Here is a 144,179-nt window from a genome sequence, read left to right as displayed (position 1 = left end):
AATGCTCCCGGGTGTATGTGACACATTGAAATCTATAGCTACGGATTATAACCGTAGCTATTACAAAACATGAATTTCGATGAAACAAAAGGGGTCTTCCCGGTCGTCAATTTCTCACAATGGTTCGATGGACGTCCACCTTTCATTTTTGAAAGCGCTCACTGTGATGTGTTCGAGAGATCCACTCCAGTCATTTAGATGTGTAATGCCATGTTGGGCTCGAATCCAAAAAATCAGGCAAATCAATGATTTAAGTAGGTCGTACCAATTGAAACATTTGGGAGAAACGTCCAACCTTAATTTTTACAGGGCCCACATTGATAACCATCTAAAATCGACTCCAACCATTAGCTTCCACACCAAATGTTAGGCCTAAGACCCAAAAATCGTGCACATAAGTAATTCAAGTGGGCCACACCAAGGAAAAGAGTTTGGAGGGGGCTCGTATTTTTGCGCTGGGTCTAAAATGCATTGACTCACCTAATGATTGGGTGGATTTCATATTAATGCTACAATGGGGCCCACCCAAACAAACAACTTTTCATCAATTATATGAAAAGATTTATTAACACTAACTACTCTGTTATATGACACGGCTGGTTGGACCAATTTCAATTGTCTAATTGTGTGTGAACATTTCTCTCTATATATAATAATGGGAAGTCTTCCGGTGTTACCTACTTCATGGACAACATTTTCAGGTGCTCCTCAATCTAAATTTGTACATTTTTGGTGTGCCAACTACAACCTATTGCAGTTGAGTAGAAGATCTTAACCATCCGTTCCGAGACTTTCCATACGTCGAATGCATGGGATTGGATGGTTCCGTCTGAATAAACAGGCAGTGACCCAAAAACTTGCAATGATCAAGTGATCCTAACCATCCAACTTGATAACTTTTGTCTGTTGAATGTACAACATCCAAGCCGTTGATCCTGTGAGCCTAACACAAAACTCACAACGATTGCATGATGCTAACCATTCAATTAATAGACTTTGCTAGGATTATCAGAGTCATGACCCACCCACACAGCAACGGTCGGTATCACAAGCACGTAATTTTCCACACCTAACATGTAGGTTATATGCTACTATGACTCTTCAAGAGACAGGCACGGCTAGTCTCTCACTATATATTTGTGTAGGAGTTCGTTTTCCCTGTGTCGCGACAAGTACTATCAGCATACGTCCCTCAACTGGACCCCGTGCTGAGAAGGTATAATGATCGGAACCGTCCACACGAACGCTATGCTAGGTGGACCTCCAGAAAAAAATTATTATGAACGGATGATCATAGTCATCACTGGGTAGATAAATGTGGAATACTGAAAAGAAAACCTTCAATCGCGTACATGCAACTCCGAAAATCGGAGTTAGGGATCGTAGTCATACTTGAAGCATGATTACTGGAAGATGAACGGTTCCAATCGTGGACCATTTATGGATGTGGACCCAATGGGGTGACAGACGGTGGAGATTAAGCTTAGGTACATAAACAAAACGAAAAAGAAAGAAGGCAAAGTCTCGATCGAGGAACTGCTATGACGTTGACGTGGTTGGGATCATCACAGAAGACTTGGGTGGTATAGGTACTTTCTTTAGTAGTTTTTATTTTTTTCAGATGAGTAGAGTAATCATAGGGTCGTGGTACATCAGCACCTGTACTACATGTGGGGCCTATTTTCGGTCGATCCAGACCGTTGATCTGATCTAACCCACTCGGACATAGGACTCTGTTGTGGACCATCGATCAGATCCAGACAGTTGATCTGATCAAACCCACAGTCACCCATACCGTTTAGGGCATCCCAGATCTGTGGAGGGGCCGATGAGATCAAGAACGTGGATAATTTAAAAATGGCCCCCAATTGTACGAACTGGGTGCATCAGGACCCTAGCTGCGCCTTTGTTTACGTGGACTGGAAACGGATTGGCTACTTCCCCTGCCACCAGCCAATGGCTGATGGTCGGTGCTCCGTGGGCCCCACAATGATGTATGTGTTTCATCCATGCCGTCCATATATTTTTATAGATAATTTTATGGTATTATACCAAAAATGAGATATATTAAAATCTCAAGTGGACCACGGTGTTGAATGATTTTCAACCATTAAAAATTTTTTGGGGGCCATAAAAGTTTTGGATCAAGATGATCTTTGTTTTATCCCTTCATCTGGGTCTGTATGACCTAATAAACACATTGGATGTCAAATAAACATTGGGCCTTAGGAGGATTTTAATGGTGTATATCTAATCATTTTTTTTCTGTGGTGTGGTCCACGTGATATTTATATCCCTCTCATTTTTGGCATAAAGCCCTAAAATTATCTTTAAAAATGAATGAACGGAATGGATGAAACACATACATCATGATGGGGCCCACATCGCACCGACCATCAGCCACGGGGCTGGTGGCAGGGGGAGTAGCCAATCCTTTCCCATGTGGACACTGAAAGTTCTCCCACTAGACTGGGGGCTTTTTATATGTGAAAACCCCCAACGCAATAAGTGGCTGCGGCGACGCTTGCTCCTAGTCTACGTTCACATAACGTCGCTTCATTAATCAAAAGGAGGTTAAAAAAACATGGATAAAGACCAAAAACCTCTACTTTCATGTTTTGGGACTTAGATGCCCCCTATTTATTTTTTTATTAGGGAAAACCCCACCATTTAACAAAATGCTCCTTAAAGCCCAACAACTATTCCGTTACTTCCTTTTAGTTTTATTTTTTCCAAAATTGCCCACCATTCTTTCTTAATCAAGGTATAAAAAAAATGGACGACCACCCAAAATCATCCAGGGTCACATGGTGGCGACATGAATTGGTCTGATTTTTCAGGCATCCCAATTTCATTCTTAGAGGACTCTTTAGATGGTTTCAACCATGGGTTTCTGTGTGGGACTACCATGATGTGTATCTTACGTCATGGCAAGATCAGCATGGAGAGAAGGGACGGGACTGCGTAATGAGCAGCTCACTGTGCTACAGCGTATGTCGGGCCCACCGTGATGTGTGTGTATTATCCATGGCATCCACTTATTTTTTCAGCTCATTTTAGGGCATTTGCCGAAAATTGAAACATATAAAAAGCTCTAATGGACCACACCACATGAAACGGTGGGGATAATGTCTACCGTTGAAACCTTCCTAAGGCCTACAATGATGTTTATTTGTCATCCAACCTATTCACGAGGCCACACAAACATGGACGAAGGAAAAATACAGATATCAGATTGATTAAAAACTTCTGTGGCTCCCGAGAAGTTTTAAATAATAGACATTCAATTCCTACCGTTTCCTATGATGTGGCCCATTTGAGCTTTGAATATGCTTCTATTTTCAGTTCATGAACTAAAACTAGCTGAAAAAATGGATGGACGGCATGGATAATACACATACATCATGGTGGCCCCCACAGAGTTTACTCAATGTGATATAGCGTAGTGAGTTACTCCATACGCAATAATCGTCCAGAGAGAATTCGAGAAAATCAGCCCGATCTAAAACTCAAGCAATCCATAATGTTCGAACTTTAAATCTTTTAGCTACAATTTACATGATTTCCGTTGATGTGGTCCATCTGGATTTTTTTTATTGACTGATTATTTGTATGTATCGTGAATATAAGGTTCCTCACTTGATCGATGGAGTGGATTTCATATATGAGAAAATGGTGGACCCAACGAAGCTTGTATGTTTTACGCACGCCGTGTTCCTCATGTATACTTGTAATAAATCAAAATAATAATAATAATATTTCTTAGACATTTACCTTAACAGCAGTGGGTGGATTGTACTATTTAGTAGATTTGGGGAGCGGGTTGGAGTAAAAATAATAAGAAGAGGTGCTTGGTCAAAAAAGTAGATGAAGGGCCCTTTGATCTTTGTCCCATGATATTAAATCATTTTCCTTCACCCCGTCGCCCGAGCTTAGTCAATTTGATCAAGCACACTTTTTTTTAGATGACTCTCACACGTGGCAAATGTCACTGACGTACAAGACCCACCGTGTAAAAACCGTTGAAAATAGCCGAACCCTTAAGGAACATTCATCAACCGTCCAAATTTGGTGCAGGAAATAGGATTCCAAGAATGAGAATCCTTTCGGGTCATTTGGCAAAGGGTAAATGGAACATTAATGGTTGCTTTTTGCACGGTGTGTTGTACTTTTTGGGGGCTTCTTGTTTTCTAATTTACTATGGTAAATACATGAAAATTAGGTATTAATTATTTTCAACCATAATTCCAATACTGTTCTCATGGCATGCTTGACATTTTACCTTTTTACCACTAAAATTACGGTGGGATGTAAATTTTATGTGGAGCCTACTGTGATGCGTATGGCTTGTTCAGACCATCCATCCATTTTGCTAGCTGATTTTAGGGCATGAGCCCAAAAATGAGTAGGATCTAAAGCTTAAGTGGACCACATCACAAGAAGCAGTGAGAATTGAATTTCCATGTTAAAAATAAAAATATATAAAATTGAGGGCCTTAAAAGTTTTGGGTCAAACTGATAATTTTCTTTTCCCTTAATATATGTTTGTATGTGTGTGATCTTATCAACATGTTAGATGACAAATAAACAAACTTATGGACTCTTGGAAGAAAAAACATTTCAATAGTAGAAGTTTTACAACTACTATTTCTTGTGGTGTGGGTTTCTTGAGCTTTGGATCTACCTTATTTTTTTGCTCATACCCTAAAATATTCCGATTAAATAGATGAACGGCATGGATCTCACATATATCATGGTGGGGCCCATAAATTTAAGTTAGTCCTTTTTTAAAAAAATTAATTTTTGAGACATAAATACTCACAAATATTTAACCTGCATAAGGGCTAATAATGACCCATTTACTATGCATTTTTAGTGAAAATTAGAAAACAAATGGCCGCCGGAGATAAATGGAGTAAGAGGTATTTAAATTTCATAATTTTTGTGTATGTTGAAATCTCATGCTAGGTTACTATTCCGTTATATATGTGGCACACTAATGATACTAAAAAATAATTCAATTATCAGCTACAATATTAAAATCATATATGTAGAATGATCTAAATTGTTCAAACGTTGGCCACGTAAATAGATGGTTAAAAAACATGGGTGAATTACTCATTTGTGAATCTTATCCCGGTGGCCCACTTGAGGCTTGGAATTTTGTAAAATTTTGCCAAAGTATATATTTTAATGAGCTTATTACAATTGTTTTGTCAAAATCACATATGTGTGCTAATTCGGATATTAAAACTAATTTAGTTAATTAAATTCAGGTACTTGTGCACATGCTAAAGAATTTCAGTGCATTCCTATTATAGGCATCTATACATAAATTTTGAATTCCAGTGCATTGGAATTACAAGTTGTCAAATACAACTAATAATTCAGAATCACATTGATACCACTGTAATTATAATTTGAATTCTAATAAATTCTAAATACAAGCTACCACGAAGACCTAATCTCATTGTACAACTGTGACCTTATTTACTCGGCTGGAGAATTCCAATAATAGGTAAGATTAATGTATCCAAAGAGTCCACCTATCTTGTAAGTGGAAAACAATTTCCATTTTCATCATGATTTCATTCATACTAACATGCCATTAGGTTCTCAATCCACAGGTCCAAACTCAAAATGGGAATCTAAATTGTATAATTATGCTATACTTAATGCTTGATATGCTGGAATTCATAAATTGTACAACATAGCATGCATCAACACAAACTAATTCCATGGTGCCCTCTGCCTCCAAGTCATAACTACAAAATCAGATTGTTCAACACAATCAGAACCTCTAATTAGTGAACGCTTGTTTGTTGAAGAGGACCGTTGGATATTTTTCATTTGGCAACTGTCTAATAAATGTCCACTAATTAGATAATTAAATAATAAAATAAGACCAATGTTTGGTTCACGAAACGTATGTATTATGACTTTCCTGTGACGTATAGATTATTATTTAAAGTTCTTATCTATTCCGTCATTGGATGTTTTTCTTATCCAAGTGTAGACTATTGTTCTTTACCTAATTATTTTGGTGAGCAATCTAAGGAGGCTTTGGGCATTTCCATAAATAAGAGCTTGTTTGCTTAGGTCCGAAAAAGTAAGTTTTTTTTTAAAAAAAAATTAATATTAAGTTGTTTGATAATGGTCTGGTTTAATATTTACTATTTTAGAGATAAGAGTTTTACATTTTAACTATCTAAAGAAGAATTGTTTATTTAGTAATTAAAATTTTATTCAGTTGGATGTCTTACCATCTTCCTCCCCTCATTTTCTTTCCCATCTCTCCACATGATGGTGGGGCATAGATAATGGATAATCTACATCAAAGGTAAGCTCCACATTATGGACAGTTAACATTGATGGTGTGCCCCATTGATGGGATTATTCACATCAAGGTGGGCTCCTAAATCGAATTGAAGTTTGAATGAATGGTCGAGATTAACTATATTGGAGGGTTGGGATGGAAGGAGAGAAGCTCACACAGAGTGCCAACTCATCGAAGAACCAGACTTCCATTTCTAGAAATTTACTTGTGCGCAACATTCCATTTGCACATGCGATTGTGCACACGTAACTGTGCACTCACGTGCGAGACCCACAAGCTTTTGGTCAAACTCGAGTGTTGCATCTAATTGACAGTTCAGATCGTTTAGACATGATAGGATGGAGGGCCACGGATGATCTCATGGGCTTAGGCCGTTTAAACCACTGCGCGAGCTAGAAAAAGGAGAGGATTTTTCCTCTTCGGGTATGAGTCGGATCAAACCTGGCTGACCGACCACAAAGTTCTATGCTCCGTGGAAGTACACACGGGTCACATGTGTGGGCCAGTGTGATGTATTTGATGTGATCAACACCGTTCATTAGGCTCCAATACTACTATTATGATGTAATACTAATTATAAGGTAAATCCGTAACTTAGGTGGGCCACACAATGTAAAATTTGAAATTAATTATTGATTCTAAATCATATTCCTACAATTAGATTGGTGCTAAACTATTTGTCCATAGAGTTAGAGGTTACAACTATTTTGGGGGCTCAGTAATGTTTGATTTAGTATCCCGGTGGAAAAATATGCGTGATTGAGCGGTGGATCATTGTATGGTGAGTTAAGAACTTGATGAATGGTGAATTTTTAAATTTTATTGTTGATTCAGGAATATTCGACAGTTGGATTGACACTAAATCTGAACATCAATTATCAAGAGAGCCTTGGGACTTGTTTAAGTGGAAATCAACAGTAGATTTGGTGATTAGATGACCCGATGGTGATGATTAGGTGGTGGGTTATTAGATTGAGGATTGTGGGTACGATGAATGATGAAATTGGCAGTCCAAGTCTCAAAAATGATTAAGAACTGATACATCTATTTATTTAGGAATTTGAAATCTTAAAATAGATTTACCTAATAATGTGATAGTCCATCTTGAAAATCAATAGATGAATAACTTAGCCTATGGATGAAGATTATTTATAATGGCCAAATTTATAATAAAATGGAGGTAAACGTTTAGATAAATTAGACATGTGTTTATACCGAATTAGATTTTCAGAATAACACTCGAGTATAGGGTGTTACATGTTGATTAGTAAAAAAGTATGGTCATTCATTGTTGCTTGGTCTACTTGAGATTTGGATTTTCTTAAGGTTTTGGACCTCGTCCTTAATTAAGATTTAAAAACAGATGAACGGCATGGATATACAACAAATACATCAGAGTGGGCCCTACACGGCTAGCTTAACACCTTCTAGTGTGTTACCCGGCTAACAGCTAATCCACTCCCTTAAAAGCTTTCAATGCAGACCTTTCCGAAAATGCCCCCGAACCCAAAACTGATTTCATCCATGTATGTCATGTACTTCTCCTTTAAAAATAATAATAATAATAAAATACAAAGAGAACTAGTGCTGCACTATTATCATTGGACGCAGGGAAATATCAAAGTTGTATATCCATGCCTTCAAATTAAGTAAGGCGTGGTAGGAGATGTAATCTTTTAAAAGAAAAACTCTGACAGATATGAAGCTTTTCACATGACCCGAATTAAACCGTTCAAATTATGGGGCCCATTTCAGATAAGTCAATTAATCTAAGATTACACTGAAATGATGTAACGACCATTCAATCAGTTGACGTCTACTGAGAGAAAATAAGGCCAAATTGAGGACAGATTGGATCATTTTATCAGTGAGATTTTTGGATGGTACCCCATGAAATGTGTTCTGAACTTAATGGACGGTTCAGATCGACCGATCGGACTGTCCAAATAAAATTATGCAACTAGGAGCACCATAACTTATGGTTCTCTCAGAGCACCGAAGCATCTCTCTTTTTTAATACCTTTTTATTAGCCCAAGAAACTAGAGAGCCTTTCTAGTTGACATTTTAAAGAGCCGATGATCCTATGGCTCTTGTTTTGTGATTTCGTACAGGGATTGTAATCCATGACCATGAGAAGTTACGATTCCTTACTTATTTTTTCTTTCGCAGAGATAAACTTTGGTACTCTGGCAGAGTGTGATGGATGATACACAGGCACTTAGAAATTACTCAAACATTGTATACTTTCCATATTATAATTCAAATTAAACCATCCAATTTGGGTGTACCAACTTAGATGTACTATGAACTAAAAATTATAGTTATTAGATTATCTGGTTATCAGAAAGGTGGACACTTATCGGACGGTTAAAAATGAAAAATATCAGTGTCCACAAATCAGAGGCTAGGATTGTTCATCAATCCGATTTTTGGACTGTAATGTAGCGACTGTAGGTTTCACAATTTCGTCGGTCTAACTTGAGTTAATTAGGCCACCTGTACAATTTCCAAGTGACGGCTTATCAAGCGTCACACGAAACCAGAGTATCAAATAACAAACCTTAGTTCCGAGATTTTTATGGCCATGTGAACAAAAGTGTAATATACTCTAGTAGAGTACGGTGATCATGCACATGCGTACGTACACCATACACGTGGCATACATCTACAGTAATCCATGCAATCAAATTAGTGGGCCCAATCGAGGATCGGACATGGCCCAAAAATCAAAACTGATTTTGGGGTCCACGTCCTATCTACAATCAGGGCCCACAAATTGAGTGGTTTGGATTTACGTGCACGTTATACCATTTGTATGGTTGATATTGTGATGATCCAGAATAGTCCAGCGGAGTATGTAATGATCTCGACTTGCCCTCAAAATTCTCTTAAGTTGACTAAAACCCTAACTACAAATGACAAAGATACCCATGCAGTGGGATTTTGAGAGGAGAGATAGAGGGAATAAAGGAAAGGTATTTAGGTAATTTAGAAGGGTGCTGGTGTGGAGAAGGCGTGAGGGTCGTGCATTGATTGTGATTTATTTAAATAATCGAGTAAAGTCAAGACTTAGATGCCTCCTTGTGTATGTAATATACGTCTTATAGACGAGGGAATTGACTTCGGTGCCTCAAAAGCAGCATTTAGAGAGAGAGAGAGGGAGAGATTTCAACCTTTCATTGGAGGAGGCAAGGAAAGAGGAGATGATGCAAATAGATCTTTCTTTGAAGATAGCTGATGAAGAAGGAGAAGATGTTGTAGTTGAAGAAGAAGGAGAAAAAGACCAAAGAGAAGATAACAAAGATTATGATAATGAAGAAGAAGAAGAGGAGGAAGAAGCTTCATCAGAAGAATCCATGCATGAAAATTTGAAGACAGATGAGGTATATTAATAATCCATGATAATCATCAAAACCCAACAATCTCTCTCTCTCTCTCTCTCTCTCTCTCTCTCTCTCTCTCTCTCTCTCTCTCTCTCTCTCTAACATGTAAATCTACCACAGCTATGCGTTTTACAAATGGAGATGGATCGAATGAAGGAAGAAAACAGAGTGTTGAGAAAGGTGGTGGAGCAAACCATGAAAGACTATTACGATCTTCAAATGAAATTCGCAGTCGTTCAAAAACATGGCCATGAGAATGTAATTCTCTCTTCAATTCCCATTACCAACTGCCATTATTTCTTTTCAGTACTTTTGCTTATTATCGTTTTCTTTTAGGACCATCGGATCTTTCTCTCGCTCGGCAGCAACGATGAATCGAAAATAACCCAAGAAAGCATCGATGTTAAAAACCAATCTCCATCTCAAGTCTATGAGAATAAAGAAGCCAAGGAGTTGGGATTATCATTAAGGTTACAAACCCATGTAGACCATTATGAGAGAGAAGAGAAAAGGGAAGAGATGAAAACATGTGCGACTACGATTGACAGTAGCATACACAAGAGTGAATTGTCTGGATTCACGAACCACACTGGTTCTTCGCCTGCGGCGAATCGAAAAGCGCGTGTTTCAGTCAGGGCTAGATGTCAAGCACCCACTGTAAGTTCAATCATGCATGGTGAAATTTATAGTGTATTTGAATTGTGAAGAAACAGAAATGAAAAATGAAAAATCGCTATACAGATGAATGATGGATGCCAATGGCGAAAATACGGTCAGAAGATTGCAAAAGGAAATCCATGCCCGAGAGCTTACTATCGATGCACGGTGGCGCCAGGATGTCCAGTTAGAAAACAGGTGAGAGAACCCAAATGGATATTTTCATGTATAGATATTTCCTTTGCCTAATTTTTATTTTTGAATTCTTCCATCTAAATGCAAACCATGTAATCCCTCTCAAAAGATAATTTTGGATTTCTTTCTAGCATGGGATTTTCATGTAAATTCTTTTAAAATAATTGGTGCATTTAGTTTAAACCATGCAAACCATACATGAAAGATAATGAGTTTTGGTTTATGCATTGGAACCTTTGCACATAGTTGTATTTGGAGTAGTTGGCATCGACATCAGATATTTGGACCCTCCAATGGGTCCAGTACAATCTTGATAGGTATCCTGGAAAAATTCTTGCCGATTGGATGATTCAAGCCGTCCAGTCAGTGGCTTGCAGAAATTGATTGATAAGATTGTTTATTAAAGATAGGAAGAAATCATGCGGATTGGATTATCCCAAACTGTCCAGTCAGTGGCCTGTAGAAATTGATTGACAAGATTGTTCATTAAAGATACAAAGAAAATCATGTAGCTGATTAGATGATCCTGAACCATCCAGACAGTGGCTTGCAGAAATTGACTGACAAGATTGCTCATCAAAGATAGGTCCAGCAAGTGGAGAATCTGATTGCTACACATTAATGAAAAAAATTAGACTAGATCAATCATCATCATCTATTAGTCAAGGTCTAATTAATTTTCTTCCCTTCTTCATGTTTTACAGGTCCAAAGATGCATGGAGGACATGTCAATACTTATAACAACCTATGAAGGCACACATAACCATCCATTGCCAGTCGGTGCAACTGCCATGGCTTCAACCACAAGCGCGGCAGCCGCTTTCATGTTACTATCTGGGGATGGTTCAGCTCCTCCTGTGTCAAATGACATCGACAATAACGTCCAAACACGCTTATCATATCCTAACCCACATCTGATGAGCGCACATTCTTCCTATACATCCTCCATTAATACCATCATCAACTCCGCTGATCCATCAAGAGGGGTTGTTCTCAATCTATCCCACAATAAAAATCAACTTCAACCGCAACAATTTGCGGCCCCCAACATGCCACCTTCTATGTTCAAATTTGAGCACCCTTGGATGCACAACACCACAAGCTATTCCAGTGCCAGCACCAATGCAAGTGCAAGCGACGTCCCGAATAATCACTTCTCCAGTGGTAGTGGGAAAGATAAGAGACCGTGGAATAGTGAAGAAGAGAAGTCATTATCGGAAAACATGAGTGGAATCACTTCAGACCCGAACTTCGCAGTCGCCGTTGCTGCGGCGATAACCTCATTCATCAATAAGGAAGGCCAGGCAAATCAGGCAAGTGGCTCATCTTTGGCAATTAAGGATGGTGAGAGTGGTGGTACGAGTAGCAACAGATGGGTGGTGGAATCCATGTCTTCGCTGTCGGAGAAGCCGGTTCGGCATTTGCAGTGATCATGGAATCCATGTCACTGGGATTTGGATTTCCATTGTTTGGGTACGTAGCTTCATGTGCTCATGTCCATGTGATACACAGGACCCTTGTTAGATTCAAATACAATTACATGACCGTTCTGGAATTTCGTAGATTTATTATGATCACTCAATAATGAAAAAGGAGAGCAGGTTTACAGCTTACAAAGACCATTTAAAACCTTTGAGGCTGGAGCCACTTCAAAGCTTTGTAGGTTTGAATGTGTGGGGCCCACTGTGATGTTTTCATGATATCCAATCCATCCATCATGTGTGTCCCCTATTTTTATTTTACGTACTCAAAAACAAGACTGATCCAAAATGCAGGTGAATCACACCGCAGGGAACAGTTTGGATGGGGATCCCTGCCATTTAAAACCTACTAGATGTTCCATGTGGGCCTCAATGTTTTTTTTTTTTTTTTTTTTTTATATCCACCCGATCGATTCAGAAGATGTGGCCTGTCGAGATGAATGGACACCTCTCGAAGCAGTCTATTCCAAGACTCAGATGGGCCACATCACGTGAGTATAGATGTTTGGATGGGGGCTAATTTTTGGATGCAAAAGGAAGACGAGGGGTTCGGACGCGGATTTCCTGCGATAGCCGGAACTTCCTGCGACAGGAAGAAAAGTGGGGCCCATCGTGTTGTTTGCCAGAAATCCACTCCTTCCATTCCTTTTTTCAGATCATATTAGGACATGGGCTCAAAACTGACGCAAATCCAAGACTCAAGTGAGCCACACGGCAGAATATCGAAAATGTACCGTTGAAAGATGCGTAGGGCCACAGAAATTTTGAATCAGGCTAATTTTTATGATTTTAGTTCATCCTAGTAGGAATGACCTTGTGAACGGTATGGATGGTATATAAACATCACGGTGGACCCAGGGAAGTTTCAAAGGTAAGAATTTTCCGACACACGTATTCCTGACGTACATCCCCTAAAATGATCTTTCAAAACTGATGAACGCGGTGGATTTTACATAAACATCACGTTGGCCCCACCAGCTTCCCGTCGCAGGAAGTTCCTGCGAAAGCCTTTCGCAGGGAATCCCCGTCCGAGGGGCTCCACATGACAGACGGAATGGACGTCATGTACACATGAGGTTGGCAACACACCTATTGCATTCTAGGTTAATCTTAACCTGCAAAGCTTTGTAGTGGATCTGGCGTCTTAATAACCTTTGGGAGAGGATTTTTAGTCAGGCTGACCATTTATCATCGGGCCTCACATGGGGCCAATGTGGCATGATGGGAACCGTCCTTACTTCGGGACCCACCATGGATGGTCCACGATGCACCAATCATATTCACTAGATGATCCTGCAAATGAACGGGATGAAGGGGGCTGATCACAACAGGGTGAGTTCTCGTACAGAGGGTCCAAATCTCGCTATTGAAGTGACTTCACCAAAGTTCTGTGGTCCAGCATGATGTATGTGTCACATCCACACTGTCCATTCATCTGGAGAGATCATTTTAGTGCATGAACTAGAGAATGAGGCAGATCCGAAGCTTAAGTGGAACCCAGGAAAAAACAAGAGGGGATTCAACGCCTACCATTGAAAATTTCTTGGGGTCCACGGAAGTTTTAGATCAAGCTGATATTTGTGTTTTCCCTTCATCCATATCTTTGTTAACTTATAAACAGGTTCGATCTCAAGTAAACATCATGGTAGCTCCTGGAAGGTTTCAACGGTGGGTGTTGCTGTCCCCACTGTTTTCTGTGATGGGTCAGTTGAGATTTGAATCTGTGTAATTCTTTGTCTCATGACCTAAAATGATCTCTCCACATGAATGGACGGTGTGGATATAACACATACATCATGATGGGTCCACAGAACTTGGTGACGTCACTTCAGTAGCCAAACTCCCTGCTCAACCCGTCCTGATGGAGTACTTAACCTCGGGTCTATTAAACTCATTTTCTAATGCAATCAGAAGTCATGAAAGGGTCTTTATAGACACTTGACTATTTCTTGAGAAGCTAAATCTAGATCCGAGGAAGGCTGGAGTTGTTTCTTGAAATTCCAAGGGGGTTCACTTGAATAGAATAAACAATATCGATGGCTCACGTTCGGACAATATTTTAGTTGAATGCCGACCCTCTATTTGTGGGCCACAAGTCAAAAGTTTAAGACTGTCCTATGGAGGAAATCTTGGAGAATGGTCCATCAAACGGTTGAGCCCATAAGACAAGTGATCTAGATGATGAAATAATGGCCCCACTTGTCGGAATTGAAAATTCATGTATAATGTCCAAAACAGTGAGGGATCATTTTATTTTATTTTTTTTTGGAAGTTTTAGAGCTTTTCAAAATTGAAAACCTATACAAATAAATGTTGGGTGGTGGCCATTTTTCCCTAGGCTTGTTTGGATACATGGGAATAAAAATAGAGGAAACTTAGGATTTATGTGAAAGGAGAGCTTAGTTTAAGTGATTGATTTTCAACAATATTCTCTTGAAACATTTTCCCTTTTTTCTAAATTGATTGTTTCATAAAATGAATTATTAATGGAAGGTGGCACAAGTAGGCATGAAGATAGATTGCGTCACATGTCCCATTGTCACTTGTGGAACATTAGGCACATGTGGGATTGGTGAAGATGGATGACAGCAAATCAACATGTAGCAAACGTGATAGCGCTTGGAGACGGATAGTAGTACATTGGCATATGGCGATGCGCTAGAAGATAGTCATGCGCAATTTCATCAATTGCTTCCTTGCTAACATGCCAAAAATACTCCAACATTATCATGGCAAATTGACACATATGTAGCACAGTGACGCAATTGATGATGGACAACAACACATGTTATTGTTTATATCCATTTTCGGCGCACGAACGTGGACTAATAAAAAGTAGTCATATGTCGACAATTTAGGTTCAATGTTAGAAGAATTATATATGCATTTGAAGATATCTTTCACCACTCTTTCTTCATCAGCAATATGTCTTTAGTTATTAATGCGGTGGCAAAAATCATATGCATACCTTAATGAGATCGAAACATCAAACGATATGTACGTGACCATAATTTATCTAGTGTTTGTATGAGATAGCATACCCTGCACATTTATAAAAGACTTACCGAAGCAAAAATCCTATTATATAATACACTTAGAAATGTGGTCTCTTGCAATCCTTCTAAAATGGGAGTTCTTCCCAAAGATGTTCAAAGCCCTTATTGGAATCATGAAGATTTCGAATATTTGAAGATAAGACCAACATTTAAATAGATGGACATAAATCAAATGGGCTAACATTGAAACGGATTAGGATCAAAAGAGTGGGAGTGCTCGATCGGGTGGATCTAATCCCATAAATTCCACAATTAAAGAGTCGAAGGGTGGAGATGGATCTGATCAAGCTATTTTTAGACCTAAAAATCAACGATTTTAGATCTATGAAGATCTATATTTGGAATCCAAGTCATATATGCAAAGGATCCTGGACCATCAAGAAAACCCAGCGACAGTTTTACCGCCTCAACAACCCATAAAAGAAGCACGTGATGAAGAACTTAAGACCCATGTCAAACATAATCTAACTTCTTTTTACATTTATCATAGCATAGCTTATTGTACCCTAGTCTTAGCATGGCTCGCTATTATTCATCATCATTGCTACAGTATCATAGAATTAGATTAAACATTCACAACCCTAAGTTGTTAAATCTTAATCGAATGAATCCTTACTTGGGTAAGCAATCATTCTAGTCACATCCTACTGACATTCACCCGGATTGTTTGTTCACATGAACGAATTGAGTATTTATATTTTTCATTTTTTACTTTGTCGATTGTAGTGAGCCACATATGCATATCAATAAAATTGACATTATTTTAACCCTTTTTCATTTATTTGTCCATTATATATATATATATATATATTAGTTGTGAATGTATAGGTCATTAATAGAGTCACCCCTATCCTTTCGCAAATCACTTGATCTTTGGTTACAACTGGTGGTTGTTTCAACAATTGAATTTTTTAATATATATTCAGTCTTAATCAATCATCTTAGCACGAGGTCACCAACGTTCAATCAAACATTGAGATGAGTATCACTCCAGCACACCCTCACTTCTTAAACACACGCAAAAACCTAATACAAGTCGTTGATCAGCACACCCTCACTTCTTAAACACACGCAAAAACCTAATACAAGTCGTCGATCACACATGTAACCTTGTGTTTGATTGAATTACGGGGACAGTTACATAGTAGCAATGGTCTATGTTGGGCTGAAGGTGATGGTGGCACATAGATACACACAACACTTACATATGGGTGGTGGTACCTTTGCGCATTGGCACATGTGTGACTCTCCAAGATAAATGATGGCACATGTTACACATGTGGCACCTTGGCACATATTATACATGTGCATACATGGGGTGTTTGAAGATGAACTATGGCACGTCAGTGGCATTTAAATATGTTCACCACCAGTTACCAAAACTGACACAGGAATCTAGCTATAGGCCCATCATTTGGACGATAATTACAGGGACTTGCTATGATTGAGCTTTGTCTTACTGAGAGTAAGTCACTTTGAAAACCTATTAGAAACTTCATCCAAGAAAATAAAGAGATTTTCACAATCAGACAGATTTGAAGAAGCGACCCAAATTCAATCTTCCTTCATTGACATTGCCGCAACACAAGGGCGCTAGCTCTTTAATATTATATTTTCATACCAAAGAAAAAACGAAGAGCATCAACACATGATTCATAGACAAAAAAAAACGTCATTAAAATATTATAAAATCTCTCAACTAATCTAATTCATTGATTATGAAGTCCTTAATCTTATGATTTTTTCCTTAATATTATGATTTTTTCTTTCGTCACGCCATCGTCGATCTCCTTAAGCAGTCGTTGAATATTCTTTTCGAAAAACAGACCAGTTCTTCCCTACACATTTTCACCTCCGTCCAAATGTCAGTGAAACGCAGTTACTATTGTAATTGACGTTGTCAAGGAGGCATATTGCTATAACCATTGTGTAGGACGTCCAGATGGTGGGCCCCACCATGAAAATCACTCATCTGAAAAATCAGGCCGATCCACTCGTTGGATGGACTGCACCTCTTGTCCGTTGATTGAACCTGCCTGATTTTTATACAGGGACTTTATTGCGTTGTGTAGAGCACAGCAGCGAGGTTGGTACTGTGTTGACGTGGCAAAGTTTTGTAAGACCTACCTTGATGGATGTGTCATATTGATACCATCCATCAATTTTGCCATGTCATCTTAAGGCATGAGTCAAAAAAAAAAGAAAAAAAAAAAAAGAAAAAAAAGATCGAAGGTCACAGTCAAGTGGATGACACTGCTGAAAGGAGTGGTACAATCATGCTTATTTGCTATTATAATGATTATTTGTCATTTAACCTGTTCTTTATTGATGGGGATTTTTTCCTCATTACTGAGTTCGATGAAATCGAACCAGTTTCGATATCATCAAGTATTTTCGAAAATTTTCACCCCTAGTCGCTGGACAATTTTGGTCCGTTTTCGTTATTATCAAAGGTTGTCATTGAAGGCCTTCGATGACATCGAAGGTTTACGCAGATTCGTTTGCGGAAACGCAGATTCTGCGATTTTTGTTTTCTACTTTGACTCTACCTCTTTCTAAATCTATATAAAGGGGTGTATGCGGGATTGAGGTGTATTTCAGGGTATTCTAAGGTTTTCTAGGAAAGCTTAGTGCTATCAAAGGTGTGAGAGAGAAAGAGAGGAAGCTTGTAGAAGGGAGATTCTGCTCGTAGAGGTAATTTACTTCGCAGTCCACGTCTCAGGGCTTCTACGTCCGCGTGATTGGTGAGATCTCTCCATTTTTATTTTATTCTCTTATTGTTGATCCACTCCTGTGTGAGTAAAGAAAGTTTGATCCAAGCGGTGTATGCTTGTGATCGGTTGTAACGTTCTACTTTATAGTAAATTGTTGATCTGGACGAGGTCCCATGGTTTTTACCTCTTTGAGGGTTTTCTACATAAAATTCTCTGGTGTCGTGTGGTTTATACTTTAATTTATTTCATTGTTTTATTATCTCATAATTCTGGTGTTTTTAGCGGCTAAATCATAAGGTTTTGTGCAACGGCCCCCAACAAAGTGGTATCAAAGCGTTCCGGTTGGTTGAACGGGGTGAGATCGGTTCTGAATTATGGAAGGTGACTCATCAAGGATGATCAGCCCCGATGGTTCTAACTGGACCATATGGAAGGCTAAGATAGAGGACTTGCTTTATTGAAAGGACTTGTATTCTCCAATTCAAGTTATATCAGCAAAGTCAAAGGATATGTCTGATGATGATCGGAAGAAATTGGACCGAAAGGCAGTGGGGTTTATTAGACAATGATTGAACGATTCCGTATTCCACCATGTGTCTACGAACACTTCAACCGCTAGCCTATGGCTGAAATTACAAGGGCTGTATGAGAGGAAGACAGCCGGCAATAAGATTTTCTTGACACGACGACTTGTGAATCTCAAGTTCAAATATGGTGGTTCTATGGCCGAGCACGTGAATGAGGTCAGCAATATAGTGAACCAGCTCTCCGGTATGAAGATGGTCCTGGATGATGAATTGCAGGCTTTGGTATTGCTTAGTTCATTGCCTAACAGTTGGGAAACATTGGTGGTGTCTCTAAGTAACTCCGCACCAGACGGAAAAGTATCCATGGAACAGGTAACTAACTGTCTCTTCAATTAGGAGATAAGGAGGAAGTCTCAGGTATATACTCAGCAAGAAGCCCTTATGACACAGGAACGGGGGAGAGAAAAGAACAAGAAGGGTGGGAAGGCCCGAGATAAATCAAGAGGCAAGTCAAGTAACAGGAAGGATGTTGAATGCTGGAATTGTGGCAAGAAGGGCCACTATAAGCATGAATGTCGTAAGAATAAGAACGACAACAAAGAAAAAGAAAAGGAGAAGGAAGATGAATCAGATTCCACTGTAGTCACTTCAGATGGCGACGTTTTAGTTATTCTTTCAGCAGATCATGATGTTTGTCTCACGGCTATGAGTCAGGACACTGATTGGGTGATTAACTCGAGAGCCTCTTTTCATGCGACTCCACGCAGGGACTTCTTCACAAGCTACAAGTCAAGTGACTATGGGACCGTCATGATGATAAATTCTGGCGTATCAAATCGTAGGGGTCGGTGATATTTGTGTGCAGACAGATGTGGGCTTCACATTGGTTCTCAAGGATGTGAGGCATATCCTAAACCTTCGCCTCAACTTGATGTCGACGGGAAGGTTGGATGATGATGGCTATGAAAGTCATTTTACTGGTGAGCGTTGAAAGCCCATCAAGGGTTCGTTGATCGCAGCCAGAGAAAAGAAGTATTACACCCTTTATAAAGTAAGTGTCAGTAAGTGTAAGGGTGGGTTGAACGCAGCGGAAGATTCAGCTACTGACATGTAGCATAGGCGTCTAGGCCACATGAGTGAAAAGGGGCTTCAGGTACTAGCAAAGAAGTGGCTCCTTCCAGACGTGACAGATATACCTCTTAAAAGCTGTATTGATTGTTTATCAGGGAAACAATATAGAGTTTCATTTGTTAAATTTGTTTCTCATGTTAATAAAGTCCATGCATTAGATTTGGTTTATTCTAATGTTTGTGGTCCTATAAGGACAAAAACCTTGGGTAGGGCATTGTATTTTGTCACTTTTATAGATGATGCATCTAGGAGGGTTTGAGTTTATGCTTTGAAATCCAAGGACGAGGTCTTTGGTGTGTTTAAATTGTTTCATACTATGGTCGAGAGAGAGACAGGAAGATCATTGAAGCGCATCCGCACTGACAATGGCCGTAAATACATTGGTGACTTTCATGAGTATTGTAAGTCCCTGAGTATACAGAATGAACAAACGGTTCCCAATACCCCCCAGCATAATGCAGTGGCTGAGCGAATGAATTGCACCATTACAGAGAATCAGATGCATGTTATCCCATGCGAAATTGCCCAAAACATTATGGGGAGAAGCAATGCACACAGCAGTGTATCTGATAAATATGTCTCCATCAACCCCGTTGAATAGAGAAGTGTCTGAGAAGGTGTGGACTGGACAGGATCCATCGTATAGTCATCTCAGGGTGTTTGGATGCAAGACATCCGTTCATGTACCAAAGGATGAAAGGTCTAAGCTCGATATGAAGATCAGGCAGTGTGTGTTCTTATGGTACGGTGATGAAAAGTTCGGTTACAGATTGTGGGATCTGACCGAGAAGAAACTCGTCAGGAGCAGATATGTGATTTTCTTTAAAGATCAGTGTATATAAGAAATTGGTAAGCCAGAGAAGAACCAGCCTATTTCAAGTGAGCTAGAGGATATGAATTCGATTATTCCTCCCATGGTGCCTGATGACGGGAGAGTACAGTAAGGTGTAAAGGACGAGGGAGTTCCTTCAAAAGATGGACCAGGGGAGCAGCCTCACTTAATCCACATATTGAGTCACAAGTGAGGGGGTCATTTAGGGACAGACAGCCATCTAAAAGGTACTTGCCGCATGAGTACATTATACTCACTAATGGAGGAGAGTCAGAAGATTATTCTGAGGCACTATCCGACGAGCATAAGGGGAAGTGGTTGAAAGCTATGCAAGAGGAGATGGAATCCTTGCATAAAAACCACACCTATAACATGGTGAAACTGCCTAAGGGCAAGAAAGCTCTGAGCAACAAGTGGGTGTTCAGAAAGAAGATTGAGCAGAAGAATTCACAGACGAGGTTTAAGGCCAGACTTGTGGTGAAAGGGTTCGGTCAGAGGAAATGTATAGACTTCGATGAGATATTCTCACCAATGGTGAAGATGACATCCATACGTGTATTGCTTGGGTTGGCGGCTAGCATGGATCTGGACATAGAGCAGTTAGATGTTAAAATTGTCTTTCTCCATGGTGACCTGGAAGAAGAGATTTATATGCACCAACCAGAGGGGTTCAAAGTCAAGGATAAGGAACATATGGTGTGTAGGCTGAGGAAAAGCTTGTATGGGCTGAAACAAGTTCCACGACAATAGTACAAGAAGTTCGACTCATTTATGTTGAAGCATGGGTATGATAGAATGGAGTCGGACCACTGTATGTTCACGTGCAAGTTCTCATATGGTGATTTCTTAGTTTTGTTGTTATACATTGATGACATGCTCATCATGGAAAAAGACATCAAGAAGATCGACAGGCTAAAATAAGAGCTGGGCAAGTCGTTTGCAATGAAAGACTTGGGTCCGGCTAAACAGTTCATAGGAATGGAAATAACCAGTGACAGAAGCAGTAGGAAGCTTTGGCTATCACAAGAGCGGTATATTGAGAAAGTCCTAGAGTGGTTCAATATGAATGCAGAGAAGCCGGTCAGTACTCGACTGGATGGTCACTTCAGATTGAGCGACAAGCAATGTCCCAAAATGAAGGCAGAGGTGGATGAGATGCACAAGATACCCTACGCGTCAGCAGTAGGAAGTTTGATATATACTATGGTGTGTACGCGCCCAGACATAGCATATGCGGTTGGTATTGTCAGCCGGTATCTTGTCTATCCTTACAAAGAACATTAAGCAATGGTGAAGTAGATACTGCCGTATCTAAGAGGCTTATCCAGATTGAGCCTATGCTATGGTGACGAAAAACCTGTATTAGAGGGCTACACAGATGCAGATATGGCAGGCGACATAGACTCCAAGAAGTCTACATCGGAGTTCTTGTTCACGTTTGCAGGGGGAATAGTTTATTGGCAGAGTAAGGTACAGAAGGTCGTAGCATTGTTGACAATAAAGGCCGAGTACATTGCAGTCACAGAGGCATATAAAAGAGATGCTTTGGATGAAGAGGTTCCTATAGGAACTTAGCCTGAAGCAGGAGCATCACGTGGTCTATTGCGATAGTCAAAGTGCTATACACTTGAGCAAGAATTCAAGTTGAAGCACATAGAGATTCGGTATCACTGGATTAGGGATACTTTAGAACACAAGGTGTTATAGGTTGAAAAGGTCCACACGGACGATAATGGGTCAGACATGATGGTAAAAGGCATTGCTCAAGGGCAAGTTTGAGGTTTGTAAAAACCTACCTAGCTTGAAGAAGACGAACTCCTCCTGAGTCGAAAATGGAGAGATTTGATGGAGATTTTCTCCTCATTTCTGGGTTCGATGAAATCGAATCAGTTTCGATATCATCAAGTATTTTTAGAATTTTTCACCCCTGGTCGCTAGACAGTTTTGGTCCATTTTCGATATCATCGAAGGACCTTAGATGAAATCGAAGGTTGTCATCAAAGGCCTTTGATGACATCGAAGGTCTACGCAGATTTGTTTGCGGAAACGCAAATTCTGCGATTTTTGTTTCCATTCTGAATCTACCTCTTTCTAAATCTATATAAAGGGGTGTATGCGAGATTGGGGTGTGTTCAAGGGTATTCTAAGGTTTCCTACAGATTTTCTAGGAGGGTTTAGGGCTATCAAAGGTGAGAGAGAAAGAGAGAGAGGAAGCTTGTGGAAGGGAGATTCTACTCGTAGAGGTGATCTACTTCGCAGTCCACGTCTTAGCTCTTTTACGTCCTCGTGATCAGTGAGATCTCTCCATTTTTTTTGTTCTCTTATTGTTTATCCACTCTTGCTTGAGTGAAGAAGGTTTGATCTAAGCGGTGTATGCTTGTGATCGGTTGTAACGTTCTGCTTTATAGTGGATTATTGATCTGGACGAGGTCCCGTGATTTTTATCTCTTTAAGGGTTTTCCACATAAAATTCTCTAGTGTCATGTGGTTTGTGCTTTGATTTATTTTATTGCTTTATTATCCCATAATTCTGAAGTTTTGGGCGGCTAGATCCTAAGGTTTTGTGCAACGGCCCCCAACATTTATGTCTATATGAAGGAAAAACACAAATATCAATTTGATCCAAAACTTCTGTGGCCCTCAAAAGTTTTCAATGGTAGGTATTTTACTCCCACTTCTTTTGTTGTGTAGTCCATCACAGCTTTGGATTTGCCTATCTTTCAGATTAAGATGATCTTGAAAAATGGATACATGGTGTGGACATAACATACAGGTCATGGCCGAGTGTACAAAACTTTGCCACGTCAACAGTCCAGTTCAACCATCTGCATGGTACGGATGTCCTGCATGGGAAGCGGATTGACTGGTGTACCACACACCAGCTATATAACTGGTGTAGATACGTGTCGTGCGAAGACGAGCGACGATGCCCCTCGAGCTCCGAGTTGTACGAACAGTTTAAAGGATATCAAAGTTACATGGGCCCCACAATGATGTATTTATTATATCTACACCGTTCATATTTTTTTAGAGGTTATTTTAGAACATTACACATAAAATTAATCATATCCAAAGCTCAAATGGACCACACCAAAAATAGCAGCGAGGATAATGATTTTCATCGTTAAAAATTTTATAGGGCCCACCATAACGTTTATTTTCCATCCAATCTGTTAATAAGATTAAAAAGACATGGATGATTTTAAAGAAAAATCATATTGCTCCAAAACTTCTGTGACCCAAAAAAGGGTTTCAATGGTAAACGTTCAATCCCCACTGCTTTTTGTAGTGTGGCCACTTAATCATTATATATATCTTATTTTTCATCTCAAGCCTTACTACCAGCTTGCAAAATGATGGACAGTTTGGATATAACACATACCTCATGATGGGGCCCATGGAACTTGCTGACGTCAGTACAAGAGCTATATAGCTGTTGTGTGGTACATCATCCAATCCGCTTCCGCATGCATGCAACCGCATATAAACTGTCCGAGAAATTGCTTTTACTGCTGGGAGCGGATTAGGTGTTAAGCTTGATGATGTGTTGTGTACATCCACGCCGTCCATCCGTTTTTCTAGCCCATTTCCGGACTTGATTCCAAAAATAAATAGATCCAAATCTTAGGTGTATCACACCAAAGGAGACAGTGGTGATTGAACGCCCACAATTAAAAACTTCTCAGCGCACCACCTTCTCAGACCTGGATGAAAGGAAAAATACAAAGATGAGCTTGATACAAAACTTTTGTGGCCTACAAAAAGTTTTTAGTGCTCATTCGCCACTTTTTCCAGTGGTGTGGTCCACCGAAGATCTGCATCTTCTTTAGTTTTGGAATAACATTCTAAAATTAGCTGAAAAAACGGATGGGATGCGTGGATACACAACATATTCAACAAGATGGACCCCACACGGTAAGGGCAACACCCACTAAAAGGTGCTCCCAGGGTTGATTGCGTTGTGTAGGGCACAGCAGCAAGGTCCGTACTGTGTTGACGTGGCAAAGTTTTGTGACACCTACCGTGATAGATGTGTTTTATTGATACCATCCATCCATTTCGGCACATCGCCTGAGCCAAAAATAAATAAATAAATAAATAAATAATGAGGTGCATAGAAGGTCAGGTTAAGCGTATGACACTATTGAAAGGAGTGGGACAATGATGCCCACGATCAAACCTTCGTAGGGCCAACCGTGATATTTATTTATCATCCAACTTATTAATAAGGTCACGGAGACCTAGATGAAGGGAAAATATAAATATTAGCTTGATCCAAAACTTCTGTTGCCCTCAGGATGTTTTTAATGGTAAGTGTTCAATACTCATTGCTTTCATGGTGGACCACACCACAGGAAACAGTGGTGAGTGAACGCTCACCATTCAACATATATGTGTCGTTTGAAGACAACCGTTGGATCTCATCCAAATCATTTTTAGGTAGGATGTATAGATGAAGAATATCCTATAAGAAAATTCTCAAATTAGACTTTATTTCAAACCCTTGATCACTAAATTCTTTTCCTCACAGGGTGCTGGCCCAACAGGCCAAGGCATTTTCTACTAATTACTACCCCTAATTAGAAAGTACCGACAATGGTCTATGAAGCAATGGTTATAAATGAGACGTTCCATATTCAGAGCTAAAGGGTTATAATATTCCAACTTGAGAGTTTTTTTTTCTGGGTATCGCCGGAAATAATGTAGCCCATCATCTAAACGGTTTCGATCATGGAAACATGACCATCGTCCAGCGTCCGTAGTTTCGATGTAGAAATAGCAACATGTGGTACTGACGTACTGTATTTTACCAAACTTCTACATGCCACACGTGTGTCCATGTGGTGCATCGTGCAGGTTTCAAGCTGTCCATCGAGTGGGGTCCTGACGTGTATACGGTCAGTCAGCTAAATAGTCTGGTCTGTTCATCAAGTGGGCCAGAGTTCCTGAAACACGTGAACAGTTAAAACCTGGCATCTTAAGCCATCCATTTGTTCCAGACATTGGGGACCACTTAAATGAGCGAGCCAGTCTGATCTTCTTTGGGAGGGGGGGAGACGCTTGATGGATGGCTTGGATGCCACATCATGCAGTGTGTGGAATCAGCGGGCCTCGTTTGTGTGTGTTGAAGATACCCATAGCTAGCCACTAGGCCCACCATGATAAGTGATCAGATGGTGATGGGCGGTGGCCCCAATTTCACAATTCTTTTATTGGATTGATTTTGCGATGCATGCTTGCATTCAGGCATACATTACATTGGATGAAAGAGTGTAACGATCTGGGCTTTGTAGAAGCGAACCTGCAAAGTGAAACTTAGACCCGACCCCATAGCGGGCTAGAGAAACAAGCCAGAACATGGCCCACCCAGAAGTGGGCCAGTCCGAGCTCAACAGGCCAGCATGGCCCGTTGACATCCCAAGTTGGGTGAGTAGGACGACAGCAGTGGAAATACTGACCCTCTTTGAATAGCAGATTTTTTTTTAATTAATACGAGAAGAAAGAAAGATACAAGAAAAGAAGGCCCAAAAGCTAAAACTCATCAAACAGAAATCAAGAGCCACAAAACCCAAGACCCAGATCCCCTCCACAAAGCATGAAGAATGAAATCAAATCATTTTAAAACAGATGGCCCAGGCAGCCCAAAGGAAGCTCATATAGTCGGCCCAGATCAAACAGAAGGCCCAGGCGGTCCAAATGAAGCTCGAATAGTCTGCCGAAATCAAACAGGTGGCTCATGTACCAGACCAAGGAACAAAAATAACATCCACCTCCAAAATGCACCGGACCAAGATAACCCATGCTAAAACAGGCAGCCGGAGCGAAACTTAAATAGTCGGCCCAGATCAAACAAATGGCATGAGGTACAAAACCACCGACGTTCAAAAGGCGCTGAACCAAAAAAGCTCTAATGGTAATACCCAAAAGTCCTAAAGTGTAGTCAGTTTGCTTGATCGAAAGCCCCTGTTACCTAAGGCGTGAAAGCACCGTCTTACATTAGGATGGAGAGTTGGGTCAAACAACTAGGTTTACTACTACTACTATAATATGGATAATGGAAAAACAGAATTCCAAAGTAATCGATGATTTGATAGGAATATGGTGAAATTGGTCATAATACCGTCTTTTCAATTTTTTCAGACCAAAGCTGCCCAGCTCTGGGTCACTTGCTTTGGTATTCATTAGCCTTCTTTGCCTCTAGGTTCACCCAATTTGAGCTCCTGAATTGCCATCGGACATAACCTGACAACAGGGGATTTTGATATTAGTTCATGCCAAGATCAAAGATGACTACCTAGTGGTGCAGAGCCCTCTAGGACGACCCCTGTTTCAGAAAAGATAGACACAAGGAACTTGAGGGGTCCTTGAGTAGCCCTAGCTTGACTACTTCCTGGTGGCCCTTCTCTTGGACAGAGCCTATTCAAGTGGCCTATCTTGAAACCTGCATGGAACTAAAGGTCCCCATAAGTGACAAGAGCAGGGCCTGTGGGACTTAATTTATATGCGGAATAGGCCCACGGATCTATCTATTTTATAGAGACTGTGGAGGGGGAGTTTGAAACCCATCAAAACTCCCTCTCCTACGCTCCACATTGCTATGTCCTTGTTCGACTCAAACTGTTGTCTGTGTAAACAGCCATAGCATTCTAGCCCTAATACGCATTGCTGCGCAATCAAAATTGCGCAGTGAATCACATGAAGTGGGGCCCATTGGTCTACTCAATCATTCAGTCCAACTGAATGACAATCCAAACCGTTGATCAGTAAGGCCCACTAAATAAAGTTCTTACAGGGCCAAGATGTTGGGTTTTTTCAAAAAAAGAAGAAAAGAAAATTGGAAAAGAAGGGTTGTAGCTTTGATGATTGTTGGTGTGAATGGTGATGTCTCTTGGTAAAGGGAGCATCTTTTGAATTTGAAATGGAGGGATGCCGTTGTTGGAAAGACACCACCATTGATGAAAAGACTACATGGAAGAAGTTGTCTTTTCATGAAAAGGGCCTTAAGCATCTCTTGTGATTTTATATAAACACATCTTTAGGTCAATCCGAATTTACAATTTCCAACAATCTCTTCTTCATCTTCTTCTTCTTCACCATTTTCGTTTTTGGAAGGCTTTTTTAGAAAGATACAGTCTTCAGGCGCTAAACTGTAAATAGTTTTTCAGACAGTAAATTACAAACAGTTTCAGGGGGTAAATTGTAACAGCACATAAGTCAGGGTTGTACGCTGTAAAAGTGTGTTCGGGGTGCGATTTTTCGGTTTTGTAAGCCGAAACCCATATTTGTCTAGTCTTGGAGAAGAAGCTTATTGTATCCTGGAGGCGGATTTGTTGTAACTCTCTTGCAAATTGGTTTAATCACCAATAGGGTGCGAATATCGCCTTAAAGATAGCGACATCATAACGCGCCTTAAGCCTATCTTTAAGTAATTCATTTTCTATTTTTTCGCCTCAACAATAACAATTTAAGGTGATATTATAGCCTCTTCTATGGGTCATCCTGACTTTGTTCGAATTACGCCGTTCGATGGCTCAAATTTTATTCGATGGCAATCGAGGGTCCATCTCTTCCTCACATCACTCAAGTTGGATCATGTGCTCACTCAAGATCCTCTTTCACCACCATTTGACGATGATACGTTAGAACAAATTTAAAAAAGACAAAGTTGGGAGCGTAATAACTACCTATTCAAAGGTCATATCTTAAACGTTCTTTCTGACTCGTTATACGCTATTTACCGTCAAAATAAGACTATTAAGGATTTGTGGCAGGTGCTTCTCACCAAATACACATCAGAGGACGAAGGCAACAAAAAATTTCTTATAAGTCAGTTTTTAGAATTCAAAATGTTGAATGAAAAACATGTCCTTAATCAAGTACATAAGTTACAGGTCATCATCCAACAGATTAGATTATTGTCGATGGCACTAATCTCGACGAATGTTTCTAAGTATCCACCATTATTGTTAAACTTTCACCTAAATAGAAGGATACTAGAAAATCATTAAAACAGGAAAAAAAAAGTCCTTGGAGGACCTCCTAATGTTTCTTCGAAGAGAAGAAGAATGTAGGCTCCGTGACAAAAATGAAGAACAACAGGAGGCCCTAAGTAACGCTAATATAGTCGAGAATAATGTAAATTGAGAATTAGAGAAGCCACCTTTCAAGAAAGATGATAGGCTTAAACCTAATAACCAAGGATTCAAAAAGAACACATCCAAGAAGGGTTCATGCTTCTTTTGCAAAATCCCTGGTCATTTTAAGAAAGACTGTCAAAAATACAGAAAGAAAATATAAGAAAAGAAACGGCAAGTCAATATGACGAAAGACATGAATCTGGCAGTTGTCGTATCTGAAGTTAATATGGTAAATGAGGATGTTAAATGGTGGGTAGATTCTGGCATTACCAGACATGTTTGTAGAAATTACAACATGTTCAATTCCTACGAATTAATAGGGGATAATGAAGAACTATATATGAGCAATGCCTCCACATACAAGGTTGTAGGAAAAGGGAAGGTACGTCTTAATATAACTTCCGAAAAAGTCCTTATTCTGAACGATATTCTACTTGTACCGGATATTACGAGAAATCTTATATCAACTGGTCTACTGACTAAGTTTGGATTTAGACTCCTATTTGAATCCAATAAATTGATTGTGTCTAAAAATGAGGTATATATAGAGAAGGGCTATCTATCCAATGGAACGTTCAAATTGAACCTTATAAATGAAAATTATTCTTCCATTTATATGCTTAATTCACATGATGTTTGGCATGCTAGACTAAGATATATTAATTATCGTAGAATGGATAATATGTTTAATCTTAATCTAATTCCTAAGTATATAAAACCTCATGACAAATGTAGTATTTGTATACAATCTAAAACAACTGGAAAACCGTTTCCAATGGTGGAACGAGAATCGCAACTCCTACACCTAGTTCATAGTGACCATATGTGTAATGAGTGGTTTAATAACAAGAGGGGGAAAGAGGTACTTCATAACCTTTATAGATGATTTCTCCCATTATATTTTAGTATACCTATTGAAGAATAAAGATGAGGCACTACAAAAATTCAAGATATATTAGGCAGAATTTAAGAACCAATTAGACCAAAAGATTAAAATTCTAAGGTCGAACAGGGGAGGAAAATATTTATCCTTATAATTCTCGGAGTTTTATAAAACTCATGGTATAATTCACCAAATTATAGCTCCCTATTCACCCCAACAAAATGGGATAACAGAACAGAAAAACAAGTCTCTCATAAACATGGTAAACTCTATGCTCAATAATGCAGATTTAAGTTCAGGATTTTGGATAGAAGCTCTATTAACTGTCTATCATAACTTTAATAGGATACCTCAATCTAAGACTTGTAAGACTTCATATGAACTATAGAAGAATAGGATTCCTAACATCTCATGCTTCAAGGTATAGGGTTATAGAGCCTTAGTTAGGCTTACTGATCCCAAAAGGTCCAAGATAGGATTGAGATCTCTTGAGTATATTTTCAAAGGATATGCACAAAATAGTGAGGCTTATAGGTTTCTAGTTATAGAATCTAATCATACGATCCCGATAAACACTATAATAGAATTTAGAAATGCCGAGTTTTATGAAAATTCATTCTCTTCTATAACTAGAAAAGAGACATGACCACAAGATCTCAGTACAAGCAGTAGTTTTCAAATACCTGCTCAAGATATCAGCAGTCTCGATAAAGAGGACAGAACCTAGAAGGACCAAGAGGATCAGAAAAGGTACATCTTTCGAACCAGACTTTTACCTTCTGCTAATAGAAGGAGATAAAGATAACATAACAAAGGGAACCATGTTGGTTCGTAACATAAAAAATGATCCAGTAACAATAGATGATACACTTAAATCTCAGGATGCTTCCTTTTGGAAAGAAGCTATAAACGATTAGATGGATTCTATATTGCAAAATGGAACATGAAAACTTGTGGTTCTGCCCCTAGGGTCAAAATCAATAAATGGATTTTCAAAAGAAAATTAAGACAAGATGGAACTACAGAAAGGTTTAAGGCTAAATTAGTGGATAAAGAATTTACAAAAAAAGAAAGTATTGATTTTTTTGATACCTATGTTCCAATAGCAAGGATATCTACTATCCGAGTTTTAGTTGCTCTGGCATCCATTCATAAGTTAGAAATCCATCAGATAGATGTAAAGACAGCTTTTTTAAATGATGACCTCAATGAAGAGGTTTATATGGAGCAACCAGAAGATTTTATAATTTCAGGACAGAAAAATAAAGTGTATAAATTGATCAAGTCGCTATATGGACTTAAACAAGTACTTAAGCAATGACATGAAAAATTCGATAAAGTAGTCACCTCATGTGGCTTTAAGATTAATGAATATGATAAATGTGTATATTCAAAATTCTCTGATAATAAAGGAGTAATTATATGTCTCTATGTAAATGATTTGTTAATCTTTAATACATGTTTAGAAGTTATAAATAACACTAAAAGATTTTTATCATCTATTTTTGACATGAAAGATATCGGTAAAGCTAATGTGATTTTAGGTATCAAACTATTAAGAAACAATGATGGTATAGCTCTATCACAATCACATTATATTGAAAAGATACTCAAAAAGTTTGATCACTATGATAAGTGTTAAGATTATGTTAACTTAAATTAAGGGATATTATTTCATGTGTATATTTATGAGATTGGTAATCCCTTCAATCAAAGGAATTAGATAGATCTTAAGGGATATTATTTCATGTATATATTTAGGAGATTTGTAATCCCTTCAATCAAAGGAATTAGATAGATCTTTATTTTATTTTTCTATAATTTAGGATCTAATTTAAGATATTGATTTGTTCTTGTAAGTTTATATATAGCAGTCCATTTTGACTGTTAAAAATAACACAGAGAAAAACATAGATTTTTCTGTAAACTGATTTTTCTCATGGTATCAGAGCGCCAATGATCTTGTTGCCTCTGTAAATCATTTCCGCCTAATCTGATCACGCTATGTCTACAACTATAATTGATTCTGCAGATCTTTTTTTTCTCCATCCTTCTGATCATCCTGGCATGAATCTTGTTCCAAAAGTCTTAGATGGAACCAATTATGCTATGTGGAAGAGATTTATGCTGGTAAGTCTCAGTGCTAAAAACAAACTGGGGTTCATCAAAGGAACAATTTCCACCCCAGATGAAAAAGATCCAAAATACTCTTTATGGCAGCGCTGCAACGATATGGTGCTTTTCTGGATATTTAACTCTCTAAGTCAGGAGCTTACAAACAGCGTACTCTGTGCTGAAACGCCTTCAGAGATCTGGACAGATCTTCAAGAACGATTCTCTCAAGGTGATTTTTCTCATTATTATTAAACTCAATGATCTATTGTTGAATTAAAACAAAATCAAGAATCAATTTTTTCTTACTATACAAATATGAAAATGTTGTGGGATGAACTAACTACCTGTAGTCCTTCAATCACGTGTACTTGTGGAGGACAAAAAGAACTAAAAGAAAAGGAAGACGGGATTCAGCTGGGACAATTCCTTATGGGATTGAATGAGGCATACTCTGCTGTGCGAGGGCAAATCATGTTAATGCACCCTCTACCAACTGTCAAAAAGGTATATTCACTTTTATGTGAAAAAGAAAGGCAGCGAGGACTTATTGAGGTCAAGGGTACTGATCTCATTCATGTTATGAGTATCAAAACCTATGACAACTCTAGGGAATCACAGTCTGATGCTCAACGGCAACACAGACAGTGGTCATCCTCTCATTTCAAGTCACATGGCACCAAAAAATCTCTGTTATGTTCTTATTGTGAGGGCACAACTCACACTGTGGATCGTTGTTACTACTTGAATGGATTCCCAATTAGTCACAAGCTCCATGGCAAAGATGTCCAGCCACCAAATCGAAGCAGAAAACATGCTGCACATCAAACCAGTGCCGAAATGCATCAGGACTCAATCAAGATACCAACAGAGCAAAACCCTCAATTCACCTCTGAAAAGCTTGCCCAAATAAAAGCCTTTTTCCATAATGGTAAAAATTCTGCCTGAGCAAACTATATAGGTATCTCTACCCCTTTTTGCTCATCCTTTAGTGTCCAAAAGACATCCTTGAATCATTGGATTATTGATAGTGGTGCAACAAATCACATAGCATCTTCAATATCTAATACCTTTCATTTATGTTCTCAAGTAACCTTGCCCAATGGTGCATATTCTAAGATAACTGGCATTGGCTCCACACAACTCTCAGATCATATGCGTGTTAAAAATATTCTATGTGCACCATCTTTTCATGTCAATTTACTATCAGTGAGTCAACTCACAACTGCCATGAATTGTTCAATTCACTTCTTTCCCACTTTTTGTATATTACAGGACTTAACTTCGAAGAAGATGATTGGATTGGGGAAGCAGCTTAATGACTTATACTACTTTGTTCCTCCAGTGAAGTATGTATCAACTTCTTATCATGTTGATTCTACTGTAAACATTCTATGGCACAAGCGGTTAGGACATCCCTCCAAGGCACCTTCACAATTTTTGAGCCATGTTATTCCCTCATCTGTATTTGATTCTAAACATTCTTGTGAAACTTGCCATTTGGTTAAGCAAACACGGCTACCATTTTCTTCAAGTTCTATTCAAACTTTATATTCATTTGATCTTATTCATCATGATATTTGGGGACCTTTTTGTACTGTAACTCATACAGGGGCACATTATTTTTTAACCATTGTTGATGATTATACTCGATTCGCGTGGATATTCTTAATAAAATTCAAATATGAAATGCAAGGGATTATTAAAAACTTTCATCTCTTTTATCAACACTCAGTTTAATTGCCAAGTTAAATGCATTTGAAGTGATAATGGCTCAGAATTCATCTCTATGAAATCTTATTTTTTCAACCTTGACATTTTATTTCAAAGCTCTTGCCCATCTACACCTCAACAAAATGATGTAGTTGAACGAAAACATCGACATCTTTTAAACATTGGCAGGGCCTTAAGAATTGATGCTAATCTTCCCTTGCGTTTTTGGGGGGAGAGTTCACTTACCGCTGCCTATCTTATTAATTGTCTTCCTACCCCTGTGCTACGACATAAATCCCCATATGAAATGTTGTATAACAAACCACCTATCTACTCTCACTTGAGAGTTTTTGGATGTCTTTGTTATGCAACCAATTTGCAACCATCTCACAAATTTGACTCTCGTGCTAGAAAATGCATCTTTGTCGGTTATCCTGTAGGCCAAAAAGCCTATCGCTTATATGATCTCAACACTCAACAATTTTTTTCAAACCGTGATGTCATTTTTTATGAATCATTTTTTCCTTTTCTTGCTCCAAAAACCTCACCAGAAAACATTATTTTCCAACCTGAGATATCTGAATATATTACTGATTCACCTCCACTTGCAATTCCTCATGTTTCTTCATCATCCGAGATTACTCCTCCATCCTCTCCTTCTTCTCCTTCTTCCTCTATATCTCCTGCTGCACCTCCTCTTCGCAGAAGTGAACATGTCAGACAGTCATCCACCCTCCTTCAAGATTTTCATTGTGGATAAGTTAGTACAATGCCATCAACTACAACTTCAAAACAGGCATCTTTAACTAAGTCAGGTACTCGATATCCTTTAAGTACCTATCTTTCCTATGATTCTTTGTCTTCTGCTCATAAACACTTTGTTAATACCATTTCGAGTGTCCTAGAACCCACCTCATATGCTCAGGCTATCTTAGATCTCAAATGGCAAGAGGCAATGTAACGTGAACTTAATGCTCTCACTACCCACAAGACATGGTCCTTGGTTCCCTTGTCTGTTGGTCATCGCCCCATTGGCAGCAAATGAGTCTATCATATCAAATACAATTCCAATGGCACAATTGAACGCTACAAAGCTCGATTAGTCGCTAAAGGATTTTCTCAACAAGAAGGCTTGGATTACACCGAAACATTTGCTCATGTTGCCAAGTTAACCACTGTTCGTTGTGTTCTTGCTGTTGTTGCTGCTAGACATTGGCCATTGTATCAAATGGATGTGATCAATGCCTTCCTACATGGTGATTTAGAGGAAGAGGTGTACATAACTCCACCACCAGGTCTTTGTCGACAGGGGGAGAAACTAGTATGTCGACTGCATAAGTCTCTTTATGGGCTTAAATAATCCCCTCGAAATTGGTTTGCAAACTTCTCGCATACTATCAAACAGGCTGGCTTTGTTCAATCACATTCAGATTATTCTTTGTTCGTGAAGACTAAAGGCTCATCTACAACTATGGTGCTTATCTATGTAGATGGCATAGTAATAACTGGAAATGATACAACTGCTATACAATGTCTCAAACAATTTCTTCATCAATAATTTCATATTAAAGATCTTGGTCTCCTTAAGTATTTTCTTGGGTTGGAAGTTGCAAGGTCCAAAGCAGGTATTGTTATCTCTCAACGAAAATATACTTTAGATATCATAGAAGATGTTGGATACTTGGATGCTCAACCATCAAACTTTCCCATAGAAATGAATCTGAAGCTCACAGATTATCAAGGTGATCTACTATATGATCCAACTCGCTACAGGAGATTAGTTGGGCAACTAATCTATCTCACAATTACAAGGCCAGACATCACATACTCATTTAATATTTTAAGTTAATTTATGCATGCTCCAAGAAAGCCTCATTGGGATGCTGCTCTTCGCATTATCAAATATTTGAAAGGCAATCCTGGTTTAGGATTGTTGTTCTCCTCACGTAATTCATTTGCCTTAAAGACTTATTGTGATGCTAATTGGGTAAATTGTCCTATGACAAGAAGATCAACTACGGGTTATTGTGTGTTCTTAGGGAATTCATTGATTTCATGGAAAGCAAAGAAGCAGAAAACAGTTTCAAGGTCTATGGCAGTGGCAACTTGTGAGCTAACTTAGCTCAAATTTTTGCTCAATGATATGAAAGTTTCTACAGGACCAGCAATGTTACTATGTGATAATCAAGCTGCTCTCCACATAGCAGCAAACCCAGTATATCATGAGTGCACCAAACACATAAAACTTGATTGTCATGTTGTAAGAGAAAAGATACAAGATGGTCAGATTATCACCAAATTTACTCCATCTCATTTGCAGCTAGCAGATGTTTTTACGAAGGCTCTTGGAGGAAATGTGTTTAAAGAATTAAGAATCAAGTTGAACATGCTGGATATACATGCTCCGACTTGAGGGAGAGTGTTAAGATTATGTTAACTTAAATTAAGGGATATTATTTCATGTGTATGTTTATGAGATTTGTAATCCCTTCAATCAAGGGAATTAGATAGATCTTAAGGGATATTATTTCATATATATATTTAGGAGATTTGTAATCCCTTCAATCAAGGAAATTAGATAGATCTTTATTTTATTTTTTTTGTAATTTAGAATTTAATTTAGGATCTTGATTTACTCTTGTAAGTTTATATATAGCTGTCCATTTTGACTGTTAAAAATAACACAAAGAAAAAAATAGATTTTTCTGTAAACTGATTTTTCTCAATAAGAATCCAGTTTCTACTCATTTTGATTCTAATATCAAGTTAATTAAAAATGAAGATCGTAGTGTATCTCAGTTAGAATATTCCAAGGTGATTGGCAGCCTTATGTATGCCATGATTTCTACTCGACCTGATATTGCTTTTGCAGTAGGTAAATTGAGTAGGTTTACAAGTAATCCATATTTAGATCATTGGAATGTTGTTTCTAGAGTACTCAGATACTCGAGAAAAACTATTAACTATGGTTTACATTTTTCTGATTACCCTAGTGTACTTGAAGGGTATAGTGATGCAAGTTAGGTTACTGATTCTAATGAATCCAAGTCTACCAATGGATGAATTTTTACACTTGAAGGAGCTGTCATTTCTTGGGGATCCAAGAAGCAAACTTGCATATCTTACTCTATCATGAAATCTGAATTCATAGCTTTGGTAGCTAGTAGTAAAGAGGCAGAGTGGTTAAGAAATCTGTTATTATAAATACCATTATTGGTAAGGCCTTTACCACCGGTCTCTATCTACTGTGATAGTAAAGCGACACTATCAAAGGTATATAACAAGACTTATAATGAAAAATCCAGACATATTAGTCTAAGACATAGTTTGTGCGGCAACTACTTGGTGATGGTGTTATAACAACATAATATGTACGATTTATCCAGAATCTAGCGGACCCGTTCACCAAGGGACTGGCAAGGGATATTGTTAGTAGAACATCAAGAAAAATTCTAGTGATTTCAAACCCCTCAAAATAAGAAGAAAATAAAATTGGAAAAGAAGAGTTGTGGCTTTGGTGATTGTTGGTGTGAATGGTGATGCCTCTTGGTAAAGGGAGCATCTTTTGAATTTGAATTGGAAAGATGTTATTATTGGAAAGACACCACCATTGATGAAAAGACACCATAGAAGAAGATGTCTTTTCATGAAAAGGGCCTTAAGCATCTCTTGTAATTCTATATAAACCTATATTTGGGTTAATCCGAATTTACAATTTCAAACAATTTCTTCTCCACCTTCTTCTTCTTCACCATTTTCATTTTTAGAAGGTTTTTTGGAAAGATACAGATTCCAGGCGCTAAATTGCAAATAATTTTTCAGGTAGTAAATTACAAACAGCTTTCAGGGGGTAAATTGTAACAGCATAGAAGTTAGGTTTGTATGCTGTAAAAGTGTGTTCGGGGTGCGATTTTTCGGTTTTACAAGCCGAAACCCACATTTCTTCGGTCTTGGAGAAGAGACTTATTATATCTTGGAGGCGGATTTGTTGTAATCCTCTTGCAATTTGGTTTAATCACTAGTAGGGTGTGAATATCGCCTTAAAGATAGCGACATCGTAATGCGCCTTAAGCCTATTTTTAAGTGATTCATTTTCTATTTTTCTGCCTCAACAATAACACGGGAGACCTTGGGTTGGTTTGGCGAATCTTATAAAATCATGGCACAAAAAATTGCCAGCTCCCATCAATCAAGCTAGGGACTTCCAAGATCAAACTCAAGCCTGATTCACAAAAGGTTTGAATTTGAAACCCAATGGGTAGATTCACATGCTGCCAATCATATTGACTGTGAGCCCATTGTTCCCAGTTGGTATGTCGTGTCTACATCTCAGATGGACCATGGCCGAACAATTTCTTAGATGGCATGTTCATGGCTCCATCATTTTCTGCAAAACGCTTATGTATTTGCCTTTCTTACCTTACATATTAAGCCATTGGGAGCCTAGCACTATCCCCAAATTGCTTATTGTTTGATTATTTCCCTTGCATTAGGGGTCGTTTGGCACCATGAATTTGGGGGGGTTTGATGGATTATAATTTCCCTAGCATGTTTGGCACCATAAAGTAATTTGGGGTTTCAAATCCCCCAAAGAGGGGTTTCAAATCCAAGGTGAGAGCTTGAATTATATCTAAAATCCCTCCAAGAGTTGCATGTAACATGTGTGTCGCGAGGCTATTAATCTATTAGGCACATGGCCCACTGATGATATCCCAAAACAACTAAATTATTAATTACATCACTTTAATATGATGATCGGCATCATCAAAACATTGTCCAAGTAAATCAATTGTTAAAAATCATTGGTTAGTCACTCGGATGTCATCTTGTGCTTGTGACCCATCCAAGAGTTGGAATTTCATCATTTTTGGGGAAAGTATATATTTCAACGGGCTTATTATAGCCATTGTATCAAACATTACATACTTATACTAATTAGAGATATTAAAGTTGATTTGGTAATGAAATTCAAATATGAAATGCAAGGATTATTAAAAACTTTCATCTCTTTTATCAACACTCAGTTTAATTGCCAAGTTAAATGTATTTGAAGTGATAATGGCTCAGAATTCATCTCCATGAAATCTTATTTTTTCAACCTTGGCATTTTATTTCAAAGCTCTTGCCCATCTACACCTCAACAAAATGATGTAGTTGAACGAAAACATCGACATCTTTTAAACATTGGCAGGGCCTTAAGAATTGATGTTAATCTTCCCTTGCGTTTTTGGGGGGAGAGTTCACTTACCGCTGCCTATCTTATTAATTGTCTTCCTACCCCTGTGCTACGACATAAATCCCCATATGAAATGTTGTATAACAAACCACCTATCTACTCTCACTTGAGAGTTTTTGGATGTCTTTGTTATGCAACCAATTTGCAACCATCTCACAAATTTGACTCTCGTGCTAGAAAATGCATCTTTGTCGGTTATCCTGTAGGCCAAAAAGCCTATCGCTTATATGATCTCAACACTCAACAATTTTTTTCAAACCGTGATGTCATTTTTCATGAATCATTTTTTCCTTTTCTTGCTCCAAAAACCTCACCAGAAAACATTGTTTCCCAACCTGAGATATCTGAATATATTACTGATTCACCTCCACTTGCAATTCCTCCTGTTTCTTCATCATCCGAGATCACTCCTCCATCCTCTCCTTCTTCTCCTTCTTCCTCTATATCTCCTGCTGCACCTCCTCTTCGCAGAAGTGAACGTGTCAGACAGCCATCCACCCTCCTTCAAGATTTTCATTGTGGACAAGTTAGTACAACGCCATCAACTGCAACTTCAAAACAGGCATCTTTGACTAAGTCAGGTACTCGGTATCCTTTAAGTACCTATCTTTCCTATGATTCTTTGTCTTCTGCTCATAAACACTTTGTTAATACCATTTCGAGTGTCCTAGAACCCACCTCATATGCTCAGGCTATCTTAGATCCCAAATGGCAAGAGGCAATGCAACGTGAACTTAATGCTCTCACTACCCAAAAGACATGGTCCTTGGTTCCCTTGCCTGTTGGTCATCGCCCCATTGGCAGCAAATGGGTCTATCGTATCAAATACAATTCCAATGGCACAATTGAACGCTACAAAGCTCGATTAGTCGCTAAAGGATTTTCTCAACAAGAAGGCTTGGATTACACCGAAACATTTGCTCCTGTTGCCAAGTTAACCACTGTTCGTTGTGTTCTTGCTGTTGCTGCTGCTAGACATTGGCCATTGTATCAAATGGATGTGACCAATGCCTTCCTACATGGTGATTTAGAGGAAGAGGTGTACATGACTCCACCACCAGGTCTTTGTCGACAGGGGGAGAAACTAGTATGTCGACTGCATAAGTCTCTTTATGGGCTTAAACAAGCCCCTCGAAATTGGTTTGCAAAATTCTCGCATGCTATCAAACAGGCTGGCTTTGTTCAATCACATTCAGATTATTCTTTGTTCGTGAAGACTAAAGGCTCATCTACAACTATGGTGCTTATCTATGTAGATGACATAGTAATAACTGGAAATGATGCAACTGCTATACAAAGTCTCAAACAATTTCTTCATCAACAATTTCATATTAAAGATCTTGGTCTCCTTAAGTATTTTCTTGGGTTGGAAGTTGCAAGGTCCAAAGCAGGTATTGTTATCTCTCAACGAAAATATACTTTAGATATCATAGAAGATGTTGGATACTTGGATGCTCAACCATCAAACTTTCCCATAGAAATGAATCTGAAGCTCACAGATTATCAAGGTGATCTACTATATGATCCAGCTCGCTACAGGAGATTAGTTGAGCAACTAATCTATCTCACAATTACAAGGCCAGACATCACATACTCATTTAATATTTTATGTTAATTTATGCATGCTCCAAGAAAGCCTCATTGGGATGCTGCTCTTCGCATTATCAAATATTTGAAAGGCAGTCCTGGTTTAGGATTGTTGTTCTCCTCACGTAATTCGTTTGCCTTAAAGACTTATTGTGATGCTAATTGGGTAAATTGTCCTATGACAAGAAGATCAACTACGGGTTATTGTGTGTTCTTAGGGAATTCATTGATTTCATGGAAAGCAAAGAAGCAGAAAACAGTTTCAAGATCATCCTCAGAAGCTGAGTACAGGTCTATGGCAGTGGCAACTTGTGAGCTAACTTAGCTCAAATTTTTGCTCAATGATATGAAAGTTTCTACAGGACCAGCAATGTTACTATGTGATAATCAAGCTGCTCTCCACATAGTAGCAAACCCAGTATATCATGAGTGCACCAAACACATAAAACTTGATTGTCATGTTGTAAGAGAAAAGATACAAGATGGTCAGATTATCACCAAATTTATTCCATCTCATTTGCAGCTGGCAGATGTTTTTACGAAGGCTCTTGGAGGAAATGTGTTTAAAGAATTAAGAATCAAGTTGAACATGCTGGATATACATGCTCCGGCTTGAGGGGGAGTGTTAAGATTATGTTAACTTAAATTAAGGGATATTATTTCATGTGTATGTTTATGAGATTTGTAATCCCTTCAATCAAAGGAATTAGATAGATCTTAAGGGATATTATTTCATATATATATATATTTAGGAGATTTGTAATCCCTTCAATCAAGGAAATTAGATAGATCTTTATTTTATTTTTCTATAATTTAGAATTTAATTTAGGATCTTGATTTACTCTTGTAAGTTTATATATAGCAGTCCATTTTGACTGTTAAAAATAACACAAAGAAAAAAATAGATTTTTCTGTAAACTGATTTTTCTCAATAAGAATCCAGTTTCTACTCATTTTGATTCTAATATCAAGTTAATTAAAAATGAAGATCGTAATGTATCTCAGTTAGAATATTCCAAGGTGATTGACAGCCTTATGTATGCCATGATTTCTACTCGACCTGATATTGCTTTTGCAGTAGGTAAATTGAGTAGGTTTACAAGTAATTCATATTTAGATCATTGGAATGTTGTTTCCAGAGTACTCAGATACTCGAGAAAAACTATTAACTATGGTTTACATTTTTCTGATTACCCTAGTGTACTTGAAGGGTATAGTGATGCAAGTTAGGTTACTGATTCTAATGAATCCAAGTCTACCAATGGATGAATTTTTACACTTGAAGGAGCTGTCATTTCTTGGGGATCCAAGAAGCAAACTTGTATATCTTACTCTATCATGAAATCTGAATTCATAGCTTTGGTAGCTAGTAGTAAAGAGGCAGAGTGGTTAAAAAATCTGTTATTATAAATACCATTATTGGTAAGGCCTTTACCACCGGTCTCTATCTACTGTGATAGTAAAGCGACACTATCAAAGGTATATAACAAGACTTATAATGAAAAATCCAGACATATTAGTCTAAGACATAGTTTGTGCGGCAACTACTTGGTGATGGTGTTATAACAATATAATATGTACGATTTATCCAGAATCTAGCGGACCCGTTCACCAAGGGACTGGCAAGGGATATTGTTAGTAGAACATCAAGAAAAATTCTAGTGATTTCAAACCCCTCAAAATAAGAAGAAAATAAAATTGGAAAAAAAGAGTTGTGGCTTTGGTGATTGTTGGTGTGAATGGTGATGCCTCTTGGTAAAGGGAGCATCTTTTGAATTTGAATTGGAAAGATGTTATTATTGGAAAGACACCATCATTGATGAAAAGACACCATAGAAGAAGATGTCTTTTCATGAAAAGGGCCTTAAGCATCTCTTGTAATTCTATATAAACCTATATTTGGGTTAATCCGAATTTACAATTTCAAACAATTTCTTCTCCACCTTCTTCTTCTTCACCATTTTCATTTTTAGAAGGTTTTTTGGAAAGATACAGATTTCAGGCGCTAAATTGCAAATAGTTTTTCAGGCAGTAAATTACAAACAGCTTTCAGGGGGTAAATTGTAACAGCATAGAAGTTAGGTTTGTATGCTGTAAAAGTGTGTTCGGGGTGCAATTTTTCGGTTTTACAGGCCGAAACCCACATTTCTTCGGTCTTGGAGAAGAGACTTATTATATCTTGGAGGCGGATTTGTTGTAATCCTCTTGCAATTTGGTTTAATCACTAGTAGGGTGTGAATATCGCCTTAAAGATAGCGACATCGTAATGCGCCTTAAGCCTATTTTTAAGTGATTCATTTTCTATTTTTCTGCCTCAACAATAACACGGGAGACCTTGGGTTGGTTTGGCGAATCTTATAAAATCATGGCACAAAAAATTGCCAGCTCCCATCAATCAAGCTAGGGACTTCCAAGATCAAACTCAAGCCTGATTCACAAAAGGTTTGAATTTGAAACCCAATGGGTAGATTCACATGCTGCCAATCATATTGACTGTGAGCCCATTGTTCCCAGTTGGTATGTCGTGTCTACATCTCAGATGGACCATGGCCGAACAATTTCTTAGATGGCATGTTCATGGCTCCATCATTTTCTGCAAAACGCTTATGTATTTGCCTTTCTTACCTTACATATTAAGCCATTGGGAGCCTAGCACTATCCCCAAATTGCTTATTGTTTGATTATTTCCCTTGCATTAGGGGTCGTTTGGCACCATGAATTTGGGGGGGTTTGATGGATTATAATTTCCCTAGCATGTTTGGCACCATAAAGTAATTTGGGGTTTCAAATCCCCCAAAGAGGGGTTTCAAATCCAAGGTGAGAGCTTGAATTATATCTAAAATCCCTCCAAGAGTTGCATGTAACATGTGTGTCGCGAGGCTATTAATCTATTAGGCACATGGCCCACTGATGATATCCCAAAACAACTAAATTATTAATTACATCACTTTAATATGATGATCGGCATCATCAAAACATTGTCCAAGTAAATCAATTGTTAAAAATCATTGGTTAGTCACTCGGATGTCATCTTGTGCTTGTGACCCATCCAAGAGTTGGAATTTCATCATTTTTGGGGAAAGTATATATTTCAACGGGCTTATTACAGCCATTGTATCAAACATTACATACTTATACTAATTAGAGATATTAAAGTTGATTTGGTAATTAAATTCAAACTCTTATAAATATACTATGCATACCTACTTTTGGATTACATGGAATTATGAATCCAGGATGCCAAACACTGCAGGAGGATTTCAAGCTTGGGTGGTTTCAAATCTAGGATTTAAATTTGTGCTCCCAAATAGGCCCTTAGATTACTATAGATTCAATACGTAGCACCCTACCGATGAAATGATGGCAAATAGAACAATAATCCTTTTACATTACGGGCTGGCTAGCTAATTACCAGGTGGGCCTGAGATTGGCTTCGACTCAAATTTCGAATTGTTTAAGCAGGCTCATTAAAAATTTATTTTCGCCAGACCTTAGCGTGGCCCATTAATTGACATCCCTTTTCCCTGGCCTGATTACTCATGCAGTGCTCCAGTGCTACTTGAATTAGCCTCTCCCACATACACATCTAACTGACACGACCCAATAAATCTGTAAAAGTGCAAGAGAAAGCCAGAGGTGATCGAGAAAGCTTCTTCTATGTTAAAGAATATTGCTTAATGACTGAGTCCAGCTGATGACTCCCCTCCGCACGGGTATAGAAAATGTTAAAATCTTACATCAATGGCTACGGTGGTGTCATGTATCATTCATCCAATATGCTAGAGTCTTCTATAAAACTAATAAGAGGAATTTACGCAGGTCAAGATCCAAGATTTTCATGTGGTGTTACGTGACATTCATCCAATATATTGGAGTCCCATATAAAAGTAATAAGAGTAATTTATGCAGGTCAACTTTCCAAAATTAATTTATACAGGGTCATTGAGTGCATGCCCTGGAGCTTGATGAACGAATGTGCCATGTTGGAAAATTCTAGTGATTTTTTGATAAATTCACCCCCTTGATTATTTTATTTATATCATTTTAGGTTGTGGGCCTAGATATGAGGTAAATCCAACACTCAAGTGGGTCACACAACTTGCAAGGATGATATTAAACACCCATTATTGAAACCGCACCCATTGTCATGTGGCCCACCATGATGTTTTTAAAAAATCCACTACATCTATCAAAATTTCCAGCTCATTTTAATTGGTGTGTTTAAATATAATGAAAATATAAAACTTAGGTGGGCCACACAGCTCAAAAAGCATTATTAAACCCTAAATTAGAATGGAGGAGCCCAAAATATTAAAGTGACCATAATATTTTTCAGAAATTCACCCTATCTACCATTTTTCCTGCCTATTTTAGGTTGTGGGCCCAAATATGAGGCAAATCCAACACTCAAATGGGCCACACTACTTGAAACAGTTGTATTGAACCTCCATTATTGAAATAGTCATGAGACTCACATTTTGTTTTGTTTTTTAATATCTACCTGTCCACCTGTTTCTTCATGTCATGTTATAGGGTAGGAATGACCTTATGATCGGTTTGGTTTGGATGCCATATAATCATCATAGTGAGCCTCAAAAAGATTTCAATGGTAGTTGTTCGATCTCCATTGTTTCCTTCAATAAGGCCCACCTAAGCTTTGGATCTCCCTCATTTTTAGGACCACCTCCTAACATGATATGGTAAAATGGATGGATGGGTGGATTTCTAAGAAACATCATGGCGGGCCCTAGGCATGTAGAGTTGGGTTCATCCAGCAATCACGTTAGGAAGGTCCGGTAACAACATTTTCAACCAAGCGGCAACGGTGGACCCAATTTGATGTGTATTGTATATCCATGCCATCCATCCATTTTTCCAGCTCATTTTATGGCATGAATCCAAAATTGAAGTAGATCCATGTCTCAGGTTGACCACGCTATAGGAAACATGGTGATTGAAGGCGTGCAATTAAATACTTCTTGAGGGCCATGGAAGTTTTGGATCAAGTTGATATTTGTGTTTTCCCTTCATCCCAGTCTATGTGACATTATCAACAGGTTGGATGGCAAATAAACAAGCTGATTTTTGTATTTTCCCTTTATCTTAGTCTATGTGAGCTTCTCAACAGGTTGGATGGTAAATAAACGTTATGCTGGTCCCGAGAAGTTTTTAATCTGGCCAATTTTTGGGCCAATGCCTTAAAATGGATGATGAAATAGATATATAACACATACATTGAGGTGGCCCTACTGTCACGAAATTGCCATGTTGAGTATTTCCTAACCAAACATGCTTTTTGGACAAGGTGTTTTTAAAAAACATGCTAAACATGTTGATCTATTGATTGAGTATAACCCAAGATAAGCTACTTAAGGTATGATTAACTATTTAAAGTAACTTATCATTCAAACGTGCCATAAGTGTGACACATCAACAGTGCACATACATGCATTTTGCTACTGGTTGACATTAAGCCTGTCAAATTTCTAATCAACCCTTGGCTCGAAGACTTTCGCACAGTTCCGGGCACATTAACATAACTCCGTAGATGCAAGTCTTCTTACATCGGGAGATTATAACTTAAATCTCACGTACCATTGATTCCTTTAGTGGTCCAAAAGTGGAGAGTTTTTTAAAATAGGTACACATGCTAGCAATGCAAAAGTGGGGCATAGGCTTGGGTGGAACCCATTGTGATATTTACATAAAATCGATCCCGACCATCAGGTGCATCACCCCATATTAGTCCCATGGTACAAAAATCAACCAATTCCATAATTCAAGTGGGCCATACAAAGGGAAACAATTGGTAGAAAGATGCTCACCATTGATCTTTACACAATCCACTGTGGCATTTATGTGAAATCCACTCCGACCATTACATATGTTATCCCAACCTAGGTAAAGGGCTAAAAGATCAAACTGACATGAGCTTCAAGTGGGCCACACCAATTTAAACCGTTGAGAGAGAAATATCCAACCTTGATTTTTTCGGGGCACACCGTGATGATTATATGAAATCCACTATAACCATTGGATGACACAGGAAAATTTATGCGTATAAACAAAAAATCAAGCCCGACCATGATTCAAGTTGGCCACACGAAGAGAAACCATTTTGAGGATGAGTGTTGCCTTGTATGCTCTTTTTAATAGTATAGTCCACCGAAATCATGAATGGGAGTGAATTTTGGTCTCCGAGGCTAACATGGGGTGATGACACGTGGTGATTGGGGCATATTTCACATAAACACCATGGTTGACACGTGTGAGAATTCGTAAAATCTCATCTTATTCGAAACAATGTTACTTCAAAAAATATTAATCATTTTAACTTCAAAAATAGTGAACCCACTTTTGTGGCCACTCAGGGTTTTATAATTCCTCATTTATTGCCGAAGTATATATTTGAATGGGCTTATTATAGTCATGATATCAAATGTCACATACATACACTAACTCGAGGTCTTTAGGTCGATTTACTTTAGTCAAATTCAAACTCTTATGAAAATGTTGCAAATTTTCAATGAATTCCATTGCAATTTGTTAAACACAGTTGAGGGTTCCAATGGTAATTGTGGTTTGGAATTGTAAATATAAGTTGTCAAGTGAACCTTAAGTTGTTGCCTGGTGGTAATTGCACCTTTTTTGGTGCATTTGTCGCCATGTCATTTGTGGTGAATAAAAAGTTGTTTTTTGTTGAGTTTTGAAACTTTGTTATTTTGTTGTGAAACCTTTTAATTTTGTGTGAAGTGCCCTTAGTGGCCTTCCTTTTAATGTGGGAGAGTCCCCTTGATAGCAAAGGTGTTGCTAGACTAATACATGCCTATACACATGGCACACTCATCACTAAAATCAAACCAATAGAACTATCCAAACTATTCAAACGTTGTCATCCATTAAATGGTTAAAAAACATTGGAAAGCCACATTGTTTCATATCCTTATGCTTTGGCTCAACCAGGGCTTAATTTTTTTTATATTTTTGCCAAAGTGTATATCATAATAATCATTATATCAATTGTCACGTATGTATACTATTTTGTGATATTAAAGTTAACTTAATCGATTTTAGGTCATGTGAATATATTATATAATTTCATTACATTTCAATTAAGGGCATGTTTGGATCATTGATCACCATAATAATGTAATGGAAAACTCACACCATTACATGTTATCATTGATTGAATAGAGTCCGCTTATAAATATAATAATCCTCTAAAATCACTGCAGAGGCGTGGATTGATGGAAGTGTGTTGATGTGGCATAGTTATGTAGGCATCACTGTGATGTATGTGTTATATCCATCTTTCAAGATCTTTTCAATAAAATGATAAAGAAAAAAAATGAGGTAGATACAAAACAGAAATGGACAACTAAAAAAAAAAAAGTAGTCGAGATTGGACACTTGTAATTGAAGACCTATTTGGGTCCGTGGAAATGTTGGATCAAGTTGATATTTGTGATTTCTTTTCATTCATGTTTGTGTGACTTTATGAATAGGTTAGATGGCAGAAAGACATCATGGTGGGCCCTAGGAAAGTTTCAATGGTGGGCATCATTATCCCCACCACTTTCTATGGTGTAGTCCACTTGAGTATTGGATCTACCTCATTTTTATAGTCATGCCCTTAAATGATACTGTAAAATGGATGGATGGTGTAAATATAATATATTTTAAAGAATTTACGTCAACGTGTATCCAACAATGATTACGTGTTACATGCACATCCATGGTCAGAAGTGTATCCTATAAGTGGTCCAACATATGATGAATACCTAAATTTACTTCCAACTATGGGGGTAATGATGATCATTACCCATTCACAGCACGTTACAACTGTAATGGGTAATCCAGACAAGTTGTTAAATACAACCGATGATTCCAATTTACATTGACTCTATGGTAACTGTGATTTAGATTCTAATTGATACCAAATACAACTTACCAATTATGCCCTAAGTATCTGGTCAATAATATTTTAAATATAATGCAAATTCATTTTGGGAAAGCTAAATAACTGACTTATATAATTAGTTAATGGGAAAATTTTATGAATACTTGTTGTTGTTATTCGACAAAATATGAGGCCACAAGTGTTAACAAATGGCCCGCATTCAGTCAAACATGTGCAATTAGGATAGTGCGAGCATGGTAGAATTGTACTTAACTCGAGTTCGATTGAACGCTTATGACCTAAGTTCATAATTGTCATAGTTGATCTAACTGTCCAGCCACTAATGTTGCAGCGATTAGGTGATTTATAAGGGGGAGGGGGGGATTTGAATGGATTCTTTTTGCCTTGACCGAAGGACCTTTCTTTCAACAGTGATCATAGGCCACAAGTTTCTCGATAATGTAATGATGTACCGTGATAATTAAAAACTAAAGGCTAATCATCGATTTTATTGATTTATGATGAAGATCATCACAATAAATAAGAATATAAAATAAGCAAAGAATAAGTAAAAGATAAATACATGTGATCGCCTATGTGGAGAATCGAAGCTGGTGATTGACAGGATGTGACCGGGGTGTGATATTCCAAGTAAGAACTTGGTTTATTGATGATTTGACAACGATGGGTTGTGAATATTTATACTACTCCTACATGTACTACATCAATGACATTAGACAACAATGATTCAAGTTGTGCCACACTACGGACGTTGTGTAACGATCTTGGACACATGCAGAGGAATTTTAAGCTAAAATTAAAATACAACATAGCGGTGTGTAGAGCTTGTGCTTGGCATGGGCTTAAAGCTCTTTTTTCGATCATGTGCAAGTTTCCACATTGTTAGAGATTTTGATAAATTATCATGTAAATCTATTTGATTATCCGTGCAAGTGTAGCTAATTGAATTGTGCCACATGTGTAAGACCCGTATCATAGTCCATACCGTTTCGTAAGCTTCCGCAGTCCTCTCCGTCGAATTTTGGCGACCTGCGATCTGTTATCGACGTTTGCGCGTGATCCTGAGTCATGTCCCGTATATCAGAGTTAGCTCGACTCGAAAGTTGTACTTTTGCGACCGCGCCGTCGCCACAGTTCCGATGTGTGTCTCGCGCGCTGATCCGATACCCAAGCAAGGAGATGTAGGCCCGTGCTTAGTTCTAGAAAAACACCGCTCGTTGTAAATCTCAAGAGAACATTACATCAATCACATCAATCCCATCAATCAAGTACACATCACCTCACATGTCAAGTACATGCCCCATCCCCAAGCAATCCCTAAAGTCAACTCTCTCCCTTACATGTCAAGTACACCCATCCATCACTCACCATCCCTCTCTCCCATCACCTATCTCTCTCTCTCTCATTCTCCAAGCAAGAAACTGTCCAAGCAAGAGAGCCTCCCATGGAGAGAAGTTAGTGTGGCCTACTTCCTACCACCCAATCCCACCCTCCATAATCAATCTCAACCATTGAATCATGTCCCATTGAAGCTAAGATGAGGTGGAGCCTAAGAAGAAGCAAGAACAGTGGGTGATTTTTTTGTTTGGACTTGATGATTAGAGTGCCCAGATGTTGGGACCCATCTTGATGTATGTGATTGTAAGCTTGAGGGGCCCATAGTGGCGGGGTCCCTCCTATTTCCACCGCCTCTCTCTCTCTCTCTTTCCTCTTTTGTGGCCCACCTGATGTGTTGAATATCCACACCATCTAGACCATCTGGACGGTGCTGGAACTGTTTAGACGATGTGTGGACCACACTGATATGTATGTTTGATCAACTCCATCCATCTGTATTGCACCCAGGCCATACATCTGTGGGGCCCGTTGGAACATATGAGTGGCACCCACATGTGGGGCCAGCACCAGTCCAGACCGTCCGTCCATCTCTGGACGAGCAACCTTAGTTGTTGTAGCGACGTCCCAAAATTTGTGGGTCCCAGTAGTCCCGCTGCACCACGTCAGCGAGTTTTGTGGGCCTGAACTGGATGCATGTATCAGATCCACATCGTCTGTCCGTTTTCTGATCATGTGGAGCCCACGATGTATGGGTTTTATCTTGGTCATCCATCCCAGATGACGTGGGACCCACATTATTCAGTGTTTTGTCTAGGTCGCCTGTCCAGGGGCCTGGACGTGTATGTATTATATATATATACATATATATAATGTCATATTATGGTGGGCCCCACGTGGGACCCACCTCTACTTCATGCGTTCCATCCATCCGTGGATCCCATCCACGTGGCCCACCATTCCATGGGACATGATCCACACCGTCCCATCTGTTGGAGGTGTAGGGTGGTTTATATCCACGTCTCCCATCTATTGTAGGTGTGGGTAGGTGGGACCCACCTTGATATATGTATTCTGTATCCACACCGTCCATCTGGTGGGTGGGGTCCGATGTGATGTATGTATGGTACCCACCTGCCATGTGGGACTTCCTTGAAGTATGTGTTTTATGCACACCGTCCAACCATCATCCAGAGCATCCAGATCTTGGACGTGGGCCCCACATGTGATGTATGGTTGATCCCCACTGTCTATGTAGTGGACCTCATCATGATTTATGTATTTTATACACATCGGCCAACGGTCTGGACGATGGAAACCACCGTGATTTATGTGTTATATCCAGGCCGCCTATTGGTGTGTCCCATCTGTATGTGGAGGGCACACTTGGTGTATATGAGACCTATGCGATGAGGCCCGATGTGATGTATTTATAAGCCATGTGCCGAGGCCCATTGTGATGTGTTTGGAGCCCATGGGTAGAGGCCCATTGTGATATATTTGAGGCCCATGGATGTGGCCAATGTGATATATATTAGGCCCATGTGCAGGGCCCACCTGTTGTGTATATGCGGCCCACGAGCGAGGCCCGATGTGATGTATTTATGGCCCATGTGTCGAGGCCCATTGTGATGTATATGCGGCCCATGAGTGAGCCTATGGTGATGTATATTGGGCCATTATATGAGGCCATGAGCCCACGATACGCTTAGCTCTATGTAGGCCACTCTTTGGGAGCAATGATGGTTAAATGCCCACATTGATGGGCAATGATGGTTAAATGTCCACATTATGACCTTCCCTTAGGCCGATTGTTGAGGCCTATTCCGATTGTCGACGTCGATTCTAATTGTCGACGCCGATTCCGATTGTCGAAGCCGATTGGTGAGGTCGATTTCGATTGTCGAGGCCGATTGTTAAAGTCGATTCCGATTCTGATTGTTGAGGTTGATTGTTGAGGCCAATTCCGATTCTAATTATCGAGGCCGATTTTGATTGTCGAGGCCGATTCCGATTCGAATTGTCGATACTGATTCCAATTATTGAGGTCGATTCCGATTCTGATTATCGAGGCCGATTCCGGTTGTCGTCGATTCCAATTCTAATTATCGATACCGATTTCGATTGTTGAGGTTGATTCCGATTGTCGATGTCGATTCTGATTGTCGAGCCCGATTCCGATTGTCGATTCCGATTCCGATTCCAATTGTCAAAGCCCAATGAGATGCATCTACGACTCGTATTTGAGGTCCATTGTGATGTGCATTCGGCCTGTATATGAGGCTCAATGTGATGTATATGTGTTCCGTATTTGAGGCTCGTTGTGATGTATATTCAACTCGTGTTTAAGGCTTAATATGATGTATATGATGCCTATGTGATGAGGCTCATTGTGATGCATTTGAGGGCCAAGCGATGGAGCCCATTGTGATGTATGTTATGCCCATGTGAAAGGCCCATCATGATGTGTATTAGGCTCATGAGTGAGGCCCATAGTGTTGTATATTTGGCCCTTGTGTGAGGCCATGGGTCTACTATATGTTAGGCTTTATATAGGTCATTCCTTGGGGGCAATGTTAGTTAAATGTCTACATTGTCGAAGTCGATTGTCGATGTCAGTTATTGATATGAGTATGTGACAGCATAGCATCATGATACATGCCCATACGCATCATTTGCATGTTTATTATGAGATATGATTAATCATTGCATGTCATAGTACCAGTTGTTATGAGACTCCCTGATAGGTGGAGATTGTCTCACATGAGCACATGGTATGCGCTGGATTGATGCATGACTGGATTGTATGACTCATGCATCTTGTATCGTGTGCTGTGATTACTGTACGCCCTAGCGACATCAGGGCCATAGCATCCACAGGCATATCGTGGATGGCCATATGGGACACCAAAAATCTGTTCTACATGGGGTGCTATAAATATCCCTTGGTGAAAGATCCAAAACCCTTTTAGTTCTAGAGGTCGCTCTAACGTCTAGACCAAGTGGATGCATGAGCGCATGATGACCATATACTGTTAGGCCGCGTCTCCCACTGTATCGTGGTCGGTTGGAAGGGGGTACGACCTTACCTGCCCGAGAGGATGGGGCAATGCTAGGTTGAGTCTGACCAGCTCGAGGAATGGGTCTGCTATCGACGAGCCGGACCCGATATTGGTAGGTGGATAGTGAGGTATCTTCCACTCACCTTGTTGCGTGCGATGGGGCGACAATCTGGTTTGGAGTATAATAGACCCCGGTGATTCCCCAGAGAGGAACCGTACTGATACGTAGACTTATTGAGTAGGAATTGCATACTCATTTATTCATTCATTAACTATCCACTCGGACTAGTGGTGCACGTGTACCTTCGCATGACCATGATTTCAATTAGGTGCGCGACTAACCTGAGGTCAGGGGTTTACCACATTGTGTCCGACTATTTAAACCAGGTATGGGCCAGTCTGGATAAAAGTTTCTTGTGATGAACTCACAGCTTGCGATACTACGTACTATCATCCCGACCTCACACTCTAGTTTGGTCATTTCATTCGCACCGCATATTGCACATTCCGGTATACATGGATTCATCCGGATTTATATATTGTATTGTATCCTCGGTATCTGATATTTGACTTATTACGTTCTTGCATCGTATAGCCTTGGTATGACTGATTGTATTCATGGACTTGTCAGTATTTCTGCTTACTCTCATATCGTATGATTCATGAATTTGCCAGTATTTCTGATATTTTATGATTTATGGCATTGTACTGTATACTTGACACTTATCTTGTGCACACACTTTCACCACCCTCTAAGCTTTCTACAAGCTTATGCACGATAGATGTGTGCAGGTGGCATTAGGTTGCAGTAGCGTAGAGCTTGGAGCATGTAAATAACTTATGGAGCTTTGATTTTGATATATGTATTTCTCTTTCGACATCGTATTCAAATGTTTATATTAGTAGATATGTGATGATGATGTTGCCTTTGTGATTTGGGTATACTTGTGGTTATGCTTATTACGAGTTAAATGTACATTGAAAAATCCTCCTTGTAGGATCACAGGATCGGAATATGGTGTATGCACTCTAGGAGCTGAGAACGGGGTACTACGGAGGCTGTCGGCACCGGATTCGATGATCGAAAATTTCGTGAGCTCGGTTTTCGAGTTTGGGGCATGACAACATGTGTGAGAGATCACAACGCCTTTTGCCATTTCGATTGAGCAAATATCTGTAAGAAGATTTGCTAGAGTTTTTACATTACTGTAATTCTTCCTTTTATAGAGTTGTTTTTTGGCATGACATGACTTTTGCATTGAATACATACAGAGAAGCCTACTTTGATAAGATACTTTTGTAGAAAGTTACATTTAATATAACTCTAGCATTTAGCGCTCACAGACGTGTATGTCTTTAGCTCATTTTGAACTTTATTTACACGGCTTCCACGTGATACCTCTTAAGCCGCTTAATCTGACAGTGATCATGGGATGCAAACAGTGCCCCCACGTATCTTTATATTTGGAGAATATGAAGAGATGTTAAATGATTTTTAATAGCTATTCATCCAATCAACTGTTGAGATGGCGTTTCAGTCGTTAAATCATACTTTCTGACTGTTAAATTGGGCATTTTGATCGAATTGATTGTGAAATCGAGCATTTTGGCCATTTTGATTGAATCAACCGTGAAGTTGGTCGTTTCGGCCGCCAATTTGGTAATTTCAGTTGAATTAGCTATTAAGTTAGTCGTCTCCGTCATCATTGGTTGTTTAAGAATATTATTGTCAGTGTTATAATTGTGAAAACTTTCTTCTATCTAGCAATGTCAAAGATTTTTCATGCATTTGTTGTGATTTGCTTGGAGCGATGCATCGGTTTGTTGTATAGATCTTGTAATAGCATCATTCGTATAACACATACTTAGGTGGCGCATCCTTTGACAGGTTGTCTTCGTGAGAAATTGACTTTTGATGCAGATGATGTGACTATGGTGGTTCATCGCCTAACTTGTTTGGAGCACTACATCGGTCAGGTACATAAACCTTTTGAGATTATCGTTCACATAATACATGTCTTGGCATAATATCGTTTGACGCATCTTTTTCACGAGGAATTTGTTTTCATCCTTTCCCCCTATGTGTGTCTATGAACTCGGCTTATCTATTATATTCGGTTGTTTATCTGAAAGTCTCTTTTTAGATGTTGATTGACTCTTTGTTGTCTTTGATCGATCTGATTTTTGTAGATTGGCTACGATAAAAATTTTGTCAATTGAATGTATAATAACCTTATGTGTATGAGATTTGAGAGCTATCATTTACACCTATTATAATTGTAATACGAGCGATGAACTTTGAGCCACTATATTCACAATCGGTGGGCCTGAGGCATTGGAAGTTGCCATTAAGTGAATCGACTCCTATATACTTTTATGGTATTGTTGACGACACGGGAAGTTGACCCCAAGGTGCTTGACTCGAGCATCGTAATTGTACGGTGTGTTGATCAACGCTCGCGTGGAGTTGCCCCCCAAGCATATGAATGTTTCGAGAGTTTTCATCCGGCTGACTATTTCTTATCGCAGCCACCCGAGTTGGTGGAGGACGACTTTGTGGTTTCATGCCAAAACTTATTGGAAGATCAACTAATCTCTCTACCTCTAAGTCCGTTGGGGGCTTGTTAGTAGACTAACAATTCGTCGATAACAAAAGCCATTCGAAAAAGGTTTTCCATCAAACATGCAATTTTTTCTACTTTAACCCTATTGTTTTCTACAATCTGCCATAAGTTTCCCCACATGCCAAGAAGGTGGCTTACGACCTCACTTAGTGTGATAGTCGACAGTGAAGAAGATCCCGCATCCACATGCAGCAGCTTTTTCACGGCTTCACGAGGATAACTAACATTAGATTTTGGTCTTCCAATCATATTACTTTATTGAAAAACGCTAAAGACAGTACGCCGTAGTGCCACAGGTGTGCACGAATTTATTATTACTCAATCAAACATAGGGCTACACGTGTTAAAAAACAGCCCATATTCGATCGAACATATGTGATTATGATAGTGCGGGTGTGCCATAGCCGTAATCAACTCGAGTTCGATTGAGCACTTAAGACCCCATGTGCCAAATTGGTCATAGAATTGGACCTACGAAGGTTGTCATGATTGTCCAATCAACAATGTTATAGTGATTTAGAATGGGATGGTTAGTCATTTTCATTGGATTCTTTTTATCCTGAGTTAGGGACTTTTCTTTCACTGGTGATCGCGTAGCTTGGGGTTCTCAATAACATAATAATAAACTATAAGAATTAACAAAAAAAAAAAAAAACTAAAAGATGATTATCGATTTGATTGATTTATAATCAAGATTAGTACAATCAGCAAGAAGAAAAAATAAGGAGGGAATAAATAAATATATAAAAACTTGCGACCGTCTGCGTGGATAATCAAGGTTGATAGTTAGCATGATGTGATTGGAGTGTGATCTTCTAAGTAATGACTCGACTGATCGAAAATCCAATGACGATGAGTCATATATATTGACATTACTTCTAAGTATATTACAACAATGGTGTTTAACTACAATGATTTGAGTTATGCCATACTCCGAACGTTTTGCATCAAGGCTGGACACAAGTGAATGAATCTAAAGTTAAAATTAAGATAAACAATATTGTGATGTGCAGAGAGATTGTGTTTAGTGTGACCATGAAACTCTTCGACGAGTGCTCCTTATACAAACCGATAATGGTGATGATCATATGTAAGCTTTTGTATAAAAATATAGATAATCAATCATATAAATCTTTTTAATTATCCACATAAGCGCAGTCAATTATATCATGCTAAGCGTGCGAGAGATAATAATGTCTTTTGACATCCTAATCGAGCTATTAATTATTAATAGGAAGTTTTTGTCAATACCATGCTCAACTATTTCCTTTTGCACATTTTTTTTTTACAATACTAGCATTTAATGGCTACAGATATATTTATTTTGATGAGACTCTTCAAAGAGAGTTTTTGTTATTATTATTATATATATATATATTTATTTATAAAACTCTAGAGTTTAATGCTCCAATGCACACCATTAATTCCCCATTTAACTTTTATCTACGTCACATGTGACATAGCTACCATCTGGTATCTTTTGAACCATTTCATCCCGCTGCTATTAGTCTATTGTAAACACTTGCTGTCAATTCTAAAGCCCACTAAACATACGACCTTTATTCAAGAGCACCCGGTGCACTAGTTCTTTACCTTAAAAATGCTCTAATATACTCGGGTTCAAAGTGTCTCCGATTCAAAGTGCCTCGGACCATCACGTAAGTTCTGCACTCTTTTATGGCATGTTTGATTTCAAGGTGAAATGGTAAATACCGTGTAAAAAAATAAATATTTTTTCCCTGTGCATTTATATCATACTTGATTTGACTGCTCACTTTTTGACACAAAAATCAAGAATATTGCAAAATATCTGTGGGTTTCACTGTGATGCATTTTGCTTATCCACACCATTCATCCATTATTCCAATTGAATTTATAGTATGAGTAAAAAAATGAGGCATATTCAAAACTCAAGTGGACCACGTCATACGAAAAAGGAAATTGAATATTGACAGTTAAAAATTTTGTGGGGCCACTGTTTCTTTTGGCGTGGGCCACTTGAGTATTGGATCTACTTTATTTTTTGTCTCATGCTTTAAAATATTGTAATAAAATAGATGGACTGAATGAATATATTATATACATTATCATGCGATTTAAAAATTAAAATTATCTCTTTTGAACCAATTTCAAAAACATGAATTCCTATAAATTTTTAAACACGTGAAGTGAAATAGGAAGAGTTACACCGTGTATCTACCATCTCTTTGAAAAAACAAACAGGCCCTTAATGTCTCTTCAATGATACATGCTAGGGTAATTGTATCACAACCCACGTTGCTTAATTGGCTGAACCAAACTACATAAAACAAATGAAAAATTTACACTGTGATTACAATAATAACTTTTTGACCACCCTTCATTTTACTTTGAACATTCATTTGAAGGTCAGGATTGATCGCTTCATCAACGTTTTTCAGATGTAGACTCCACCCGTAATAAAACCGGCAATTTGATCGTCTGGATGGCCGTACATCAGCGGCAAGAAGTACAAGCCACCATAGTTTTTCATAAAGGGTGCAAAACTCACACAGGAGTCGAACGTGACTAAAAACTCGGAAGTTAATGATACTCTAGCAGCACAGGACAGTTGATACGCAGGCACTCAAAAATCCTCGACAGCACATATATTAACTAAAATAAACTGACTAAATGGTGAACCCAGAGTTTATAAGACACCCCAGAATTATATTAACTGAAGATCCGTAACCTCTGATTCGTGGACTCTTGCTTATGAAAATTGAATTGTTAGCCATTTTGCATCTTCAATTGTCAAATAAATCTCCACCAATCCGTTAGCCACATGATAAAATAATCCTATTTTTAGGTTCATGTTACATCTAGACACTATCCCATTATTTGGACGGTTTACCTGAATTATTTATATGCCATGTATATGAATTTTAAGTGCAAGCGTAGCATCCATGAAGCTCTATCAGAGTATCAAACATTTTCTCATAAGAATAAATCACCCGAGGCGTATTCTACGTGGCGCCTTGTTAAGCAGCGAGTGAGGCGCTATAATCCGCGTAGACTATCTAATGTACGCGGACTACCAAAACCGAACTCCTTTCATTTCTGTTCGGTAACGCGCAGAAAATCCCGTTCTGCCTGCAGGAAAACGCGAAAATACGATTACAGAGCCCTCTCTCTCTCTCTCTCTCACCGGATCGAAAAAAGAAAAAAAAAACAAAAGAAAAACTCAAAACCAAACATCAAACGCTCCAAAATACAAACCCTAACTCCCACAACCCTTTCCAAGTTCCAGTTCCTTCTCGCTCCCTCTCGCCCTCTCTCCCATGCAAAACCGTACTCCAGCCCTAGGGTTAGGGTTTCCCTCAGATCCTCCCATGGAGGGCCCAGATTTGTCGAGGCAATGAGCCCCACCCCGTGCCCTCATCCTAAGATGATGGGTAGAGGCGCGGACGGCGGATGCGGCACCCAAGAGAAGCCCTGCTCTATAAATAGGCATCCTCCTCGAACTCCCACTCTTCACAACCAAACCTCCGAGCCCATCGCAACCGTTGATGCCTTCTCTCAGGCTCAGAAAGCTCTTTCCGAGCGATCTCCCTTCGACGCATCCGAAGAATCGCTGTCCAGGGTTCCGACACTCCCTGTTGGGTTATCCGACTTCCTGTCGAGGCCGAGCGGTGATAGTCGTCGGCGCAAGCACAAGAAATCGCATTCGGTTCCCGGAGCGCAGGGCGGCAGAAGTAATGTCTGGACTGAGACGGAGGACTACTTTCGGCCAGTCACGTTGGTGGATATCGAGAGGTTAGTGTTGAAGTCGGCGGTTGGGTCCGTTTCGGATTCTTGCTTTTCGATTCCGTCGCTTCTGCAGCACATTGCTTTCGAACAGAATGCGGTTTCTGCGGGTTCAGAGAGCTGTGAGAATACAGTTCAAATTGGCAGTTTGGAGCTGATGACTGTAATTGAAGAGTCGAGGAATGAGGTGCATGAAATGGAGATCGATGGTGTAGTAGATACAGTTGCATCGCCGCCAAAAGAACCTGAGAATGATAATTCGTCTTTGTTACCGTTGTCATCATCGTCGTCAGATTTACATTGGCTGTTGGGGTCGAAACACAAGGTCCTTCTGACATCAGAGCGACCTTCCAAAAAACGGAAGCTTTTGGGAGAAGATGCAGGTTTAGAAAAGCTAGTTGCAGTGCATCCTTTGCAAGGAGGGGATTTAGCTCTTTGCCATGTCTGTTGCTTGGGCGACAATGGGGACCAGTCAAACCGTTTTATACTTTGCAGGTCTTGTAATGTTACTGTGCATCAGAACTGCTACGGCATTCGAGATTTTCCGATGGGGGGATGGTTGTGTTCTTGGTGTAAGCAACACGATTTTCTTGAAACAGGCTCGGCTCGGAAACCTGTGGAGTTGCTATCTTGGCCTTGCTTGCTTTGTCCAAAAGAAGGTGGAGCTTTGAAACCCATCGGTGGGGATGTGGTTCGAAGCGGGAATGGTGGCAGTGTGAAGTTTGCACATTTGTTTTGTAGTCTGTGGATGCCAGAGGTATATGTGGAGAACACGGAGACGATGGAGCCGATTGTGAATATTGGAGCAATAACAGACACAAGGAGAAAATTAGTTTGTTATCTGTGCAAGGTGAAGTACGGCGTATGCATCCGGTGCAGTCATGGTATGCTTTGTTATTTCTTGGTTTTCTACATGTTTTGAAACACTGGGGAAGGAAAGCCAGTGTCTCCATATGCTCTATGACAGATTGCCTTTAACAATGTGCGTCATTTGTTGAGTGCAAGTTCATGATCATAACCCTTTCCTGACTATTTAGGGTCGGGTTTACAAATCATTTTTTTTGCCAATCAAAGTAACTGTCTGCTATCCTTGGTAAATTAACAAGCCCTGATATCCCTGGTCACCACCACAAACCAAGTACTTTTAGATCTCTTTCTCTCTCTATCTGATTCTGTTTTCAGGCTCTTCAACCCTAAATCAATTTTCCTGTATTTACCTGAGCTGTCTTCAGTCTTTCCTGCACATGTCTGAACCATCTCAATGTGCTCTACATCATGCTATCTCTTATTGGGACTACTTGTAAGCTGTTTGGATGTTGTCATTCTTAGCCTTCCTTGGCTTCCCACACATCCATCTCAACATCTTCATCCCCACAACACTCAATCTCTGCAAATGCTGCTTTTCAACTGTGCAGCACTCTGCCTCATATATCATAGCTGGTAGTGTATATGCAAATTACGTGATCAAATATGCTCAAACAACGAAAAGTTGAAAGCATATTTGTTTGTTTTTTTATTTATTTACCATGAGTTTTAAGAATGGAATCCTTAAAAAGAATAAGAAGAAAGAATGGAGCCATTTTTATTTATTTATTGGCATTTTAAGAATTGAGGTTAATTGTACTTTGTCAAAAATGGCATGTTGAGTTAGGAAGCTGTTTGAGATTTAACATGCAGCTCGTGTTTATTAAAGTTTTGTATCCTTTTCTTAAGAATCTGGAATATCAATCACAAAGAAGTTTTGTTAGATGATAGGATTGAATGAGTCATTGACTCAACATTGGATACTTCAATGAAATGTAAGTCTGCCATGGGAATTGCCCTTGGTTCAGTTTGGGACTTCCCAGTCTTATGCTGGATTTGTGCTCTTTTCTGGAGGTTCCTTCTCTCTTCCTTTTCTTCATTTCCTTCTTTGTTCTTTCTTTCTTTCTTTTCTCTCAGTTGTCATGGAGATTTTATTAACAAACAACAATGAAAAAAACAGACACGGATCTTTTGCCCAAAAAAGGGAGATGAGCGGGCCAAAAATCCTAGTGAGCCTCTTGTCCCTACCTCGAATATGAAGTCATTGGCATTCAAGAGGATCCCCAAAAAAGAAAAAGCCCTCAAGAAGCAACATAAGAAGCTTCTGCCCTGTTTAGGTGATGCCATCAAGAATCACCCCTTTTGACTCCCACATGATATCCTCATATGGGCACTCCCTAAATTCTGGCCTAGGGAATATACATACTTGATTCAACTGAGCTGCTTTGGTTTCTGAATCTGTAACATCCTCCAAATAATAATACTCAACTAGAATGGCCTGTATTCCACCTCATTAATTAGCTCATGGAGAGATTCATTAAGAATCTGGCTGATCCCAAACAAGCCAAATAAATACCCCCTAGAATCTCTACCCTCATCATGATGGAGAAACAATACCTTGGGGCAACAAACCCTCCAGTGGTTCCTTCCATGGAGTGGTAGTTCAACCTTCAGTGACACTTATATCCAAGGCCTTGGGGCCTGATGGCTTTCCTGTTGCTTTCTTCTTGTGTCCCTTGGAACTAGATGAATTATTTTGCTGCCAGAAATCAGCCAAGCCATCAAGGATTGTTTTCTTCTTTTCATCACTTTCGATTTATAGTCAAGGAATGTCGTTGTGCTTATGGAACTTCAGCATATAAACCTTCTAGTGGGGTTTATAGTTTTCTGGCTGAAACACTATATGCATCGGAAAGGTTATGGGGTGGTCAGAGGCCCTCATCTGGAGTGACTTTGTGAGTGCGTTTGAGGTCATAATTATATAGAATGAATTGGATTGATAAAGGGGGGAAATAATGAAAAAAAGAAGTTTATGACTTGGTGCCACTTTATCAATTGGGTTCGTGTGAAAAGGGTCTTTGAGATTAAGTGGTGGAAGTGGGTCTAGAAGTGCATTTTGGGCATTTGATAATGAATGGACGTCAACCGGATTTACTTCAAAATCACCTTGATCAACACCAGGGCATTCACTGCCTCTTTTAATTTTCACCCTTGCGGCAAAGGCCATGAGTTCTCATCTCAGATGTTTGTTGAGGAATTTATTTTTTATTGGATAAATTTTAGTATTATGAGTGGAACTGAATCCCACCTTCAGTATGTCGATGATGAAATGCTTTTTATTTTTTATTTTTTTATTTTTTAAGGGTAACAAAGAATTTATTGAACAATAGCCAAAGCTGGCGCCAAAATACAAATAAAGCAAGAAATTTAATTTACGATCATTTAATAAAATGTTCATTTTTGTTTTTATTTTATTTTTACTTTTTACCGAGGCTATGCTATTTTGCTGAGGCCATTCTAGAGCAGGAAGAACTTTGAATACACTCTTCATACCAATTATGTTTTTTAAATATTTAATTTCAGTAAAGCTTTTCTTTTTATTGATAAAAGAACTGTTCAAAGGGGATTAATAAACAAAACTAACATGAATGGGGATCCTATTTAGGATATTGTTGTGATCATTAGTTGTAGTATGGGACTTTAAAGTATTTAGCTCTTTTGGAAGAGATTGCTATGGTTGACAAACTTTGATCGATTGAAATTGATTCCTTGTCGTGGAGTGGCATACTTTGGCCATCGAGGGTGTCAGGCTCTCAAAATTTGGCGTGAAACCATCTAACCACCGTTCTCTATCTTCCTATATCAAATTCACCAAGGGTATGAGGCTTTCAAATTGTACCACTATTTTGTATTCCTCTCTACGATGTGTCGATGTCCTACACCTATCCCACCTGGGTTCTTGAAGAGCTAGATACTTGCTGGTAGAATTACTATCATTAAAACAACTCTGCCTAGCATGTTATATTCTATGTCAATGTATGAATTTGTGACCTCCACTATGCTGGAAGGAATTCGATAGAATTATGGAGCGGAACTTGCCTAAAAAAGAGTCAACTAGGATAAATGTGATATTGTGTGCTGGCCTAGGATAGGTGGTGGATTGGGCCTAAAAAGTTGTGATATTTCGTAGTAGTCCTCATGGGTAAATGGTAGTAGAGTATCTTGAGTGTGAATGAATCCTTTTGAGTTTAAGATCCTTGTGTTATAGTGGTTATGGAGGCGCTTAGGAAGATGCTTTATAGAAGGGGAGGAGACTAGTTTAATCAATGGATTCAAAGTAGCAATTGTGGGGATTTTGATTTGTCATCTCCAATATGTAGATGATACCTGATACACATGGTTGTGGGTGATCTCCAACGAGGTTTGGGCGAATGGTCTTCACCATAGGTTTGCTCCCTATAGGTGAGGGTTCGATTCCCCTCCTTGGCTTTACCCGATACATGTGGTTGTGGGTGATTGCGTGTATCCGCAAAGAATAGTCTCACTTCAAAAAAAGAGGTGGGGACACCCTGTGTCTTTAAAAAAATAAAAATAAAAATGCAGACGATACCCTATTGTTTTGTGATGCGGATGCGGTCTCGGTTGATAATCTTTGGAAAATCATTGTCTGCTTTGAAGCGATTTTGGAGCTAAGCATTAATGTCGCCAGTAGTGAAAATGCTCAGAGTTAATGTGTCATAGCTGATTACTATTTTTAGCTATAAAAAGGGGGCTTTCCTTCATCATATTTAGGATTGCCTTATGCATCGGGAAGCCGACATGACACTTGTGTGGTGAGGTTATTGAGAGGAAGTCATTAGGTTGGCAGTGTCACTATTTGTCTTTGGGAGGTTGCTTAACTCTTATTAAAGCTGCCTTTCTAATATGCCAATGTAATTTATGTCAATATTTAAAGACTTCTTGTGGAAATGGGCCGGAGGAAAAAAAGGAAGTTTCATCTCCTTAGGTAGGAAGATGTGAGCAAATCGATAAATGAAGGTGAAGCTGGCGTAGAAGATTTGGGAACCATGAACATGGCGCTCCTTGGGAAGTGGCTTTGGAGATTTGGAACTGAAGAGGGAAGGCTATGGAGGGAGCGTATCGTAAGTAAAGACGCCTGTGTGATGAAGAGTTTATCTCTACCATTTTTCTAGTAATGCAAGGGTATTTTCATACCGGGCTCGAGTGGGGTATCCTCTGTGAAGCGGGGGCACACTCGAGGCGGGTGGCCCGTGTGAGGCGAGACCCATGTGAAGTGGAGCCCACTAGGAGGGTTTGGCCGAGGGCTTGACCTGGGCTATAAGATAAAAGGATTGATTTGCCACGCTTTATCAGTTCGAGCTTTTAGAGCAAGTGGTTGGTTGTCCTGCGTCAAAAGTAGTATCAAAGCAGGAGGTCTCGTGTTCGAGACTCCTCATTGGGGGTAATTAATGTAGGAGCATTTTCACACCGGGCTCGAGTGAGGTGGGCCGTGTGAAGCGAGGGCACACTTGGGGTGGGTGCGGCCCACGGAGGAGGTCTCGTGTTCAAGACTCCTCACCAGGGGTGATTAATGCGCATTTCACACCGGGCTCGAGTGGGGTGGCCCGTGGGATGCGGGGACACACTCGGGGTGGGCGGCCCATATGATTTGGGGCCCACGAAGGGGGTTCGGCCGAGGTCCTAAAAACTCATAAGATATAGGGTCTGGGCTATGAGATAAATGGATTAATTCTCCATACTCTAACAGTTCGAGCTTTTAGAGCAAGTGGTTAATTGTCCTGCATCAAATTACCTCCTGCTCTGATACCAATTTGATGTAGGATAATTAACCACTTGCTCTAAAAGCTCGAACTGTTAGAGTATGATGAATTAATCCCTTTATCTCATAGCCCAGGCCCCACATTGCATGGGTTAGGACTTCGGCCGAACCCCCTTTGTGGGCCCCAAATCACATGGGCCGCCCACCCCGAGTGTGTCCCCGCATCCCACGGGCTACCCCACTCGAGCCTGGTGTGAAATGCGCATTAATCACCCCCGGTGAGGAGTCTCGAACACGAGACCTCCTTCGTGGGCCGCACCCACCCCGAGTGTGCCCCTGCATCCCACAAGCGACCCCACTCAAGCCCGGTGTGAAAAAGCCCCTGCATTAATTATTATTATTATTTTTTTTGGGGGGGGGGGGGTGAAGAGTATCTCTACCATTTTTCTAGTAATGCAAGGGTATTTTCATACCGGGCTCGAGTGGGGTATCCTCTGTGAAGCGGGGGCACACTCGAGGTGGGTGGCCCGTGTGAGGCGAGACCCATGTGAAGTGGAGCCCACTAGGAGGGTTTGGCCGAGGGCTTGACCTGGGCTATAAGATAAAAGAATTGATTTGCCACGCTTTATCAGTTCGAGCTTTTAGAGCAAGTGGTTGGTTGTCCTGCGTCAAAAGTAGTATCAAAGCAGGAGGTCTCGTGTTCGAGACTCCTCATTGGGGGTAATTAATGACGACCTAACCCATGGGATGTGGGGTCTCGTGTTCAAGACTTCTCAAGGGGCTTGATTAATGTAGGGGCATTTTTGTCTCGGCTGACGACCTAACCCATGGGATGTGGGGTCTAGGCTACGAGATAAAGGGATTGATTCACCATGCTCTATCAGTTTGAGCTTTTAGAGCAAGTGGTTAGTTGTCTTGCGTCATCCAGTCTTTGGAAAGCGGTAGTGTTACTAGAGCATTTGTTTCATAAACGGTTTTCCTTTTCCCTTGGTGTTGGAAATCACATTCTTTTTTGGCTGGATGTGTGGTTTAGAGACCAGGCGCTCCAAGAAGTCTTTCCTAGAGTGGCCTGCCATGCATTGCATAGGTACATCTCTATCGACTGTTGTTAGTCCATTTGCGGTGGTTCTATGGTGTGGTCTCCCTCTCACCATAGAGATTTGACGGATGAGGAGATTGCGGAGCTGGCTAGTTTGTTGGATTGTCTAAAGAATGTGGTTCCCATGGCTCAAGGAGAGGATTCGATGGTGTGGCATGTGTATAGTTTGGGCCTTTTTTATTTGCTTCTTCTATAGTATGATGCATGGGGCTTGTGTAAGTCCTACGATTTACGATATCCAATTTTAGTCGAATCTTAAGCAAAACGATTTGAATCCCAACCTTGAATCCCTTTTTATATGAATCCTATGACACTACGATTTGAATCCTACGATTTACGATTCAAATCCCGATTTATGATTCAAAGTACACGTGTTCTCTTTTATTTTAAGCTTCACTTGTCTTTCATTTTAGGTTTTTAAATTGGTGGGGGCTTTAAGAATTGTTTAGAAAAGGTAAATTATTTTATTTGTTCTTTGTAAGATAGATAGATAGATAGATAGATATATATATATATTCCCTTTAACGTTAAATCATGTAGCTTTTTTTTTTTTTCTTACTTAATTGTTCGAGACACCAAATTGATGTATGACTTGCTTGTAATGTTTTTATGGATGGTTACGATCATGCCGACTTATATGTATTATGGAATGATGTTTCAAAATCAAAATATCTTTTTCCATTGGTCTATAGTATCAAAAGCCAGTTTTCCACCATGATTCTACATTCAAGAAAGGTAACAAGAGCATAAATTATTAAAGGACCCTTGTATATTTTTAAGGGAAATTTCTTAAAAGACAGAAGAAGAAGAAGAAGAAGAAGAAGGAATGAGAATCCTTTAACACTATTATGACATGGTATTACTTGGTGCACATTGATGGCAAAAGGAAGATGGATGAGTTTAAAAAAATTGAAAAATTATATTTTTCATATATTTTTATATTGTAATTTTTAAGAAAATTATAAAAAAATCTTACGATTCACGATATGATTCAACCCCTACTATGATTTGCGATATGATAACGATTTTGACAACATTGTGTGAGACACCTCATATTTCTTCCTTTTCGTTCCACACGTGGTATTATGGAGTGCTAATTATCAACAATTTGCAAAGGATATCCCTTGACCTTTCCAACATTTGTTTGATGGGTATGGGAGATGTGGAGTCGATTGATCACTTGTTCATTCACGGCCCTTTTTCTCGAAAGGCATGGGAGCACTTTGTTGATGTTTTTCATATCACTTGGGTGATGCTGACTTTTGTTGAGGACCTCCTGTGGGCCTGGCATGGGGGTGGCATGGGGAAAGTTGGGAGAGCAATGTGAAGACTTCTTGTTATGGTGATCCTTTGGTTTCTTTGAGGGATCGAAATAGCCGCAACTTTCGCATTAGGAGCTCTTCAGTGGAAGAGGTTATTGTAAATTTAGTGCAGTGTTTTGGGTTAAACATCTTATGTAAATGCAGTTAAATATGCCAATCTTTGCTTTATTATTGAGTTGTAGAGTCGGATTGTATTCTTTTGCACCCTTTGGTGTGCTCTTTTATAAAATTCAGTTCCCCTTCCTTACTTTCGAGTGTGAAAATGATGGGTTTGCCACATGGAATAGTTGGAAAATAGTTTTGATTGTCATACATCATTTCTATATTTCTGCAGATTTGTGCTGAATGCCAACCCAATAATTGTCATCAGTCTTGTCCTAGCTATTTTGGGTAGGATTTATGAGTCTTGTTTTGCTGATCATCCCAATCTAATGTCATTTCATCAGTAAGTGAACATGCGCTCGTATCCCTTTGCTCCACCTCGATCCAATTTCTTTAAGGTGTTTCTCGTCCTCCTATGCCCTTGAACTCTAAACTAGGGACCTCTTTGGTTTTTGTAGCACGCAGCTGTTAATCTGGGGTCGGCTTTGTGAATCCCGTTTCACCAAGCATACGTGTCTAAAGGTTTTTTCTCCTCTCTTGGTGGTTTATTTCATGTTCCCATCGATGCCATTGTTGATTTTCTCTGTTTTATAGAACACATGATGTCCACAGATGGGCAAAGATTGCGCAAAATCCTATCCTTTTTGCAGTTGTATGGGAGTCACTGAGTCAACTCTAGATTACTCTCAATTTTTATTTTTTCTTAATGGAGGAACAGGGTTTGTGGAATAACTCCGGAGTTACTGGAAAGAGCTTGTTTTCAGCCACCATCGATTAAATACTTTTGCGCTTGTCAATGGATTGACATATGCATATACTCTAGGAGTTAAATGGCTTAACATAGATTGAGAAATACATGATGTGCTCCTCCCAGAGGGCCTTTAACCACAGTGTAGTTGTATTTAATAGTAGTGACATGTGCAACGGGTCACTCTCTCATTGATGATAATGAGGTGAGGGGGGGAATGCTACAAAAGCTGTCAGGTTGAACCTTAAGAGCATGAGCTCACACCAATTAGATTTAAAAGCAACAATGTTATTGAATTTCATAGATTCACTCTAAGCTTCTGTTGAGTCAAAATGGATCTATTTGGGAATAAGTACAATAAAAGACGCCCCGGGTGTTAAGACAGGGGGACCCATTGTTGCCTTCTTCTTTGTGGCAATCATGGAAGGCTTCAACAAGATGATGGAAATGGGGGTTGCAAGAAATATCATTGAAGGGTTAACGGTAGATAAGGGAGAGCTATGTGCATCTCATCTCTAGTTTGCCGATGACACTATTCTATTTTGTGAGGCGGATCCTGTTCAAGTGGACAATTTAAGGAAGATAATCTATTGTTTGGTCTTGGGGCTAGAGGTGAATTCGGACAGATGTGAAATGCTTGACTTTACCTTGCGCAGAGGTTTTCGGTTGCAATGTGAGAACTTTCCCCTCTTGTTACTTGGGTCTCCCTTTGTGCATTGGTAAGCCTGCTACACACTTTTGGGACAAGGTTATCGAGAGAGTTGAGAGAAAGCTATCGTCCTGGAAACATTACCACTTATCTTTGGGGGTAAGATTGACTCTTATTAAAGCATTTCTCTCTAGCCTCCTAGTCTACTTTCTTTGTTAAATGCGTGGAGGCAATTTTGAAGAGATTGGATCGCCATAGAAGGGACTTCGTATGGTAGGGAGTTGAGGAAAAGCATTAGTTTCACTCGATGACATGAGAGGAGGTTTGTAAACCTTTCAGGGAAGTGGGAGCGAGAATTAATAAACTGGATGCCATGAACTACGCCTTACTAGGCAAGTGGATTAGGAGGTTTGGGGTGGAGGAGGGAAGTCTTTGGAAGGAAGTTACTCTAAGGAAGGGGTTGGTGGACAAAGTACTTGTCTTTATATAAAGCTTGGTGTTTGTGGAAAGATATTGCTAGATTTGGAAGGGAATTTAAAGAAGCTTCTGGGATTGCTCCAGGAGATGGGAAGAATATCAAATATTGGGAGGATGTTTGGTTGGGGGAGCGAAGGCTTTCATGAGGACTTTCCACATCTAGCAAGTATCGCAATGGACAGTGAAATTACGGCTGATCTCTATTACTCTCTTTCGGGTAGTGAGACAGTGTGGGCCCCTCCATGCTGTAGGGGCCTGTTGGAGGAGAGGAAGATGGGCTCATATCTCTGCTAACGTGTCTTGCAAGGATTAGCCTTTCTCCTTTGGTGAAGGATTCAAAGATTTGGCTCTTGGATAAGACTGGACTCCTTTACATCCGTTCCTTTTGTAGGTTTCTTGTGGGGGGATAACTCCAACAAAGTTTTAACACATACCTCTTTTCTTTGGTATTGTTGAGCTCCTCCCAAGGTTGTTACTTTGGCCTGGTTGGTGGGTTGGAACAAGGTGCTCACCATCGACACCTTCTGGAGAAGAGGAATGCCTGTTACCAACATCTGTTCCCTTTGCATGCGGAATGAGGAGTTGGTTGATCATCTATTCATTCATCGTTCCTTTGCGAGGAAGTTGTGGGAAAACTCCTTTTGTTAGTTGCCTTTTGGCTGTAATTCGTTCCGCTTTTCGCCCCTTTCTCAATAAAATCATAACCATTTTTAAAAAAGAAAGAAAGATGAATCTAGGTCCTTAACCAGTCTGCCACTATTGTAGAACCCTTTGATGAAGAGCATGGCATCTTTCTTGACTTCAATGTAGAAAGAGCTAAAGAAAGCGATGGGGAATCTTTTTGGCCCCAACACCTTATCTGACCCAAGGTGCTCCACTGTCGCCCACACTTCCTCTTCTTCAATTGGAGTTTCCAGCACATTTACCTTTTCATCACGGACTTGATTGAATTCCAAATTATCCTGATTCGGTCTATACCAATTTCTTTAGCAAACTTCCAGAACTTTTGGGTTTGATGTACCTTCAAACCCTAAAATTCAAATTACATATTGACCCTGTATTGATTTGATTCATCTGCCGTGCATCTGAGCCCATTGATACATGGACTAAACACATTTACAAACATTGGGTCACAAAAGAAAAAGATGTGGTTGAGTCGGTTGCAACTTCGCAGAAAATAGAATGGAGTCCATCAATACATCTTTTCCAACCACCGCTCACTGCCAGCTAGAACTTCCTGGTTTGATGTACCTTCAAACCCAACATGGTCACCCTCAAAATTGCACCTTACCCAATTATTGTGCATTACCCACAGAGGGTAACTTGCCAATTGCTAAGGTGCAGAATCTGCAATGCCAAATGAGCTTGCTAATCACACGCCTACTGAAAATTGGACCACAAATGAAAAAGGCATACTTGAGTAGGTTGCTGAAAATAGCATGGAGCCCACTTACATTGTTATGAATCACTACTTGCGTCCAACATGGTCCCCACCACGCTACACCTTTGCCTGCCTATTGAGCATACTAGCAAAGGGAACTTGCAGAAAGTGAAGATCTAAAGCATGCTTGTGAGGAAGGTGTGGGACTTCCTCCTATCGACTCTTAATATTTCTTGGGTCATGCCGATGTCCATCCCCTCCCTTTTGGCTTCTTGGCACGAAGGTGGTGCTGGGAGGGAAAGTAAGGTGGCTTGGCAGTTAGCAGTGATGGCTTGCCTTTAGGCCATTTGGGGAGAAAGAAATAGATTCTGCTTTGGAAACAAGATGGAATTGGAAGGCATGACCAGTCACAGGGTTCTGTCTTGGGTGTTTGAGTGGGCCTCTTGAATCAAGGATTTGGACGCTTGCATCCTCTATGCCCTTTAGGGTTGTAATTTTTTGTTTTTATTTTTGTTTTTTGCTTTGTATTCTCTTCTGCCTTTTGTGCAGCTCTTCAATAAAGTTGTTGCATGTCAAAAAAAAGAAAAGAAAAAAGCATGCCTGTTGAATGAACCTGCAAGTACAGTTTGCCATTAAACAAACTATAACTGGTAATGAGCCATACACAGTTTCCTAGTATGAATTCATTCGTACTTACGCACGGAGGGCTCAATATTGGAGACAATCATAGGTTTTTGGCAGTACCATTGATAATCAAGCAAAGTACTTTGTCTTACACAATAAACTTAACTACATACATCCAACAATGTCAGAAAAGAAAATACAGAAGTAGATATGCAAATTGCATGCAAGAATTTATTTGATTTCTGTCAAGCTTGGTGCTTTGGTGCTAAGAAAAATTCTCCGATAGTAAATAATATGAGAAATAAAGAGAGTAAATGATTTTTTGAAAGTTCAAATTTATAATGATTTGTCATTTAACTTAAATGGTTTATGCAGTCCATATATATATATTGATATATATGATCTTCCTAAGCACTACCATGAAAGCAAGGACAGAAATAGGATTTACTTCTCAATGATTCTCTCAACAGTTCAATAGCAGGGTTAACTAACAAGGATCCAATCCTGATATGATTGAGCCTTTTGCCTCAACATTATCCAAGTATAGATTTGATTTGGTCCGACCCCCTCATCTGAGTCTTGGTCAGATTAGAGCTTGTGATCAAGAAATAACCAAGATTTTAAAGACACAAGGTGTAGTTCAGGCGCTGGAGTGAGGCACAAGTCTTGACGTATGCTGTGGGAAGATATCAAATCCAAGCGGTTAGATCATAACTTGAAGTCCGCCCAATTGATATATTCCAACTTGTCATGTGCACGATATCTGTGCGCACGCGAGGGTGCATCCATGTGGGTGTGTATGTGTTCGGTGCGCTTGTGTGTGGATTGGTGTGCGTGGGTGTGCATGTGCATGTGTGTTTGATATGTTCCAACTTGTCATGTGAATGCAACTTCCAACCACGAGGATCACCTTGTGCAAAAATCAGTCTGATCCGCTCATTAGGTGGCCACACTTGTTTTATTGTTATTTATCACTGGCTATGTATTATTTTCTATTCCGTGGCCCACCTGATGCGTGGATCAAGCTGATTTTGGTACAAGGTGATCCTCATGGTGGAAAAAACTGAGGGATTTCTTGTGGAAAGGAGCGAAAGAGGATCATGGGTTTCATCTTCTGAATTGGGAAGAAGTGTGTAAGCCAAGGGATCAAGGGGGTGCGGGTTTTAGAAAGTCGGAGCATATAAATGGAGTGGCGTTAGGAAAGTGGGTTTGGAGGTTTGGGGTAGAAGTTCAATCTCTATGGAGAGAGGTGATCCGTAGGAGATATGGGGAGGATGATATGGGTTGGTGGATTAGGCATTCTTCGTTGTACAGAGCTTCTTCTCTCTGGAAGGCAATGGCGTCTTTTAAGCATAAAGTGTGGGAAAATATCGGATTTAGGTTAGGTAATGGTAAGAACATCAGATTTTGGGATAACATTTGACTCGAAGGGTGGTTGATGGATCTCGTTCCGAGGTCGGCGGGTATTTCTTATGGGGTGGATATCAGAGTGGAGAATTGTTTTGATTTCGTAGGTAAAGATATAGTTTGGGCCCCTCCTTGTAGAAGGAGTTTATCAGATGAGGAATCCACAGATTTCATCAGTTTGTTAGATAAGCTTGCCATGGTTTTGCCGATTATTTTGGAACCGGATTCGCTGGTTTGGTTGAAAGGCAAGTCTGGTGTTTTTTGGGTGAAATCCCTTTTTTTATCTATTAGCGGGGAGCCAGTTTTGGGGGAGTGTTGTCCGACGTCATTTGTTTGGAGGAAGATAGTGCTTATTGTGGATAATCTTCGAAGAAGGAATATGATTTTGCCGAACATTTGTCTCTTATGTCTTCAAGCCGAGGAAATGGTGGATCACTTCTTTATTCATTGCCCGTTTACGAGGGAGTTGTGGGATATCTTTTTCAAGTTGTTTGGAGTCGAATGGGTTTCGCGGGGATCTATGGATATGTTCCTTTTGAGTTGGCACGGTGGCGGCATAGGGAAGACTGGGAGGATAATGTGACATCTCTTTCTTTTGGCAGGTCTTTGGGCTCTTTGGCTCGAGAGGAATGATCATTGCTTTAGGAATTGTAAGAGGTAGGCTAAGGAAGTGTTTTTTTTAGAGCTAAGGGGTTGTTTGGCACCATGGATTCGGGGGGATTTCAAATCCCTTGGTTTTTTGGCACCATAAAGTAATTGGGGGTTTCAAATCCAGGGGGTTTCAAATTCCCTCAAAGAGGGGGTTTGAAATCCACGGTGAGAGTTTGGATTACATCTAAAATCCTTCCAAGAGTTGCGTGTGTAACATGTGTGTCACTAGACTATTAAACTATTGGGCACATGGCCCACTAATGATATCCAAAAACAACTAGATTATCAATTGCATCACTATAATTACTTTAATATGATGATCAGTGCTGTCCAAACATTCTCCATGTAAATCAACCGTCACGCGGACATGATCTTGTGCTTGTGGCCCATCCAAGACTTGGAATTTCATCATTTTTGGGCTAAGTATATATTTCAACGGGCTTATTACAACCATTGTGTCAAACATTACATACATTCACTAATTAGAGATATTAAAGTTAATTTAGTAACTAAATTCAAACCTCTGTAAATATAGCATGCATAGCTACTTTTGGATTAAAGTTGATTCCCAATCCAGGGTGCCAAACACAATAGGAGGATTTCAAATCCAGGGGTTCTGAATCCAGGGGGTTCCGAATCCACGCTCCCAAATGGGCCCTAAGTTTCTTGTGGTGGAATGGGCGCTTTCAGCTGCTGTCGTAGTCTCTCCGCAGGCTTGATGGGGGCTGTTTGTTGTTTGCTTTCTTTTTCTTGTTTTGTTTTTAGTGGCTTCGGCCCTTTTCAATAAAATTATCAATTCTCAAAAAGTAAAAATGGTGGGGCCAACTAATTAGACAGTTTGGATCTCTTACGAACATGTGAGGTTGGAAGTTCTGCTGGGTTGACGGCAACTTATGGTCCAACTGGTTGAGCTGGAGACCTCTCTGTATATAGGCATGCATGAACACACGCACACATATACTGGTTGGACGGCAACTTATGGTCCAACCGGTTGTGCTAGAGACCTCTCTCTCTCTATCTCTTTGTGTATGCGCGCGCACACACACACACTTGATAAAGTTCAATGGTGGAAAAGGATTTGTATAGCTGACCCCAGTTATGTGGAATCAGGCTTATGATCTAGGGCTCTTATAGAACTCCTATCCAATTAAAACTCTAAAATAACACTAAGCATCAACTAATAAAACACTATCTCATGACTGTAATGGGTATTCGTAGTTTAACCAGAATTCTTTTCCTGCGTTGCTGTTGCTAGCAGGCTTTTAATAAAATTTCCATCACTCTTCCAAAAAGAAAAAGAAAAAGAAAAGAAAAAGAAGAAGAAGCAACCACTGCAATTGTGGGTTCAACTGTTGTGTAAAGTTAATGCAGCAACCCAGTCATCCAATCACGACATTTCCTGCACATTCATTTCCAATTTTAGTAGATTGAATAAGTTTTGATTCTCATTGTACAGATAGAGTGTGAAGGCATAAATTTTACATCTACTGCCTCACGTTATACTTGATGTTACCTAATTCTGGATATCATATTGATGTGATTTTATCGATAATACTTGTTATGTTTCAGGAACATGCCGAACGTCTTTTCATCCTATATGTGCAAGACTGGCAAAACATAGAATGGAGATTTGGGGCAAGGTCGGATGTGATAACGTAAGCCTTTCTCTTCATTCTTTGCCTGTATGGATTTGTACATTGTGGGCACAAGGTCTGATAGGGTTTCATTTGACACTTAGGTTGAGTTACGGGCTTTTTGCTCAAAGCACTCTGTTTCTCAAGGTACTGGTGGTGCCCAGCAATTGGTACTTACATCTGCAACTGTCAATGGTGATTCTTCAGTGGCCAAGCTTTTCCCCACGACAGTGTCTGTGAACAGGCTCCCAAAAATAAAGCTTGGATGTAAGACTAGAGATGATGGCATGGTGAATGTAAAAACAACAGAACAGTGTAATGAAGTGAGTAAAAATGAGACTCCATCAGAACGAGATGCGCTGGCTATTAGGTCAAATGTTCGTCTTATGCCAGAAGCTGATAATGCACTCTTAATAAAAAATGTGGAAAGAGCTAGAGTTACTGAGAGGGAGAACGTTGCAGATATTAATCGGCCGGATTCTCTTAATCATGTTTCAGTTCTGAAAAAGGTGCGTGCTGATGATGCATCTTATTTATGCGCAAGGAGTATTAGGTATGCAACACATCTTTTATATCCAATATTTCTTTTGCTCTCAATATTTTTCTTGTGTTTTCTGTGCAGTTAATTGAGCAAGGAAAAGCTAATGCGAGTCATGTGGCATCAGAGATGGACATTTCCTCTGATTCGTTAGCATCTATACTTGCGGTAGGAGTAAATATACATTTGTTTGTTCTATATTTCTTGTGATTACCATCGTATTTATTTATTTATTTATTTTTTATCCAGGATGAGCATGCTTCTGTCTCTGCTGAATTGCAATTGAAAATAGTCAAGTGGCTCCGAAGTTCTGCTCATATGGCTACGTCAATGCAATGTCTGAAATTTAGAAATAATTCTGCAGTGCCAATTGGGGCTGAGGTAGCATTGAATGCTGGTCCAAATGCTGTTAAGGAAACAGGTCCTGATGGCTCAGTTACTGTTCCTGTGAAAACACTGCCACCAAGGAGAAGAATGAAAAATAACACTAGGAATTCCAAAGATAACAAAATGGTATGCATATCTGGGGAGACATTTGCGCAGCAAAATGGTAATGGAATACTAGTCGATGAGATTAGTGAAAATCCACTTGTTAGTGATGATATGAAAAAAGATCATACCGCTAATGGATCTGTCTTTCGTAATCAAGACCACTTCTACAAGGAGCCAGAGGTCATGGAAAAGGTAGCAGTATTTTATTTTTGCTTCATAGCCTTTTCTACGTATTTTGTTGAAGAAATTTGTGTAACCTTTTGTAATTCTTGGAACATTAAGTGGTCTTATTTCAACATTTTGTGTCCTGTGTATTTAGATTCACTTGTTTCTCTTTTCCAATGGGAGTTTTGTTTGCTCTCCTCACATTCATTCCTGTGTCAATTATTGGTTTCTTTCAAGGTGTCCCGTATCGGTATCGGTTGGCGTAACGGTGACCTCCAAAACCGATACGGATACGGGGGCGTAACGGTGATACGGGGGCGTAACGGCCCGTAACGGTGCAAATTTTTTTTTTTGTCAAAAAAATATGAAAAAATATGGATTAAATCCGAAATATTCTAAGCATTCCAAATATGCATTCATTTATAAATTGGAACATGTTTATGGTGGTGTAACGGTCCACTCTTTGGTGAGAAGTTGTATCGGACTATCTGATGAATTTATGAACCAGATAACCTGAATTTGACTACAAAATTCATATATTTAATTTTCTAACTATCTACTATCAATGATAGATATATTAGAATGAATGTAATATGAAAATATCTTACATTTAGGTGTTTGCAATTATTTTTGAGGGCCAAAATTCATGCGTAAATAGAAAAAAATATATAAAAAAATATAAAATGGCACCCCAAATATGTAAAATGCACATTAACATGTTCTACTATGATTAACACATCATATGACATCATTAAAACAGCAAAAGAATCATTAAAAAATGATTTTTCGAATTTTCAAAAAAAGGGCCGAAATAAATGCGTAAATAGAAAAAAATATAAAAAAAATATAAAATGGCACCCCAAATATGTAAATTGCACATTAACATGTTCTACTATGATTAACACATCATATGACATCATTAAAACAGCAAAAGAATCATTAAAAAATGATTTTTCGAATTTTCAAAAAAAGGGCCGAAATAAATGCGTAAATAGAAAAAAATATAAAAAAAATATAAAATGGCACCCCAAATCTGTAAAATACATATTAACATGTTCTACTATGATTAACACATCATATGGCATCATTAAAACAGCAAAAGAATCATTGAAAAATGATTTTTCGAATTTTCAAAAAAAGGGCCAAAATAAATGCGTAAATAGAAAAAAATATAAAAAATATAAAAAATGGCACCCCAAATCTGTAAAATGCACATTAACATGTTCTACTATGATTAACACATCATATGATGTCATTAAAACAGCAAAAGAATCATTAAAAAATGATTTTTCGAATTTTCAAAAAAAGGGCCAAAATAAATGCGTAAATAGAAAAAAATATTAAAAAAATATAAAATGGCACCCCAAATCTGTAAAATGCACATTAACATGTTCTACTATGATTAATACATCAAATGGCATGATTAAAACAGCAAAACAACCATTAAAATTTGATTTTTCGAATTTTAAAAAAAGGGGCCAAAATTCATGCGTAAATAGAAAAAAATATTAAAAAATTATTAAATGGCACCCCAAATCTGTAAAATGTACATTAACATGTTCTACTATGATTAACACATCATATGACATGATTAAAACAGCAAAACATATTAAAAAAAGTATAAATACCTATTTTTGACGAATTTCTGAAAAATGGCCCACCGAGCTTTGATTCAAAAAAATCTGTGATATAATGTGTTTTTATCTCAAATACCTAGCTAAGGTTGGTCGAAATTAGTAGTAGAAGGAGTGAAAAACAGTTTGGAAGCAAGAGGTTTTAAAAAAACAGCAAAAAATGAGCTAAAAATGAAAAAAAAAAAGTTACCGTTACGGCCGTTACACCCCGTAACGGGCCCGTATCGGCCGATACGGGTACAAAAAATCGTATCGGCCGATACGGCCCCGAAACGGGTAACGGTTCGCACCGTTACCGTTACGTATCGGCCGATACGGCCGATACGTAACCGATTCGGCACACCCTGGTTTCTTTGAGTATTTCGCAGCATATGATTAGGGTCTGGTAGTCGATGTATTACGGACCTCTAATTTGTAGAGAGCCTGTTTACTGTACTTGGCTGGCTTTTAGATGTTTGTATTGTGATTACTTCTTCGGCTGTGGCCCTTTAGTCAAGGTCCTTGCATGGATTTCTAGTATTTGTAGTGATGTCATTATTTCATTGATTTATCATTCTATCATATGACTACGTAACATGGTAGATGCTGTCTCGAAGGGTCCGTGGCTCAATGATAGAACTCGTTAATTCGACACTGAGTCTCCAGTTTGAGCTTCTTACCTACTAGAAAGAAAATTGTTGTCTCAAAGTCCATGATTTCACACTTCTTCTTGCCTTCATTAATTTGCACTGTTGATTTAACTTTCTGAATTAAGCTTTTGTTATTGGTTTCCCCCATATCTCATGTATTATGTTGGTTGGAATTACTCACTAGCCCAAGGATACATGTATACGTGATCAATAATAATCTCTCGCTTTATTTTTGAATTGTGAACCCTTGTTCCTTCTTGAATGCAACATTGATTGTTTTTGGCAGATTTCTGTAGAACCTTCAGGGCTTGCTGTGTCTGATTCTTCTCCTGTGGGGCAATTGCCTGGACATGAAGGTATGTTTTAAAGGACCTTTTGGCATGTAGTGTAATGTTTATGCTGTTCTTAATTATGCAAGCTCTTTATCAGGGCCAAGGTTCTTGATGTCTCTTAGTTTGAGGTCAATCCTTACTATATCGATGAACATGGTTTTGTCTGGCGAGAGATTTTTCTTTTGGTCAATTACTGAAGCCCGATGTTTCTGGGTAGAATTGATACAAGACCTTGAAGATGGATATAACAACAATGATATAGTTTTTCTAAACATAAATAATGGCTTAAAATGTGTTATGGAAGTTGTCATACAACCACTTGCTCTAAAAGCTTGAGCTGTTAGAGGATGGCATATTAATGTATGTCAAGGGACGTTAACACTCCTTCGCACGTGCTCGGTGGAACTCCACACGGGAACATACTGGGCAAGGGTGGACGGACACTCACTCACACCATAAATAATGGCCCCCTGTGGGAGAATATATTTCAAAGGCATATTTGCTATCAAGGGACTTTAACACTCCCCGCATATGCAGGATGGAACTCCATGCGGAACATACTGGGCAAGGGTGGAGGGACACTCACAACATAAATGGCCCCCCGTGGGAGAATATATTAGGGAGGCATATTTGCTGCTATTGGGATTCGAACACAAGACCTTCCGCTCTGATACCATGTCAAACAACCACTTGCTCTAAAAGCTCGAGTCGTTGGCATATCAATGTATATCAAGGGACTTTAACAGAAGTGTTCTGGTTAGGACTATCAATGGGCTGGGCTGGCATGATGGGCTTTCAAGCTTGGTATGCTATGGGTCAGGCATGGGCTCTTCTATCAAGTTTGAGGGCCTTGCCTCGTCTTGAAAATTAAGCTTGTTTCAGAACTGGATTGGATTGGGTTGTGTCTAGAAGCTTAAAGTCCTACTCATACTGGACTGGATTGGGTTGTGTCTCAAAGCTTGAAGTCCTACCATGAGTCGATTTCCATTAATGAGTATGAATAAAGGGGTTATTTAGTAAATAACAAGTATACATCCATTCATTTTCCTCCCTCACAAAACCAAAATTCACCACAATACCTACACCCTAACAACCCTCCCCTCTTTGCCATATATGCACAAGTATATATCCATTCATTATCCTTCTGTGTTTGTGTGTGGCTTGGACTTGGGTGTGCTTGGGCTCAAGCTCACCTTGAGGTTTGTTTGGTCGGGCTTGGGCTTGAGAATTTGGCCAAATTTCAGGCTAGCTTGGGATTAAGCTTGCCCAGACTGAGCTTCACCTCATGATAGCCCAAGTTCTTGTTATGGATAAGGCCCACTAGAGTGTAGGAACTAGGAAGTCGTCTAGCATGGATCACTCCAAGATCCTTAGTATGCAATCAACCTAAGTAGGCATTGCATAATAGTGACTTTTCAACTACGGTTACTTGTTGGCTCCAGTACTGTAGAAAATGGATAGGAGCTCTTACACACATTATTATTGATGGTTTGGAACAACGCATGCACTTTAGCTGCCATTTGGGGGCCCTACTTGTTCACCTTCGTTTCTTTTATGTCAACAATAAAAGAGGTACTAGGGTTTATGTAACATACCTCGTCTTTCAATATATATATATATATATTTTATCACCACCACCACCACCACTACCACCACCACCATCATCATCACTGAAACCTCATCCTAAGTCCCAACTAATTGAGGTTGGCTACATGAATCTTTTTTTTTTTTTTTAGAGGCAACAAACTGAAAATGCATTAAATAAAAAAGGAGGGATACAAAAGCCGAAAAGAGAAAAGCAAAAAAAGATACAAGGGGAGCAAATCTGCTGAGATAGCAAACGACTCCTAACCACCTAAAAAGCTGAGATCAACAAGTTTCAAATCCTCAACATTAACGGCCTATTCTAACACCATCTTTTTAGCCCTAGCTCCCACAACCTTCACAGAAGATGATTTGTCATTAAAACATCTTTCATTCCGTTCTTCCCAAACAGCCCACCAAATGGCAAGAATAGCCATGTGCCAGATTATCGATTTAATTTTTCCAAGCTTGAGCCCATTCCATGCAGTCAGCAACTTCGCGGCCGATTCCGAAAGACACCAGGAAACCGAAAATTGTTGACAGAAATCTGCCAAAATGGACGAGATGAAGGAGCAGTGAACCAGCAAATGGTTCGCCGATTCTGCCTGACGCATACAACACAGACATATGTTGACGATCTACATGCCTCTTTTAAGCAAATTGTCAATAGTAAGAATTCTATTACGACCTGCCAACCACCCAAAACATCTGATCTTAGAAGGAGCTTGATACTTCTAGATGAATGGCGTAACATCATGCTGGGGCTGCACCACAGGATAGATAAAGGCGTAGAGGGACTTGACCGAGAAGAAAACAGATTTTTCCAGCGACCACTCAATGCTGTCAGGCTGAGAGGTGATGATCCTTGATCTGGAGATGCAATTCTGAAGAGCCGTATACTCATTAGCTTCGCTATCATTAAGATTTCTGATGCATTTGATGTCCCAAACAGAATAGACAGACGAGAAATAGCAACATCTATTAATAAGAATATCTCTGTCAGAAGAGTGCTGGTAAATTTGAGGGAATAAGAATTTAAGAGGCTTTTCCCCAACCCATAAGTCTTCGCAGAACCGAATAGTAGAACCGTTACCCAACACATACCTACTGTTAGCAATAACAAGATTTTTGGCTTTCAGAATTCCTTTCCAGATGTGGGAGGCCTTATAGAGCGAAGACTCTTTAGGCCACCAACCCCCTTTGGAAGAACCATATTTACCTTTAACTATCGAGACCCATAGGGCATCTTTTTCCGAAGCAAATCTCTAAGCCCATTTCCCCAACAGCGCCGAATTCATAAGCTTTAGAATCTTGACATTCGCTCCTCCCTCGCTGAACACTTTGCACACTTCTTTCCATTCGAGCAAATGGATCTTCCTCTGATTCTCCTTACCAAACCACATGACATCTCTTCTAATCTTCTCGATACACTTAAGGACTGACCCCGGACATCTGAACAATGTCATAAAATAGAGGGGAAGGCTAGAGAGGGCTGTGTTGATTAGAGTCAACCGACCACCCAAAGACAAATACCGGCATTTCCAGGTGGCCAGGTACTTGTGAAATTTGCTGATAACCCTATCCCACATGCTCTTCGGCGGGGATCCCATAGATAGGGCAGGCCAACAAAGTATGTTGGGAAATACTCAATACGGCAACCAAGCATGGAAGCAAACTTCTGGAGAGACGACTGCGGGACATTAATTCCGAGTAACTTCGATTTGTTCAAGTTGATCCTGAGACCCGAAACCGCTTCGAAACAACGTCAAGCAATGAGGAGGTGCTTGATTCTATCATCTGATGCTTCAGAGAAGATAAGAGTATCGTCAGCAAACTGGATATGAGTAAGGGGTTCCGCCAGACCCGACAACGCAATGCCACAAAGGAGACCTTGCTCCTGCCCTCTCTTCAACATCTGAGACAGTGCCTCGCCCACAATGAGAAATAGAAAAGGGGAGAAGGGGTCCCCTTGCCGCAACGCTCTCGAGCTTTTGAAAAAGCCTCTAGGAGAACCGTTAAGAATAATGGAGAAGTGGGCCGATCCAATGCAAGCAACGATCCATCTTCTCTATTTGGCCCCGAAGCCCATCCGAGATAGCATATACGAAAGAAAAACGAAAGAAAATCTCAATCCACATGGTCATAAGCCTTGGCAACATCCAGTTTATAGAATACACCTTTATCCCTGGCCTTATGGCAAGTGTGAAGGACTTCATTGGCAATAAGGGCACCATCCGTAATCTGTCTGCCACTAATGAAGGCATTCTGATTGCTGGAAATGAGGCTCCTGATGACTTTTGACAGTCGAACAGATAAGACTTTCGCAAGAATTTTATAAGGGCTCCCGATCAGACTAATCGATCTGAATTCAGCAAATGAGGAAGCACCCGCCACCTTAGGGATGAGAGAAATAAAAGTGGCTCCAAGCCCTTTCGATAATCTACCTCTCGCGTGAAATTCCCTAACAAATAGAAGAACATCTTGACGAACTAATTCCCAGAAACTATGAAAAAAACTGATCGGAAATCCATCTGGGCTTGGAGACTTGTCCCCACCCAAAGCATCAACAGCAGCCTTGACCTCTTCTTCTATGAATTGAGATTCCAATAGATCGGCATTGACTACCTACAATCGATTGAACGAAATATTATCTAACCTCAGTCTAACCCAGTTATCTGACGACAGAAGCTCTTTAAAGTGAGAAATGGCGAGATCTTCAATCTCCTTTTTATCCTCGATTCTGCTACCTTTATCGACAATAATGGCTTTAGACTGAGCATGCATATTGGCCATATGATGAAAGAACTTAGTATTTTTATCCCCTTCTGCGATCCATTTGACTCTGGATTTAATCCTCCAAGAAGCTTCAACTTCCGGGGCTTTGTTTGAGAGGTCCTGAATGATGGAAATGCGCTTGGCCAAAACCTCATTCGACATCGAAGCTTCTTCGGACTCCACATCAATAGACTGAAGCTCGGATAGGAGGGCTTCGACGTCGGCCTCTCTCTTTTGAATTTCCTCCTGACACCATTCCTTAAGGTTGGACTTGAGAAGCCTAAGTTTGCAGAGCAGCTTATGACTAGCAAAGCCCTCCACCTGGAAAGACGACCACCATTCAATAATGTTTTGATGAAGACCCTCTAACTGAAGCCAGGAGGAATTGAACCTGAAAGGTTTCGGGCCCCAATTGTTGTCTTCAACACTTAAAAGGATCGGGCAGTGGTCAAAAGTGGTGCGCGGCATGGCAATTTGCTTAACAGTCGGGAAAGTCTCAATTCATTCAGGAGAGACGAGGAATCTATCCAGATGGGATTGAATGGGAGACGCCTGACCATTTGTCCAAGTGAATCTTGCACCCAGGAGCGGCAAATCGATAAGCTGCTCTTGCTGAATCCAGTTGGAGAAGCGAATCATAGTAGAGGAGGTCCTTTTGCTTCTGGAATGATTCTTCGCAAATCGCATGACATTGAAATCGCCTACCACGCACGACGGTCGAGAGGATTGTCTAGCTTGAGAAAGCTCGTTCCAGAAATCTGCCCTGAGGGAATGACTGTTAGGCCCATAAATAACAGACACAAGACATTGAACAGAGGATGACTTATCTTGAAGAGTAACCGTCAACAAAAAGGAGCCCGTGGAAGAAGTGACGAGGTCCCATTTAGAAGATTTCCAAGCGATGAGAATCCCGCCCGTGCCCCCCAGCGCGTCTAGGGCTAGCGACTTAGCATCATTCGCCTTCCACAATGTAGGCAAGAGATTATCTTTGAATCGAGAAACCTTGGTCTCCTGAAGACACAGGACATCGAGATTTTTTCTACTAATGGACGCTTTAATGAGACTCCTTTTATGCTTGGAGCCTACCCCCTAACATTCCAAGAGATTATCTTCATTGGATTACTACACTTCCCCGATTACCCTGTCTCCTTGATTTGGATATTGAAGCTGAGATAAACCCTGGGCTGGCTTCTAGCTGTTGCAACTCGTGGCTACTAGGAATCTTGGCTAAATGTTTAACTGGAGATCTGCACTTCTCGATGGGTCTTCCTCTGTTTTCAATGCATTGAAATAATGCGATGTAGTCCTCCAGCCTATCCCCGAAAGACCAACCAAGGGACCTCCCCACCTTACCAATGTCTTCTCTTATCCACCGTTTCTTCTGGATCTTGGCCAACAGAACGGATCTGTTCGTTTCCGATGTCAACTGCTCGTTCTGAGGATGAGCAATCATTTGCAGCGGTTCCACCATAAGGAAGTCAGTAGACAGATTATCTTGAAAGGGCTTGATCGGACCCATGTCCAAGGCATCAACAGATGGGGGGGAGGAAGTAGAAGGGGAAATGGGTGAAGAAGCTCGAGAATGGATCTTAGAAAGGCTGCAGTTGGACAGGGCTCGCCTATTGGAGTGGATATCATAGCCGGAAAATAGACTCGGATTGGAAGAAGGCAAAGGGGTGTGGAGGCTAGAGGAGGTAAAGGGTAAAGGGAGAGAAGGTGATGAATGAAAAGGAGGATGAACAGCTGACGGGGAATCATGTTGGAGCGGGTCCAGACCCGAATAGGACCTGCTGGACGTAAAACGCGAGAGAAAAGGAATGGCCTCTGCCACCTGTCCAAGGTTTGAGCGTAAGTAGCCATCTGCGCGCTCCATGTGTTCCCCGCGATACACCTTGCATGGCGAGGAAGTAGCCACAGCGTTCTCCCCATGCTCCACGCATCCCACATCGCGTGTCGACGAGGGAGAAACAGAGGCATCCATAATTGCTCCTGACACGGGAGTCAGACTTTTCCGGGTAAAAGATGGCCGAAACTGGACAAAAGGCTGTTGCGCCAAAGTTTCTTCTGGATAATCGGTTGATATCCTTTCCTTAGACCCCTGTATCTCAACAAGCGTGCCACGCATCGACATCTCCGAGACCGTCGTCAGAGGGCACGACAGACGAGGGGGAGTAGGTGATGGGGAAGGCGGCTGAAAGGACTGATCGGCTCCACGTGTCACCTTGATGGCTGAGGGATGGTTGTATCGTTTACTGGTGGAAGGGAGATTGGTAGGCCTTTGTGACGGTGCTCCGCTGGAGTATGGATTTTCTACACCTACGTTTGGCAATGGGTGGGAGATCACCGTCTGCTCCGACGAAGGACCTTCTCTGATTCGCCATAGGTCGCCCCATCGAGGGAGCGGCTCGTCCTGCACTTCCATGATCACCGGGAAGTTGAGACAGCGAACCTCGACGACCACCTTCACTGATGATGGCGGAGCGACACCCTTCTTTCTTCTAACTCTTACTCTGATTACTTCGATCTCCTCCCCAAGCTTTGTCTTCGCATCCAATTCTAAGTACGAACCCAAATAAGCGGACACGGAGATAAAGAACTCATCAAACCATAATTCTAACGGAATTCCCTAGACTTGAAACCACTCATTTTCCATGCCAAAGATGGAGAAATCTTCCCACCTCATAACTCTGGCCACCGGTCCTCCCGAATGAAGATGACTTGCCATCATCAACATTTCCGAGTTGATCCTAGGACACACCTTAAGCCATAGTTCATTGTATCCCAATGGTTTGAGCTTGTAATTCCCCAGGCGAAATCCCGTTGTTTCTACTATCCAGTCCTTCACCTGCGACACCGATGCGCCTACTTTACATACAATGACCATCGAGTCCTTGAGATCTTCCTTAGCTCTGTGAAAATTCCCCATATTCACTGTAATGGGAACGTCCATCTTAGAGCAGAAGGGATTGGTATCAGCGGGAATGGACGTAGGAGGAGGAGAAGGATCGGGCGAAGGGGACAGACGGGAGGGGCAAGACATAGACTGATGTAGAAGGACCTCCTTAAAGGAAGGGGCCACTGACTCGATAGGTGGGCGAGGAGGAGGGGGAGGGGGGAGGACAGGCTTAGGATGGTAGACCTTGGGGGCGATGGGTCGGGGCTTGTGAGAAGGGAAGATGTTGGGCCCAAATCTAGCCCTCTGAACGAGTAAAGGACACCCTGCAAACTTCACTCCATGCAGCATTGTAACAGCTCTTGCGATTTCTGCCTCGGAGGACATACGAACTAATGCGAACCCTCTTTAGTCACCACTATTTCGATCTCTAGGCATAACCACGTCAATGACTGCATCAGCCCGGCCAAAAACCCTTTCAACGTTGGGAGGGACCCATCCTGTCGAGAAGCCTTTCACAATTAAGGTTGGGTATGCAACACGATTCCTGGCCGCAGAAGCCACTGTAGGGATTTTCCTACGAGGAACCTTCTTCCAATCCTTATCTTGTAGACCTACAGCTTCCTCCTCCTCCGACGGAAGATCAGTGCCCTCTATATTCTTCAAACTTCTACTTCTTGCACCCTCATTAATACCCTGCGTCCTCTCGGATTCGTCTGTGGATGAGTCTCCCCATTGACGTTTGGAGGCTTCTCTCGGTTTCGTCATCTTCTCAGGCTTCTCTCGGATTCGTCTATGGATGAGTCTCCCCATTGACGTTTGGCTACACGAATCTTGTTTTGCCATTCCACTCAATCAAGGATCATACCCTCAGTTAACCCATAGGTCATCAAGTCTTTTCTTACTATGTCCACCCATGTCCTTTCCCTTGTCCTTTTAGAGCCTTCAACTCGAACCAACTCACTCCTAATTGGTGTAGTTCTTTATCTTCGTCACACATGGCCAAACCGTCTTAAGTCTACTTCTTGTCTCGTTACCTATTGGTGTTTCTCCTAAGTTCCCTCAAATGAATCATTTCTAATTCTATCCTTCCTCATCTTGCCACTAATCCACCTCAACGTCCATTTCAGCTATGCTCATACTTTTGAACACACTATTCCGTAACTGCTTACATCAAGTCAAATGATGTGAAGCTCATGGGCTATACTTGTTCGATGCGTGACATCTTTTATGCACTTGTTTTAGAACCACAACTTAGAAGTAAGTAGTGCATCTAGCTTTGGCACACATGTTAGGTCATATGCTTTCTAGGAGCCTCAAGTTATTTCCAAGTAAATTTCAATTAGATGATGAATTTAAGTGTGATGTTTGTCAGTTGTGGAAACATTGTTGAACAATATTTTACCCATGTTAAAAGTTTTGGACTTGTTGATTAAGTTCATTCAGATGTGTGGGGTCATGCTTCTGTTATTTATGTTTTTGAATATAAGTACTTTGTTTCTTTTATTGATGAATTCTCTCATTTCACATGGATTTACTTAATTAAAACTAGAGGTGAAGTGTCGTCCATTGTTAAAGTTTTCTATGAAATTGTTCTTATGCAATTTGATGAGAAAATAAAGAAAATAATGGTGCTTCGATCAGACAACACCATGTCATGATCTTCAGAATCATCTGTCTTCTCTTGGCATTGAATTCCAAATTTCCTGCTCTTGTACTCCTTAATGGAGTTTTAGAACGGGAAAACCGCCTTCTTCTGGAGGTTGTGGATCCATTTTAATTGTGATGAATGTTCCAAAGGTTTATTGGGATGAAATGGTTCATACTGCTTTCTAGCTGATTAATAGTATGCCATCCCCATTATATAGAGATAGTTATCATCGCAAAAATCTCCTCATTGTCTTCTCCATGTGAAAAGTGACAATTCTGCCCCACAAAGCATGGCTAGTCTTATAGCTATCTTATAAAATCTCCCGTTCAGCTTGATTGGTATGTGGTGATCCCATAAAACTTCACATCTCCACATCATCTACCCAGCTCTAAATCGATGAGAAGTATCCTTCTCAAGCTCTTGGCTCTATGAGTTGTCATCATCGATTGAAGCCTATGAATACAGTTTCCCAAATCGATACGTCTAGTAGTTTCTATTGATCCAAGATGATGGAATGGTCATTTTTGGGTACTTCTTGGTCAGCAATCTTAATTAATTCCTGCTTCCACTCCCATTGTTACTAAATTTGCATTATGTGTACTTTTTTTAGTCTGACTAATTTTAAAACCTTTGGATTCTAAGGCATCCTTCAATGGTTCTAGCTTTGTATTTATGCACTCCCTTGTCTTGTCTATCAAAATTTTGTCATTTGCAAATAACATACACCATGGGATCTCTTTTAGTAAATGCCTTGTTAAGTCTTCCATAACCAATGAAATAAGGTAAGAAAAAGAAAAAAAAAGGACTCTTCTTGTTAATGTTGGCCGCTGACTCATGATGTAAGTAACCCTACATTAATTGGAAAACTCAGTGGCGTATCCACTAGTGGTCCTCACATTTTGTTACCGCTCCCATGTACATATTCTTAATCATGCCAATGTGCCCTCTCGAGATTCCTCTCCCAACATCCACTGGATTAGGAATTATATGGTCTCAGGTGAAACACACTCTTTTTTTTAAAAAAAGGCAACAAACTGAAATTCATTAAACTAAAAGGAAAAGGGATACAAAGAAAAGGAAAAAAAGAAAAAAGGAAACAGGGGAGAAAAGAGAGAAGCAAATCTGTTGAGATAGCAGAAAGCCCCTGGCAGCCTAAAAAACTAAGATTAAAATTATACAAATCCTTGACGTTTGTAGCCCATTCGATCACCATCTTTTTAGCCCTGGATCCCACTGCCTTAACAGAAGAAGAATTATCATTGAAACATCTTTCATTTCTTTCTTCCCAAATGGCCCACCAGATAGCTAGAATAGCCATGCACCAGATGATAGATTTGTCTTTCCCAAGCTTGAGACCATTCCAAGAAGACAGGAGATTGGCGTGAAACACACTTTTGATAGACGAAAGTGGAATTGGGGAGAGAAAGGGCCTCGTGTAATGACCTGTTATTTGATCCATAATATTTTTCTTTTCTATTCTCCATCTAATGAGTTGTAGGTGTATCATAGCTTATTATAATTATGGATTTGAGAAATGGGAGATGTTTCCAAAATGAATCTAGATTGGCGATGGAAGTTTTTGGTGAAGCTAAACCTTTTGTTGTGGATTGGGCATCTTGTATAAATAGCTAAAGGATTGTAATTTTTCTTTTTTGCTCCAGTTGTAGCTTTTGCTCCAGCTCGGCGCTTCTTTTAATAAAGTTCTGTACTATTGAAAACAATCAATATATATCTATTTGTATCATGTGTTGTATAATAAAATATATTGAAACAAAAAAATGCCCAAATTCTCCTAGGTGTTGCCTAGTGCCTCAGGCCTTCTAGGGGTCCTTGCACGGTTATGCCTTGCCAAAACGCTTTTAACTACATTGGTTGCAGCTGTTTTATTTGTCAGAGTGATACACACGCTTATCCATAGCTGGGTAGCTGGAGTCCCTTTCTTTTTATTCTTTTTCTGTTTTTTTATTTGCCTTAAACCTTTTGAAACATGGATGTCATTCTCCATTGATAATTTTATTCTTAAATGTTTTTTTTTTGAAGATGAATTTTATTATATTTTATTGGATGAAATATAATAAATAAATTTTATTCTTAAATGTTGGTGCTACAATCTACAAAGTAACTTATATATGACAGTATTCATGTCTGTATGGAGAACTTGAAGTGGTTTTGCCATATAAATTCTTTTCCTTCTTTTTGTTGTTCTGTTGTTGCTCTAGTGGGTTTTCTGATGGTGTATCTAAAGTGATTCTCCAATTTCTCTATATTCCCTCAAAAGCTTGGTATAGATTTTTCGTTGTTTTATCTTGAAACTGTGAAATTATGTAAGAAACATATCTGAAGAAGGGAAAAAAAATGTAAAATATGTTCCTGTGATTATGGACATCTTGTTTCCAAGACGTGCCTATGGCATGTCCATGACCGTCCATACCCTTCCAACTATCTTGTACTTTGCTTCTTTTTCTTCTTCTTCTTCTCTCTCTCTCCTCTCTCTCTCTCTCTCTCTTCTTCTTCTTCTTCTTCTTCTTCTTTTTTTTTTTTTGTAATTTGTATTTTTGAGTTGGGAGTGACATTGATTGCTATGCGGGGGTCCCTGTAGCAATTTCAAGTATCCGTGGAGTGTTTCCTCCATGTGTCTGTGGCATGTTTCTGTTAATTGTATTCCAGTTTCTTGGCCAATTCAGTGTTTCATTTGAAAAGCATTTTTTGACAGGGATTCCTGCCGAAATGGCAAGCAACATGTCTGAGATGCAACCAGAGCCGCTGCCTATTGTGGAAAAAGTTTTATCCTTGGGATCTGGGAATGGTCAAGCAGATGAGGCTGATGTAGCTGGGCGGAATACCTCTGTTAAGTCTACTGAGGAAAATGCAGGTCATGACATTGCTTCTGTGATTCAAGGCATGCCTGATATCAAGTAAGCCTTCCAGCAAAATTTTCTGTACTGTATAATCATGTGTGTGCATGCCTGGTGCTCAGCGGAATGTCTAGCAACTGTCCCTCCATGACACCTTTCCTTGTTTGCCCCTTGCGATGTATGTGCATTAGTCGGCCTGGGCTAAGTACCAGGTGGGTCTACATTGGCATGTGAGTGTTGCCAATGTGGGCATCTTCTGTGGCTAAAGCGTTTGCCAATTTACCATTTAGAAGCTCGCCCCAAATTGCTGTGCAGCATTCTAAGATGATGATAATGATGACAGACTGTTCCTTTGTCTTGTCCTGATTCAATGGTTTTGAGAGTTTATTTGTCTGTGTATGCTGAACACAACATGAAAGTTTTCTGAAGTTGAATAATACAAATGCAGAAATGAAGAATCACCTGAGTCCTATATTCATCCATTTATCAACAAGAAGTTGATGCAAGTGCAGAACTGTGCGTGTTTCAAGCAGGAAAACAGAACTCCCGTTGGTGATGGTAAACATTATTTATTTATTTATTTTTATTTTTTAAATTTTAAATGGAACCTTTGTATTATATATTCTGATAGGGTTTAAATGGTCTTATATTTTCCCTTGGCAGGTCAGAGGGAGAAAGGTATGCCTTCCACGGAAGCAACTCGCCCTGCGTGTATTTGTCATAATCTCCAACCATGGAATTCCACTTACACTGACATTAGTTGTACATCGGATGCCACAAGAGGGGAGCAGTTAGTTAAAGCTAGAAAGACGGGGATCTTGCAGCTTTCTCCAGAAGACGAAGTGGAAGGAGAAATTCTTTACTTCCAAAATAGGCTGCTAGATAATGCAGTTGCAAGCAAGCAACGTTGTGGTCTAATTCTTTGCCTCTTATCCTTTCCATTTGAACTCTTTTGTTGTTTTTTAAAACCTTTTTATTTTCCTTTATTCTCTGTTTAGGCTGCATTTGGTTGCACCAAATATCTTTAAATATCATGGTATTTCATGATCAATCAGTCTAATTTGGTGCAAAATATCATGATTCATGATATTTTGCGCAACCAAACGCAGCCTTAGAGGGCATTGGTACACAGTTATGTATTGTCTGTTTCTGAAAGACATGTTGTGATTTATTAACTTATGCACTTCAATCCTTGTTAATAATATAATTGGGTACCTCTGTACTGACCATTTTTTGTTCAAATTTCTACTTGCAGAAGATTTAATACTTCGGGTGGTGACTAATCTTCCCCATGAGTTAGATGCACTGAGGAAACAAAGATGGGATGCAGTACTTACCAAACAGTTCCTCTATGAGGTCAAGGAAGCGAAGAAACAGGGTAGGAAAGAGAGAAGGCACAGAGAAGCTCAGGCTGTGCTTGCTGCTGCAACTGCTGCTGCTGCTTCTTCTTCAAGGGTTTCGACTTTCAGGAAAGATGCACATGACGAGATTGTTGCTGCTCATCATGAGGTTAAAGTTTTCATCTGATCCATGGTCTCATATGATTCTTATTAATTTAAAAGAAACTGACTATACTCTCTATTCTGCTAATTCCCTACAGAGTCCTGTGAAGTTGAATACTGTGAGTGGGAGGTTGCCGCGAGCAAAGGAGACACTTTCAAGGTTGCCTGTTTCAAAATTAGAGCAGTCTGAGATTTTCCAGCTGACTTCAGATTTTTCAAAAGAACACCCACGGTCATGTGACATATGCAGACGGAGTGAGACAATGTTGAACCCGATCTTAGTTTGTTGCAGCTGCAAGGTTCTCTAGCCTTTTTCTCCCATTCGATTTTATGTTTGCTACTTCTATTGCTCATTTGGTATTGAGTTCTGATAGGAAACATGTGACAGGTTGCGGTTCATTTGGTTTGCTATCGTAACCATAATGCCTCTGTTGGCCCATGGTACTGTGAATTGTGTGAAGAGTTGCTATCACACTCCAGAAGCCCTAAAATTCCATCTGTAAATGCTCGAGAGAGGTCATCTTTTGTTGTGCAGTGTGGTTTATGTGGTGGCACCATTGGTGCTTTTAGAAAGTCGATTGATGGACAGTGGGTTCATGCCTTTTGTGCCGAGGTAGTAGAAATCTCTTTGTTGTTGATTATCCAATTGGAGAAAGACCTGTGGTTTTTTAGTTCTTACTGAAGGCCCTCAAAATGTCTCCTCAAAATTCTTTTGCTATTGTAGTGGGTGTTAGAGTCAACATTCAGAAGGGGACAACCAAATCCTATTGAAGGCATGGTATGTGTTTGTTTAGAATTGTTGATATGAATGTTTCTTTTGTGGTTCTGTGTTGGCCAAACGGTCTAGCACGATGCACTGTGCTTACCACCTATCTGAGTTGTTTACTTGGTACACTGTTGTTCTCATGTGAAGTCCTTAACTGTATGTAATGCTTCTCTATCAGGAGGCTGTTACTAGGGAAAGAGACCTGCTAATTTGCTGCATCTGCGGGTGCAAGCTTGGTGTGTGCATAAAGGTTTGCTCTCTCAAATTTTTATTTCATCACTATCAATATCAGTCTTGTCCCAGCTATGTGCTTTCTAAATCACTTGGCTATTCTTTTAATTTCTGTTAGTGTGACTGCAAAAAGTTTGGTTTACATGATACTTTCTGTTCTGCACGGCTGTCTTGCAGTGTAACTACGGCAACTGCCAAAGCTCATTTCATCCTACTTGTGCTAGAAATGCGGGCTTGTACTTGAGTGTAAGGACTGTTGGAGGCAAGATTCAGCACAAAGCTTATTGTGAAAAGCACGGCATGGAGCAGAGAGACAAGGTGCCACTGATTGTTTTGTGGAATGGATGTCTTATGCAGTGATGAAGTTGTTTATATATTTATCTAGTAATCAGTGATGAAGTTGTTTATGCATCATATTTTTTTCTTTTTCTTTTTTTGCTCAATTTCTACAGGCTGAGACTCAGCAACATGGGGCTGAAGAGCTACAGAGCATTAAACAAATACGGGTTAGTGGGTGGTGCTCTATTTCATCTTCAGTCATGAATGGTTCATATTTTTAGTAAATATATGGTTCATCCGAACCCTTTAAAAAAATCTGGTTCATCCGGTAAATTAATTGGCCCCCGTTTTTTTTTGTTTTTTTGCTGAAGAGCAACATGGGGCCAATCTTTTGGATGTGCTGGATGCCATTCACACATGACCTGTTGCGACTAATGTGGTAGTTGGACAACAGCTTTGTTGTCCATATTGCGAGATCCATACATACACATAGGTCTCGTACACAAGTAATTGCAGATGAGAAGTTAATGCAACTAGTGAGTGGGGCCTACCGTAATTTGTGTATGGCATCCAACCTGGCACACCGCACACATTCAGAGTTTTGGGATCATCCAATTTTGTGATTTTGCACCATGGGTTACACTCAAAGGTATTATTGAATGTAACTGTTTGGGTTTATGATTGGCTGTGCCAATTGTCGCATGAAAACTTTGGGGACATTGGCATGTTGCCATTAGCATTTCAGGTCGGCAGGCACACACACACACACACAGTAATCTATAGTCTAGTGGACTCAGCGAGATGGTGCATTACAGTACAACTCTAATGGGAGTGCCATTAGATCTAAATCACATGGTTGTATAATATATATTATTACGAGCTTGTTATGGTTGGACTTCATGTGTTTCTTGGAAGCCAACTGTAGCAAATGCATGACCATTGGATTACATCCAATCACTCTCCCAGTAGATGCATTGTAATGCCACTGTAAACTTAGGCTACTAGATGCATTTCCACACATACATACATGCATAGGTTGATATGTGTGTGTGTGTGTGTGTGTGTGTGTGTGTGTGTGTGTGTACATACAATTAGGGCTGAAAGTTGGGTGGGTTGACCAACCCGTGACCGACCCGATATTGGATTGGGCTTGGGCAAGATGTATCGAGTCTGATCTCAGGCTTGGGCTATACAAACACCAACCCGATAAAACTTGGGTCGGGCTCAGTTTGAGATCTTGGGTTGCCCGACTTAACCCGAACCTGATCAATAGATAAGTTACTTATAAATTATAATTGAATGTGGATCGTATATGTTGAAGACAGGAAATTCCGGTGCTATCGGGTCTCATTGGTCCACATCATTCCGATGACTCGAGTTAAAAAGAAATGCAGAATTTCTCTCTCCCAAATAGATTATGTGCTACGCAACATGACTTTTAAATGAGTTGTTGTCCTATATTTTAGCTTGTTTGTTTAGAATAAATGAAGTGCTTTACGATAAATAACTACATATATAATTAATAAAATTATAGATATAAAAAATAAGACGTGTATTGAAATATAATAAACTAATGCAATCATTAAAATATTAGCATGTATTCACTCGATCAATCCGACCGAACCCGCTTGGGTTGGGCTTGGGTTGAGAATTCCCAACTCGAGGTTGGGTTGGGTTGAGTTAGGGTCGAGGTAAAAGAACCTTGGGTTGGGCTAGGGTTGAGCACCAACCCGACCCAACCCGCCGGACTTTCAGCCGTACATACAATATATGTCTCCATGTACTGTAGTATTTATATATCTGCATGCACATGCATACATGTGATAAGATTAGATCCTATAGTGTTGACATTATGGGAAGTTCCTATTGTGTTGAGCAAAATGTGCTGCTTCCTGATGTGCGCTTGTCATATCCACTCAACTAACTGGTGTGCGCTTCCATATTTTGCTTGGAGCCCAAAAATAGGCCGACCTGAAACTCAGGTGGGCCACACTACAGGGAACAATCGGAATGGGACACCATTAAATCCTTCTAGATAATTTGTGGGGCCCACCAAGTGTATATGCGATTTGATGGGTGCTTAGATGCCCCCCACCAGGATGAAGGGAACCCTTGGAGATCAAGTCATTCCAGAATTCAGGTGGGCCACCCCACCTGAATTTAGAGGTTTTTGGTATAATTCTACTGTTCTCTTTGGTGTGGCCCCCTTGAGTTTTTGATTGACCTGATTTTTGGTCTCTGGGTGTACGTGATGGACGGAATGGATGTCATGCATGCATGATAGTGACTGAGGCCCGCAAAGCTCTCTCTCTCTCTCTACATGCACATATAGGTCCGCACCAGGGGTACTGGTACAACCGTGTGCAACAGTGGTACTGCGCTGTTGTTGTGCCACTCTATGCATGTCATCCATCAGAAGTGCACGTCATCCTTCAGATGCATCTTCGCTCCTTTGGCGTTAAGCCCCAAAACCAAGCTGATCCAAATCTCAGTTATGCGCCTCAGATGATGAATAATGCAAAAACCAGGCCATTCTGAAACTTGGGTGGGCCTCGGTGGAAATCAATTGCGGGTGTCTTCCTTTGAACTGTTGCTGCTTGTGGGGCCCACCTGAGTTTTGATTTGGCCTGATTTTGTTGGACCAGTGTCCAAAGGTGGAGTGTCGGATATGATGGATGGCTTGGATGACATGCATACCTTGCATGGGCCCCACAATAGTCCGGTGCTGCCGGAGTGCACCTCATATATATATATATATATATATATATATATATATATATATATATATATATATATATATATATATATATATATATATGCCTGCATGTAACCATTATTCGAAGTATCCTCGATATTGTTTGTATCTCTAGCTCGATGATACCGGTAGCACCGGTAGTGATACTGATAAACATTGTTAGTATAAAAAATTCTAGGTATAACATATAGGCGATGTATCGCTAAGTATCACCAATGTATCGATATCGCCAATATTTTCGACCGTGTAAATTCCAGATGTTGCTTGTATTGCCAATGTATTATCGACAAGGTATCGTCTTTTCAACTGTGTGAATTCCAGGTGTCGCTTGTATCGCTAATGTGTCACCGATATTTCAATAATATCGCTAATATACCAATATCACCAAAAATCTATTTATTAAAAAAGTTTCCAATTTAATTTTTTTATGGGCGCATGTTTGTATGTAGTGTTCAATTTGTAGACGATATTATTGATAATATTATGGTGTTATCGTTATTACAACATGGGCGATATCAAAACCATAATCTTTCATTTCCTTTCCAGTTGCTGACGATTTTTCGACAAAATATCGTGTGTTGTCGATATTTTGAAATGTCGATGGATGCGGATGGAAGGTTGGATGGTTGGAGGGATAGATGGTATGGTGAGATTGATTTCTTACAACAACACATGCTTTTAGGCCCCTATTAAATGGAAACTTATCATGTATGGTTGAATGGATAGATGGGATGGTTAGATTGATTTCTTACAATAACACATAGCTTTAGGCCCCTATTAAATGGAAACTTATTATCTATGCATTCTTTTTACAACTTTTTGATTCATAAATATGCAAATATGCGTATTTTAGCATATCCTAGAGTTTCGTTGAAAAATTCTACAATTTTCTCCATGTTTCGCCAATGTTTCCCCACATTTTATCGATGATATTATCGGTGATATCGATATTGTTTCCGTATCCTCGGCCATCAAAACTTGTAGTGATACCAATAATTCGAACACTGTCCATATCGGCCGATTAAGGGCATATCAATACCAATACGGGCCAATATGCCCATAGAAGCCCAACTTTGAATATATTTTTTTTTCTTCCAAAAATTTCATTCATGTCTCCTCTTCCTTTTTACATTTAAACATGGAGGAAGCTTAAAAACTCATTTTAGCCTAGATCTAGACCTCCTTGGGGATCTAGACAAATGATTTAAATGGGATTTGACAAATCAAAGAAAAGTGGACCATTATGGGAAAAATCGAAAAGAAGGCTAAACCTTCACTTTCTTTTTGATATTTTCATCTTCTTTTTGTTGTATTTAGTGTTCGAAGTATTGACATTGCTACAAGTTTCGATGGTTGGGGATACGGAAACAATATCGATATCACCGATAACCGGATGCTTGGAAACATTAGGGAAACATGGAGAAAATGGTGGATTTTTTTAATGGAACTTAAGGAGATGCTAAAATACTCATATTTGCATATTTATGAATTAAAAAGTTGCAAAGAGAATGCATATATAATAAGTTTCCATTTAACGGGGGCCTAAAAGCAGGCGCTGTTGTAAGAAATCAGTCTAACCATCCCATCCCATCCCATCCCATCCCATCCATCCACACATCCATCGATATTTCAAAATGTCAACAACACAATATTTTATCGAAAAATCATCAACAACTGAAAAGGTGAAAGATTATGGTCTCGATATCGCCCATGTTCTGATAATGATAACAATCACAATATTATCAATAATATTGTCTACAAATTGAACACTACATAAAACCATACGCCCATAATTTTTTTTAAATGGAGACCTTTTTAATAAATAGATTTTCGATGATTTTGATACATTGGAGATATTATTGAAATATTGTTGATAGACTGGCGATACAAGTGATGCTTGGTCTTTACACAGTTGAAAAGACAATACACCTGGAATTTACACAGTCGAAAATATTGGCGATACATTGCCTATACCTAGAATTTCTGATGCTACCAATGTTATCGGTATCACCGAGTTGGAGATACATATAATATCGGGGATACTTTGAACAATGGTACAGGTCATTTTATTTTATTGAGCTAATAAGGTCACGTATCGCGTATTGTCTCGTGCCAATATAGATACAATATGGATGATACGATACCGATATTCAAATCTATACGTCCTTACCATTACGTTATGGGCCATAACAAATGTTGTTATAATCGTTATCATATCGTAAATCATAAATTGAAAGATTTTTTCAGATTTTCATAAAAAATATAAAAATTGTAAATAAATAAATAAAATTAAAAAAAAACACTTCAATCATCCATTTTGTCATGAATATGCAAAAAAAAAAAAAAATCTAAAATTGTGATAAACCGTATACTAAATGTATCACTGATTCAATGTCAATATGTTTTATCATCATACTATAATCAAGTTAAAAAAATAACCCTTTTCCTATCCCATGTACATGTAAGTTTTCTATGTGATTCAAAAAATAACATTTTCCCCATCCCCATTTACATGTATAATGTATTCTTTATTCATTTGTTTCTACAAGTCAAAAAGGAAATAAGAAGTCCAAACGAATCTATTCTTTGTCGGCTGCTCCATCATCCTCCTCATCACTAATGAGGTCAACATTATCAACATCATCTTCATCTTCAGAATTTGATGTCGAAATAAACTCCTTTTCCTGTTTCTTCTACCACTTTCGCTTTTCCCTTTGCCTTACTTTGAATAACAAGTTTTCTAGGACCTACAAAATAATTTTTGCATTATGCACATAGAAGACTATTAATTAATAATTGTAAGACTACAAGAATAAACAATAAGAATACCAGTCACATAACATGCAATCATACCACGTCGACCATCTTGTCTTGATGTGGATCATAAGTGCGGAAGATGTGGAGAGGTGGAGATGCGGAAGACGCGGAGAGGTGGAGATGCAGAAGGTGGTATAAACAAGGTAACAAGAGGACCAACGAAGGAAGAGAGCTACAGAAAGGATTCAGAAACGGAGGAAGGGGGAGATAAATGGAAACTCATCTTGAAGAGGAACAGGAAAAATCCTCAACCTAGTTAGAAGATACGAGATGTAGATAGTTATCCAACCCTCTTTGTCAAAGGTTTTCCAGAAGGTTGGCTACCCATTAATTTTTTAAGAGTTTTCGGTAGGGTTGGACTCGTGATGGATGTTGTGAGGCCAAGACAAAAACGGAGCCTACAGGGGTTTTGCGTTAATGAGAATGAGTTCAGAGAGTGAACTAGCTAGGGCGATACAGATCCTACATGGGGAAAGTTTTGGGGGAGTGAAGATGATAGTTCAGAGGGCAAGGCTTGGACCGGAACTGAAGCGTAAAAATGGTGGAGGAGCACACAAACAGAAGACGCCCCCAATAGTGCGAAGGGATATCAACTTAGGTCGTTTATATCAGCAAGGAACATCGTCTTTCAAGGAGGTGCTCACAATATCAAAAGAAGACGGGGTGGATAGAGAAGATATTAGTCAAAAGACGGAACAAAGAAAAGAAGAGGTGATAGAAGAGGTAGGGGAAGTCCCCTACGTGAACATCAAACAAGACATCCTCGATTGAGCTAGAATTGAACTTAGAGACTCGGTGGTGGCTATCACCAAAGAAGGGGCATCTTTAGCTCAAGTCAGTGGCTAGATTAATGATTGCTGCAGGGTTTCACCAGAGAGCTACATATCAAACCGATAGGATTTAACGGACTATGGATCAGGATGAGTCCAAGAGCTAATCCGGACCTTTTGATCATGGCAGCTGCTTTGCATAAAGATGGGCCGATCATTAATATTCATTAATATTCAGAGGTGGGAAGAGTTCTTTGTGTTTGGATCTGAAGACGTTTGGATTCTCATTTGGTTAGTTCCTTTGGAACTCTGGAATGAGGAATTTTTCCTGACAATAGCATTCCGATCGTGTAGTTTCATTGAAGTCGATCCAAAAACAAAGCTTGGAGAGGAGATGGGTGTTATCAGAGTTAGGGTGAGAAGGAAAAAAATGGGGACATACTGCCACCCTACATCCATGTGTTATGGCCGAGGGAAGAAAGTTACTTCTACTGATTTAACAAGAAAAAAAAGATGCTCCAATCCCTCGATGGGGTGATATCTGGAGGTCCAGAAGGTTGGAGCCTGCGGGTGCGGTTAGAGAAGACAGAGTTGCAGATGAAGGTGTATGGTTCCCATGCTCTGGAGGAGCATATTCGTTGCGCGTATTAAAGGGTTTGTGTGTTACTGGAGCACCAAACCTTACGACGGCGATGTGTCGCGACCTAGATGGGAGACGCGCCATCATGAGTGGTCTTGATAATTTCGGGTTGCTACACAGCATATCGCCCTCAACGGCCAACACGTGTTCGGAGCAGGAGAGAGCCACCCTCGCCCTATTTACGCGGATGGCGGAGATGATTCCACATATGTCCTCTATCCCTGAGAATCGAGACGCTTGTCAGAACCTCGGGTATAACGCTGAGTCTAGCAACCTTGCAGAGACACGTGTCAACAACCGAGAGAATCAAAAGGCTCGGGAGTCTACAAGCCAGGAGTTTCGCAAGGCTCGGGAATCGAACAGTCGGGAGGTTCGGGAGCCTCAGAAGTTGAAAAGTTGGCTCGGTTCCCCTGTGATGGCCCGGGAGGTGAAAAGCTGTATCAAATCGCGCTTTGGGTCTGATATGGATGCTTCGGATGCTGCAGACATGTTTTCCAAGAACCAGAGAGATGGTGGTTCTGAAGGCCTTCGATTGGAGATGGAGCCACGTGTCAAAAACAGAAGCCCATTCGTCTCTTTTCGAAATAAACCATAGGCTCTTTTGAACTTATCCATTTGCCTCATCAATGCCAACTCTTTGCTTTAAATTCGGGACCATTCTTTCAACACAGTCATACAAGCCAATTTTAATCTCTAAGACCGTATAAAAATTGTCACCATACTGAAATCTAGGATTTACGAAATAAGCAGTCGCATGTAAGAGCCTATGCAACTGAAGATTCCACCGTTGGTCTGTGATTTCTCATATGGCTGAATATCGCATCTTCACCTCTCCCAGGTTCTTTACTATGGCATCTTTCGCTCGATCCATCGCTTCATCAGTATATCCCATAGTTGGCCTCTCATTTGAATCAACTAGCCGTAACACGTTGACTAATGGGAGAGTGGTCTTTAAGGAAAACTTGATAGATGACCAAAAATCTAATTGGCCAAAACTGTCTTGAACATGCTTTCCCTTTGCGGTCTTGGAGAAGCTGCTACTCTCCCATTATTTTGAGGTAAACATCGACCTCAAGCCAATTTTATTTTCATGGATTTTCAAAGTCAAGTAACATGTAGAAAACCGTGTTACGGCCGGTCTTGTCAGCTCTCCATTTGTGTGGTTCCTCGTTAAATTCAAGACCCAACAATGTTTGTAAATATATACTGTTATAGCCATTGCTTTTACCATGGTCTTTGAATGAACTTGCAACTTTCCAATATCTGCAAGCATTAAGTCTATGCAATGGGTGGACATCAACAGATCTAAAAAATACAGTACTGCTTGGACTATTAACCAAAAAATTTGTAATAGACCGATTCACTCCATCTGTCCATCCACCTGACATTATTCTGCAGCCGGTCTTCATCCATTCCTTATAAATATCAATAGATTTCTCTATCGACTCAACCTTTATCTTCAAAAATTTATTCCTTCGTTATATGACAAAAGCTTTAATCCCGACCCAAATGCAATAACTGCTTCCATCATAGGTGCGAAGAATGGGCTCTTTAAAAGGTTAAGTGGTAGAGCATTCACATATGGGAAATGAGAATGAAGAGGCACATGCTGTCTCCATCTTCCTTCCAGATTTTGTTTAGAATGGCTTCTATTTTTATTTTTTATTTTTTCCCTCCCTTTCGGATCACTCTTTCTTCCCATAAAATCATCTATAGTTCGCTTTCGTTTTCCTCCACCCATTTCATCCACATCATCAATAATAGAAACTTTTTCAACATCGTAAGCCATTTCTTCTTGTTACTTCTTCTCATTAACATTACCATCCAATAAATTCCTGAATTTTTCCGCTATATCATCACCGACTCGTGGACATGCTACTACATTTTTCTTCGTTCGAGCTAGGTAATGTTTCACTCGAAACACACCTCCCCAATATGCCTTCCCACAAAAATTACATCTTCAGTGGAGATTATTGTTCTTATCCGTCTTTGAACAATATTCCCACATAAGATCATTGTCCCTGGTCTTCGTTTTCTTTCCCATCTCCAATGCTCAACAAGAATCAACACACTGGTGACAAGCTTACATATTAAGGAAAAAAACTATTTGGCTCCACACAAACATATAACATTATAAACGATTAAAAAAAATGAAAAAATTGTTGAAATAAATGAGAGAACTCTTGAAAAAAAACTATTTAGGCATACAAACTCCAAATATCACCACTCTCTCTCAATAGAAAGAAAAGAAGTGATATTATACTATATGTGGGACCTAAATAAATAAATTTTAAAAACAAAAGCCCTAAAAAGAAAATTACAAAAAACTAAAAAATTAATAATTCAAAATACACTATTTTCTTTCCTGAAAAACACATTTTCACCTAAATATGAAAGAAATGAAATAGAAAAGATTAAATGATTATTTTATATGTATTTTTTTTTACCTGTTTTAATGTAGAAATCAAATGCAACAAGCGGTTTTCGATTCCGTTGAGCGACGAAGAAGACATGTCAATTTCTTTCCCTGGGTTTCCTATGGCCCACAACCTCCAAAAGTCTTCAAAATCTCTCAATAGTGGAAAAAAAAAATGATATTCTAATCTATGTAGGGACCTAAATAGCTTTTAAAAACAAAAGCCTTCAAAATTTGCAAAAAACGAAAAAAAATAAAAAAAAAAAAAATTCCACCGGAAATGCCTTTTTTTTGGGGGGGGGGGGGGCGGCAAATATCGAATCGTGCGATTATGGCCCATTTGCGATTCAGCTGTATGATTTGTATCATATGATGGTATGATATGATTCAAATCGTAAATCGTCGGATATTGACAAAACTGGCCATAACAGCTTCTACAACCTTAAAAAACATGTATGGCCTATTGCAACTTAGTAATGTGTAATAGTTTCAACCATTATCGTTATGTTATTGCTGTTAAATAACCATTTTTTAATACCTTGATGGTTGGTGTTATAGCTGTCCTATAACAGTTCCATTTCAGTTGGCGCGGTACATGACGGCCACATAAAATTCCGGAGGCACGACTGCATTTCTTCCACCTAGCTTGAATTCTATGGGCAACAATATTCTCAATATCTCCTCTCATAAATTATCAACCCAAGATATCAAAAGTGGTCATTTTGGGAAACTTCTTGGACAACAATCTTTACCCAATGAGGTTTGGGCGAGTGGCCATCACTGTGGGTTTGCTCCCTACAAGTGTGGGTTTGACTCCCCTCCTCGGTATTACCCGATACACGTGGTTGTGGGTGATTACGTGTATCCTCAGGGAATAGTCCCACCTCAAAAGGGGTGGAGACACCGTGTCTTCAAAAAAAAAAAAAAATCTTAATTAATTCATTGTTTCTACTCTTATTGTTACTTAAATTGCATTCCATATACTTTGGTTTAATCCATCTAACGTTAAATCCTATCATCTACAAACAACATACATCATGAGATCTCTTCCTCCGAATGCAAGATTCTCTCCTAATGATATATTGTTGATTTCAGTCACAGTACTTAGATGAGATGAGATCCCAGATTAACCAACACTGAATTGGTCCATGCTTGATTGGGATTCCATATGGCGATACCGACACCCCTCTGTTTAACCCCACCTGAGACGGCATCCATTTCTACAAAGAATCAAATCTTAGATCCTTCTAGATGTTTTCATCGTTGCTAAATTGAAATATTTCCTCCTACGAGATGAAAGCGAATGCTTGGGGACATTCTAGCAATCTTCATTTTAGATGCTCCATTGGACCACTTGATAATATTGGAGATAAAAGTGAAGGAGAGGTCACCATGGGAGGCCAAAGCGACTAAACCCAACCCAACACCTTGGTACGCCTCTCCAAGATGGTATGGATTCCATACGGCGAGACTGACCCCTTTGTTCAACCCCACCTGAGACTGTGTCCATTTCTCTAGAGAATCAAATCTTAAATCCTTAGAGATGTTTTCATCGCTGCTGAATTGAAAAAATTCCTCCATCAAGATGAAAGCGAATGCTTGGGGACATTCTATCAATCTTGATCGTATGATGCTCCATAGGACCACTTGATAATATTCGAGAAACAAGTGAAGGAGAACTCACCATGGGAGGCCAAAGCGACTAAACCTAACTCCAACACCTTGGTACGCCTCTCCAAGATGGTCTTGGGGACTTTGATCACTCATGCTACATACATAGCAAGGCTATCCTTCTTGGTTATTTCATAGAAGGAAGAACTTCTCATTGGAGCAATTTGAGAGACTTCTACCATCCGCTGAAGACCTCCCATGAGTGGGCATGCCAGAGTGGTAGATTGAGACTGAAAGCAATAGTTATTACTCAAATCTTTGGCCTCTCAAACATTAATATGCTTCCCACCTAGTAACTGCTATGCGTGACTTTGATAGCCTTGAGTGCATGGTCCATGTAATGATATCTAATGAGAGCGAAACCACCGCTTGCTATGGTGCCTGCCTTCCTTGAAATGTGTGCATGCACCACATCCCCCAATCTCTGAAATACTTCATATCATCTCATGAGATTTAAAAAAAAGGATGATTTCAAATGAAGATCTAGAACAAATCCTTTTTCTTGGGCATGGTTGTCGTCTTCCAATCTGCTTCTGTCTTGCACTTCTCATATAGAGCATTCAATCTATCTGGCTTTTGTGTGATAACCTATCGACAGTGGTTCCTGAAATTTTAATTGTTTAATATGAGTCAATGTACTCCACCTGTGCAATTTTTGGGTGTTCCATGTTGCTGTCTGATAACCGTGAAGTTCATACAAAAATCTTGACTGTATATCTTATCTAGTCTCAACTTATAGTTGCACAAAGTGTGAAGCAAAGTAGCAACATTCGGGTGCAGGAGTGAGAAAGCATCAGTTTCAAAACATTGGAAAGTAAATGCGAGCCTGAGGCACAATTTGAAGTGGGAGTGACACCTACTTAGAAGGTCTCAACCCAAAAGTGTCCCAATAACTGTCCCCAAACAAGTCCTACTAATTATCTGTTAATTTTCTTACTTTTCTTGGAAAGAAACACAAATAAACTTCTGAGTAAAGTTTCCCCACGAAACCAGAAACAACTAGAGACGAAATTGCTTGCAAAAATCCAATTGAACTACTTAATAGCTCTTAAAAAAACAAGAAATAAGTACAAAAATTCCTACATACGCTTCCAAACACCAATGGGACTAACTGGATAGACCTAAGCATTCCATTGGTGCCATCATTACCTACTATGGTCTGCATTAGCAAACCTCTGATAATTATATTTGCATTAATTTATAGAGTTCAGTAACAAATTTTTTCAGTACTTTTGAGGCAGATGCATCAAAATGAAATATTTACCTGATTGGATGTCCTTGGAATTTCCTTCGGCAGGTTGAACTGGAGAAGGTGCGCCTTCTTTGTGAGCGGATTATCAAAAGAGAAAAGCTGAAGGTATAAACTGATTCGCTCGTAATGCGAAGGGAGTTAATTTAGATTTTTGTTTTGTGTTTTTTTTTGTTTTTTTATTAGTGCTTCAGGTTTCATTTTTTTGGGGTGCTAGTTTATATCTTTATTGCAACAGAAAAGCTTTGGCATTGAATGTCTTTTCACCTCCTTAAAGCAGTTAACGTGTTTTTTTGTGTGATAGAATTGCAATATTCTCTCTTTCTATATAAACATGTTAACAATTCCTTTTGGCCTGTTTGCTGAAACTTCAGATTTTGAATGCATGGAGACATTGTATATGTGGATGTGTTTGCCTTTTTGTCCTTTAGTTACGCCCTTTCTTTTATACTCTCTCTAGAATTGAATATGGATTTGAAAAATTGAATATCTTTGCTCCTCGCTCTTACATCTCATGATTGTTAGCTAATAAGGAAAAACCAATAAACTGCAGTCAAGTATATTAGAAGTGACCGACTGAAAGCGTTCATGACTGACTCTACAATGATGGAGAGAGAGTAGACAATCTCTAGCTGCATTTTAAGACAGCTCTCAGTATCTGGTGCACGTTCCTGAACCTTTTTGGGATATATTAGCTTAAGCTGACTAGTGTGTTGGGTTGGCATACCCTTCAAAACCAGTGGCAGAATCTTGTAGAAAATACTCCCTCAGGCTCTCTTATGGGGGTGCTGAAGGAAAGGGGCAAAAGGATATTTGAAGATAAATCTTTCTTGACTGAATGGCTCTTCAAGAAAATCAAGATATCTCTGATAGGGTGGGGCCATATCTCAAAAGAATTCAAGGGAGTTTCCATTTGCAATTGGATTGGGGGTTGGAATGTTGCAATTAATGATCGCTGTGGCTTGGTGTGTTTGTTTGGTGATCTCCACTTCTGTCGGGTCGGTGGAAGCTGAATATGGATGGTAGCTCAATGGAAAACTGAAGGTGGTCAGTAGTCGGGGCGTCATGAATGAGCAAGCATGGATCAAGCTGGTCTTCTCTGGGTCTGCTCTGAATTTGGCTCAAACCAAGCATAATTCAAAACAATAAGAATTGGTCAGAGGATTATGAGGTTTGTGGATTGTTCAAGGCTTATCATAAAAGTTGACTCCAAGAGTGCTGTTGTGTGGGTCTCTGTTTGTAGGCTGGCTCTTTGGAAGTGGCCATTTATTTTAAATGAAGTCAATAGGATGTTGTCGTCTTTTCCTTTGAATCTTATTCCTAGAGACTCCAAGGAAGGAGTAGTGTGGATTCTTCATATGGCGTAATCTGGAATTCTTTGTACATTGGAGATACCTATCCATTGCATTAGTAGAAAATGTCCCCTTCTTTCCTTAAAAAATCGCTATTAAATTTTTTATTAAGGAGATCCTGGTTACAAAGCCTATCTGCTTTTTAGTTCACTTTGTGATGTATTAAACTTGTGTTGCACCTACTATTGTTAGTGTGGAAAAGCAATCTAGATCGTTGTAGCTCACACCATCTCAGTTTTTGAATTGTTTTGCGTGTAAAGCAATCTAGGTCACTCTAGGTCACACCAATGTCCATGGACATAGTCCATTTTAGAAGAGGAAGGCACCTCAATTCCTTCCTCCATCTAAGGCCATTGTCAGTATCTATGTTCATTACATGTCCATTCAGATTATATATTTGTGCCATTAACAAAAATATCTTTGTTAATATCATTGTTATCGTTGCATTATCCCCGCCAGTTGGTGTTAGCTTTGCATATCCTGTTTCCTGAATCATATTGAAACGGAAATCTCATGAAGGTTTGGCATTTGTACTACATGAAATTAACATCTTTTTGCTTAATCGGCTGATATTACCACCTTGTCAAAGATTTGTTTTGCCTATTCAAAAATGCTTTAGGGCCTGTTTGGATTCATGGAAAGCATGGGAAAGGAATTAGTGTTTCCCATGAAATTCACTTTCTGTCATTTGTTAAGCCTTTCTTTGTAGGAAATTGTGGGAAACACCATTTCCCACTTTCCATATTTGTTGGAAAATAAATAAATTATTTTCCCACCTCGACCCCTTAGAAATGCATTTTGCCAGGGTAGAAGGAAAATGAGTTTCTTAAGGGTTAAAAGCCCAAATGCACCCCTATCCATCTTTAATCACCTCACATGTGCCACGTGCCAAAATGAGACATTGTCCATCTTCGGTCATACCCTACACGTGCCACCATCCATCTTATCTTGTGTCCCATGTGTGGAAAGAGCCCCCCAATGTGCTAATGTGCCACATGTGTCACCATCCATCTTCTCTTCCACCCTACATGTGCTATTGTGCCACATGTACCACTAGTCATCTAACTTGTGCCTCACATGTGCAAAGCACCCCACATGCGCTAATGTGCCATACATGCCATTTTCCATCTTTAATCCTCCAAATATGGCATGTGCTATTGTCCATTTCAATCCTCCAAATATGGCACGTGCCATTACCCATCTTCAATTCTACAAATATGGCACGTGCGAATGGTGCCAATGTGCACAAGTGCCGTCATCTAGCTTTAGTGCCCACATGTCAAACGTGCCAATGCGCGTCTTCTGCCACATGCCATGGTACAACTTCAAGCACCTCGCATGTACCATGCGTGCCACAATTTAGCTTAAAGTGCCCACATATGCCGTGTATGCTACATGTGATACTGTTCATCTCCAAGTATTCCATATGTGCCAAATAACAAACTTAAAAATAGATTCTAAATTTCTACAAAAATCTTGTTGAGAAATAGACAAGGAAAACAATATTTCCTTTCCCACAGTTTCCTGGAAATAAGGTTTCCCAAGAAACACTATTGCTTTTCTCATGCTTTTCATGAATCCAAACAGGTCCTTAGGGAGGCATGAATTCCACCACCTCACCTCATCATCAATCATGAGACTCACGACTCTTGCCAGGTTGATCAACTAGTCGTATGTAATATTTCTCTTTTTCACCTAGCAGGTTAGTAATTTTAAAATGTACATCAAAGGAAAGATGCATCTTGTTATAAAACGCATATATTATCCCTATAATCCTGTCTCTTTTTGAGATTCATGTAGTTACAATCTTTTCCTCATTAATGACGAGAACAATTCTTTGAGGCTACTCAGGTATGGAGTTTAGTTGATTGAATGATTTGTTTGTGAGATACAAATTAATTTTCTCTCTTTGGAATAACACACCTATGGAACTGACTAGTGATCATCTCTGTATGAAATTGACTATTGTAAGGTAAGAATTGACTCATTATCATCACTTTGTAGCTTTGTCACAATGTTCTAAATGTCAGTACCAGGAGACATGCAAAAAAATAAAATAAAAAATTATATGATATGGGGCATCTGGGATCATTCCCAACTTGTATCGGACAATGCATATTTATCGGGCAAAATCTTTTTTATTTTTTTGCCCAAAAAATTATCGATAAAATAAGAAAAATGTGAAACATGTGAATCTATCTTTTTCTTTGTTTTTTTTTTTTTTAAAACATTTATACAATGGTGTATCATACTGTTCTTTGATGAGAATGTTGTCTATTGGCTTGACTTGCCAAAAGTCAACCAGATATGTCCTAACTGTACATGAATCATGCATCGTTTTGTTAATTAGGGTCCATTTCATTGAAATACAACAAAAAGACGATGAAAGAAAAAAACCTGGAAAGAAGTGGTGGTTTACCCCACTGGATTTTCCCAAAATGGTCCATTCCTCTTCAGTTCATCGAATCCCACTCAAAACTTGTGTATTGATCCACAAAATATGCCTAGATTTAGTCTAAAAGCACTTTCCGTGCGTCTTCGATGGTTCACATGAGGAAAGAAGTGTCAAAGAGAAAATTTGGAAAAGATTTCGAAAGGGGGCCATTATAGATGTTTCGTCGCGGATACTTATGAGGCGATACTGCCACCCTAGATGCATCTACAATATGGCCGTGTCATACCTGCTTGATACGATATGTTCTTTCATGGAGATCTTTGAAAAATGCATGGAGCATATTTTAAAGTAGTTGTGAACAATCGGTTACGTTGGTTTTCCAGGCAGTGTTTCACTAATATTGTCCAAGATACTTTTGGTGTCACTTTTTAGTAGAAATTTTAATATTGTCTGTGCTTCCAGTTATTGTCAAAGGTGATTCCACGTGTTGCATATTTTGTTCGAAGTCTCTACAATTTCCAATTTTAAATAAGCCCTGTCATGTTTCCTCTTCTTCTTCTTCTTCTTTTTAAAATTTAAATTTTTAAATCTTTATGTGTTGCCTTAAAATCGAAATGTGTTTTGGACCTTATTTCGCGTGCTTGTCTTCAAAATAGCTAGAAAATTGGCACTCCACGTAAGTGAACATGACATATTGTGTGGGGATCATATTGAGTGCATCCATCTTGCATTGGCTAAAGAAGGTGGGTGTGCCATAAGAAGCAATGGGTCCATCGTCTGTTGAAGCAGATACATTATGTAAACTACAACCATACCTTGCGTAGTATATGGAGGGCATGACTTCCCCTAATCGCCACTTGGTGCGAGTTACCACCGTCTTTGATGGTGCAAAATTAAGTAATCTAGCCCTTCAACATGAGTCGTCCCCCCAAGTGGACTTGGTTATAGAAAGCCCCCATATACCCATGCAAGGTATGCTAAGTAGGTGTGCTAGAAGAAGGATTTGGTGCATCGGCTATTGGAGTAGATACGTTATGTACCCTATTCGGAATGACTTTCTCTAACTGAGTCCACTTGGGGTGAATGACTTATGGAGAAGGGCTAGATTACTAAGTTTTGCAGTGGCGACACATCTTCATGTGGCATACAAGAATCCAAGCTATCCAAATTGTGGGTCCCATTGCGGATGGAGAAATATTTAAAATCACACTGATCTATAAATCCTAGCCATCCCATTAATGGCTAGCAAATGAATTGTTAATAGTAAAATACTGAGGTCCAATTTTGAAGGGAACAATTAGATGGTTAATATTGTCTTCTCAGCGCAATTTTCCAGTTATGATCCATTTGCAGTTGTGTTAGAGATTTGAATGGTCTAGATTTCCATGTAACTGTGCCATGCAAACATTTGAAGAGTCACTATCAAATTTTAAATGGTGCTAACTAACATTGGAGACTAATGAATATCACCCCCACGTCGCTCGGTTAGTGAAATTACCCCTCCTGATGTTCCTATGTGAGTTATGCTGTAGTTTTCGATTTGTTGCTTGTATAATGTCAGATTGGTCTGTCAAGAACGCATGAGGCTGAGCAAATGCTCATTTAGGGTACACAATTTCACTAGTGAAACAATTGCAACGATGGAAGGGAATTACCAATGCAAATTCTAGAATGGCGGAGATCCCTCCTTGGATGAAGAATATTGCTAAGACATTGCCCTTACTCGGGATGTTTGGTTTCTCATGATCATATTGATATTTGAATGGCAATTGTGGTTAGGGATGCAAATAATTATTTTTAACTTTTATGTTTGTGTATTTATTTTGGGTATGGAACATGGGCACATGCCATGTGAGTTGCGAGGGTTGACTTTGTTTGAAGTTGTTCTTGGGAACGCGGAAGTATAAAGATGGGCATAATGATAAAATTCTAATAAATTCTCTTACCTTGATCTTGGGTGAAAATGGGACGAATGGGGACTTGTCCCTGACGCTAGATATAGAGAGGTTCAAGGTGGAGTAAGCTCTGTTACCTGGTATTGGGAATTGGGGAAAGTCAAATAGTAAAGGTATCAAAATGTTAGGTTCTACTTTGGAATTGGGAAGGAAAGAATTGCTAGGGTAATGATGAATGTGAAGCTATGAAATGGATGGGGAAAGGATGGTGGAATTTGAGGTGTAATTTGTTGAGGAGTTGACCTGATGCAAGTCATTCTCATTGGACAGCTTTCCCTAGCACCAGTGATGTTTTCCAGCTCTTTTCACTTTAAATTGCTTATCCCTAAGTGTTCAGAGGATACTTGCAGAAGGAAGATGGAACCTAAACTTGTTAGTTGATTATCATTTTAAGTTTGGGCATTTCAGTACGATTGAAATGAGTAGCAATTTTAGGGGTAGTTTTGATATGTTCTAGTTCAAATAAGGGTTTAGGGACTGTATATATGGTCTTTGTTTGCATTATGAGATCAGTCTTTGGGACTTCATATTGATTTTCGAGAACTTTTCCCTTATGGTGTCGATTACCTTTTGATTGTTAGGATGTTAACTTTTAAGGCCATATTTTTTCCCCCTTTATTTGCATAGCTGTTGCTCTGTGTTGTTTTGTGGTGGTTTCTTGCTGATTTCTTCTTTTTGGTATGTTTCTATCTCTCTACATAGATCACATCGAGTTGGTATGGAAGCAAGGGATTCAAGCGCCTGATTTATTGGATGATTGTGATGGTTACACGCAAAGTTCATGGTAGAGGTGGTGGAGGATGACAAGAAGCTTTCCAACACCTCTACTCACAAATAGATCAACTAATGCAACTTTTGTTGCATTCGGAAGCTCCCTGCAGAATCAACAATTAACACAACATTTGTTGCATCAGGAAGCACCGAATTTCATGGTGTTATCCCTAAAATATCCAAACCCTAGTTGTTAGTATGATCTTCGTTTACCCATTGGCTCATCTCCCATTATCAATGTTGTCAAAAGAATTTCCTTAAAAGACATACGAGGATCCTTTAATTATTTATGTTCTTGTTAACCTTTTTGAATGTAGAATCATGTTGGAAAAGCAGCATTTAATTCTGTAGACCGACGAAAAAAGATATTTTGATGTGTGTGTGTGTGTGTGTGTATATATATATATATATATATTGAAGAGCAAGATATTTTGATTTCCAACCATCTTTCCATGATACATATAAGTCAACATGATCGTAACCATCCATAAAAACATTCCAGATAAGTAATACACCAATTTGATATTTCAATCAGCTAAGAAGTAAGAAATCATTATAAAAAATCTCTACGATTTAATGTTGAAGAGAATATATACCATTTAATCTCTTATAAAGAACAAAATAAAATAATTTAACTCTTCTAAATGATTTTTTTTTTTTTTTTTAAATAAATGATGTCATGGTGTCCCCGCCCCATTTCGAAGTGAGACTTCCTTGCGGATGAACGCAATCACCCGCAAACCACGTGCATCGGGTAATCCCGGGGAGGGGAATCAAACTCGCGTTTGCGGGGAGTACATCCATGACACTTGCCGTTCGCCCAAACCCCGCGTGGGTTTTCTAAAATGATTTTTAAAGCCTCCACCAATTTAAAAACATAAAATGAAAGCCAAGCGAAGCTTAAAACAGAAGAGAACAAGTATAATTTGAATCGTAAATCGGGATTTAAATCATAAATCATAGGATTCAAATCATAAAACTGTAGGATTTATATTAAAGGGGATTTGAATGTGGGATTCAAATCGTTTTGCTTAAGATTCGACTCAAATTGTGAATCGTAAATCGTAGGATTTTGACAGCACTGCCCATTATAATTAGTGAAGTAGATCTTGCCTTTTTCTTATCTTTTCTTCTTCTTCTTGTTTTTTTTTTTTTTTTTTAAAATTTTTTTTTTTTAATTTTTTTGAAAGGTTGTGAAGTTGAGCTTGTAATCTCAATTGCTTATAAAGCTAGGCTTGCTTCTGTTGCCCCTAACATGAGCAGTTTTGTGGTGGTTGGCCAAACCAATTATCAAACTATTTTTTCTATTTTCCACGTGCTCAGTTTCAGTTCAGTATGTTTGCTTGAGACCTCTACTTGACTTTTATTAGCATTCAAATCATTTGGATTATTTGGCAACTTGAATCTTGTACGTCATCTGCAGCTCAAGTCATTATGTTCATGGATACTGATGTGCATGAGTTACATGAGATGTGCTCTTCTAACTTGGTAAATGTTTGCAGCGGGAATTGGTTCTCTGCTCACATGACATACTGGCTTCAAAAAGAGACATGGTTGCTTTCTCAATGCTTGTTCGTAGTTCCTTCTTTCCACCCGATGTCAGTTCCGAGTCTGTTACCACCTCTCTAAGAGGGCACACCGATGATAACAAGTCCTGCAGTGAAGCAATCCAAAGATCAGATGACACTACAGTGGACAGCACTGTTTCGGGTAAGCGCCGAGCCACACTTCCTCCACATATGGATATCGACAGAAAGACCGACGATAGTTCAACATCCCAATGGCCCTTTACACGAAAGCAAACAGAGAGGGCACCATTTTCTGGGAAGCAACTTCCCCTAAGATCTCCAACTGTTGCCTCCCGAAACCCAGCAGATGATGGGGAAAAGAGGTCAAAATCACGAAAGGTAACTTCATGGGTAGCTTTGAGTATTGCACATATGGCAACTTCTTGGTGGGTGATGACTTGGAAACCATGATTGCTTTTGCAGCACACAGAGACTTTTCAGAAGGAGCTAGTGATGACATCTGATCAAGCAATGACTTTCAATCTGCTGCTGCCTAAAGGATTTGCTTACGTTCCGAGAGCCTGCCTTCCAACGGAGAAGCCAGTAGTCCGTGATGCGGAATCTCATGAACCATCAGATCCTGATGGATAGAGGCCAAGAAATCTTGTTGATTACACTTCTGGGGGCCTGGCCATTATTCTGGTTGTACATCCTGGTGAGAGGTTGACACATTTGCGTGATTGTAAAGTACAAAAGAGAATGAAGAATGGAAGAAGGGCAAGGTTCTGGCCCGTGTATACTTTTACCATAGGGACGCTTTCACTACTCAGAAAATTTTGATGTCAGCTTTGTATATTCATTCTGAGAGCAATTGTACAAACGAAGGGTGAGAGCTAGTTTCTTTAGATGTAATGCGGCAGGCTTGAGCCATGTTGGCTGCTTGCGCACTCAGTGGAAGGGCAATGTGGGAGCTTGCTTCTTTCCCTCCTGTAACTGTATATGAGGAATTAGAGGGTATCTTTTATGTTGCAGGTTCTGTAAATTTATTGTTGTATATTCTTATCATTGCAATTTCAGTAATCAGTTGAATTAGCAAGAATGGTCCACGGAGCTCAAATTCCCCACTTTAATTTTGTAGCAGTTTGACTATCTCGTGAACACAGATTGACCTGATTGTTGCTGATATCACAAGTTTCTCACTTATCCTGTTCTGTTTGCAAACTGGTCACTGTTTGGAGGCTTGCCAAGGAATCTCTTTATCTGGAGTTTCAAATATCAGATTTGTGTTTGCTATTTACATGTCATTCTGTTGCCCTAGTAAACATATGTTTCTCATTCATTGCCATAGTAGCTTTTGGCATCCAGAATTGTTGACTGGGGAGCTTCAAAGGCTCTGCGATCCCTTCCAGAAGAGAAATAAAGGAGTCGGAACGTGTTGTGAATCAAATAGGTAAGTGTTTCCTGTCACTCTCGGTTTCAGTTTCCATCGGTTATTCTACTTCAAAATGAGGGTCTTATTCATGGTGTAATTCTTGTGCAGGAGGATTATAGTTTTTTTTTTTATCTTCTTTTATTTTGACCTGTTTGCTATCTGTCGGCAGAGAAAATGTAGCATGAAATGGTAGGTGGTGCCAATTAAGCCTTTTGGCAAAATGGATGTGGATTTTTCGGCTAATGCAAGTAGAGCATCGGGAAGGTTTTTTGCAAGTAAGGTAAGGGCTTCTTGCAATTGCATTCTTGGCTGCCTTAGGTGCCCAATGATTTGATGTTTCCATTCCATTTGCTTGCGTTAACTGCATGTCAGTTGCTGCAATGGCCCCTTCTTTATGCTATTATATGTTGCTAGCTTTGGTGGCCTCAAGAATGTGATTTTATGCATGGGGACTGAATTTTGTTTTGCACAAGGAGTATCTTTATGGTTGCTTCAGAATAGTTGAGTGAAAAACGGTTCTGCTGAGCAGGAACATGCTGTCGGATTCTTCAGGCACAACTGACAAGTGTTTCACATTCCTGTCTTGTGGGGCTCAAAAGATCCATTCTGAAAGAAATACAAAATATTATCAATAAAGCATCCTCATTGGTAGGCGCCATGCCACCATCTATGAATTTTCACTGGACCAAGAATTCCTTTTGTGCACATTTTTACCATTTGTTTTACTGAATTGCATGCGATGTGATGAGTACCTGCAATTTTATTTATTTTTTTGTGGAGCCATATTCATAGGTTTCTGCAGAACGTCATTGCTTGGATTTTAAAGAAGATTCCTTGACCTGAGGATATGCAATGTACTGGGGTTTTTGAATTCTTTTACTAGGGTCCATGGTCATTGCTCAGTGTCATGATCATCTATTGGATTCCACGGTGAATGGGTGAGTCAGTTCCAATCACTGTTCGGAGTATCCTCAATATATCGATAATATCCCTGATATCAGCGATGTTGATAACACTGGTAGTATCAGAAATTCCAGGTATCGACGATATATCACCAAGTATCGCCGATGTATTGCCAATATTTTTTACTATGAAAATTCCAGGTGTTGCTTGTTTTGTCAGTATTTTCAACTGTGTAAATTCTAGGTGTCGATTGTATCGCCAGTGTATTGGCGATATTCAATAATATCTCTATGTATTGATATCGCTAAAAAATCTATTTACTCAAAAAAAGTTCCATTAAATTTTTTTATGGGTGCATGGTTGTATGATGAAATGCATGTTTGTATGTATGTATATGAATGCATGCATGGATGGATGGATGGTACCTGCATTTGTATTATATAAATCATTGGATAGATCATGGATGGATGCATGCTTGAGTTCATTTACATGTTCAAGTTATTGTATGGTACCTACATTTGTATTATATAAACTCATTTTAGTTATTATTGGACTGATTGCTTACAACAACGCATGCTTTTAGGCTCCCATGAAATGGAAACTTATCATGTGCATTCTTTTATGCCATTTTTAAAATTCCTAAATATGCAAATGTGTATTTTAGCTTCTTCTGAAGTTCTACTGAAAATTTCCACCATTTTCCCCTTGTTTCCCCGCATTTCTGGTTTTCAGTGATATTATCAACCATAATGATATTGTCCCCAGCCAGCGAAACTTGTAGTGATACCGATAACTCAAAAACTGGTTCCAAAATTCTTTTGGATTCGTAAACCTTCAATTTGTGGCTTGCAGGTAGATGTTGAGAAGCGGTACATCATTGGTCCGCGTCTAGCTTGAAAAGGCCGAAGATTTGGTGGATAGTATCTTCCGATCTCGGATATTTTCTGGGAGCTGACAATTTTTGCTGGATACATTTGATCAGTGGTGTGGGTGACTGAACTTTGGGATACACTTGTACAACTTAAAACTGGAGTTTGCGTGCGAGTCTCATTTCTTCTCTAGCGTAGCAAAAAAATTGGTAAAGATGTTGCGCATTAATATTAGGGCTTGTTTGGACCCTCTGTTTGAAGGGTTGTTTTGAGGCCTAAATGTTGTTTTGATCCAAATGGCTGTTTAATGTTGTGCACTTAGATGCACTTTGCAGACCCCCATCTCATTACCCGCTCCGATATAGGCGCTAAAACGTTGACTTTGGTTTCTGCTGTCAAGTCGACTCTAAAAACAGGCTAAAAGGCCTTTTGAGGGAGTGTCCAAATTGGCTTCTAACATGGTTGCTAACGAGGTTTTTTGAGCTTTTGCATGCACATAAAAAATGGTCTGGTTCTTCCAGAGTGTGTCGTAGCCCATTGGGCTTACAAGCTGATCTGCTGTGGACTGGTTTTGGGGTTATCTCTAGGTTCCTTGGCTATTATTTCCAGGAATGCCAAATAAATGGGCTGGGCCAAGGGCCTAGTTTAAGTGCGGCCATTTATAGCTTGTAAATTATTATGGATGGTCCCAGTCTAGCCCATTATTTGGGGAATTGGATGGTTCGAATCTATAACAAAGAGATTCAATGTGCTGGTAACTCTTGGCCGTGATCACTACTGCGTATAGGTCCTGGCGAGCAACTTGGGATTGTTCATGTGGTGAGCCTTACTGTCCATCTGTTGCTCGGTTGAGATAATCCTAGTGGCCAACAAATGTTCATGTGGTGGGCCGTACTGTTATCTTAGCGGGCCAACACATGGGTCTCTTTGTATGGGTGAGATTGCTGGTGTGACAGGTTCCTCGCAGTTGATGGCAACGAGTGTTATTTGCACTTTGTGCTTATTGTACATGAGTCTGCCCAAGATGGTTAAGTCCTGTTTAGCCATCATAACTCTATAAAAACAACTGGTTTTAAGTGTAGTAATCCATCTATTGCAGTAGGCTTGTTAACTTGGGGACTGTTTGACAGACAGCTTGCATCATTCGGTCTTTTATAGGATATTTAGGGTATCTTGGACTAGCTATTCTATTCCATGTTTGTCTTGTGGCCCACTTGATGGCCAGTATTCAATGTACATGTGGCCTACCTGATGAATTCACCAGCCTCACTTTTTCGGGACAGGGCATGCTCGTTGCTGCTCCCCACTTAATTATATAGCATGGATGGTTTCACATGGACCTGGTTTGGTTGTCTGTTGAGTAAGGTCGTATTTTACCGAAAGTGCGGTCGTTGAGATGTCCACTTAAAGCCACTCAAACGTATACGTGGGACCCACTGTGGTGACCCACTCAAACGCATGATCTTAACCATCCAATTTCTGACTTGGAAGGGAAGCATTGAAACAAAATGATTTAAAAAAATAAAAAAAAAATCCAAATTCAACCAGAAAATCAGAGATGGTTCCATCAATGTGAATTCCATCCATACAGGATTGCTGCACGTGTTGAGAAGCCACAGTTTCCATAGACAGCAGTGGACTATCAATGTAGTAGTATATAGATGATGTTGTATTTGGAGGAAGAATTTTAATGTAATTGAAGAAAAAGAATTAAGGGTGCGTTTGGCTACAACAATTTCATGATTAATAAATCTAATTTAGGGCAAAACATCATGAAATTCCATAATATTTGGTGCTACCAAACGTACCCTAAATTAAGAAGAAATGAAGAAATCGCACGGACACCATTCAATTAGTTGGACGTCTGAGATCGTTGGCGATGCTGATGTTGGATTTGGAGACACTTCAATGGGCGGCCACGTCTCCTCATCCAAAGGCTAACAGGATCAGAACCGCTGCTGATGGCATGTTTAGGGACCGGCAATGGTGGATCCATGTCAATGATGCTAACGAGGCGGTAATGGCCGTTGAATTTCGCGCTGAACTCTTGACTAAAAGTCTTCCCAGATAAGATCTTCTTGAGCTTGTAGAATTTGTTGCCTTTGGTTCCTGAGAGGTCCCCCTTCTCTCTCTTGATCTGGCCCATGCATCCTACTCTAGGGGACATTGGCTCGTCGAACATCCTACCGTCCGTTTTCTTTCGGCGTGTCCGTGGGCCACCTAGATTGCAATTTATAACCATGTCTTTTGCTGAAGATCCTACACAAAGGATGGGCCTGAAGGACATGATGGGCTGATGGTCACTGGCCATAGTCTCTGGATTTTCTTGTGATTTTCAGGTCATGTATGGAGAGAGAGAGAGAGAGAGAGTTATGAGAGGGCGTCGAATAGAGAGAGAGAGAGAGAGAGAGAGAGAGAGAGAGTTATGAGAGTGCGTCGAATAGAATGAGAGGATTTATTAGAGAGTGCGTCAAATGCACTGGGAATGATGATTTTGTCTTTGCGTTAATTGAATTGCCAGATGGGAGGCGTTAGGCTCCTGTGTTTGTTTTTCATCATTTGATAAGATGGTGGTGACTCATCATCCTCGCATGTTGCATTGATTTTTAGCAATCCAAACCATCCAAATTGTGGATTCCAATGAGGGGTTAGCATATACACAAGATGAAACTGAGAAAACAATCTTAGTCATTAAATTAACGGATATTAAATGCATAGTTAAAATCAAATGGTTTATATTATTTTCTGACTGCAAAATTTTCAACTATCCTTCATCGACAGTTGGGTCAGTGATTTGTACGTCGGGAAACCTTACAACTATGCCACGTGTACGGTTGAAGAGTCAACACCATTTTTTAATGGTGCAAAACTAACAAGGGATAGTAGTTTAAGATGAAGGGAAGACCATTTCCTTTGCTCTCATGGCGAGAAAATCAACGGAGAAAGTTATTTTGGACTATTATCAAAACGGGAGATGATGCCATTTGATTTTAACTATACATAAATCCATCTCTTACTGTACACGTGGCATGGTCATGCATTAATCGGAACCGTACATCTAGTGGGGCTCATTACCAAGAGCCAACGGTACAAAAATCAAACTAAATCAGAAAATCCTAGAAATCACTACTATGCATTTTCTTTCCATTCTCAGTCTATCTTTGCTACGATCTGTTTTTAGTCTGGTATTCGGATGGATAAGATCATTGAATGAATTTTTCCCACAAGTTTCTATGGCCCATTAAATGGACAGTCCTGATTAACACATCGTCCATGGATCTACCACATTCCGGTTCGTCCAGATCTACTGAATGTTCTCCCTAAAACCATACGTAGAATAAGCAAGAATAGCAGACAGCGTGACCCGACCGCAAACGAACGTATATTTCTTGCGGAGACGTGCATGGCCCTGCGATTCTGACCGTGCGGTTTGCCCGTGACAGAAACGTACTAGATTAGTCGTTGATTTGACCATTTAGATACGATATACTCTACCTACCGTCGGATGGGTGAGCGTGCGAGTAGTCACTGCCGCAAGATCGATGGGCCAACCAAAATTTTGTGCTTATGGAAGGTCCTTCATCCAAAGAAAAAGATAATTCCACGATGAAATGGTTAAAGATATCTGATCAATGTGATATTTGAGCAGTGGGCAATCCACGGTGGTAGAAATTGATTGACTGGTCTGGATTAATTGATGGCTGCCACTAAGATCTCAAAACCATGATATGGTGTATAATGATTCAAATGCTCCGTGATGTACTGTGAGCTGAGGATTATAGTACGGTGTGAAGGGAAGTGGATTTACGGTGTGAGGGAAGCGGATTGCGTCCTGCCCCCCGCCAGGACGGACTCGGTCCAGGAAGGGGTTATGTGGGGCCCACTGTGATGTATGGGTTTTATCCATGCCGTCCATCAAATTTCCTAGATCATTTTATGTTTTGAGCCTAAAAATGAGGCAGATCCAATGCTCAAAGGGACCCCACCAAAGGAAGTAGTGTTGATAATGATACCAACCGTTGAAACTTTCCTAGGGCCCACCGTGATTTTTATTTTCCATCCAACCTGTTCACAAGGTCATATAGAACTGGATGAAGGGAAAGCAAAAATATCAGCCTCATCAAAACTTCTACAGCTCCCAAGAAGTTTTTAATGGTGGCCGTTAGATCCCCACAGTGTGGTCCACTTTATCCTTCAACTGCCTCGTTTTTGACTCCATTCACTAAAATGATGGAAAAAATAAAAGGATGGCTGGCGTGGATAAAACTCACACATCACGGTGGGCCCCACAGACGTCCAGGCAGTGGCAGGACGCAATCAGCTTACGGTGTAAAGGGTATAAACCATTATGTCCAATCTAGACCGTATACATGCTGATTATCCTAACCGTCCGATCCGTAGCTTGCAAAAAAGCCTTTCGCAGGAAGTTCCTGCGCTGTGAACGCAGGTGGGGCCCACTGGAATGTTTGTGATAAATCCTCACCGTCCATACGTTTTGTGAGTTCATTTTATGACATAAGGCCAAAAACGAACCGTATACAATTCTCAAGTGGGCCGAAAACGTGATAATTGAACGTCCACAGTTGAAATATTCGTGGAGCCACAGAAGTTTTGAATCATGCTAATATTTATGTTTTCAGTTCATCCCAGTAGGAATGACGTTATTAACGGTATGGATGGCATGTAAACATCACTGTCAAACCCAGGGAAGTTTCAACGGTAGGAATTTCCCTAACTACCTCTTCCTTTAGTACGGCCCACTTGAGTCTTGGATCCTGTTCGATTTTGGTCTAATCTCCTCATATTAGCTCACAAAACGGATGGACGGAGTGGATTCCTGACAAACATCACAGCGGGCCCCACCTAAGTTCACAGCGCAGGAACTTACTGCGAAAGGCTTTCGCAGGAAATCCGCGTCCGCTGTAGATTGCAATCAATAGAAACGGATGGTTGTTATTTGTTCTTTCAGATTAAGATCTGTTGGGGGCCGTCGGCAAACCTCTTTTCAAATACTATTAATGTCTTGAGGGGTAGAGTAGGCCAGACATATCAAACCAAGCTGACCTTATCCATCCAGAAATCATTCTACTGCACTGACAAAAAAGACTAACAGCTTGCTTATCCAAAAAAATCAGGTGGGCCATATCATGAATCGTGCTCCAAAAGTCTCCCTCGCCTGACAATCTTAGCCATATGATTCATGGTTTTTTTTTTTTCCCGTTGAATGCTGGTTATTGGCTAAACCGTTCATTTACAGCGGATCAAAGCCGACGGCTGGGATTGGCAGGGGAATAATAATTTACGCATGGCAAATGCATGATGACATCTTCCTCATAAAAATGACCACTGTTTGGTCAACAGACCTCTAAATTCAAGCCCTATTCACCGACTCCCAAGTTCCATTGCAGCCGAAAGTCAGCTTTGAGGGATTTGTGAAATTCATGTATTTCAGATCTCTATTTCATACGGGAGTGGATTAGGTGTTACCTGGTAACACTTCAACAGTGTTATCCTTGCTGTGTTGCCCACTTTGATGATGTGCTTTATATCCACGCCGTCTATCTATTTTTCCAGCCCATTTTAGGTCGTGGTCCTAAAAATTATGCAAATCCAAATCTCAAATGGAGCACACTGTTTACATTCATTTTTGGTGCCCTGGCATGGATCAATAGGGAGCCGCCAAATCTCCAATCCTACTCATGCTTGTGAGTATCTTCATTTGATCTTCCTTGCCATTACGTGTTTCATTGTTAATGTGGAGGGAAATAACTTATGCATGCCATTAGAGAATGGTGAGTGGGTAGGACCTTCTAAGAGAAGGGATCTATGATACACTCTCCAAGGCAGAGTCGCATGGTCCTTTTATAATGGGAGACCTTTTCAAAGACATTCGGAAAAGCAGACCGATTTCCAAGCAAATATGGTTATGGTTCAGACTCAAATTGAGAGAAATGGACAACAATTACATCATGTCCCAAGTTGTACAATGATCAGAATAAAAAGTATGGGAGACCTTCAGTGACTAATCATGTGATTGTGATTTGATTGGGATCAAGAGTGCGAGAACTAGACGGAAGACCTAGTTTGACCCATCTTCAATAACATATTGGTATCATAAGGATCTTGTCCATCAATCCTCTCCACTACTCCAAATCATTATGGAGTGAATGGTTAAATGTATAAGGTGGTTTGCTCCGGACCTTCCAATACCTTGATTGAAATTGTAAGAGGTGGGCCACTAGTTGAATGGCCATGATCGATCAACAATCACTTGATCATCTTGAATCTAATTAGTAGCTATGAACATCTTGGTAAATGGACCAGCTACAAGAAAAGAATCCTAAAAGCCAGCCATTCTAGATCCAGCCAGGAGATTTTCTTATCCCAAAAGTACATCATAAACACGAAATATTCAGGTTGAACAAGGAAAGCCAGCTATGGTTTTGTAGAGTAATAAAAGATGAACATGATGAAGAGCTAGGGGCACCATGCCAAACATATCTATCTATTTTTTAATTTAACTTACATATAGCCTAACCTACTTTTAGCTTAGATTGCTACTACTCAACGCTTCTTGCTATAGTACCATATGAGTAGATTAAAAAATCCCCAACCCTAACCCTTTCACAAATGGCCTGATTGTTGTTCACAATCAATGGTTGAGAGAATAGCTGGATCACTGCGTCCAGTCTCTAATCAGTCTAACCCAACACAAATGGGACACTAGTAAAAAGAATCCATTCGGAAAGTCTAACCCCTACCCTTTCACAAATCGCCTAATTGCTTATCACAACTGATGGTTGAGAGGATAGCGGATCACTACATCCGGCCTCTAATCGGTCTGACTCAACACAGGGGCACTAGTGGTTCAATCAAACGTTGAGTCGAGTAGACTCTAGCGCACTCGCACATCATACACACACAATTTATATACAAGCCCTTGATCACATGCGTGGCTTTATGTTTGATTGAATTGACACCACACCATAGGAAACAACGGCAATTGAACACCCACCCTTAAAAACTAAGGCCCACTGTAATGTTTATTGCCATCCAACCTGCTGATAATGTCAAGCAAACCTGGATGATGAAGGAAAATTACAAAGATCAGCTTGATCCAAAACAGTGTCCCACAAAAAGTTTTTAATGGTCATTCACCCCTATTTCCAGTGGTGTGGTCCATCTGAGATTAGATCTGCTTAAGTTTTGGTAACATATCCTAAAATGAGCTGAAAATGGATGGTGGATATACAACACATTCATCAAGGTGGGCCCCACACGGTACAGGAAACACCTAATCCGCTCCTCATAAATCCATAGCGCAAAATACTCTGCAAATTTACAAAATAAATTTGGAGTTAAATAGGTTTCCCAAATCCACAACCCCATAAATCAATAAACCTAAGGCAAAATATACCTGCAAATCTACAACTTAAAAGCAGTAAAAGATTTTCCTTTGCAATAAATGCTCTAAAATCCAAGGATTCCTAACTTAATTACCAAACGTGACTCAGGGATTTGCCAAGTCCAAATCGAATTTGACAAGCTGATGTATTTATCAAATCCATAGTTTCATTTCCCTGACCCCAAACAGAACAAGCAATAACTCTCCCTTAACAAAGAGACATTCAACATGGCCCATAGGTTTGAGATCCAAGCCATCCACCAGGTAGGTCCCACAATGTAGATGCCCATGCCAGAAAATAGGGCGGATCTGCTTATAAAGTGGGACTGCAATGAGAGCCAAAAAAAAAAAACCCTAAACAAGTTTCTCAAAGCCCTTCATAGCCTTCATAAACTGTGGCCCACCGATTGGCGCACTGACCTGATCTTCCGGCAGGGACATCTACACTGTAGGAGCCACCCCATGGGCAGTTCACGTCTCGCGCCGGCATGCCATGTTGGCACATGTGCTGGGTCATACATGTATACGGAGTTAGCACAACTAAAACAGGGTATCCATGAAATACCATTTTAGTCGCCACCATGGCAAACTTTACATGGCTTGTTAACAGACCTCAGGAAGGCCTCAGCTGGTAGAAAATTGATGAGTTTTTCACACCCACCTCGACAACAGCGGCTAAGGGTAGGCCTCATCCTTCTCCCCATCTGAATGTTTATCCTGTTCGCGTGGAGGTAAGTTGGATTCAGAAGTATATGTCTCAACAAACGGACCTCCATCAGAACCATCTTCTGTACTCATCACTACTGTCTTCTCATTGCCAATCTGCACTGCAGTTGCTTCCACAGATTCAGTTGTATTGTTGCTTTCTGCATCTGCAACCGGCACCTGAATGGTTGGAGTACTTCTACCCAAACCTTTTGAGAGTGAAACGTACTTGAGAACAAGCTGCTTGTAACTATTGAGTAGGCCTTCTACGTCATCTACCGTTAGATCGCCAACACTTGCATACAAGAACGGGAACTCCCGAAGAGAACCACCCACATCCTCCTCCTCAAGAAGATGGGCAGCACCTTTCTTCTCCAAATCCGAGATTGAGGGCCTCTTAGGTATTGAATGGCTCTCGGTTGCCTTTGGGGGTGCTTGGGGCAGCGGAGGATGAAGTCCCATTGCTGGCAGAGAACTGTTTCTTTCCTTCTTAGCTTTCGACGACTGTAGTTTGGGCTCCCTTGGTTCTGGTTTGGAAAGAAACCTGGAATCATGACCGCTCTGGTTTGGGAGAGTTCCTGGATCGGCAGACAGGCCGGAGAGAAGTGCTCGAGCAGATTTCATGTTGTTTTCAAACTCAGCGTCATCCATCGAAAGGGATTGTGCATCGATGTTCCAGATGAAGGACTCCGCGGAGAGGATGTTTGTGAAGAAATATGCTGCTTCAGAAACCAATCGTGACTGACGCCTGTACCGCTGTATATACAACAGGTTGGAATGAAATTGTGGAGGGTTTGCCTGCATAAGATTGCAATTATGAAACAATTTTGTAAAAATCGACTGAAAAGTTGTGCAGACCAAAGTGGACACTGACACTTAAGGGTGCATTTGGATGCCGTATTGAATCGAATTGCAAGATTAATAAAGTGGGTGTGATGAAATTGCAATTTACTCAGCATTCATATTGAGAGTCTGGGCTCCAAAATTGCAACTACAGTGCTTTCAAGTTGGACCCAAAAGAATCATAACTGCAATGTCGCTTCCTCAATATGAATTCTAGAAAATGTCATTTAGCTTCAATGCCACGATTGACTGCAATTCAGTTCACTTTTGCATCCAAGTGCAACCCAACAGTGGAGATAGATTTGACTGTTGGAGTGCTTTCAGTTGAATTTCTTCTCCTCTCATAAAAGAAGATGAAGAAGAAGAAGAAATGTTGAAGTGCTTTCATCAACTGCAACATGCAATCATGGAACCTAATAAATCGCAGAAATGAGCCTGGTCATGGTGCTTTGGCAAATACATGGTCATGTAATTTGAAATATCTACCAGTGTTCAAAAGATCAATGGAAAACCTGGGAAAAAATGGCTGAAATAAGTTCAGGCTTATGAAAATGGGTGTTATGAATTCATGCATTTGGGAATACAATATTTCACTCTATAACAATAATACCTCAAACAAGGTCATACGATTGATTTCATCTGAGACATGCATATCCTCCACACATGCCAACATTGCAATTATGTATGTCCAGTTCACCATTTTTCCTGTGATTTGGAAGATTCAAGTACTCGTTGTAATACAATGCAACTCCCATCTACTTTAAACCTGAGCGACCTGCTCATCAATATGGATTTTGCACATCGTGGGCCCCACCTTAGATTTGCTCAAACTGCTTTGGTGGTATGATTCAAACTATCAGGTCAATAAGATTTTGGAAATTGAATGCAGACCATTGCCTCTTTAACTGCCCATCAGCAAGGAGAAACCGGATCATCCTACAGATTGGTTTTTTGGACGAGGGGAGAAGAAAGAAGGAGAGAGATGGTAGGGAAGAGAGGAAAAAGGAGGGGAAAAGGTGACACTACACACACCGTGCATGTACATGTAGATAGAAAAAGAGAAGGGGTTCGACGGTGGATGACCCATCCCAACTTTTTCCTGTTTGTGGCCCATTCTAGATTCAGATTTCCATAGTTTTTGGTCTCATGTCCTGATATGAGCTGATGCAATAGATGTCAGGATTGGATGATATATGTGCATCATAGTGGGCCCCACAGAAGCCTTGGTTGCACGGGCTCCAAACACACTGTACAGTGCGTGATACATGCAACCGGAAGAGAGGTGCAGGCTAATTGCAAAGGTTGTGTTAAATTACATAGATACCCTTGGTTTTGGTAAAAATCCTTCCCATATCCTGTGGTTTTAATGGCTTCTAAAAATAATTACTACATTAAAATTGTCATTTGCTACTCACTTTTTTTGGGTAAAATCTAAGCCTTTAAAGGCTTTTTGCAGGTGAAATCTGAACTCTCTCGGGGACACCAGCTACATTTTACAATTCCCAAAATACCCCAACTTATTTTAAAATGTCCTCCCATGTACGTAAAATATCGAAAGTTCTCATAGGGGAACTAATTGCGGGAGAAAAAAATGTCCATGGCTTGCTTGCGTTAGATATAGTATAGATGTAGGCAATCCAAGGTGGAGTGGCTTGCAAAGTAGACAATTCGGACATATCAAAGGGGACCCACGTGTAGTAGGATGGGAGTGCCATAATATCATGGAATAATGAATTAAGTAAGATCTCTCTACATTATACTTCTTTGATTTCAAGACATTTTAGAATCATCAACCAGACAAACAGAAGAACATTTCCAGGATCTCAATTTCTAAACTATTTTGTAGTTTACTAAGCATATGCTATTCCCAGCACAATTAGACTATCAGGTGGGCCAATCATGAACACATCCTGATGCAGGACAATTAACCACTTGCTCTAAAAGCTCGAACTGTTAGAGCATGGCAAATCAATCCCTTTATCTCATAGCCCAGGCCCTACATCTCATGGGTTAAGACCTCGGCCGAACCCCTTTCATGGGCCTTAAATGACATGGGTACCACCTTACATGGGTGGGGCCCGCCTCTCATGGGCCGCCTACCCCGAGTGTGCCCCTGCATCCCACAGGTAACCCCACTCGAGCCCGGTGTGAAAATGCCCCTGCATGACATCCCAACTGGAAAATCAGTCCAGTTTGCTCACGGTTGGGCACATGTCGGGAAAATTGGATGGCTTGAAAAATCGATGATCTATATTAAATGTACACTTGTTCCTTGACAAGAATGACCATGATCTATATTCAATGTACACATTTAGCACCACCTAATAAGAGAACCAGCTTGATTTTTCAATGTTTGTGGTGAGCCCCACCTGATGAATGGCCCGGATCTCGCACATGCATGCCACAAATTTCCTCTTCAATCTGCCTTTCTGCAAATCACCTTACAATTTCTAAATCCACATCTGAGGGAGATGGACAACTTGATTAGAGATCTCCCGTTTAAAGGGAAGCTCAAAAACCTTCACCACTTTATGGCCGAAGAAACCATATAAAGAGGGCAAAATTGAAGATTTTTCAGAGATCATACCTGACACTACTCTTAGAGAAAGGAAATGCTCATAAGCAGAAAAAAGGAAAAGTGGATTCTGCTCCCTAACTTGCACCAAATGAAAGGACAGTCACATATAGACAATCTCTCTCTCTCTCTCTCTCTCTCAAAAAAAAAAAAAAAAAAAAAAACGAATGATGGCAATGGCATCAAAATGAATTCTAACTTCAACTGACAGTGCAAAGCCCTGATAAATTTTCCTTAGACAAGGTTAAACTACATATTAACCAACTACCTAAGAGCCATTTTGGATGGAGCTTCCTGAAAAAAGGTTTGTGAACCCCAATCAAAATGCTATTAATTGAATTAATGAATTTCAAGGATTCATCAAAGTTTGATGATTACCAATTTTCAGGAAGGAATCCAGCAAATAGAGGGTTCATCAGAGTTTGAACTGAGCTGGCAGAGTGGACATCATGAGGTTTTGAAACCTCTGTTTTTACCTCCATCCAAACCATTCATAACCGAAACAGTCGAGAAAAAAGAATTATTTTGAACAATCTTCATCACCATCCACTCATAAAAGTTTGCGAAAGAATCACATATTAATGGAAGTACTATTATTGTTTGACAGATCAAGAAGCAACATTACTGGAGGAACGTATTTTAAAAAAGATCTATAAATACCTAACAAACACAAATGTGTAGATGTCATTAAAAATACTAATTTAATTCATCTGAACAAATAAATATGTAGTTGTATGAATGACTTAACTTGCCTTTATGGTAACATAAATAAGTACAGGAAGGAATTCATCTGCTCCAGGAGGATTGTTGTTTGATGCAATTGAAGCATTGAGCAATAAGTTGTTGATGACCTTGCAACAATTCAAGATACAAACAAGTTTGTCCCTTGGTGCCTTGTACATATTGATCTTCTGCAGCTCTTTCTGTGCAAGCTGCAAAGGGAAACATGGCAATACAAATTTATGCATAAGAGCTGCAATAAGATGAAACTACGGAAGAGAATTACACAACTGTCCTAGCATCATGTATGGCACCTCTTTAAAAGGCAGAGTTTTCCCTAATAATTCGATTAGCACTACACACCAAACCACAACTATAAAATGATTGATGTCATCTGAATAGATATTGTCATGGTGAGAGATTTTGTTATTTGTTAAATACAGAATAAAGTTCATTCAACTATTCTTGTGAAAATACCAGAGTGTTTCCATTTGTTGGAATGGAAGGAGGTGAGTAAACATACATCTGAAGGCAGAGTGGGCCTAAGGCCTTTGAAGGTGACAAATGAAGCACTTTTAGTGGATTTAGCGGTTTGCTATGGAAAAGAATGCTTTTTGGAGGGGGCTTTGGTGGAAAAGCATGAAGTCGGGATGATGATGGATGCAGGCCAGTGTCTAGTAGATATAGAGCTTCAGGCTGTTGGAAGGAAAGGTATTTCACCAATGGAAGAAACAGTTATCTAAGGAGCAGCAGTAGAGGTTTGTACTGGCAGATCAACCAGTTTTTGGCATAATGTCCGGTTCAGAGGTGCAGTGTTGAGCACTGTTTTCCCCCACCTATTTCTTTTGGCAACCAAGGATGCCGAAGTGGTGGAATGCCACGAAAGGGTGGGGAATTGTATAGTTTGTGGTCCAGCATTTAGAAGGAACTCCGAGGTGGAAGAGCTGAATTGCAAGATCTGATGAGTCTGCTGGCTTCTGTGGTCATGGATTAAGAAAGGGAGGATTTCCTGCGTTGGAGATGGGATCTGTCTAAAGTGTCTTCCATTACAGATCATTGGCCAATAAACTGTGATCCGAGGGCAAACTTTGCTCCAATGGCATGGGTGTGGAAGTCAACTCCCCCTAGAACGGTCATTTTTGCATGGTTAACTGGTGGTGGTCACATTCTTACAGTGAACTGATTATCATGACACCATAAAATGTCATCATTAATGGTTGATGCTCATGCCTTCCAGATGGGGAATCAGTAAAGCATCTCCTCATGCACCGCCACTTTCACATATGATCTGGGGATAGGTGCTTCGTCAGTTTAACATGGCCTGGACCATGCCTTAGTTCCATCCAACATTTATTTGCAGCATGGAGGATTTGTCTAATCTGGGAGCTGTTTTTTGGACAGTTTTATGGGCGATTTGGAAGGAATGTAACACTCACACGTTCAATGGAATTTCTGCAACAGTCTCTGACATTATTCTCAAAGTCAAACACCTTGTTTGTTCTTTGCAGAAGAGATGGGTGTAATTATTCCCTCCTTGAGTGGCTTTGCATCTTATTTGATCAGCTTGTTTTGTTTCATGCTTGTATTTGGCCTCCTGGCCTCTCTTTTTCTAATAAAATCCTTATTTGCTCATTGAAACAAATTTAACAAGACTAGGAACCCATTTGATGATTGTCACGACCACTAACATAGGAAAATTCTGGAGAGCACTACCTAGCACAAGTACAATGAGAATAGTGACTTCCAATTTATGAGTATAAGAGCAACCGCAGCCCAAAGTTAAAAACTGCAATTCCTACTTAATATGTTATAACTTGTTCACAAGCGGACAAAACTATCAACTTCAAAAAATGAGTCAACATAGCAAATGTTTGCACCACATAGAAATCCTTATATCATACACATTACATTACTCACCAACCATGAGCTTTCATTTTGGAAGGATGGCTTGATATCCAAATTTTCCGGATGGATGAATTGTTGTACTAAAGACATCTTCTCAGAAAGTTGTTCATCACGTTTTACATCTTCTGGAAGTGATGCGAAGGCACGGGTAAATAATTTTGTCATGACATACTTCTCCAGTCCCTGCAATTGAAGGAGAACACCAATATCAGGCATAAGGGAGGTACATCTATCAACTTAAACAAGAATAATAATCATCCATCCATCAAAAGAACTAAAATAAAATCAATCCTATAGAATGAAATGTCCTGAAAAGTCAGAATGGATATAAACCAAAACATGGAAGAGGGATTCGATCAAAAGAGATTTCTCTTAGTGAAATGAAGATTGATCTCTTAAGCCATTGATGTGATTCTATCTTGTAAGGTTTCATAATTTTAGAGTTAATTGTTTTAGAGGAGTATAAAAAATCAAAAGGCCCTGTTTGGTAGGCATCTAATAAAGAGTTCACCTCATTTCAGTCAACAGCAATTTTGTATAAAGATCTTCACCCCTAATACATGGTAAGTTCATAGTGACAGTAATTATAATTAGAGATCAAGATCTCTAATACATAATTTCTCTTGACTAAAATGAGATGAACACAATTTTAGTGGCATGATTTACCGATGCTGACGACAAAAATGCCCCTCCATACTTGCTAAGAAACTTCATGAGCATTAAATTGCATAGTTCCATGATACTTCACTCTAATATCATTGGTCAAGATAAGTTTTGGAATACTGAGTGTCCTAGAACACCTACCACAGATTTTTAAAAAAATGTCATCTACGAACATGAAAAGTCATGCAATGCCTACTAAGAAGATATTTAGTCAATGAAATATGTACAGATACAAACGTGAAAATATATCATGCAACTCTATACTCAAATATAACATTCAAAGGACATATACAAACATGAAAAGATATCATTTACTCAAATATAATGTCATCACACAATTGAGGTCACAACCTTAAGCTGAAAGATGAAATGCTACCAAAGCATGTATTAGTTGTTCAGCAACAATGCATATGGCTTCAACTTATAATCAAATGTCAAAAATCTCATCAACTGGAAACAGAAATTTGAAAACAGAAGTCCAAGAAAAGGCATGAAAATTAAGAAATTTACTATATAAACAAATTAGATTTAATTAATCATTTGGATATGGAGATGTATCGTCTCTGCAGGAAGCTAGATTGCATCAAGTGAAATTGTGAACCTTCTGCAGGAAACAACGCTGGATTTCAGGTAGAAAACTGGACTTGAAGACTGGAAGTGTTGAAGCAAGGGAGATTGTTATTCACCAAAATATTGATCCTGAATCTGAATCGGACTCCTTTTTTGAGGATAGCATTGACATAATTGAAACCACCTTGATCCAAGCTCAAGCCATCCCACACCTCTTGCACAGAATCCAGATTGTTTCATGGGCAGATGATGCGTCACTGGAGGATTGGTGAGAAGCCAGAGAAGTTGATCATTTGTTGATTCAAGTTATCAATCATGAACGAGTTACTACTCAAGCTGAAGAGTGGATTGTGGACATCACAATGCAGGCGGCCACCAAGGTGGGTCTTTCATTTAACAAGGCAGAAAAAGGTAAGGGATATGATCCATCAGCTCAAAGAGCACAACCATGTGCAGACGACACACTCAAAGAAGGCAGAAATTCTAGGAGTCAAAAGAAGCAAGGTAATAGAGTATTAATGAATCATACTTCCACGTTCAATTATGATATAGGTAGAGGGGGAGTGAATGAGGGTGCTGGTCCAGCATCAATCAAAGAGCTCCAAAGGAAAGGGGCATGTCCGGGTCCCAATGATAGTTCTGTCATGGAATGTAAGGGAACCAGGGTGCTCAAATGAAAGGGCCCAGGTGAAAGGAGTACGCAAACATCGGAAAGCCAAGATAGTTAAGCTCCAGGAAACAAAAGTGCAAAAATGGGACAAACAGTCTTACTTAGCAATGTCGGGTGGAAGTCAGTTTGCGTAGTTGGAATTGGAAGCTTAGAGAACCTCCGGGGGAGTCATTGTTCTATAGGATGAAGCTTTCTGACCAAATTGCATGGTTGGGTAGAAGGATTTACAGTCTTGGTATGCTTCAAAGACGTAGTGAAAGGATATGGCTGTAACGATTCATCATCTAGAATCGATCTGTGGTCGGAAAGTATACAGGAATTCTCAGATTGGATCCAAAAACAAGCTCTCATCAATCTCCCTGTGGAAGGCACATTGTTTGCATGGTCGAATAATCAAAATGCCCCTATTATGTCGAGAATCAAACGATTCCTTACATCGAGCAGTTGGGAGGAACTTTATCCAGAAGTGCTTCAGTGAGCCATTCCAAGGTCTACATCTGATCACTGCCCAATCCTTCTTTTGTTTACGTTAGACGAATGGGGGGCCCTGCCATTCAGATTCAAGCTAATGTGGAAGCAGATGGATTTGGGCAATCCATGAGGAACTGGTGGGGTGATATGGCTTTCAAAGGCAGCGGTGGCAGAAGGTTGCGTATGAACCTAAATCTTCAAAAAATTGAAGCTAAAAGAATGTAACAAAGAACAATTTGATACAGTTGAAGAAGTCATATCCTATCAGAAATGCAATCCATTGACAGAGCAATTGAGCAAGGGACCGCTTCGAAAGCAGATGTTAACAAGACATAACTATTGCAGAAAGAGTTCAAATCAAAGGGATTAGAAGAAGAAACAATGTGGAGACAACGGTCCAGGGCTCTACGGCTCATAGACAGGGACGAAAATACAGCATTCTTTCATTGTATGGAAAATGAGCGAAGGAGAGCAAACCAGATTCAATTCTTGGAGATTAATGGCATCCAAGTGGAGGACCTGCCCACAACTGTGCTTCAATTGTGAGCTATTATAGCTATCCGTTCACAAAAAAAGGAATGTTGCAGACCGAAGCTCAACAATCTTACATTCAATCAGATATCTTAGGAAGAGGCAAATGCATTGGAAGTTTCCTTTTCAGAAGAAGAATGGACGGTGTTGCTGACAAAGCTCCTGGACCTGATGGATTCCCACAGCATTTTTCAAATCGTTTTGAGAGGACATTAAACCAGAGGTAATGCCTTTTTATAAATGAATTTTACATCAGTAGAAGGCTAGTATAAGACAGCATTTTTCAAATCATTTTGAGAGGACATTAAACCAGAGGTAATGCCTTTTTATAAATGAATTTTACATCAGTAGAAGGCTAGTATAAGATTTTGGGGCTACCTTCATTGTCCTAATTCCAAAGAAAGAGTGACAGAAGACATTGCAAGCTTTCACCCTATCAAAGGTGTTCATTTGAAAAAGGTGCTTGAACCAATTATTTCCTTTTCCCAGGATGCTTTTGTTGGAGGAAGAGAAATTTTAGATGGAGCTTTGATAACGAATAAATGTACCAATCATGGGGATAGAGAACCCAAACTGGGGATGATATGCAAGATAGATTTAGAGAAGGATCCTCGTGCGAGTGAGGAAGGGGTCTTTGCTCGTGTGGACCATTCTCTTAATCTTAATCTTAACTCAGGTGGCTCTACTCCTTTATCCTCCCATCCATTGAGATTTTTCACATTCCTTCCTCTTCTTATTTTCCTTGTTCCCTCTATGTAGAGAAGTCTCAGTCTCTCACCAACCCCCATTCGGTCCTCACGGTGCCGGATCCTTTTGGTCATCTTGCTCTGATCTCTATCCCCCCAAATGCCTCCCCTCCTACTCTGGCTCTTGACCCTCTTGAAGATGCTTTTGACGTTCCCTCCTTGCACAAGCCATTGTGTCTGTACCATGACTGCCTTCTTTTTGACCATCCCAGTTTGGCCATTCAACCAAAAGTTATGGTGAGTCTTGTGGAGGCTATTAGGGGTAAACAGTGGATTAGGAAGGCTATTAACCATGTGAGAAGACTGTTTGGATTGGTGTTTAGGGATAGGGAGGAGTACTATGTTGCCTTATTTCAGCTCGTTGAAGAGAAAGGCATTCAAAGGAGCTCGGCCCAGCTCCCTCGAAGGTCCCTGATCCATCACAAAGGGGTTAGGAAGTTGGCTAATCTTGGGGTGGGTGCTTGCGGTTCATCTGATGCTATCCCTAGAGGCGAATGGAGGGAAGGGTGAGGTTGGTTCTCCAATGAAGATCCTTAATTGCAATGTCCGCGGGTTCGGATGTCGCCCAAAAACATACCCAGGGGTTATCCCTCTCTAGGAGCCAGAGAGTCGTTGGTGTGGCTATCACATGTAAGGAGACAACTTTTTAAGTTACTATTGCCACTCGAGCCTCGATCTTCTCTCATCATGGAGGGCTCAGAGGCAAGCACGAAGGAGTACAGGGAAAGTTGTCCACGAGACATTGTAGCGCCTGATTATGAAAAATCTTTGTCGGACCTGGCAATAGTGGTGCTCCATACAAGGCCACTGAAGGTATTAGAAAGTGCAGGCATGGCGGAAAGAGTGTAGATACCCGAGAGTGTGTTGCTGTTAGAGGTGTTGGACATTACCCTCCAAGAAGCAAGAGTTAACAAGGTGGATTCGTGCAATAAAGGAAGCCGATAGAGTGGAGTTTTAGCTCTGACAGACAAGGTACAAGTACACAGGGATCTTCTTACGGGGATAACATCTCGACTTGGAAACTTGTGTGCCAAGTGGTAAGATGGTCAAAGTTACTTTCAGAGATAGTGAAGAGGATTGCATCGCCCTTCTCCAATTTATGGAGGAAAGAGGAGCACAGAAGGCATGGCAAAGGCTTGAGGGAAGGCCTCAAATAATGCCAAAAGGGAGAAGGGAGTTTGACGTTGGAAAACTAACCACTTGCTCTAAAAGCTCGAACTAAAAGAGCATGGCGAATCAATCCCTTTATCTAATAGCCCAGGTTAGGCCCTCGGCCGAAACCCCCCTCGTAGGCCCCACTTCACACAAGCCACCCCACTCGAGCCCGGTGTGAAAATGACCATGCATTAGAGTTAATAAGACTTGAGTCTTCGATAAATTATAAAGCCGATAGCTCTTCCAAGAATGCGAAAAGGGGCATGGAAAATCAATCAATGAATTAATGATAATTCTAAGTTGGAATGTGTAGGGCCTAGGGTGCCAGGATAAGAGGACTTAGATCAAGGATTCGTGTCATCATTACAAAGCTGACATAATAACCTTGCATGAAACAAAGCTTTATCAATAAACAGAGGGATGATAGAATCCATCTAGGGAAAAGGGAGGCAGATTGGGTGGTGTTGGATGCGGTGGGTGTTGTTGGTGGCATTATTATTATTTGAGCTCCAAAGTCTTGGAAGCAGGATAAAAGTTAGTGTGGTTCATTCTCAACTTCAATTCCGCTAAGGGATGAAGCCTCGAGGTGTAGATGTGTTTTCTCGACAGTTTATATCCTGAATCAGGTAATATTGCGCTCAAATTTCTTAGAAGAATGAAGTTCAATCAGGAATAGATGGCAACACTTGTGGTGTCTAGGGTGGGACTTTAATGTCATTCCATTCTCATATGAGAAGTCCAATGGGGATCATATACCTTGAAGCATGCAAGGATTTTCTCAATGGGTGGATAAGATTGAACTGGTTGATATTCCGATGGGAGACGTTAGTTTAGTTGGTCCAATGGCCAAGAGTTAGCCATCATGACCAAGCTTGATCAATTTCTAGTGTCGGCTAACTGGGTAGAGCGTTATCTTTTAGTAAGGCAAAGTGGTCTTCCTCCGACCACTATCCAACTATTGGTTTATTGCACTTGAAGTGACTGAACAGAATTAGGGACCCAAGTCGTTCAGTTCGAGCCCTTGTGGTTACAGGTGAAAGGATTCTATGATATGGTTAAAGAATGGTGATTATCCTTCTAGGTGAAGGGAAATGCGGGCTTTAAGCTTCACCAAAAACTTAAGATGCTAAAAGTTATTAGTATACTAAAAGGAGGTTCTAAAGGAGAGGAAAGCAAAAGTAGGAAAGATTTTAAAAGACATCTAGGAATGAGATATGAAGGGAGCAAGTAGGGGAGTTGCCCAATGAAGAGAGAGCTAAGAGGGCCAGGTTCCCGTTTAAAGGCAAAAGAGATCAAGTGGAATCAAATCTCGGGCTGCGTGGTTGAAGGAAGGGGACAACACACAAACTTCTTTCATGACATCTTAAGTGCAAGGGCTAGGAATAATTGGATTAGTAGTGAGACAGTGGAAGGCAAAAGATTGGAGGACAAACAATAGGTGTGCGACTCTGATTAAGGCAACATTAACTAACCTCCCTCTATATTATGTCCCTATTCAAATGCCAGATGTCTATTCTATGCATAATGGAAATTTTGAGAAGGGGCTTCCAGTGGTAAGGAGCCGAAGTGAAGCACAAGTTTCATCTCTTGAAGTGGGAGGAAGGGTGGACCATATCGAGGGGGCGGGTAGATTGTGGAGGGAGGTAGTCACGAGCAAATATGGAGTTCAGGATAGGGATTGGTAGGTTAAAGAGTCTTTATTGTATAAAGGGTCAGGCTTATGCAAAGAGATATCCAAATCAACAAGCTTGGTTAAGAAGAATATCCGCTTCTCGTGTGGTGATGGCAAGAGGCCTCGATTTTAGGATGATTTGTGGGTTGGGGATAGACCATTGAAGGAAGTTTTTTCCGAGGTTTACTAGTGTGGCCCTGGAGCCGGGGGTCCCCATTGATCATTGCTTTTAACTCCAGATGAAGCTAGTCCCACTCCCCATACTTCGACAGGCCGGTCTAGACCACAAGTACAACCATCAAAAAGAGCCCGAGGGCATGGGCCCATGGATAGATGGTGTAGACCACACCCCAAGGATGTGATCGACCAAAGGGGTAGAGGGAAAGTGTTGGCTCAAACAACTTTAGAGAACCGGTATAAACAAAAAGATAGGAAAACAACAATTCAATATATTGCTAAGTGATTTTCCCAAACCGGCATTGCTTTCAACGCCGTTAAATCGAAAAACTTCAAAGTAATGGTTGAGGCTATAGGTCACTTTGTACCTGAGCTTAAACTTCCTTCATATCATGAAATGAGGGAGATATGTCTAAAAACTGAAGTTGAATATACACAATCCTTCGTAACTGAATATAAGGAATCGTGGAAAATATATGGTTGTTCACTAATGACCGATAGATGGACCGATAGATCTGGTCGGTCTCTCATTAACTTTTTGATAAATTGTCCAGCTGGGACAATGTTCTTGAAGTCAGTGGATGCGTCGGGCCATTCACACAAAGGAGAATATTTGTTTAACTTACTAGATAGTGTAGTTGAAGAAATAAGTGAGGAATGTGTTGTACAAGTAATTATGGATAACGCAGCCTCGTATGGATGACTGGTTGTCTTCTTATGGAGAAGAGGCGACGTTTATTTTGGACCCCCTGTGTGGCTCATTGTATTGATCTTATGCTAGAAGATATACGTAGATTGTTTATAAATGTGATTGCAAGGGTTAGAAGAATCACGATCTTTATGTACAAACACGCCCTTCTTCTCAGTCGAATGAGAAAACACATTGGGGGTAACTTGTTACGTTTAGTAGTCACCCGTTTCGCTACAGCCTTTTTAATACTACAAAGGCTACATGCAAAGAAATCAGAACTTAGAAGCTTTGTAGTGTCGGCCGATTTTACAAGTGGGTCTTGGTCAAAGAAGGTTGAAGGAAAACGGGTTCAACAAACAATTTTTTCTCAAAGTTTTTGGACTCAAGTGGTAAAGGCGCTAAAATCATCCGAGCCCTTAGTCACTATGTTGCGAATGGTGGACGGGGATGAGAAGTCTGCAATGGGCTACATATATGATATGATGAAGATGGCAAAAAATAAGATCATGGACTATTTTAACTATAGAGACCGTGATTACAAGCCAGTTTTAAATATTATAGATAGAAGATGGGGCAACCAAATGTCATCCCCATTGTATTCGGCTGCTTACATCCTTAACCCAGCCTGTTTATTCGCTTCTGCTGATCCAGTAGAAGCACGAACTATGCATATGGTTAGATTTATTGATGTCTTGGAAAGAATGATTCCAGATAGAGGAGAACAGGATACGATCTTAACTTTTCTGAACTTCTACACAAAAAGTGAAGGAATATTCTCAATGGATATCGTAATAAGACATTGAGCAATGAAATTACCCAGTAAGTACTTCTATGAATGTTAGTGTACTGTGTACTCTTATAAATAGTTTTTCTACAAAGTGTCTCTAACCTATTTAAACTGTTTTTCTCAGCTGACTGGTGGGCTGCCTATGAAGTGGACCCGAACAGGAAGGATCTAGCTCTGAAGAAGCTAGCTATGAAAATTTTTGGACTCACATGTTCTGTCAGTGGCTGCGAGCGCAATTGGAGCACGTTTGAGGCGGTAAGTTTAGATTGTTTAGTAATTATTTGTAAACTTTAATTTTTTAATGGCTTAAGCTAAATTAATTACCTAAATAACTAATGTCAAATGCGTTTTCTTTCTTGCAAATTCATACCAAGCAAAGGAATACCCTTGAGCAAAAAAAGCTCAACGACTTGATTTTCGTTCAATACAATAAAAAATTGTGAGAACGATTCCAAACTAGGAAAGAAAAGCCTGGTTGCTTTTGACCCTATTTGCTTAGATGAGTTAGATGCAGATAACGAGTGGCTCGTAGAGACGGAGGACCCGGTATTTGCTAAAGAGGAGCTGACATGGGCACAGGTTGAAGATGCCGCATACGGATCGACACCTGGTGAAGGTAGTACCACTCGAAGGCGAAGGACGAGGGGGAGCCAGGGGGCAAGTAGTAGCTGTCAACCCATTGATGAGATTGATGAGATTGAGGAAATTGAAGAAGGAGATGGTGATAATGATGATCAAGCTGAACATTATCCACCATTGGATGTTAATGAAGTATTAGTATGTACAGATGATCAAGAAACGGAAGAAGAAGAAGTGTATGTGGAAGAAGGAGATGACTTGAATGATGGTGGTGGTGGACCTGGACCTAATGGTGATATGCCACAATGGCTATTAGATCAATGTATATAATTATTGATTAGATAAATAATAAATAAATAACTTCTTAATTTTGTTTAATGTTTACTAAGTGTGTTAATGTTGATTGTTGATATATATCATGTAGTGTTGAATGTTGAATATTGATATTTCATATTTGTTAAATGTTAATTGTTAAGAAGTTAACTATATTGTAGAATGTAGTAGAATTGTCGATGAATGATGATGACTTAACTTAATATTTAATTCATTATGTAAAATTGTAAATGTATGTAATTGGTTTTATTTTACTTAAATTAAATGTATTTCAAGTCCCAATGACATATAATAATTTATTTTGATTTTTTCTGATTTTTTTAAATTTTTTTTTAATTTTTTGAAAAATGTGAAAAAAAAATATGCGACCGCATATGCGATTGTGCGATCGCACATGCGCACACGCATATGCAATCACACACGATCGCATATGCTATTCAACAACATTGGTCTTAACGATTGATAATCTCTTAAAGAAGTCATTGGTGTTGCCTAATTGTTGCGTGATGTGCACGCATGATGCAAAGACAATGGATCAGTTGTTTATTCAATGTCACTTTTTGTGGAAGTTGTGGGATTAAGTCATAGCCTCCTGAATTGGGTAATGCCAGGGTCCATTGCAAGCTTCCTTCTAGCCTGACATGGGAGGGAATTCATAAATAAATAAAAGACGAACAAGAAAGGAAAAATTGGTATTGAGATTAGCTTTATTGGTGGTAATGTGGGGCATATGGGGGAAAAGGAACCAAATGATGCTTCCGAGACGAGTGAATCGGAATTGGATGTTTATAATAAAGCTAGGCTTAATGTAATTAGTTGGGTTTCTTGCCATAGGGATGGGGGCCAAGAAGCTTGGCCTCTGCTCTCCAAGTTTTAGTTCTTTGTAATTCTTTGAGCTTTGGCTCCCTTTTGAATACAATTCTGTCACCTTTCAAAAAAAAAAAAAAAACAATTATTCGATGTTTTGAATATTGGCCATTCCAAAAAAAGCCAGAAAAATCTATGGCAACTAAACCTCTTTGTTGTTCTCTGGGCGATTCAAAAGGAGTGTAACAGTTACACATCTAATGGTATCTACTTGTCAGCCTCCAAAGCCTCTTACAGGGTCAAATGGCTTGTTTACTCTTGTGAGGAAGCAGAAGGTTACAATCCCCTCTTTGTATTTGGGGAACATCCCCCTTCTTGATCTTTCTTCTTGTTCCTTTTAGCTGGGTTGTATCTTCGATCTTCAGACCTTTTCATTTCATTAAATTTTACTTTTGCTATTTTTTATTTTTTTATTTTATTTTAAAGGATATTTAATATTGGAGGAAACATGTGACCCTTGACCGAGGAAATGTACAATGTCCTCGGGTTCTCAATTTGCACTAGTGGGCCCCTTTGTTCAGTGATCTAGACCACAATCTCCTCAATAGGACAATCTTGACCTTTGCCAAGAAGAGAAACAGACCAATGGTCAATACAAGGTGTGTGATTGTTGGCCAGAAGCTTTTGATTGGAAAGATGTTCAAGACGTGGCCATGAATGTGGAAACCCACAGGCAACAATTTGGATCGATGAATACAAGGCTGGCTGGCCCCAATTGTATAAACTAAAAACCTGTGCATATGGTGCATAACCCAGCGTCGAGGATTATAGAATTCTTCTTGAATTGACCCAAGCAGTCTTACACTCTGAACCAATTGTACACTTTTAAGAAGAGAAATAGGGAAGCCACTTTTGCACTAAGAAAAGTAAGCAAACAAGTAAAGACAATGCAGACTGCAATAACTTGGCCCACCTCACCAGCACTCTCGAGCTCTTCCTCTGAACAACCAACCCAAAGAGAGTGAGCACGAAAAGCCCCCTCCATCTTGGCAAGGAACTCCTGTACAGCAGCGCTATCTTTCTCTGGGTCAGGAGCATTGTTTGAAAATGACACGATGAAGCTGCCATGGCCAATGTATATGCATTCAGATTCAAAACTTTTCAGATATGTTTGCTTGGAAATGGAATTTGCAGTTATAGTTGCAGTTCGAGATTAGTGGCCTTGGGAATACAGTGGAGGAAATATAAGATGCCCCATCTAAAACTTTAGTTCAAATCATAGTTACCTGAATCGCAATTCTACTGCTTCGAGTTCATATTCATAGTTCACATTTTGGTATATGTCAAAATTCCTCAATCCAACGGGGTAGGCTCTTTAGTTAGTTTTTCAGTTCGCCTAATTCGCAGGGTTCATCTAGTTCAATATACTAGGACAATACTAGCACAACATAGAACAATGACCTATCTACTGTAGATAGAACAATTTCGACAGTTTAACAAATTTATTATTTCCATCATGAATGACCAAAAATATACACTATATACTCTTTTTCACATCACTACATGAACGTATACAAATTAAGTGACATATACTCTACATCATCAAAGACCCTGCTAGAGTACGCAATTTTTGGCTGAATGCATTGTGGATGATGCCCATGTGCAAATTTTGAGTGAACGGCTGCCAAATACTCTGACAAAGGATTACTAACATGCAAAATTATGCTAGTTTTTTAAAGAAAAACTTTGATATTAGGGCAGAGAGCTATGCTCCTGATGATCGGCAGGCACTTAGAAATTGCATGCGGCATATAATAACTCAAATTAATTGTCCAAATTATGTTTCATAGTTTAGACGTATCATGAACAAAAAGTTGTGCTTATTTGATTATTTGACTATATGATTAGTGGACATTTATTGGATGGTCGAAAATGGAAAAAAAATTTTAAAAAAAAAATCCAATGTTCCTATTTCAACAAAGAAGTACCCTGACTCAGATATTGCGATCTGATTATGGTTTAGCAACAGTGGGCTCCAAAATTTAGTCGGTTTAACTTGAGTTAATGCATGTCAAGTGTACAATTCCAGAGCGTCTGTGTATCAAGTGTCATACACTCCCTGAGTATCATAAAACACCCCAATCTTTTAACATGCTGGTGCTGCCATAGGCTAGACTCCCACAAGGTAGTGGTGACTCATCTTACTCACATGTGGTACTCATGCAAGGTCAGCCAGACCATCCAAATTGTGAGGCACATTGTGGATGGAGAATATCTCTAAAATCAGGCTGATCTAGAAATCCTGACCATCCAATTGACAGCAATCAAATGGATGGTAAAAAGTACAATAGTGAGAAGTCCAATTTTCAGATGGAAACAACCATATTCTCAGTGTGATGTTTGGATTATGCTCCATCCACTTCGGTCAGCAATTTGGACTGTCTGTATTGCAGTAAAACTATGGTAGGTGTCTGGTTGAAGAGTCATGATGAATTACCATAGGTACACTGTCACACGATGAAGTCCACAAACTTGCTTATATGACTCTGTTTACGGGTCAAACTGGAGGTATCTAGTTCAAATGTAATCACTGACTTTTGGTGAATTGAACTGTGATTTTCGTCGCTTGACCTGAATCATTGTTTGAGTCTGCAGTTCACAATTTAGTTAACTATGGTTCAGATCAGCATGCATTTGATGCAGGTGGGAGCCACTGTTCAGTGAACCAGATTTTTTCAGCTCGCAAGCCCCACGGTGAATTGGGGATGCTGTGAAAAGGTATCCCCACCAGACAATCCCTGCCATCTGATTGTGGACCCACAAATGGATGGCCAAATTATAATACAGCCAATGGCCCATCTACAGTGGGGCCCACCATACCAACATTCTGCAGAGCTGAAAGAGGGGCCCCACCTATACAGAATGCTGGCTGCCAATTATCATATAATACTTTAATATAGTGACGGATGAACTGAAAGATTCAAAAGAAAATGCAACAATAGCTAGCATCTTTATGTAAATTTGCGCGCATTTTTCCCAAAAAAGGAGCTGAGAAATTACAATCAATTTGAAAAAACATATGCCAGAAATGGATGGGGATTTACTTCTTCGGTTTAGAATCAATCTCTACTATATTATTTAAGGGAATAACAACTAATATATAGGAAAAATCTAGGATCTATCCAAGATTTGGATATCCCAATCCCAAAGATAGCAATAAATACAAGATATCACCCCTATCCAGCTGGGATTTTATTTCAGATTTTTTTATTTATTTTATATTATTTTCAAATCCTACCAAATATTCAAAGACCCACAAGCATTGAAAGATTCTTTTAAGACCTCTTGATGGATTTGACGAAATCGGCCGCGGAGGGATGCCGCATCCGCTCCAGGAAATCGTGCCACGTCAGCGGGGCCGTCGACGAACCAAACACGTCCGTCGTTTCCATGAACGGAATTCAGCAATTCGTCGTCGAATGGAGAATGTGGCAGACGAACGGTTATGATCAGCGGCGTAGATGAGAGATTTCCATCCGGATCGGGTCCGATCAGGTCAAATCGTGGAGGAGATCGGTGCGATTGGAGCCACGATCGAGGAGAAGTTCTTTTGATTGAGAGAGAGGGAGAGAGAGAGAGAGGATTGATGGCTTCCAGGTGCGAAGTCTTCGAAGTCAGACAGCACCCAGCACCAACAAAAATACCGGATAGACTCCTGTGTTAGCTTTGCGCCATTTTAAAATTGGGGGTGACTCTTCAAAACGTACATATGGCATAGTTTTAAAGTAATCCATACCGTCAAAATCAATGAACCATCTGTCTATTGAAACTATTACAGGCTATATGACTGTTCTCTTGGAATTAGAACACTTACTATCTTAATTTTTACCACTTATTCTATATCTTTTAATTGGATGGATAGAATTTGTTGATCAGTCTCATTTTAGACATATAATCCATCCACGTTTAGACTCGTA

At 39.8% G+C, this 144,179-nt stretch overlaps 4 protein-coding genes and 1 long non-coding RNA gene across 9 annotated transcripts; 3 read left to right on the top strand and 2 right to left on the bottom strand.

Annotated features, from left to right (window-relative positions):
* The first annotated feature begins 9,468 nt into the window (after nt 1-9,468).
* LOC131226920 (probable WRKY transcription factor 9) lies at nt 9,469-12,115 on the top strand. The gene is made up of 5 exons (XM_058222624.1): nt 9,469-9,721; nt 9,842-9,979; nt 10,058-10,378; nt 10,463-10,576; nt 11,278-12,115. Exons 1-5 carry the CDS (start codon nt 9,542-9,544, stop codon nt 12,001-12,003), a joined length of 1,479 nt encoding a protein of 492 aa, XP_058078607.1. The 5' UTR covers nt 9,469-9,541; the 3' UTR covers nt 12,004-12,115.
* A 45,847-nt stretch (nt 12,116-57,962) lies between these two features.
* Nucleotides 57,963-114,092, top strand: LOC131236460 (uncharacterized). 2 transcript variants are annotated; one of them, XM_058233643.1, is made up of 19 exons: nt 57,971-59,574; nt 74,304-74,389; nt 74,473-74,877; nt 74,991-75,074; nt 75,156-75,590; nt 78,113-78,182; nt 89,775-89,976; nt 90,365-90,474; nt 90,580-90,828; nt 91,172-91,425; nt 91,517-91,717; nt 91,807-92,031; nt 92,143-92,196; nt 92,363-92,434; nt 92,593-92,733; nt 92,868-92,921; nt 105,061-105,120; nt 112,988-113,392; nt 113,477-114,092. In XM_058233643.1, the coding sequence occupies exons 1-19, from the start codon at nt 58,302-58,304 to the stop codon at nt 113,642-113,644; spliced, it is 4,548 nt and encodes a 1,515-aa protein (XP_058089626.1). In that variant the 5' UTR covers nt 57,971-58,301; the 3' UTR covers nt 113,645-114,092. The 2 variants fall into 2 exon arrangements, with proteins under 2 accessions (XP_058089627.1, XP_058089626.1); XM_058233644.1 differs by lacking the exons at nt 112,988-113,392; nt 113,477-114,092 and adding an exon at nt 111,417-111,549 and having other exon boundaries at nt 57,963-59,574.
* A 621-nt stretch (nt 114,093-114,713) lies between these two features.
* On the top strand, nt 114,714-116,370 carry LOC131236462 (uncharacterized). Its single transcript, XR_009166752.1, has 2 exons — nt 114,714-115,073; nt 116,181-116,370. It is a non-coding gene; the product is annotated as an uncharacterized LOC131236462 (long non-coding RNA).
* Nucleotides 116,371-118,049: 1,679 nt separating this feature from the next.
* LOC131224096 (uncharacterized) lies at nt 118,050-118,508 on the bottom strand. Its single transcript, XM_058219656.1, has one exon. It carries the CDS (start codon nt 118,506-118,508, stop codon nt 118,050-118,052), a length of 459 nt encoding a protein of 152 aa, XP_058075639.1.
* Nucleotides 118,509-123,629: 5,121 nt separating this feature from the next.
* On the bottom strand, nt 123,630-143,921 carry LOC131236459 (vacuolar protein sorting-associated protein 9A-like). 4 transcript variants are annotated; one of them, XM_058233640.1, is made up of 6 exons: nt 143,772-143,879; nt 143,545-143,676; nt 141,176-141,323; nt 130,363-130,533; nt 128,478-128,657; nt 123,630-125,105 (listed from the first exon to the last, which is right to left on the bottom strand). In XM_058233640.1, exons 2-6 carry the CDS (start codon nt 143,652-143,654, stop codon nt 124,278-124,280), a joined length of 1,437 nt encoding a protein of 478 aa, XP_058089623.1. In that variant the 5' UTR covers nt 143,655-143,676; nt 143,772-143,879; the 3' UTR covers nt 123,630-124,277. The 4 variants fall into 4 exon arrangements, with proteins under 4 accessions (XP_058089623.1, XP_058089622.1, XP_058089624.1 ...); XM_058233639.1 differs by having other exon boundaries at nt 143,545-143,879; XM_058233641.1 differs by having other exon boundaries at nt 141,181-141,323; nt 143,545-143,879.
* Nucleotides 143,922-144,179: the final 258 nt, after the last annotated feature.

This window comes from Magnolia sinica, chromosome 2 (genome assembly GCF_029962835.1).
Source record: "Magnolia sinica isolate HGM2019 chromosome 2, MsV1, whole genome shotgun sequence".
NCBI classification, from domain to species: Eukaryota; Viridiplantae; Streptophyta; class Magnoliopsida; order Magnoliales; family Magnoliaceae; genus Magnolia; species Magnolia sinica.
Note: the sequence above shows the minus strand (reverse complement) of the source record. Positions and strands in the feature narration are given on the sequence as shown.

What these genes read in the sequence shown, in the direction of transcription:
- LOC131236459 (XM_058233639.1), bottom strand. Translation starts at nt 143,654, where the DNA reads ATGGAAACGACGGACGTGTTTGGTTCGTCGACGGCCCCGCTGACGTGG. An exon ending in AGCTCGAGAGTGCTGGTGAG is followed by an intron (nt 130,534 to 141,175) that starts GTGGGCCAAGTT and finishes CTTCAATTGCAG; the next exon opens with GGACTGGAGAAGTATGTCAT. An exon ending in AAAATGAAAGCTCATGGTTG is followed by an intron (nt 128,658 to 130,362) that starts GTGAGTAATGTA and finishes TTCCCTTTGCAG; the next exon opens with CTTGCACAGAAAGAGCTGCA.
- LOC131236460 (XM_058233643.1), top strand. Translation starts at nt 58,302, where the DNA reads ATGAGCCCCACCCCGTGCCCTCATCCTAAGATGATGGGTAGAGGCGCG. An exon ending in ATGTTTCAGTTCTGAAAAAG is followed by an intron (nt 74,878 to 74,990) that starts GTGCGTGCTGAT and finishes TTTTCTGTGCAG; the next exon opens with TTAATTGAGCAAGGAAAAGC. An exon ending in AGCCAGAGGTCATGGAAAAG is followed by an intron (nt 75,591 to 78,112) that starts GTAGCAGTATTT and finishes TGTTTTTGGCAG; the next exon opens with ATTTCTGTAGAACCTTCAGG.
- LOC131226920 (XM_058222624.1), top strand. Translation starts at nt 9,542, where the DNA reads ATGATGCAAATAGATCTTTCTTTGAAGATAGCTGATGAAGAAGGAGAA. An exon ending in CTAGATGTCAAGCACCCACT is followed by an intron (nt 10,379 to 10,462) that starts GTAAGTTCAATC and finishes ATCGCTATACAG; the next exon opens with ATGAATGATGGATGCCAATG. An exon ending in GATGTCCAGTTAGAAAACAG is followed by an intron (nt 10,577 to 11,277) that starts GTGAGAGAACCC and finishes CATGTTTTACAG; the next exon opens with GTCCAAAGATGCATGGAGGA.
- LOC131224096 (XM_058219656.1), bottom strand. Translation starts at nt 118,508, where the DNA reads ATGGCCAGTGACCATCAGCCCATCATGTCCTTCAGGCCCATCCTTTGT.